A 144,179-nucleotide genomic window follows, 5' to 3' on the forward strand; every position below is an offset into this window, starting at 1 on the left:
AAACATAGTATTTCTACTAAATGTAGTATTTATGCTTAATCATACTATTTCTGCTTTTTATGGGATTTGTGCCTAATATAGTATTTCTGCTTTTTATAGGATTTTTGCTCAAACATAGTATTTCTACTAAATGTAGTGTTTATGCTTAATCATCCTATTTCTGCTTTTTATAGGATTTGTGCTTAATATAGTATTTCTGCTAAATTATAGTATTTCTGCTTTTTATAGTATTTGTGCTAAAACATAGTATTTCTACTAAATGTAGTATTTATGCTTAATCATAGTATTTCTATATATTTCTGCCAGGTCCCCAGGCAGCCAATCCTCTGTGAGGACTGAGAAATTCAAATTTTCAAATCAGGGCCTGCACGGTTTCCCAGCCAATCATATATGTGTCCTGAGGCATTCAAATTTGCATATTGGGGCCTTCATGGCTTCTAAGCCAGCCAATCATATCTGAGGGCTGAGGAATTCAAATCCACAAATCAGGGCCTGCACAGCTTCCCAGCCAGCCAATCATGTATGTGGGCTCCAGGTATTCAAATTTGCATATTGGGGAATTTGTGGCTTCTAAGTCAACAAGTCATCCATGTCATATATCTCTAAAAATTCATATTTTAATGATAAATTGTCAACACTTGAAGATCCCCCCATCTCTTCTGAACAAAACGGTGTAAGAATGACCGCTCTAGCCCCTATGGTTAGGAAATTATGGTCATTTGTTTGAGGGGAGTCGTCACTATGAGAAATAGACTGCAAAAATCCTGTGTCTCTCTGTCCTGCTGCGTGTGTAAACAGATGCACCTGTTTTGGTGGGGAAAAGTGCACAGCCTCTCTGATTGGTGGATTCAAATTCACCAGCTCCCAGGCTGACCTAGAAACTTACTTCTCTCTCCCTGTGTGTGTGTGTGTGTGTGTGTGTGTGTGTGTGTGTGTGTGTGTGTGTGTGTGTGTGTGTGTGACAGAGAGAGAGAGAGAGAGAGAGAGAGAAAGGCTTTTAATGGGATGATCTCATTCTAAGATTTAAATTCAATATATTTAGACTGGTTGACTGAATTGGATCTTGTGTGTGGGTCTCTCTGTGCATGTGTGTTTCCTCATGTGTACATATTTGTGATTGTGTGGCTGTAATAAATTTTTTTGCAGATTTTTGTCATTTAACAAGTATATTTGAGGGACCCTCAGCATGTTCAGCATTTTTTCAGCTGTCCATTTTGCTTTTCCAATTTTTCTGTTTAACTTATTACTATTGTGCTAAATCATACTATTTCTGCTATTTTATAAGATTTGTGCTTAATATAGTATTTCTGCTAAATTTAGTATTTCTGATTAATTATAGTTTTTCTACTAAATCATAGTACAGTATTTCTGCTTTTTATGGGATTTGTGCTAAAACAAAGTATTTCTACTAAATGTAGTATCTGTGCTTAATCATACCATTTCTGCTTTTTATAGGATTTGTGCTTAATATAGTATTTCTGCTAAATTATAGTATTTCTGCCAAATTATAATATTTGTGCTAAAACATAGTCTCAATTTAAAATTACAATATTCATAGTTCATCACAGTGTCTCTGGTAAATCACAATATTTCTGCTCTGTTGTACTATTTTTCTAAATCATAGTGTTTCTGTAATGTTTAAGTATTTTTGGCTAAATATATTCTTTCTGTTATCTTATACTATTTCTCCTAAATTCTTGTATTTTTGAGAAGTTATCATGTTTCTGGTAAGTTACAATATTTCTGCTAAATTCTGCTATGCTATTGTATTTCTGCCAAGTATTATGTTTCCTCTAAGATATTGCAGTTCTGCTAAGTTATTCCATTTTAGCAAACTTCTTTTGCTTCTGCAAAGTTTTTACAATTTCTGCAACTTTTCAGCTTTTTCAGCTAGTTTTTGCATACAGCTTCAGCTTTAAGCATCCACACTGCATTTTCGCAGGAAATGCAAATTTTTCTAGTTGTGTGGATGCTTTAAGCATCCACACTATTGAGTTCCTGTTTCTCTTTATTCTTTATTATTATTATTCTAGTTGCTTCCGTACACTTTTCGCCGTTTAACTACTTCCACAATTTTCAGCCGATTTTCACCGTTCAAATTTTAAACTATTCTGCTATTTTTGCTAATTCCTGCTACGATTTTTGCTATTTTTAACTATTATACTTTTTAAAATATTAAGCTTTTTTCCTTTAATTTGTCCCATTGAAATGAATGGGAAACTTCTGCAATTCTGCTAAATTTTGCTTGTTTTTGAAACTTAACTACTTCCTCATACTTTCACCTAGAACAACCATTCAAATTTTAAAATGTTCACAAATTATTGGGCTATTCAGGTATGATTCAGCTTTTTCAAATGTTTTACTGTTTTACTTTTATGCCTCTTAAAGTTTTGAGTTGCAAAATTGTGATTTTTCACAAAATACATGTGTTGTTATGGTTGCTATGCTCTTGGCTTCCAGTGTGCCACTGAAGGTTTTGCAATTTTCACTTCATGTCCGAACAACTTCCTGCTACTTGCTCAATTTTCACTCAACTTCCACAAATTATACATCAAAACGTAGGTATTTTTGCTGGCTTTCAGAAAATGTCACCATCATTGTTGTGGGATTTATAGAATTTTGGCAAATCTCCTCAGACTAACACAAGGTCAGAAAACTCTCCATATAAAGTGAATGGAGAGCTTGTTCAAAATCATCGCTACATTTCTGTAATGAGAGGCATATTCGAATCGTCATATCTCCTTAACGAAGCAAAGTTAAGACATGAGGCTTGTCCCCGTATATCTTCAGACACTCCTGACGCTCACAATTCAAGAATTTCTTTCTCACCTATTACCGTTCTGAAATGAGTTGGACTTGTTTGAGGGTAGGAAATTTGTCCTTCGCTCAGATTTCTTCAGATTTCAAACTGTGGAAATGAACCACTTTTTTCTCTCGTCATAACTTTTTGTTGGATTTCCACAGAGACCTGAAAATTTCTATGACTGTTCACCAAAGCCTGCTGTCTCTTACGGTGAAAGAATGATATCGATACTCCAAATAGATTTAGAGTTAGAAAGCGTTGTTTGAGGGCAAGTCAAGGCAGTTTTTGCTTCGCTCTGCTCAGTTATGGTGCATTAGAAGTCTAATATCTTTAATAATTCATATTTTAATGATAAATTGTTAACACTGGAAGATTCCCCCATCTCTTCTGAACAAAACGGTGTAAGAATGACCGCTCTAGCCCCTACGGTTAGGAAATTATGGTCATTTGTTTGAGGGGAGTCCTCACTATGAGAAATAGGCTGCAATAATCCTGTGCCTCTCTGTCCTGCGTGTGTAAAAAGATGCACCTGTTTTGGCGGGAAAACGTAAACAGCCACTCTGATTGGTGGATTTAAATTCGGCAGCTCTCTCCCTCTGTGTCTGTCTGTGTGTGTGTGTGTGTGTGTGTGTGTGTGTTTAGTGGGAGAGAGAGGACCCTGCCCTTATTCGGCAGCATGTCATTGTAGGATTTAAATTGAATATAGTTAGACTGGTTGACTGGATTAGAGCCTGTGTTTGTGTGTCCCTCTGTGCATTTGTGTTCCAATATGCCTCCATATTTGTAATTTTGTAAGTTATTACTATTCTGCTAAATATAGTATTTCTGCTTTTTATAGGATTTGTGCCTAATATAGTATTTCTGCTTTTTATAGGATTTGTGCCTAATATAGTATTTCTGCTTTTTATAGGATTTGTGCTTAATATAGTATTTCTACTAAATTATAGTATTTCTGCTTTTTATAGTATTTGTGCTAAAACATAGTATTTCTACTAAATGTAGTATTTCTGCTTTTTATACTATTTGTGCTAAATTATAATATTTCTGCTTTTTATACTATTTGTGCTAAATTATAATATTTCTGCTATTTTATAAGATTTGTGCCTAATATAGTATTTCTGCTAAATTACAATATTTCTGCTTTTTATACTATTTGTGCTAAAACATAGTATTTCTACTAAATGTAGTATTTATGCTTAATCATACTATTTCTGCTTTTTATGGGATTTGTGCCTAATATAGTATTTCTGCTTTTTATAGGATTTTTGCTCAAACATAATATTTCTACTAAATGTAGTGTTTATGCTTAATCATCCTATTTCTGCTTTTTATAGGATTTGTGCTTAATATAGTATTTCTGCTAAATTATAGTATTTCTGCTTTTTATAGTATTTGTGCTAAAACATAGTATTTCTACTAAATGTAGTATTTATGCTTAATCATAGTATTTCTATATATTTCTGCCAGGTCCCCAGGCAGCCAATCCTCTGTGAGGACTTAGACATTCAAATTTTCAAATCAGGGCCTGCACGGTTTCCCAGCCAATCATATATGTGTCCTGAGGCATTCAAATTTGCATATTGGGGCCTTCATGGCTTCTAAGCCAGCCAATCATATCTGAGGGCTGAGGAATTCAAATCCACAAATCAGGGCCTGCACGGCTTCCCAGCCAGCCAATCATATATGTGGCCTCAGGCATTCAAATTTGCATATTGGGGGAATTCGTGGCTTCTAAGTCAACAAGTCATCCATGTCGTATATCTCTAAAAATTCACATTTTAATGATAAATTGTTAACACTGGAAGATTCCCCCATCTCTTCTGAACAAAACGGTGTAAGAATGACCGCTCTAGCCCCTACGGTTTAGAAATTATGGTCATTTGTTTGAGGGGAGTCCTCACTATGAGAAATAGGCTGCAATAATCCTGTGCCTCTCTCTGCTGCGTGTGTAAAAAGATGCACCTGTTTTGGCGGGAAAAAGTACACAGGCTCTCTGATTGGTGGATTCAAATTCAGCAGCTCCCAGGCTGACCTAGAAACTTACTTCTCTCTCCCTGTGCATTTTTTTGCTGATTTTTTCATTTAACAAGTATATTTGAGGGACCCTCAGCATGTTCAGCATTTTTTCAGCTGTCCATTTTGCTTTTCCAATTTTTCTGTTTAACTTATTACTATTGTGCTAAATCATACTTTTTCTTCTATTTTATAAGATTTGTGCTTAATATAGTATTTCTGCTTTTAATAGGATTTGTGCTTAATATAGTATTTCTGCTTTTTATAGAATTTGTGCTTAATATAGTATTTCTGCTTTTTATAGAATTTGTGCTTAATATAGTATTTCTGCTTTTTATAGAATTTGTGCTTAATATAGTATTTCTGCTTTTTATAGGATTTGTGCTTAATATAGTATTTCTGCTAAATTATAGTATTTCTGCTTTTTATAATATTTGTGCTAAAACATAGTATTTCTACTAAATGTAGTATTTATGCTTAATCATAGTATTTCTATATATTTCTGCCAGGTCCCCAGGCAGCCAATCCTCTGTGAGGACTTAGACATTCAAATTTTCAAATCAGGGCCTGCACGGTTTCCCAGCCAATCATATATGTGTCCTGAGGCATTCAAATTTGCATATTGGGGCCTTCATGGCTTCTAAGCCAGCCAATCATATCTGAGGGCTGAGGAATTCAAATCCACAAATCAGGGCCTGCACGGCTTCCCAGGCAGCCAATCATATATGTGGCCTCAGGCATTCAAATTTGCATATTGGGGGAATTCGTGGCTTCTAAGTCAACAAGTCATCCATGTCATATATCTCTAAAAATTCACATTTTAATGATAAATTGTTAACACTGGAAGATTCCCCCATCTCTTCTGAACAAAACGGTGTAAGAATGACCGCTCTAGCCCCTACGGTTAGGAAATTATGGTCATTTGTTTGAGGGGAGTCGTCACTATGAGAAATAGACTGCAATAATCCTGTGCCTCTCTGTGCTGCGTGTGTAAAAAGGATGCACCTGTTTTGGCGGGAAAAAGTAAACAGCCACTCTGATTGGTGGCAGCTCTCTCCCTCTGTGTCTGTCTGTGTGTGTGTGTGTGTGTGTGTGTGTGTGTGTGTGTGTGTGTGTGTGTGTGTGTGTGAGAGAGAGAGAGAGAGAGAGAGAGAGAGAGAGAGGCTTTTAATGGGATGATCTCATTCTAAGATTCTAATTTAATATATTTAGACTGGGTGACTGAATCTCTCTGTGCATGTGTGTTTCCTTATGTGTACATATTTGTGATTTTGTGGCTGTTATAGATTTTTTTGCTGATTTTTTTCATTTAACAAGTATATTTGAGGGACCCTCAGCATGTTCAGCATTTTTTCAGCTGTCCATTTTGCTTTTCCAGTTTTTCTGTTTAAGTTATTACTATTGTGCTAAATCATACTGTTTCTGCTATTTCATAAGATTTGTGCAAAATATAGTATTTCTGCCAAATATAGTATTTCTGATTAATTATAGTTTTTCTACTAAATCATAGTACAGTATTTCTGCTTTTTATAGTATTTGTGCTAAAACATAGTATTTCTACTAAATGTAGTATTTATGCTTAATCATACTATTTTTGCTTTTTATAGGGTTTGTGCTTAATATAGTATTTCTGCTAAATTATAGTATTTCTGCTTTTTATAGTATTTGTGCTAAAACATAGTATTTCTACTAAATGTAGTATTTATGCTTAATCATACTATTTCTATATATTTCTGCCAAGTCCCCAGGCAGCCAATCCTCTGTGAGGACTTAGACATTCAAATTTTCAAATCAGGCCCTGCACGGTTTCCCAGCTAATCATATATGTGTCCTGAGGCATTCAAATTTGCATATTGGGGACTTCATGGCTTCTAAGCCAGCCAATCATATCTGAGGGCTGAGGAATTCAAATCCACAAATCAGGGCCTGCACAGCTTCCCAGCCAGCCAATCATGTATGTGGGCTCCAGGTATTCAAATTTGCATGTTGGGGAATTCGTGGCTTCTAAGTCAACAAGTCATCCGTGTCATATATCTCTAAAAATTCATATTTTAATGATAAATTGTCAACACTTGAAGATTCCCCCATCTCTTCTGAACAAAACGGTGTAAGAATGACCGTTCTAGCTCCTACGGTTAGGAAATTATGGTCATTTGTTTGAGGGGAGTCGTCATTATGAGAAATAGACTGCAATGATCCTGTGTCTCTCTGTGCTGCGTGTGTAAAAAGGATGCACCTGTTTTGGAGGGAAAGAGTGCACAGGCTCTCTGATTGGTGGATTCAAATTCAGCAGCTCCCAGGCTGACCTAGAAACTCACTTTTCTCTCACTGTGTGTGTGTGTGTGTGTGACAGAGAGAGAGAGAGAGAGAAAGGCTTTTAATGGGATGATCTCATTCTAAGATTCAAATTCAATATATTTAGACTGGTTGACTGAATTGGATCTTGTGTGTGTGTCTCTCTGTGCATGTGTGTTTCCTCATGTGTACATATTTGTGATTGTGTGGCTGTTATAGATTTTTTTGCTGATTTTTTTCATTTAACAAGTATAGTTGAGGGACCTTCAGCATGTTCATCATTTTTTCAGCTGTCCATTTTTGCTTTTCCAATTTTTCTGTTTAAGTTATTACTATTGTGCTAAATCATACTATTTCTGCTATTTTATAAGATTTGTGCCAAATACCGTATTTCTGCCAAATATAGTATTTCTGATTAATTATAGTTTTTTCTAACAAATCATAGTACAGTATTTCTGCTTTTTATAGGGTTTGTGTTTAATATAGTATTTCTGCTAAATTATAGTATTTCTGCTTTTTATAGTATTTGTGCTAAATTATAGTATTTCTGCCAAATTATAATATTTGTGCTAAAACATAGTCTTAATTTAAAATTACAATATTCATAGTTCATCACAGTGTCTCTGGTAAATCACAATATTTCTGCTCTTTTGTACTATTTTTCTAAATCATAGTGTTTCTGTAATGTTTAAGTATTTTTGGCTAAATATATTCTTTCTGTTATCTTATACTATTTCTCCTAAATTCTTGTATTTTTGAGAAGTTATCATGTTTCTGGTAAGTTACAATATTTCTGCTAAATTCTGCTATGCTATTGTATTTCTGCCAAGTATTATGTTTCCTCTAAGATATTGCAGTTCTGCTAAGTTATTCCATTTTAGCAAACTTCTTTTGCTTCTGCAAAGTTTTTACAATTTCTGCAACTTTTCAGCTTTTTCAGCTAGTTTTTGCATACAGCTTCAGCTTTAAGCATCCACACTGCATTTTCGCAGGAAATGCAAATTTTTCTAGTTGTGTGGATGCTTTAAGCATCCACACTATTGAGTTCCTGTTTCTCTTTATTCTTTATTATTATTATTATTATTATTATTATTCTAGTTGCTTCCGTACACTTTTCGCCGTTAAACTACTTCCACAATTTTCAGCCGATTTTCACCGTTCAAATTTTAAACTATTCTGCTATTTTTGCTCTTTCCTGCTACGATTTTTGCTATTTTTAACTATTATACTTTTTAAAATATTAAGCTTTTTTCCTTTAATTTGTCCCATTGAAATGAATGGGAAACTTCTGCAATTCTGCTAAAATTTGCTTGTTTTTGAAACTTAACTACTTCCTCATATTTTCACCTAGAACAACCATTCAAATTTTAAAATGTTCACAAATTATTGGGCTATTCAGGTATGATTCAGCTTTTTCAAATCTTCTACTGTTTTACTTTTATGCCTCTTAAAGTTTTGAGTTGCAAAATTGTGATTTTTCACAAAATACATGTGTTGTTATGGTTGCTATGCTCTTGGCTTCCAGTGTGCCACTGAAGGTTTTGCAATTTTCACTTCATGTCCGAACAACTTCCTGCTACTTGCTCAATTTTCACTCAACTTCCACAAATTATACATCAAAACGTAGGTATTTTTGCTGGCTTTCAGAAAATGTCACCATCATTGTTGTGGGATTTATAGAATTTTTGCAAATCTCCTCAGACTAAGACAAGGTCAGAAAACTCTCCATATAAAGTGAATGGAGAGCTTGTTCAAAATCACCGCTGGATTTCTGTAATGAGAGGCATATTCGAATCGTCATATCTCCTTAACGAAGCAAAGTTAAGACATGAGGCTTGTCCCCGAATATCTTCAGACACCCCTGACGCTCACAATTCAAGAATTTCTTTCTCACCTATTACCGTTCTGAAATGAGTTGGACTTGTTTGAGGGTAGGAAATTCGTCCTTCGCTCAGATTTCTTCAGATTTCAAACTGTGGAAATGAACCACTTTTTTCTCTCGTCATAACTTTTTGTTGGATTTCCACAGAGACCTGAAAATTTCCATGATTGTTCACCAAAGCCTGCTGTCTCTTACGGTGAAAGAATGATATCGATACTCCAAATAGATTTCAAGTCACAAAGCGTTGTTTGAGGGCAAGTCAAGGCAGTTTTTGCTTCGCTCTACTCAGTTATGGTGCATTAGAAGTCAAATATCTTTAATAATTCATATTTTAATGATAAATTGTAAACACTGGAAGATTCCCCCATCTCTTCTGAACAAAACGGTGTAAGAATGACCGCTCTAGCCCCTACGGTTTGGAAATTATGGTCATTTGTTTGAGGGGAGTCCTCACTATGAGAAATAGGCTGCAATAATCCTGTGCCTCTCTGTGCTGCGTGTGTAAAAAGAGGCACCTGTTTTGGCGGGAAAAAGTACACAGGCTCTCTGATTGGTGGATTCAAATTCAGCAGCTCCCAGGCTGACCTAGAAACTTACTTCTCTCTCCCTGTGCATTTTTTTGCTGATTTTTTCATTTAACAAGTATATTTGAGGGACCCTCAGCATGTTCAGCATTTTTTCAGCTGTCCATTTTGCTTTTCCAATTTTTCTGTTTAACTTATTACTATTGTGCTAAATAATACTATTTCTGCTATTTTATAAGATTTGTGCCTAATATAGTATTTCTGCTAAATTACAATATTTCTGCTTTTTATACTATTTGTGCTAAAACATAGTATTTCTACTAAATGTAGTATTTATGCTTAATCATACTATTTCTGCTTTTTATGGGATTTGTGCCTAATATAGTATTTCTGCTTTTTATAGGATTTTTGCTCAAACATAGTATTTCTACTAAATGTAGTGTTTATGCTTAATCATCCTATTTCTGCTTTTTATAGGATTTGTGCTTAATATAGTATTTCTGCTAAATTATTATATTTCTGCTTTTTATAGTATTTGTGCTAAAACATAGTATTTCTACTAAATGTAGTATTTATGCTTAATCATAGTATTTCTATATATTTCTGCCAGGTCCCCAGGCAGCCAATCCTCTGTGAGGACTGAGAAATTCAAATTTTCAAATCAGGGCCTGCACGGCTTCCCAGCCAATCATATATGTGTCCTGAGGCATTCAAATTTGCATATTGGGGCCTTCATGGCTTCTAAGCCAGCCAATCATATCTGAGGGCTGAGGAATTCAAATCCACAAATCAGGGCCTGCACAGCTTCCCAGCCAGCCAATCATGTATGTGGGCTCCAGGTATTCAAATTTGCATATTGGGGGAATTCGTGGCTTCTAAGTCAACAAGTCATCCATGTCATATATCTCTAAAAATTCATATTTTAATGATAAATTGTCAACACTTGAAGATTCCCCCATCTCTTCTGAACAAAACGGTGTAAGAATGACCGCTCTAGCCCCTATGGTTAGGAAATTATGGTCATTTGTTTGAGGGGAATCCTCACTATGTGAAATAAACTGAAAGAAGCAGGTCTATGTCTCTGTGCTGCGTGTGTAAAAAGATGCACCTGTTTTGGCGGGAAAACGTAAACAGCCTCTCTGATTGGTGGATTCAAATTCAGCAGCTCCCAGGCTGACCTAGAAACTTAGTCCTCTCTCCCTGTGTGTGTGTGTGTGTGTGTGTGTGTGTGTGTGTGTGTGTGTGTTTAGTGGGAGAGAGAGGACCCTGCCCTTATTTGGCAGCATGTCATTGTAGGATTTAAATTGAACATAGTTAGACTGGTTGACTGGATTAGAGCCTGTGTTTGTGTGTCCCTCTGTGCATTTGTGTTTCAATAAGTTATTACTATTCTGCTAAATCATAGTATTTCTGGTACTTTTCGGTACTTGTGCTAAATACAGTATTTCTGCTAAATCATAGTATTTCTGCTTTTCAAAGGATTTATGCCTAATATAGTATTTCTGCTAAATTATAGTATTTCTGCTTTTTATAGGATTTGTGCCTAACATAGTATTTCTGCTAAATTATAGTATTTCTGCTTTTTATAGGATTTGTGCCTAACATAGTATTTCTGCTAAATTATAGTATTTCTGCTTTTTATACTATTTGTTCTAAATTATAGTATTTCTGCTTTTTATAGGATTTGTGCTTAATATAGTATTTCTGCTAAATTATAGTATTTCTGCTTTTTATAGTATTTGTGCTAAAACATAGTATTTCTACTAAATGTAGTATTTATGCTTAATAATAGTATTTCTATATATTTCTGCCAGGTCCCCAGGCAGCCAATCCTCTGTGAGGACTGAGACATTCAAATTTTCAAATCAGGGCCTGCACAGTTTCCCAGCCAATCAAATAAGTGTCCTGAGGCATTCAAATTTGCATATTGGGGCCTTCGTGGCTTCTAAGCCAGCCAATCATATCTGAGGGCTGAGGAATTCAAATCCACAAATCAGGGCCTGCACGGCTTCCCAGCCAGCCAATCACATATGTGGTCTCAGGCATTCAAATTTGCATATTGGGGAATTCGTGGCTTCTAAGTCAACAAGTCATCCATGTCATATATCTCTAAAAATTCATATTTTAATATTAAATTGTCAACACTTGAAGATTCCCCCATCTCTTCTGAACAAAACGGTGTAAGAATGACCGTTCTAGCCCCTACGGTTAGGAAATTACGGTCATTTGTTTGAGGGGAGTCGTCACTATGAGAAATAGACTGCAAAAATCCTGTGTCTCTCTGTGCTGCTGCGTGTGTAAACAGATGCACCTGTTTTGGTGGGGAAAAGTGCACAGCCTCTCTGATTGGTGGATTCAAATTCACCAGCTCCCAGGCTGACCTAGAAACTTACTTCTCTCTCCCTGTGTGTGTGTGTGTGTGTGTGTGTGTGTGTGTGTGTGTGTGTGTGTGTGTGTGTGTGTGTGTGTGACAGAGAGAGAGAGAGAGAGAGAGAAAGGCTTTTAATGGGATGATCTCATTCTAAGATTTAAATTCAATATATTTAGACTGGTTGACTGAATTGGATCTTGTGTGTGGGTCTCTATGTGCATGTGTGTTTCCTCATGTGTACATATTTGTGATTGTGTGGCTGTAATAAATTTTTTTGCAGATTTTTGTCATTTAACAAGTATATTTGAGGGACCCTCAGCATGTTCAGCATTTTTTCAGCTGTCCATTTTGCTTTTCCAATTTTTCTGTTTAACTTATTACTATTGTGCTAAATCATAGCATTTCTGCTATTTTATAAGATTTGTGCTTAATATACTATTTCTGCTTTTCATAGTATTTGTGCTTAATATAGTATTTCTGCTAAATTTAGTATTTCTGATTAATTATAGTTTTTCTACTAAATCATAGTACAGTATTTCTGCTTTTCATAGTATTTGTGCTTAATATAGTATTTCTGCTAAATTATAGTATTTCTGCCAAATTATAATATTTGTGCTAAAACATAGTCTCAATTTAAAATTACAATATTCATAGTTCATCACAGTGTCTCTGGTAAATCACAATATTTCTGCTCTGTTGTACTATTTTTCTAAATCATAGTGTTTCTGTAATGTTTAAGTATTTTTGGCTAAATATATTCTTTCTGTTATCTTATACTATTTCTCCTAAATTCTTGTATTTTTGAGAAGTTATCATGTTTCTGGTAAGTTACAATATTTCTGCTAAATTCTGCTATGCTATTGTATTTCTGCCAAGTATTATGTTTCCTCTAAGATATTGCAGTTCTGCTAAGTTATTCCATTTTAGCAAACTTCTTTTGCTTCTGCAAAGTTTTTACAATTTCTGCAACTTTTCAGCTTTTTCAGCTACTTTTTGCATACAGCTTCAGCTTTAAGCATCCACACTGCATTTTCGCAGGAAATGCAAATTTTTCTAGTTATTATTCTAGTTGCTTCCGTACACTTTTCGCCGTTAAACTACTTCCACAATTTTCAGCCGATTTTCACCGTTCAAATTTTAAACTATTCAGCTATTTTTGCTAATTCCTGCTACGATTTTTGCTATTTTTAACTATTATACTTTTTAAAATATTCCACTTTTTTCCTTTAATTTGTCCCATTGAAATGAATGGGAAACTTCAGCAATTCTGCTAAAATTTGCTTGTTTTTGAAACTTAACTACTTCCTCATATTTTCACCTAGAACAACCATTCAAACTTTAAAATGTTCACAAATTATTGGGCTATTCAGGTATGATTCAGCTTTTTCAAATCTTTTACTGTTTTACTTTTATGCCTCTTAAAGTTTTGAGTTGCAAAATTGTGATTTTTCACAAAATACATGTGTTGTTATGGTTGCTATGCTCTTGGCTTCCAGTGTGCCACTGAAGGTTTTGCAATTTTCACTTCATGTCCGAACAACTTCCTGCTACTTGCTCAATTTTCACTCAACTTCCACAAATTATACATCAAAACGTAGGTATTTTTGCTGGCTTTCAGAAAATGTCACCATCATTGTTGTGGGATTTATAGAATTTTTGCAAATCTCCTCAGACTAACACAAGGTCAGAAAACTCTCCATATAAAGTGAATGGAGAGCTTGTTCAAAATCACCGCTGGATTTCTGTAATGAGAGGCATATTCGAATCGTCATATCTCCTTAACGAAGCAAAGTTAAGACATGAGGCTTGTCCCCGAATATCTTCAGACACCCCTGACGCTCACAATTCAAGAATTTCTTTCTCACCTATTACCGTTCTGAAATGAGTTGGACTTGTTTGAGGGTAGGAAATTCGTCCTTCGCTCAGATTTCTTCAGATTTCAAACTGTGGAAATGAACCACTTTTTTCTCTCGTCATAACTTTTTGTTGGATTTCCACAGAGACCTGAAAATTTCCATGATTGTTCACCAAAGCCTGCTGTCTCTTACGGTGAAAGAATGATATCGATACTCCAAATAGATTTCGAGTTAGAAAGCGTTGTTTGAGGGCAAGTCAAGGAAGTTTTTGCTTCGCTCTACTCAGTTATGGTGCATTACAAGTCAAATATCTCTAAAAATTCACATTTTAATGATAAATTGTTAACACTGGAAGATTCCCCCATCTCTTCTGAACAAAACAGTGTAAGAATGACCGCTCTAGCCCCTACGGTTAGGAAATTATGGTCATTTGTTTGAGGGGAGTCCTCACTATGAGAAATAGGCTGCAATAATCCTGTGCCTCTCTGTGCTGCTGCGTGTGTAAAAAGATGCACCTGTTTTGGCGGGAAAACGTAAACAGCCACTCTGATTGGTGGATTTAAATTCGGCAGCTCTCTCCCTCTGTGTGTGTGTGTGTGTGTGTGTGTGTGTTTGTTTAGTGGGAGAGAGAGGACCCTGCCCTTATTTGGCAGCATGTCATTGTAGGATTTAAATTGAATATAGGTAGACTGGTTGACTGGATTAGAGCCTGTGTTTGTGTGTCCCTCTGTGCATTTGTGTTTCAATAAGTTATTACTATTCTGCTAAATCATAGTATTTCTGGTACTTTTCGGTACTTGTGCTAAATACAGTATTTCTGCTAAATCATACTATTTCTGCTTTTCATAGGATTTATGCCTAATATAGTATTTCTGCTAAATTATAGTATTTCTGCTTTTTATAGGATTTGTGCCTAACATAGTATTTCTGCTAAATTATAGTATTTCCACTTTTTATAGGATTTGTGCTTAACATAGTATTTCTGCTAAATTATAGTATTTCTGCTTTTTATACTATTTGTTCTAAATTATAGTATTTCTGCTTTTTATAGGATTTGTGCTTAATATAGTATTTCTACTAAATTATAGTTTTTCTTCTTTTTATAATATTTGTGCTAAAACATAGTATTTCTACTAAATGTAGTATTTATGCTTAATAATAGTATTTCTATATATTTCTGCCAGGTCCCCAGGCAGCCAATCCTCTGTGAGGACTGAGACATTCAAATTTTCAAATCAGGGCCTGCACAGTTTCCCAGCCAATCAAATAAGTGTCCTGAGGCATTCAAATTTGCATATTGGGGCCTTCGTGGCTTCTAAGCCAGCCAATCATATCTGAGGGCTGAGGAATTCAAATCCACAAATCAGGGCCTGCACGGCTTCCCAGCCAGCCAATCACATATGTGGTCTCAGGCATTCAAATTTGCATATTGGGGAATTCGTGGCTTCTAAGTCAACAAGTCATCCATGTCATATATCTCTAAAAATTCATATTTTAATATTAAATTGTCAACACTTGAAGATTCCCCCATCTCTTCTGAACAAAACGGTGTAAGAATGACCGTTCTAGCCCCTACGGTTAGGAAATTACGGTCATTTGTTTGAGGGGAGTCGTCACTATGAGAAATAGACTGCAAAAATCCTGTGTCTCTCTGTGCTGCTGCGTGTGTAAACAGATGCACCTGTTTTGGTGGGGAAAAGTGCACAGCCTCTCTGATTGGTGGATTCAAATTCACCAGCTCCCAGGCTGACCTAGAAACTTACTTCTCTCTCCCTGTGTGTGTGTGTGTGTGTGTGTGTGTGACAGAGAGAGAGAGAGAGAGAGAGAGAGAGAAAGGCTTTTAATGGGATGATCTCATTCTAAGATTTAAATTCAATATATTTAGACTGGTTGACTGAATTGGATCTTGTGTGTGGGTCTCTCTGTGCATGTGTGTTTCCTCATGTGTACATATTTGTGATTGTGTGGCTGTAATAAATTTTTTTGCAGATTTTTGTCATTTAACAAGTATATTTGAGGGACCCTCAGCATGTTCAGCATTTTTTCAGCTGTCCATTTTGCTTTTCCAATTTTTCTGTTTAACTTATTACTATTGTGCTAAATCATACTATTTCTGCTATTTTATAAGATTTGTGCTTAATATACTATTTCTGCTTTTATAGGATTTGTGCTTAATATAGTATTTCTGCTAAATGTAGTATTTATGCTTAATCATACTATTTCTGCTTTTTATAGTATTTGTGCTTAATATAGTATTTCTGCTAAATTTAGTATTTCTGATTAATTATAGTTTTTCTACTAAATCATAGTACAGTATTTCTGCTTTTTATGGGATTTGTGCTAAAACAAAGTATTTCTACTAAATGTAGTATTTGTGCTTAATCATACCATTTCTGCTTTTTATAGGATTTGTGCTTAATATAGTATTTCTGCTAAATTATAGTATTTCTGCCAAATTATAATATTTGTGCTAAAACATAGTCTCAATTTAAAATTACAATATTCATAGTTCATCACAGTGTCTCTGGTAAATCACAATATTTCTGCTCTGTTGTACTATTTTTCTAAATCATAGTGTTTCTGTAATGTTTAAGTATTTTTGGCTAAATATAATCTTTCTGTTATCTTATACTATTTCTCCTAAATTCTTGTATTTTTGAGAAGTTATCATGTTTCTGGTAAGTTACAATATTTCTGCTAAATTCTGCTATGCTATTGTATTTCTGCCAAGTATTATGTTTCCTCTAAGATATTGCAGTTCTGCTAAGTTATTCCATTTTAGCAAACTTCTTTTGCTTCTGCAAAGTTTTTACAATTTCTGCAACTTTTCAGCTTTTTCAGCTACTTTTTGCATACAGCTTCAGCTTTAAGCATCCACACTGCATTTTCGCAGGAAATGCAAATTTTTCTAGTTATATTTTCTTTTTCCGTACGTTTTTTGAAAGCCTACTCCTTCAAAACCGTTCAACTTAGAAAAACCATTCAAACATCATTAGATTCCTATTATTTTGGACATGACTGCTTCTATTTTTCTCATTTTTAACATTTATATTTTTAATTTTATTCAACTTTATTCAACAAAAATTTCCCATGTATTTCAATGGGGAGACCCTTCAAATTCTCATTCAATTTACTCATTTTTAAACTCTTACTACTTCCACATACATTGACATAGAGCCACCATTCAAACTTTAAAACGAAGACAAGACATTCAACTATTCAACTTGTATTTATCTTTTCAATATCTATTATACTTTTTCTTCAGTTCCAGTTTAAGTTTCATGATGTTTTTTCAGCCGTTTCAGAGTTTATAATGGGTGTGTATGGGACGGAATGTTGGGGCTAGAGTGAGGCAGCTCAACTGCTAGAGTGAGAGGAGCAAAAAAATTAATCTTAAAATCTTTTTTAAAACTGCTGCTGTGTCCGCAGCGTTTGCTCTACAGGTATGATTTTACCCTCAAAACGTAGCCATGGCTGTCCTCTTTCATCCAATGTGTTTACTATTGTCCTAGGTGTTACGGTTCTTTCATAAATGTCACCAATGCACAGCCTCCTCCTTCCAACTCTTCCATAGACTCTAATGTTAAAATGGCTCAGAAGGTTCGTTTGAAAATCAGAAGAGCATGGTGTCTTTCCACTGTCACCACGTCCATATAATAAACTCCACAGACATGAAAACTGAGAATTCAGTAGACTAGACATTGCTGTCACTCACGGTGAAAGAATTTTGTCAATACGACTTTTACTTTTCATTTGGGAACGATTTGTTTCGGCCTGACTTTTCTGTTCATTTTAAGCAGCAAAAGTGAGGCGCATGTCTGTGTCCGTGTGTATGGAGCCATTGGGTGCGGTCACTATAGCAACCAGGCTCACACCTGCCTGCTTAACGAGCTCTGCCTGCCACTGTACCAAGATTCATCTTAAGCACTTCTCTTTCAACTGCTGCTGTGTCCACAGTGTTAAAGCCATCATTTTACCCTCAAATTGTCGCCATTATTGTTCTCTTTCCAACATCTTGTCTTTCAAAGCTCAGAGATGTAAACTTTTTAAACTGTGTGGGTCCAAGTGGAGGGATCACATTTTCTTCATTCAGTGATTCAAAGAATATGACCTTTTAATATTCATTCAGATGTTTTCTGACTCTAAATGTTCTTTTCTCATTTCTTAGGTTTTTCTAATTTACAATTAAAACATTTTCAGCTTTTTTCCAACTTCTTCTTCTGTGTAACCTTCAGCTTTTAGCAGTTCAGCACTTTTGTTTTCAGGTTAAATTCGGGTTTTTTTTTTTTTTATCTCATTCAAGATTTTTAACTTAAATTCAGTAATTAATTCATTTCAGTGCATACATTCAGATTCAAGCATTCACACTGCAGTTTCTTCAGAAAATGCACTTTCTAGTTAGTGTGAATGCTTGAAAAGCATTCACAGTATTGTTCTTCTAATCTTTATTCTTATATTTTATTATCTATTCCGTACGTTTTTTGAAAGCCTACTCCTTCAAAACCGTTCAACTTAGAAAAACCATTCAAACACCATTAGATTCCTATTCTTTTGGACATGATTGCTTGTATTTTTCTCATTTTTAACATTTATATTTTTAATTTTATTCAACTTTATTCAACAAAAATTTCCCATGTATTTCAATGGGGAGACCCTTCAAATTCTCATTCAACTTACTCATTTTTAAACTCTTACTACTTCAACATACGTTCACATAGAGCCACCATTCAAACTTTAAAACGAAGACAAGACATTCAACTATTCAACTTGTATTTATCTTTTCAATATCTATTATACTTTTTCTTCAGTTCCAGTTTAAGTTTCATGATGTTTTTTCACCCGTTTCAGAGTTTATAATGGGTGTGTATGGGACGGAATGTTGGGGCTAGAGTGAGGCAGCTCAACTGCTAGAGTGAGAGGAGCAAAAAAAATAATCTTAAAATCTTTTTTAAAACTGCTGCTGTGTCCGCAGCGTTTGCTCTACAGGTATGATTTTACCCTCAAAACGTAGCCATGGCTGTCCTCTTTCATCCAATGTGTTTACTATTGTACTAGGTGTTATGGTTCTTTCATAAATGTCACCAATGCACAGCCTCCTCCCTCCAACTCTTCCATAGACTCTAATGTTAAAATGGCTCAGAAGGTTCGTTTGAAAATCAGAAGAGCATGGTGTCTTTCCACTGTCACCACGTCCATATAATAAACTCCACAGACATGAAAACTGAGAATTTGGTAGACTAGACATTGCTGTCGCTCACAGTGAAAGAATTTTGTCAATACGACTTTTACTTTTCATTTGGGAACGATTTGTTTCGGCCTGACTTTTCTGTTCATTTTAAGCAGCAAAAGTGAGGCGCATGTCTGTGTACGTGTGTATGGAGCCATTGGGTGCGGTCACTATAGCAACCAGGCTCACACCTGCCTGCTTAACGAGCTCTCTCTGCCACTCTGCCAAAATTAATCTTAAGCACTTCTCTTTCAACTGCTGCTGTGTCCACAGTGTTAAAGCCATCATTTTACCCTCAAAACGTCGCCATCGTTGTTCTTTTTCCAACATCTTGTCTTTCAAAGCTCAGAGATGTAAACTTTTTAAAATGTGTGGGTCCAAGTGGAGGGATCACATTTTAGTCATTCAGTGATTCAAAGAATATGACCTTTTAATATTCTTTCAGATGTTTTCTGACTCTAAATGTTCTTTTCTCATTTCTTAGGTTTTTCTAATTTACAATTAAAACATTTTCAGCTTTTTTCCAACTTCTTCTTCTGTGTAACCTTCAGCTTTTAGCAGTTCAGCACTTTTGTTTTCAGGTTAAATTTGGGTTTTTTTTTTTATCTCATTCAAAATTTTTAACTTAAATTCAGTAATTATTTCATTTCAATGCATACATTCAGATTCAAGCATTCACACTGCAGTTTCTTCAGAAAATGCACTTTCTAGTTCTATTTTATTATTATCTATTCCGTACGTTTTTTGAAAGCCTACTCCTTCAAAACCGTTCAACTTAGAAAAACCATTCAAACATCGTTAGATTCCTATTCTTTTGGACATGATTGCTTCTATTTTTCTCATTTTTAACATTTATATTTTTAATTTTATTCAACTTTATTCAACAAAAATTTCCCATGTATTTCAATGGGGAGACCCTTCAAATTCTCATTCAACTTACTCATTTTTAAACTCTTACTACTTCCACATACATTGACATAGAGCCACCATTCAAACTTTAAAACGAAGACAAGACATTCAACTATTCAACTTGTATTTATCTTTTCAATATCTATTATACTTTTTCTTCAGTTCCAGTTTAAGTTTCATGATGTTTTTTCACCCGTTTCAAAATTTATAATGGGTGTGTATGGGACGGAATGTTGGGGCTAGAGTGAGACAGCTCAACTGCTAGAGTGAGAGGAGCAAAAAAATTAATCTTAAAATCTTTTTTAAAACTGCTGCTGTGTCCGCAGCGTTTGCTCTACAGGTATGATTTTACCCTCAAAACGTAGCCATGGCTGTCCTCTTTCATCCAATGTGTTTACTATTGTCCTAGGTGTTACGGTTCTTTCATAAATGTCACCAATGCACAGCCTCCTCCCTCCAACTCTTCCATAGACTCTAATGTTAAAATGGCTCAGAAGGTTCGTTTGAAAATCAGAAGAGCATGGTGTCTTTACACTGTCACCACGTCCATATAATAAACTCCACAGGCATGAAAACTGAGAATTCAGTAGACTAGACATGTCTGTCGCTCACAGTGAAAGAATTTTGTCAGTACGACTTTTACTTTTCATTTGGGAACGATTTGTTTCGGCCTGACTTTTCTGTTCATTTTAAGCAGCAAAAGTGAGGCGCATGTCTGTGTACATGTGTATGGAGCCATTGGGTGCGGTCACTATAGCAACCAGGCTCACACCTGCCTGCTTAACGAGCTCTGCCTGCCACTGTACCAAGATTCATCTTAAGCACTTCTCTTTCAACTGCTGCTGTGTCCAGAGTGTTACAGCCATCATTTTACCCTCAAAACGTATCCATCGTTCTTCTCTTTCCAACAGCGTGTCTTTCAAAGCTCAGAGATGTAAACCTTTAAAACTGTGTGGATCCAAGTGGAGGGATCACATTTTAGTCATTCAGTGATTAAAAGAATATGACCTTTTAATATTCATTCAGATGTTTTCTGACTCTAAATGTTCTTTTCTCATTTCTTAGGGTTTTCTAATTTACAATTAAAACATTTTCAGCTTTTTTTTCCAACTTCTTCTTCTGTGTAACCTTCAGCTTTTAGCAGTTCAGCACTTTTGGTTTCACGTTAAATTCGGGATTTTTTTTTTTCTCGTTCAAAATTTTTAACTCAAAATTCAGCAATTAATTCATTTCAGTGCATACATTCAGATTCAAGCATTCACACTGCAGTTTCTTCAGAAAATGCACTTTCTAGTTGAGTTATTTATTTATCAGTGGCAGGGGTCACTATAAATAGTTTTTAATCACCTTTCATATAAAAGTATAATTATCAGGAGCAGTAATTTCCAAAATGTTAATAACAGTAGGTAGTTTTTTTAATATTATGGTGATACTGTTTCCCATAATGTGTACATTCAGTACAAAACTTTGTTTTCGCACACGCGCAATGCGCCTGTTCAACTGAAGAAATTATTTGATTGGTTGAGTAATGTCACGTGGGATGGCTTATAACGTACGCGTTTAACCCGTTTGCTTCCTGTGTACGTCGAGTACCGTAAACACAAAAGAAAAAGCTGCGCACATTAAAAATAACCTTACCGTAAGTTCGTGGAAAGCTGCGCAGAGTAAAATATAAACGATCTGGTTCCACACAGAACGTCATCTGGGTCCAGATCCGGACCGCGATCCGCCCATTGCCTACTCAAGGGTTAGAATAAACAATGTAAATAAAAATATTGTCGTTAGAAAAGATTAGAGGAAGTATGTTACCACTGAGCGGTGACTCCAAACTCGTGATCTCGCCCTTTCACGCCCATTTCTTTCCCAACTGCGCTAAAGATCTTCCTGCTCAGAGAACTGTGTCCCCCGATTTATGATGCTGACATCGGTCACAGAGAGGCAACAGTCTGACACAGTAAGTTCGCCATGTAACACATCAGAGAGAATTTAGATAAGGATAAGCGTAAAAGTGTTGTGCATTTGTTTCATTTGCTCATTAATTTGGGAAAACACACTCTGGTGTAGTGTAGTCTGTGCCGTGGAAAGAGCATTATGTGGCTGTTTGATCACGACTATGTACTAATCAGATTAGTTTTCAGATCTATATTTCTCACTGTGTAAGACACGGTCTGAGTGACTACAACGACTCTACGTGGAAACAACATCAACACCCGTCCGTGTGCTGCACAGTTTCTGCAGTCATAGCGCGAATTGTTTTGACCTGGGAGCCGAGGTCGAGGTTTCAACTACTGTTTGCTGAGCAGAAAAAGTTTTATTTATTATTATTTTTGTTGTTGTTATGCAATTCCTTTCGTAATTTCCCCTTAAATGGCCCACATGTCACTGCAGTATGAATGTTGCAGGGTTTTTTCAGCTTCCATCTGTATTTTAACGACAAGAGGTGCATTTTACGCCCTCCAGTTTAGACTCATTGTCCACTTTAGTCACATGCGTTGTCTGATAACTTTGAATCCACAGCAGAATTCTGCATGTGCGTCCTCTATGACAGTCCTCAGCCAGCAGTGGAAAGCCTCTAAGTGGCTCTGCAGTATCACATATGAGTTAATGAAAAACAATCCTGAGTGATCAGAAACTCTCTTCTGTAATCTTGTCGCGGGTGTAGTGTTTATGTGTTTGACATTATGTGCACGTTTAACAGAAATAATATTTCTTCTGATAATGCACGTACCTGTAGATATGATAAGAACTGTACAGGAAAGCATTACTACATAAGACCCCAGACCCATTTTTACTTTCAAGAAAACTATGGGAGAGTCAGTGTTAAAACTTTAACAGAAACTTTCCTCAACGTGTAAAGAGGTTTCTTATGGGCTGAAGAGATTCTTATGATTAGCTTGTATAGATTCTGTCCCATAGCTGAAGCTTCTTATACAACTTGCCTTTGACTTCTTAACAGTGGAGGAAATAATTATTTTATTTGTGATGAATCTGTAAGGTTACCCACTTCCAAAGAGAAGAACAGTCTGTACTTGTTATGGTATTTTCATTTTAATGAAAAGAGACACAACCACAAATCCACAAAAAAACACATTGCATAAAAGTTATAAATTTATTTGCATTTGTCATTGAGTGAAGGAAGTAGTTGATCCCCTACAAACATCCAGAATTCTGGCTTCCACAGATTTCAATCAAACAATCAATCAATTACAAGCACTCCTGATCGCAACTCTTTATGAGTATAAATTGACCCAGCCCACAGAAACAGTTTATCCATTCCTACCTCGCTACCACGATGGGCGAGACCAAAGAGTCGGTGGTGTCATTGTGTGTCGACCTGTGCAGGACACTTGCCTTTTGCTCCCCTGCCAGCTCTGCCTTTAGGATAAGAAGAATCGGACCAATGACAAGACATGGGATATATTCTTTGGATGTTCCTGCAAGTAAAAAGCAGCAACCCACTGCTCGCACTGTGAGGGATTTAAGTTGAATAAAAAGTTACATTCACGCACCACCTGACTTTAAGTCTCTTTGGAGGATAAAATGCCTGTCATTTAAAGACTTAAACTTGGCTGGAGTAGTCTAACTTTTTGGTTTATCTTCTCAGAATCCTCTGAAGCAGCCATGGACCAAGCAAGATCAGCGATATCCCAAATTGTAAGTATTCAGTGAGTGTTAACAAGCTTAGTATTAAGCTTGAATCCCCCCCTTTATTTATTTATTTTTCCATTTCCACCTCTTAACTGAAAGGTTACTTCAAATATACATTTCACTGTGCAGTATTTCCTTTGGCACAGGGACACTCTACCAAAATCCAATTCACAAACCAAGACACTTTTCTCTTGGGGGATAATACAAACTAAATCCAAATGGAAAATCTGAATCTAACTTACCACCTACCGCATGTAGCGAATCACTAGCCTGCTAGTGCGCTGCACTGAAACTGCTCTGGTGTAATGACTGACCTGCTTAGAGGAACTGTCGAGGCCGAACACAAGAACTTCGTTTTTCAGCACTGAGATGGAGGAAATTTGAAGACTTTCAATCAGTAATGACAGTGAAACATTCACTGAGGCAGGAGAGACAGTTGAGGCTTTTGGATTAACAGAAAAGTAAAACGGTGTATCGTCAGCATAGCAGTGGTATGAAATCCTTTGAAACTGTTTAATCGAAGACTCGTGGTAACATATATTAAGAAAACAGAACTGGATCAGTGGGCATGCTGTCTATGATTCCCACCCAGGTTCTATATTCTTTGGTAGTTACTGAAATAATGTTTTGCTTACCCTGACCTTTTCTGTTTCTGTTTTGTTAGTTTAACAATGAACCACACTCCTACACACGATTCAACTTGCCTGATAATATGGAAGGTGACACCAGCCAGGTGGAGATGATACAGTCGTCTGACATGAATGAGGAGGTTGGAGAGAATGGCGACGAAGACCACCTTAGTCACAAGTCAAACCGCCAACCACACGTGGCTCAAAACTTTGAATGTACAACCAAGAGCCTCTGCTTCATGGCAGCTACCATCGTCTTCACATTTGTCATTGGTAAGAGAGGGAGAAAGGCATAGTTGGCATATTTCTGTTTGTCTGAGGAGATGCATACGCCTAGAAAGTTACATTTTTTTAAAACATTTTCCATGTGTGTGTGAAAACTTACAAAGTATAATTTTATCATCTGAAAAACATAGCCCAGCTTTGACCTTGCATTCATCTGAGCAACAATTTGACAGTTTATAGCCATGAATTTAGTCTGGAGGTGTAAGCGCTGATAGTGTACAAACTTTAGGTCTCTTGGTCCCTCACTGGTATTTCAAAATGCTGACTCTGTGCTATGGTCTGGTCTTGGGTGTGTTCCCTTTCCTTATTAGTAATTGTTTCCTCATTTTAAATGACTACCACGTTCAGGCTATTTGACTGGCTACCTGGTTCATAAGAATAAGGATCTGAATTGCTCCTGTGCACCTTCTGAAGATGATATTACCCATAAGACTGGTGCTGTCCCTTTCATGGACTGGGATGATGTGAGAAAACTGCTTGGTGATAAACTAAATACATCCAACTTAGAGATTGCACTAAGGTGAATAGAAACCCCACACATTGCATGTACAGTGCTGTACAAATTTTATGTGCATTGCAGTTTTAAATGAGAATAACTGGGCCCTGTTTTCTTGCCTCCATTTGTTTTCCCTGTGTTCGTTCACAGTCAGCTGACCAGCAGCAACCACCGGGCTGGTTCCCCTGGTGATGAAGATCTGGGGAACAAGGTGATAAAAAAGTTTAAGGAGTACGGCATGAAGACCTGGACTGATGAGTACTTTGTCAAGGTTCAGGACCCCCCAGCATCTGGATACAACAGAATAGTTTTCAAGAACGGATCAGAGGAACGTCCAACGGGTTTCCTGTCCTACAGCGCCAGTGGAACAGCAAGGGTAATCAGAAGGCTAAATTATGAGTAGGACAAATGTACAGTGACACTTGCAGTGACATTTCTGTTTCTGATGGCTCCAGGGTGCAGTGCTGTATGCCCATTATGGACAGGAAGATGACTTCAAACAGCTGAAGAACATGAACATCAACATGAATAACAGGGTGATGCTGGTCAGAGCAGGAAGGATCAGCTTTGCTGAGAAGGTGGGATGCTTAAAAAGATGCAAAAGTTGTATTAGTAAACTATTCAAACAGGAATTATCTTTCCTGGGGTGTCTTGGGTAATATCTGTGCGTGTTGTAATTCCTTGCAAATCTGTCATGTCCCTAAATTGCAATTTGAAAATGTCAAAATATCAAACAGAAGTTTTAGTCCAGTTTAAATCTGGTTTTGTTTTTGTTTTTTGTGTGTGTGTAAAAAGCTTTGACTTCTCTACACTTTTCTTCATCCTCTTTCCTGCATGAGGCTGTGATGAAATAAAGCTTGGAGAACATTTTGTGCATAAATTCAGGAGAGACTGTTTTGCTAAATGGCACAGATTCACACATAGAAGTGACATGTTTAAATCTATCAGATGAACAGGCTTAATATGTGGCAGCTGATGTGACAGGGTAGGCAATAGGGTACTTTGTAAATCTGAGGTCATACTAGTGATACCAGTTTAGTGATTGTGGGACTTAAGTTTACTTCTTTTTGCATGAAACACTGCAAAAAGATGGATGGATTCATGCAAAAATCTTTACTGTTGGTGAACTTAATTTTCCATTGCCTTGTTTCTCTGCTTATAGGTAGCCAATGCAGCCAAAGTGAACGCTTCTGCTGTGCTGATCTACCCAGACCCTGCTGATTACCCTATTGGAAATGATACTTCACTCTTTGGACATGTGAGTGAGGGCAGTTTTAAAATGTCTTGGAATAAAACCCACTGAAGTGCTCTACGTGCTTAGTTTGTTTGATGTTCTCAAGATTCAAAGAATTGGAATGCAGTGGGAGCTTTTCTGGAGTTTTGAGCAAGTGAGGGTGCTACCAAACAAATCATAACTCCCTGGCAATTGTTTAATTCCTGGTCATACAGTATTGCTGGTAGGTTCTGTAGAAGCATAGACAAAAAGACAGACAGGGAATATGAAGACTGATTTGACATGTATTACAAACTCTAAAGTCTGTAAACCTAATACTGTTGCTAAGAGGAAGCAATTGCACTGCATTGTGTTTTTCTTCTGATTCCCACAGGTCCACATGGGCTCTGGGGATCCCTACACCCCAGGCTTCCCCTCCTTCAACCACACCCAGTTTCCACCTGTGCAGTCTTCAGGCCTGCCACATATTTTGGCTCAGACTATCACAATGGGCATGGGAACCAAAATTCTGAGGTAAGACTCACAAACATCATACTGGTATCAGAAAGATTGTCGAAGCTTGTAATAAACAGGGCATCAATAAAGGGTTGATGTTTGTCTGCATCCCACAGGCAGCTCGGGGGTAGAACTCAACCAGATGGTTGGGGGAGCATCAATAGACTCGGAGATGAGAGCGATGTTATTACTGTGGAAGTCAACAATGTCCTTACTGAGAAAAGGATAAATAATGTCTTTGGGGTCATCAAAGGCTTTGTGGATGCAGGTACAGCAAAGATGAATAATGAGAGAGATCCTGTGATCAGGAAATATGGAAACGATGCGAGTGATGAATGTCCTGTGACCGTCTGCAGATCGATACGTGGTCATTGGGGCCCAGAGGGATGCGTGGGGCCCTGGCTTTGCAGCATCAAGCGTGGGCACCAGCGTCCTCGTCGAGCTGGCGCGTTCCATCTCTGACATGGTGGAGAACGGTGAGCACCTGTTGATACTTTATACATGCTTCTCTTAGGCACTATCATGGGAAAGCAGATCATTCATTTTCATTGCTATGCAAAGGATACCCAGCTTAATGTATCAGTGAAGCCAGATGGCACGCACCAATTAGTTGAACGACAGGAATGTCTTAAAGCCATAAAGACCTGGCTCTAACTTCCTGCTTCTAAATGAAAACCAAGGCTATCATACTTGGCCCTAACAATTGCATTGTCTTGGAATGAAATAAAACTTTTAGATATCTTGGGGTTGTTTTTGACCAGGGTGTGTCTTCAGTTGTTTCAAAGTGCTGGACTGAGAATACTGACAGGGACTAGAAAGAGAAAACATTTCTCCGATACTGGCTTTGCTTGACAGGCTTCATGTTAAATCCCGAATCTTATTCAAAAACCTTAACATTCTCAAAAAAGGTCTTGAATAATCAGGCCCCATCGTATCTTAAAGACCTCACAGTTTGTAATTACCCAGGCTGAGTACTTGACTCTCAGTCTGAAGGCCTACTTGTGGTTCTCACAATATTTAAAAGGAGAATGGGGGGGCAGAGCCTTTAGCTTTCAGGGTGCTCTTCTTTGGAACCAGCTCCCAGGTGGATTTGGGAGATTAGGCTTTAAACTTTCCTTTTTGCTACAGCTTATAGTTATGGCTGGATCAGGTGATCCTGAATCCTCCCTTAGTTATGGTGCTGTGGGCCTCCCATGATGCACTGAGTGCTTCTTTACCCACCTCTTTTTCTTCCTGATTGCTGCTCTTGCTGTTAAGAGGGAGTTTTTATTTTCCACTGTCACCAAGTGCTTCAAGTCTGATTGTTGGCGTGTTCTCTGTTTTACTGTAGGCTCTTTAGCTTGCAATTTGGCTGTATATAGATAAAACTGAATTGGACAAGGCAAGAGAAAATAACAACTCCTAGACATAGAATACAGAGTTCTTTCATTAGTGAATTCTGAGACAAACCACCTGGCCTTTAACAAGCTCTTTTTCTAAGAGATAAAGAAGGGAGGATGGGGAATAAGGAGGTGGTCTCTGTGGTATGTTCAACCTTGAAGTACCAGCCTGTGATTCTTACACATTAATTTTTGGGTCACAGAGAAAGAAAAAGACAACTAGTAAATGGGCCTTCTATAATCTCAACATATCTTTGACAGGTCCATTAAACACTAGACAGTTAGAATCCTTTAGTGATATAAGTTTGCACATGGTAGAATACTACATGTAGTTATTTGCATTAGGAAATGTTTAACCATATATACCTAGAGGCACATAATCAATGGTGTGTGATCTTTAGCAGGCTTGCAAGCTTGAGGTGCACTGAGGAATGCACTGTCCCACTATACGATCAACGCAGCCATGCCTATTCCAGTTTAAGTGCCTTCTTTACATATAGATGAACTGTTGGATTTTCCAGGCCAGCAGGCCAAAGGAAGTGCCCGTGGAGTCACAAGAAGAGGAGATGAAGTTTTAAAACAAAGGGCATTGCATAAACAGGGTCCTTTGTATAATATCATCAAAAACAATATCCTGTAAATGCTAACCGTAGTGCTAAAATTCACAACAGGGGAAAAAACCAAATGAATAAGTAACAGTAATGAAATTGATGTAAACTTCACATCAGACGCTAAAGTTTGTCACTGATCAGCTAAAAAACGCGCCGGCTTCATTAGTTTTATTAAATGTGTTTCCACTTTGTCAGATGGATTCAAACCCAGGAGGAGCATTGTGTTTGCCAGTTGGAGTGCGGGAGAGTATGGGAGTGTTGGCGCCACCGAGTGGTTGGAGGTGAGAAATGCAAGGCAAAACTGCATTAATAATGAGTGTACTCTGTTCATGTAAATACACGCTATAATAGCTTAATTTTTCATGTCATATATTCAACAAAGTGGTGGAAAAATTTCTCAGAGATTTTGGTTCATATTGACACAGCATCAAGCATTTGCTGCACAATTGTTCAGTTTCATCTCACATCTGGTTCATGTTTACATGCATAAATTGGCTTATTAGAGAGCAAACATTTGAAAAGATGTACCTAACAAAGTGGCTGAGTATAAATTTATTTTGGATATTTCTTTGTTCCAGGGTTATCTGTCCTCTCTGAGCATGAAAGCAGTCGCCTACATCAACCTGGACGGCATTGTGACAGGTATTGGTATTGTGACATGGATGCAGACTTCTTGTACCCATGAAGCTGTTTAATGTCAAACTTTTACATACACATGCAAAAAGCATCACTTATGTTTGAGGATAACTAAATATTAGTGGTCTTGTTATTCTAGGTCAGAATGGGTTTAAAGTAGCAGCCAGCCCGTTGCTGCACAGCCTGGTCCAAAACGCTCTGAAAGAGGTAACTCCACAGCTGATCTCTTCTGCAGAAATAATTCTGTTGGTCAGTTTTATTTGTAAAATAAAACAAGAGTTTAATCAAAGTATTTGTTTTCTTCTTAGGTGAACTATGACAAGGACAAGTCTCTTCTTTCTCAGTTTGGAAAGAACAACTGGGAGTCTGCTATGTGAGTCCGTCTAATTAAAGATAACAAAGTATAGCCAGTGATGATTATCACAGCCTTCTTGTTTGAAAGTAGGCTGTCATTCTCACTCTTCTTTTTTGCGTTTGATTTTGAAGTCTGGAGCCTCTGAGGATGGACAGTGCTGCGTATCCTTTCCTCGCCTTCTCCGGCATTCCCTCAGTCGCTTTCAGATTCCACTCTGGAAGTTCAGTAAGTGAATTCTTCTGTACTACAAGTTCTTAAATAGTTTCTGAACTCTTTTAACTAATGCCAACTTTGTAGATCTGAGAGTAATTCTTAAAACATCCTGTGTGCCTCCTCAGGACTACCCGCACTTTGGCACAAACCTGGACACCCGAGAAAACCTGAACTCTGTCACAGCCAGCCAGGTTCCTCAGCTGGCTGTGAGAGCGGGCCAGTTTGCAGGTCACATAGCGCTGAGGCTGGTCCATGACCACCTGCTGCAGATGGACCTGAAGAAGTACAACCAGCTCATACGCAGCCACGTGGTTCAGATTAATGGGAAGGTCAAGGCTGTTCAGAGGGTGAGTGTTCACCAGTGTCCTTGTAAAAGAAGATAGTATTTACCTTGTTGAGAGCAGGGCTGCAGAAATCAGGAGCAACTTGACCATTGCTGATATATCAGTATTGACATTGATACAATGATGCCAATACAAGTTTTTAACAAAGGAAACAGAGAAGAGAGAAACACACTTCGACCATGTTATGAGTGTTGATGTTACATAGTTTGTCCACCAGAGGGCATTCTGAGATTTCGCTGTTGACAACATGTAATTGGAATGCTAGAAACACAACAACTATCTGATTACAAGCCTGTACTTCAAAGCTGGAATTCGTCCTATCCAGGTAACTAAAAGGTTTCTGTATTACAAAGAAGTTTCACTTCTTCTTCATTTTTATTTATATAGCGTCAAATCACAACAGTCGCCTCAAGGCAATTTATATTGTAAGGTAAAGACCTTACAATAATGCAGAGAAAACCCCAACAGTTAGACGATCACCTATTAGATAGCACTTTGCGACAGTGGGAAGGAAGAACTCCCTTTTAACAATAGAAACCTCTTGCATAACCATGATCAGAAATATGCTTTCTCTTTCTAATCCCTGTCAGTACTCTGGCTGCAGCATTTTGGATCAACTGAAGGCTTAATTCCAGTAGTCCAACCTAGAAGTACTAAATGTATGAACTAGTATCAACATTACTTTGAGTACGATGTTTCTAATTTTAGAGATATTGCACAAATGCAAGAAAGCAGTCCTACATATTTGTTCAATATACACACTGCAGGACATTTGCTGGTCAAAAATGACTTCAAGATTCCTCACAGTGTTACTGGAGGACAAGTTAAGCCATCTATCCTAATGGCATATCCCAGCTACCATGGGGAAGTATACCTTGACCAGGTCAACAGTCTGTTGCAGGGCTTATGTAAGCATGTGTTATGTAAACAGAATTGGTCCTAACAGAAACCTGTGGAACTCCATAGTTAACCTTGGTGTGTGAAATAAGACTTCCCATTTACATGAACAAATTGTATTGTATTAGATGGATATGATTCAAATCAATGCAGCACACTTACAGCATGCTCTAATGGCTGAAATAAAATATTATGGTCAGGAGTATTGAACGCTGCACTGAGGTCTAGCAGGACAAGAACAGAGGGCATAAGAAGATCATTCGTACCCTTCACTAAAGCTGTTTCTGTGCTGTGAATTCTGAAACCTGACTGAAACTCTTCAAATAAACAATTCCTCTGAGATGATCACTTAGCTGTTTTACTCTTTCAAGAACTTATGAGATAAAGGAAGGTTGGATGATAGAGATGTGATAGTGAGTCTGAGAGGTTAAGAGTTGAGATATTAGGTCTAAGTCACACAGTTGGCATTTTGCCGGCATTTCTTTTCTGTCTTCAAATAGACTAAACTTTATTTATATTGCAGCTGTTTTCAGTCTTATAGTCTTCAGTCTTAGCCTGGATATGCTGAGTTTGCTTTGGGCTCTGAGCAGAATCGGGCAAAGCGTAAACGATTAATCCAAGACTTAATTAGAGTAAAAGAAGATTATTTTGAAACTACATTTTTATTTTATTAATTAAGGACTCATTAGCAGCTACATAAAAAAGAAATGTTATATTTAGTTAAATGAAATCTATTTATCTAGTTGAAAGCAAGTTGAAGAGATGTAGAATAACGTCACCTCTCTTACTCTTTTGCCCAGACACTGGTCAGATCTTGCACGTCCAGTTACCAAATTGAGTTTATTGTGAAAACTAAATCACTCCTGCATATTTGTCTGCTTCCAGTTGCAGCCCCAGCTGTTGCCCAAGACCCTGACTGGGCAGTGGTTGGTCATGGCCTCTGGCTCCTACAACCGTGTCTCTAACATATTGACAGCTGACATCCAAAACAGCGACCTGGAAAACGTGGAGATGTGCCGCATGATCAATGACCGCATCATGACGGTAAGGCTTCCAACACTCAGTAATTCTTCCTGAGAAATTCTGTGGAAAATATGGATATATCTTAGCAATTGTTGCTGTTATTGTAAATATTTCCTTCTTTTGAACTGATAATTATTAATTCAACTGGTGAATCAACACAGCTAATGGGCTTATAAAGTGGAGACAACAATAAAGCTAAAGCTAAGCTGCTATCTGAGCTTTTGGCCAAAGGATTTCATATATTTTAGTGTGGTTTAGCTACTTTTGTGTCATATTTAAAATGGAATACGTCATATTTTATTTTACTGCATTACTTTTTATCTACTGTAAAGCGCAATAGTATTCAAGGTAGTTTTCTTTTTAGCTGCTAATTGCCTCCTTTTATATGACAGAAAAGTCTGGTGACCCAGAACACTTTTAACAAACTCCTCCATGTTCCTCCTCCTGTTACTATAGGTGGAAAGGAACTTCCTGTCACCCTACGTTTCTCCGATAGACAGCCCCTTTCGCCACATCCTGCTGGGCTCCGGCCCCCACACCCTCAAAGCTCTGTCCAGCCACCTCGACGCTCTGAAGTCTGCCAGCCCAGAGGCCAACGCCGAGCTGTTCCGCAACAAGCTTGCCCAGGCGACCTGGACCATTCAGGCCTGTGCCAACTCCCTAGCAGGGGACATCTGGTCTCTGGATAATGAATTCTAGAAAAGTCCTTTGCCCTCCCTTGTTCATGGCTTGGCCCTCTTATTACAACTGGCGGTGTGACAGCCAGTATGATGGTGTGATTAACAGACAGTTTTTTAATGGATTTCCACAAAGTCATCACATCTGTTCCACAGTGTTCATTTTCCTTTTACTAAAATTTTCCATAAAACCAATATATGATATGTCATGATAGAAAATATGTGAGCCTTCCGCTAAAAAAAACTTGCACAAAGAAAAAAACAAATCTTGAATTTGAACCTGTGGTATTTTAAATATCACGATCTTCAATACTTTGGCCCTCATCATGTCATGCCAATATCATAGCTACAAGCCACTGAGCACAGATGGTTGGTGTGCCAGTGGTTGGAAAGCGGTCCTGCCATCTGAATCCAAAGACGCTTCTGAGGCACCGCGTGTTGAACGAGTTGAGTGGTCTCATTTAGGTGATCCAGGTTTCACGTCCATACAGTAAGGGGCTGTTGACACAGGGCTGCTACACTTTGATCTTTGTGTGGTCAGTCAGCACTTTATTTTTACACACCCTGCAGGACAAAAAGGCCACGATAGTGTTTACCTTCCTGAGTCATCAACTGAGTTCCATATTAAGTGAGAGGGTAGTGTTGATGGTAGAACCCAGGAAAGTTATTTTAACTGCACGGGTGCAAATATTCATAGTGATGGAGGGAGGGGTGAGGCCATCTTATGCACAGATGTTCATCTTTTTTCTGGCTGACAATGAGCCCAAACTACTTACACAAAGATTAGAGGATGCTCGTCAGTCTCTGGAGGATAGCCTCAGTGTGGGCCACGAGGGTAAAGAGCATCTCCCTGATTAAGTACTATCCTGACTTGTCTTCAAGCACAGAAAACAGCAAATGTGCCTATGACTTTGACCTTTTTGGGTAAGGACTAATTAGGATCTCATTGTGTGCATATTTAGCTAAAAAATGACAAATACTGTAGGAGGAGTAGCGATTATTGATTATGAAAAGATGGCCGGACAATGTATACCTCTGGCTTAAGCTCATCCTTTGTCCTATACCATGGAGAACATCAGTCCTTTGGCTGGATGAAATAAAAATGTAAAATAACCATCACAGTATCACTTTAGCAAAAGCATCTCAGAGTACCTGATATTAAAATCAGAGGCCAGAGCTTTTTCATGTGATGGATCATCTAAAGAAGCACAGTTTCTGAACCATCGTTTCAGGTCATGATAATTCACTATCATTACCAGCTGTTGCTAATGTTTGGATTAGCTGGGATGTCTTCTTGTCCAATATTGTCTGGAAAACGTTAAGCTAACTGCAGTGGTTTCATCCTGATTTGTTTGAAAAAATAATAAAGGTGGCACCTCACTCTTCTCTTTTTATTGCATTTGTTAAACCTGCTTCTGCTTGTTTCACCTTAAAGTACTGCAATTTTAGCTAAAATTGGAAGAGACCACTAGCCTCAACAGTGTAGGGGAGTAGGGCACGTGAAGTAATGGCTACTGTATTCTACCAAAGATACGATTTTACGACAAAAAATGCACTTATTTGGGTACATGGTTTCAAGGTGTAAGGTTTAAGAGCCCATTTCATCCGGCCCAGCTGATCTGTTCCATCTTCAAGGTCTACTATTGAAGGAATTTTGGCTTTAAAGAAAGGAGTGTTACAAACACTTACCATGGCCACAGCATTGTGGTCCAGTATTATTTCCATAACTAATCACCACTCTACACTGTGGATTTAGTTTGAATGAATAAAACTACATTTTACCTTTTGATGAATTTGTTGAGATTTCCTTTGTTCCTTTTTTTTCGTTTCATGTCTCCAATGGAGAGCCGAGCTTCTGTATGCTGAAAGAGGTTCAGATAATTTTCTTGATTTCTGTTAAGATCAAAAGTTGGTGAACTTGGAAAAAAAATGTAAAATTCCTTTGTGTTTGCAAATTGTTAAAATATTCAGCTAAAAAAACAAATAAACTGTGAACACATTTTCTTGGCCTTACAGTTTTCTTCTTCAATAAACACAACTATTTGAGTTTTGCTTAATTATTCACATTGAGGTGTAGTAGAGGTGAGTGGACTCATCCAAATATCACTAGTATCGATACCAACACTGTTATTGGTATTGGACTGATAGTAACACTAAGTATGTAGCCCACTGAAGTGTGTTAAATGATTTAAAATAAAAATTAACCTCAAATGTGCAATGTAAAAAATGCCTATTTTATTTATAGCCTATGGAATATTTAAATGACCGAAGTCGAAAAACAAAGTTTTAAAATAGAAAAATTATATATTTTAAACTGAAGCATGTAAAAGATCCTCGATGGCGTAGAAAGATAAAGTAAAGCTGGAAATTGGCTGAATATGTTCCATTTAAATGTAAATTTGCAAAGTCTGACTTTATGCAACTTAATAGTTAATAAGTATTCATGTCAATGATTAATTAGTTTTTCGTTTCTTTTTTGTCTGTATTAAAGCCCATTCATTTAGTGTCCTTTTTCAAAATGATCCCGTAAACACAAAAAGCTGCTGTGACACAATTTGACCGGAAGATGGACACAAAGTAAAGAAATCGTTAGTGCATCATTTGGCATTTGTGCTTTTTCCAGCGTGTTCAGGCAGGTGAATCTAATTCAAATCGGACCGTCAGCGGCTCGTAAACGTTTTATTCTCAATGACTTTCGGAATAACGTACGTCCGAAAAAGATTTTTTTGTTATAAATGAGCTGATTTGTCATAAAAACCTATCATCTATGTTAGTTCACAGAGTGCGTTCACCACCACCAAATCATAGCGCATTCTTCTAATGACTTTGGCAGCTTTTAATTGTATCAGGGTATAAAATCAAGGGGAACAGGAGCTAGAGGTCCTACCTCATTCCCTATCCCTGTTGTTCTCTTTAAATACACCCAGTTGTTCTTTGTAGGAATCTCTGTAAGTGAAATATCTGAACACGTCCACAGAGGCTTCATTTCAGTTTGCAGAGACAACTGTCAGCAAGGTGGTAGCATGAAAAATCTAAATGGGAGAATATTTCTTTAAGAGTGGGATGACAAAGTGAATGCGCAACAGAGATATGAGAAAATAAAAGACGTCTCACTTCGCTACTTATTCCTGTGGTGAAACAAACCAACCTACAAAAATGAAACACTATGTAGTGCTTTAGTAAAAAAGGGAAATGACTGGCAGATCGCTTGAAACATAACTTGATAGATAGATAGATAGATAGATAGATAGATAGATAGATAGATAGATAGATCAGGCACTCCTCACTGTGCCTTTAGTGGCTCTGCCATTTTTAATTGTATGCCATAATAATGTAAAGCATGACTGTGTTATGAAGCGATACTTATCAGCTAATTAATGAGCGAGCAAGCAAGGTGACTATTTCCTCAGTTCTATAATTAAAATATCATGAATGAGACAATCAGTTGACTAATTGGACCTTATTTATTTTTAATAAAGCCTTCCGTATTTTTGCATGTTTTTTTCATTTTAATATATATTTTAAATGCCTCCTTATGCAAATACAAATAAATTAAATAAATAAATACACATAAATTCAGATAAATGAAACAATGACTGTTCTTTAATGGAGTTATCCATCGGTAAACGTATAGAAGATCTTTGTGTTGTACAAGGACAGCGCAGAACCGACGCCAGCAGCCTCTGCATTCATACCCGGGCAGTATTTCGGATACTGCTGCTGTGTAAGCATTCAGCAAACTTTCATCAGCTTCATCCACTCCACAGGACAAGGAGCTCTCGGGGATGCCAGCACCTCTTCATTTGTAGAAAGTTTTTTGGAGGCCAAATCAATGAAATAATAGTAATATTAAAGAGAGGGCTACAGGAGCGTAAGGTGACAGGAACCGAGACTGACAGGTAGGTGCACTCATTAAACAGAAGTGACTAACAGAGTAGTAAACTTTACTTGCAGTCTTCATTTAGTTGTGGAAATGTTAGCGTCGCAGTTAAAGTTCAAGTACTTAGTTGTCAGACGGCCACTTGTCCAGGTCCTCAAATGCAACGCGAGCCGGTTAAATAGGCTTGGTGGCGGGAAGGAGGCAGCAGGTGAGAGCTGCTGTGAGTCTCTGTTGTGAAAGCCCGGAGCACTTTAGTTGCAACAACGCAGGTCACAGAGGGGGCCAACCTGACCAGCTTGTACATGTACGTGAGTTTTATATGCGGATAGCTGTCTCAGGGTCCGGGCAGAGGCTCAGGCGAGGAGGGCACCCAGGTGTGCTTAGTTAGCCTAACAGGTCCTCTTTACTGAAGCAAGTCACATGGAAGTATGAAAAAGGCAAAAGGTGATGTCAAGTGTCTATAAAATGTCTATTTTTCTTAAAGGTAGTGTGTTTCTATACGCGCACTTGACCTGTTTCTGCCTCTTTAACTTGCTTACACAGCGATACAAACATTTCTGTTTAGGCTCTGACTTGGATAAATACAGCACACCTGACCAGTGAAGGAGTCACGCAACACATGATATCAAAGCCTACACTCACTGCAAATGTATAATTACACAGTCCAGAATGAGGAGTCTGTGTAGGGATTTCAGCCAATGCATTCAAATAGTTAAATAAGATCCGCAAACATCCTCCAGCCCTTTGCTTGTATATAAGGCGCGCGGCAAATGAAAGGAAAAACCGTGATAAAGTGTCTTTAGTAAGTTGTTTCAGCTTTGATGCACATTGGCATTGATGCTCCTAAGAAGTGAAACACAATTCTTCCAAAAGATGTTCCATAATTTAGTGTTTTCATGACATCCATAGGTCCTTAAATCGTTTTACATTGATGGTCACATACAGCTCACTTTGATCTTAAGTGGGCCGAACCACTGATACACCCCTTTCAGTCAGTGTAAAGACCTTTGATTACACATTTAATCCCTGAGATATTTAAATATAAGACAAAGAAGTGCAATTTCAACAGCAGAGCATACATTTTTGACTTTTAACTGTATTTTCATCACTTTTCCTGCTGATAAATACATCTCTCATAGCCATTCTTACTAAAATAAAGTAATGAAGTAATAGGTATACAGAGCTGCCAGAACTTTTTCTTGAATTTTGCACATTTATTTCTTATGATTTAAGTGTGAGGAGCTGTGCTGACACATTTCCTTGATTTATTACAGCAGTACTTGTTTTCTACACATTTAAACTTGGGGATTAAATGTGTAGAAAAAGTGAGATGCATGTTTGAACTTGTAATTCTTTTTCCTATATTAAGATATGAGGTAAAGGAGGCTTTCACTAGTCTGGCCCACTTAAGATCAAAGTGGGCTGTATGTGCCTTTGCTGGTACATAGTGAAAAAACAATAACACTTCTGTCATTATTTATCATTTATTTAATTACTTTGGTGTCATATGGACGTCACCGGGGATGTCTTTATCCTTATCTTTAGTAGGAAAAGCTGTAAAACCCATGAAAATACAGTTACAATTTTATGCCCTCCTTCACATTACCGAAAGCTATCCAGTGGGCCAGATTCGTGTCTTCTTTGTTGGGCCAATTCTGGCCTCCGGGCCTTAGGTTTGACACCCCTGCCTAAAATCATTCATTGCCACCTCATACCATACGGATGGTTGTCTTGTCATCCCATCAAGACAGAACAGTTTCATTATGGGATGTTGAAACGGCTTCTCTCGTCTCGTCAATCAAACCAACCCTTAAGAGTAAAAAAGAAAAAATGCATTGAACTTCACAGAGTGAAACTATGCAGCTCAGCCTCAGCTCTTGTTCCCACTTGCTGTACATTATCTTCCCGTCTTCCGCTTCTTTCTCTCACCCACATGCGTGCACACATGATGAACCCCGGTGTCGGATAGGAGGCCTGAGGGCAGCGGAACAAAGCTCGCTACCCTCTGCACTGTAAATCTAACCTCAGCTGACCCGGCCTCTGCATACCACAAAACACATACACGCGATACCTCCATTATGTGTCCTTTCACTGCAGATGCACTCTGTAGGCTTCATGTCTGCACTGCTCACACACGCCTGTCACATCGCACACATTCTGCTGTAATAGCTGTCATTATCTTTGTAGCCTGTGAGGAGGGTTTATAGCTTTATGCTTAGCATTATGCAAGGCATTTGCACATAAGTGATTTTTTTTTTTTTTTTTTAGTGGCCAATTGATTTTAATGGTTTGACAGTAAAATCAAAATGAGCCTCTGTCTGCTGACAAAGTCCAGGTCAGGTTTTGACATCTGTTATTGTTGTCATTGGATGTCACATCAATCATGAGTGTGAACTCTTATTTAATATACATCTGACTATAAAAACGCATTATCCTTTTTATGGTTTTTCTTATTTTCTCACAGGCGATATGTGAGTGATACATAAGACTGATAGCAATATCTGGGGATTTTTCTTTTTCTTTCAGACACATGAAACAGTTTTGCTAAAATTTGTTAGGGATTTAGTCCTTACTGAAATAATGTAACACAATTTAGGTTAAAAAATCAACTTGTCCTGTTGTCACGTATTACTTGTTTATGCACGGTCTAACTTCTTGTTCTAAACCTGCTGCCAACAGGGAAAAGTTCCCTCTGGTGGACAAACCACTAATAACATGTTTGAAGGGTGTTTCATTTTTTCTTTTTAAAATTTTCATTCATTCGCTGGTAAATGAAAATTTATCAGAAAAAAACCATATTAAAATGTTCAGTTTCCAGTTAGCCAAGAAGCTAGACTTCAGACTGCCCTGGATGCTTTGGCTGTGACTACATCCTGTTTGCGGCATGCAGCCAGTCAGAATAAAGGTGACTCAAAAGGAGCGGCGATGGTGCGAAAACTGCTTCTTTTAGATCGTAGATGCATTTGTTCAACACGGAGAAGATTAGAGTCACCCTTGCAGTTTCAGTCAGACTTCCTGTGGTACAACTGTTGCTTGATCAGTATAACTGTGGCCTTCACACATTATTATTATTATTATTATTATACAACAAGCTGGGGCAGCACGGTGGCAGGGTGGTTAGCACTGTTGCCGCACAGCAAGAAGGTCCTGAGTTCAATTCTACCATCAGGCCGGGGTCTTTCTGTGTGGAGTTTGCATGTTCTCCCCGTATTTGCGTGGGTTCACTCCGGGTACTCCGGCTTCCTCCCACCGTCCAAAGACATGCAACTTGTGGGGACAGGTTAATTGGATAATCCAAATTGCCACTAGGTTGAATGTGAGTGCGAATGGTTGTCTGTCCCTGTGTGTTGGCCCTGCGACAGACTGGCGACCTGTCCAGGGTGTACCCCGCCTCTCGCCCTATGACAGCTGGGATAGGCTCCAGCGACCCTGAAAAGGATAAGCGGATGGATGGATGGAACAAGCTGGGGCTCTCTTTTTTACCGACCGCATATGTGTAGCTTTACAACACACTGAGTCTGTTACTGCACATAGCACCTGTTTGATTCGTGTTGATGTGAAAGTTGAGGTTTTTCTGAAGGAGATGCACAGCTGATTGGGTATAAAAATCCAACTCCAGCTAGTTCTGTAAAGCCTTTCCATTAATACACCATGACTGGTGTTAACAGTATGGCTTGCACATTTTCCATAGCACTGCTCAGTGGTTGCTATTTGCAATTATAAGTGCAGTTGATTACAGTACACGTACTATAACATATTCAGTTACATTTGCATGAAGCAAAACCACATTAACTCCAAAAACTAAGTTTAAAAAAACAGTTATGCTTTAACACTATAATTTGCGTAGAGAAGATTATGATTCCTCGTATCTCCTGCCTGCACCTTGACCTCCTCACTCCTCTGGCTTAAATTTGGCTACAGCTGCTTTCACTTTTAACATGCTCAAACTTGCAGGCAACTCTGTAGCATCACACACTGTTTGAAGAAGATATTATCAAACCCTGGCTCCCACTGAGTGTACCTTTTTACTCTATGGTGTCACATATGTACGTGCTGTCACGTAAGTTGATATTGTTTTATGCTCTGCTGATGAGAAAGTCCTTGTGCTTTGCAGATCCACATGCTCTCAGCAGCTGATAAACTTAAATACTTTTTTCCTTTTAGTTTGCTTTTGTATCGTGTTGTGTTGTTATTTGTTAAGTTTCTCATCTAATTACTTTGAGGATGTTCTGTTAGTTACTAAACTAGTAGGACGTGGATGGCAGTCATATGACATGAATACCTTTAACTGACACAAAATCAGTCATGCTCTTCTCCCTCGGGGCTGATCTAGTAACAGACAGGACACATTTGTACAGCTGCCTGGGCGTAGAAATTGAAAGAACTAAAATTAACGTGGCTGGTCTCTCAAATGTGAGGTTTTGATGCCATTTACCTTATTTGTTTAATCCGCTTTTTGTTGGTACTAACTGATTTTAATGTATTCTGTATGTCAACTTGTTTTATGTTATTTTTATCGCATTTAATTCTCCTTACTCTAATTAGTGCACAGCATTTTGTGACCCCTTGTTTGTGAAAGGTGTTTTATAAATAAACAACACTTACTTATATTTGGTTATATATGGGCATTTGATGGGATGTTGTAAGTTACTATTTTTCAGGGTAGCTAATCAGAATATAGTTGCTTAACAGCAGAGGAGCCAAAACGGCTAGTTTCAGGCTTTGGAAGCGCTGACGAGCTGCATCTACATCAAGTATAAGAAAATGTATTGTGGTGGGAAACACTACACACCTCATTGTTCAATATTGTCACAATACGATATTATTGCAATTTGTGATATTTTATGATATGCTAAGTATAACATATATTGCAATTTATCGCCTCTTATCAACTGCAAATTATGTCCTCAAAGTTGAACTTTGTCAATATCGATTTTATCTAATAAAATAATGCTTTGTTGCAAAATGAGATCGTGAAACCTACCGACACTGTCGCTGAAACCTGCCATAAATGTTGCCATAAGACAAAGTCTGCTATAGGTCTGCGATCAGTCTTTGATTGAACTAAGTCAAGTTGGCAATTACATGCAATCTGTTTCTGATAATAAAGCAATTAAGTTTGATAATTGGCCGACAATCACGTTTGCTGGTGTCTACATAGACAGAAATTCACATTTCACAGTTACAATTACACTTAGCAACCTTCCTGTTCTATAGGAGTATAACTGGAATACAACCAGATGGCAACCAGTTGATCCGAGTCCCCTAAAGTTGTGCTTTAAGACTCATTCAGACTAATGCCAACATGTTGATGTTGGCATTAGTCTGTATTTATAAATTAGATGGCAATTATTTGCAAACCTTTGATAATCTCTCTGAGAGTCCAAGGGTTGCTGTCCTATTTTCACTTGTGTGACTGAGTCATTACCTTGCTCTGAATAAGGAGATCATTTTGTCACGCTAAGTGTGGCCAGTGTTGTTTGGCTAATGTTGTTTAAGGATCTGAGCATGTGGTGAGCCTTTGCGTTCATAGTATGCACAGAATAATTTATTAAAAAAAAAATTGATATCAACATTTGGTGTCTCTGTAATGATACAATATCGCCACACAAAACACTATGCTGTATGGATATATGTATGTTTTTTTCCAACCCCTATGAATCATGCAAAGGTACTGTAATAGACCTCAAGACTAGAATTATGTGATTAAAAATAAGCATAATGGGTCCTGTTTAACTTTTAATTTGCCAGGTCAGAAGTAAGTGTTTATCTTAATTGCTAGTTCCAGGATGACATTCAAGTATAAAAAAATAATAAATTTAGTTTAATATTTAATTATGCAACGATTGTAGACGTAATTAAGCTGTAACTGATCTCGGCAGCATCCAGTCCCACGCTTTGTCACTGAACATCTGTGTGTATGTGTCAAAGAAACGCCTGCTTAATGACGTAACAAATTCACTGCTTGGACTGAAATCTCTACACGGGGTCTTGTCGACGTGTTTAAACTAATGATGTTTGCATTGAATCGGTCATCGCTGCTCAGAGACGGCATGGCTATGGAGGACTGGATGGGTAAAACAGATTAAGAGGAAGCTGTTGTCAGTACTGGCTCGATGCCGAGCGAGCAGTTAGTGCAGGAACGGTGCCAAATGTGTTCAGTGCCAGCTCCCTAACAGGATGTTGGAGTCTACATGGGTGTTGTGCCACCTTCCTGCATGAGGAATAAAAAATCTCAGTAAATACTTGATGACTCAGAGTAGCGCAAGGTGTAGTTTAGACTGCATGTCCGAGTCGGTAATTAAGAATGGCAGATGGGGATAAGATACTGAAGGCAGTGAGCCAGAAGTTTTCTGCAGGGAGGTGTTTCAAGTCAGCTTGATTGTTCAGCAGTTTCTCAGCTCACAGACAACAAAGCTTGTTGAATTTGAATTGTTCCATTTCTTTTTTCAATCATATGACTTTTATAGTGACTGCTGCTAAAGGGTAACACTGTCATCGCAAACAGAAAAAGCAGAATTGGTGTGAAAGTATTTAGTAGCAAAAGTGCGTCACATCTTAGTCTAATATGCCAGAAATGAGGAACACATGAAAACTGAAATGCGTTTTTTTTTTTTTTCTTCAGTAATCATGGGGTATGCAGTTTGTTGTTAGTCTGGTTCTCATATACTGTCCTGGTGCTGTAACGTACTCCACTGTTACTAGATTAATGTTAGCATTAGACAGGGGTAGGTGTGAGGGATGTTGAAAGTGAGTTGAATTTGGGCTCTTTATTATGCTTGTTAGTAACAAAGTACTAATGCCAATGTACAAGATGTTAGTCAGCAAAGGTAGCAGTCACTGTGGTTGTCTAAGTTGGTAAGTGTCCTGCAAAAGTTTGGACAGTAGCACAAATTGTGTTTCACTTTCACTACACTTTGCTGCTTTAGCACTTGAAGTACATCAGCTTTTCCTTGTCCACTTTTTAAGGACTGACCATGCAGAAAACACCTTTGACGATCCAGGACCAGTATGGTGACAATCTGCACATTTTCCAACATGGTGGAGGGCTATGTCAAAAGACCCGGAATCTAATTAATGTTAATTGACATTTTTAGGTTCATGGCCAGGAAAGTCCTCAGATGTTAATCTGATTGAGAATCTGTGGTCAGTCCTTGAAAAGTCGATGGAGAACCAGAAGCCCACAATTTGTGATCAACTTGGAGCGCTGTAGGGAAATGATTGCTATCAATCAGGGTTTGGCCCAGAAGCTGATATTCAGCATGCCAGAGTTGCACAGGTTATGAAGAAGGGTCAACACTGTAAACACTGACTCTTTGGAAAAATTCCATTTATTTAAAAATTTTAAAAGTCTTTATAATCTAAAAGAAAATCCAAATCCAAATGACTGACTATTAATTCAGCCCATAAATAACAGAAATATTAAACATGAACATGCTTTAATCAGTTCTATTCATAGGGAGGAGACTGATTTACTATAGCATATGTTCCAAAACCCACTAAAGATATGTATGTGCGTGTGACAGCAATAGAGAGTATTGGGTTTCCTGTAGTGTCTCCTATAGCAAAGATAGAATGGTTTCAATACTCCAAACCCCTCATAGTGTTTCCTCTTCCTCACTGTCTGCCAGAGAAAGTGTTGGCCTCCCGTGTTGTATCACATGACCCCCAACTGCAGCTTAGCTCTGTCCAGAGGGGAGTATATATGTCCAAGTGTGTGAGCTTTCCTGAAGCTTAATGAAATGAATAGCTTAATTTCATTTAAATTAAATTACATTTTAATGTAGTTTACATGAAGCTTGTATCAGGAGTATAATTACATTTTTAGGTTGTGTGTATATAAAAACTAAAGGCTTCTATTGTCAGTGTGTCAGAGTCTGTATAAATGATGCAGCTCAAAACACTTGTTTGGTGAGTGGTGACATTTTGACTTCATCAGTCGGGGGAGTCTGCATGAAAGAAAGGCTTTACTGTTGACAGTATAAAGCATGAATCAGCACTGACTCTGCTTTAAAAGGACAGGAGAAGCAGCGTTTCTATTCAGCCTGTCGAATCCCAGTTAATTATGAGCTTATGTAAAAACACAGAGTTATTAAATGGGAAGATTTATGTACTAAAGTTAAGTGCTACGACAACATTTTAGCTCATTTTTTCTGCTTACTTTTACATTCTGCTATTTAGTGCTTAACTATAACTAAGCTCGTAGAACAATTGTTTGTGCCTAAATGGATCAAAAGATTTGTTTCAATGGAGTCAGAAGTATTAACTTGATATACAATTTCATCCACAATGCTAACTTCCATTACATAAAATAAAAAATAAACCTTTTTCAAAACACTACCCAAAAATGATAGCTGCCTTAACTTGTGGTCAATCACATGTTCAACTCACCAGTTAGTCACTATCTCAGAATGTTTGAGTGATCGTTCTCGGGTCATAAGTCAAATTTTTATAAATGATTAAGAGTATTTAGCCATTCTAGCATTTCTAAGAAGATTTTAATAGGGTTAGCAGTAGAGCTACTTTGAACCAGACGCTGTCATCACTGTGCTAATGAATCACTGTGGAAAATGTCCAGGCTAGCAGGAATGATTTTGTTGTGTAACGTCCTAGTTTTGTGTTGACATGCTAACATTTGCTAACAGCTAATTTGAGTGTGTTACTTTTTCATGTATTTGGTTACAATGTAAGTTAAAATATCTGACCTAGTGATTTTAAAAAGACAAATTTCTGTCAGCTGTAAAAGTTACAAGGGTTTCTGTTTCAGGCAGTCATTAATTTGGTAACTTGAAGGTACAGTGTGTAAAAAATCACAGTTCAGCTTCAGTTCTGTTTTCTTACTGCTCCTAATTAGAGTGTGTTGTCCTAGTTACGGTGGCCGCTGTAGGACAAAAAAATAGAAATGTGATTTTTAGGATACTTAAGCCTGATATTAGCTTAGCTGGTATAATGTTAGCTTATAACCAGTTGCTGCTGTTTTTAACTGGCTTGTTGTTAGCTCTTTATACGGCGTACTACGTATGTACCCAGTCTCTAGATACATAAATAAAACGCTATTGGTACAGCAGGGACCAGTGTATTCAAGATGGTGGTGCAACATGGCAGCTTCCACAAACCAGCGGCCGCTCCTATGCATTTTTAATGGATTAATTCCAAGTTCATAACAATGCATCAATTTGTTGAAAGATGTAATTACACACTAAACAAAGTATATTTATAGGTACAATATCCAGTTTTTCTTTCGAATAATCTCAAAAAATTCTAACTGTACCTTCAAATCAACTTAAATTGACTGTCATTAAGTAGTGAACAGAAAACCTCTTTTGTTTATACTAGAAGCTTCCGTAGTTGGTCCTCTCACCTCAGTTAGGCACAAGAACTGCTGCTCTTGTGCATTTGTGATGTTATAAGTGGCCTCTGTGCTCGGCTGTGTGTGCGCAGTTTATTTCTGGCCGTTCCCGCACCCTCTAGAGACTGGGTGGTGGTTGTGTGACTTTATATGCCAGGCTGAGGGCCACAGCCATAAACTAGCTTCTCCCTGTTGCGTAACAAAAATGTAAAGTCCCCTGGGGTGGTGCGATGTTGCCCTCTGGCACTTTACAATTTTTTTTTGTCAATAGAAAAATGAGTGGCTAACTGTTTCAAGCCCCTGACACCAAAGATAAATAATTGACCTTCCCGTGGCTATTTATCACTTAAAAGCTGCCAGACTGTTGAGTGTGCGTATTTGTTTACAATTCACGCCTATGAGCTTGTATGTGGTTAGTGTGTGTTACTTTTCTGTTGCAGTGTCCACAGTTACATACGGGGTCTGTTTTCTCAGAGACAAAGGAGTTGCTTGTCGGGCACATGCAGGCAAAAAGAATAGCCTGGTGTTCCTCCTCTGACACTGTAGGCTCCAGTCAGCTACTTTACTAGGTGGTGGGTGGACTGTGTCCTCATGTGTCTGTGTGAATCGCATTTTATTCATTCATACTGCCTTCTCCTGCAGAGGGCCCCTCTGGCATTCCTACCCCAGCCCCCAGACCTGGTCTGGAAAAATGCCAAGTCATGTCCAACATTGGAAGTTGCTTCCGGTAGTAGACTGCTCTAGGTATTGATTCAGCGGGGAAGAAGCTCATGCTTCTGTTTTGGAGTTCCATTAAATCATTTCTGATAGATCCAGAATTGTGTTCATTAGTATTTTTGCAGAGTCATTAAAAAAAGATCTAATTCGTCTGACCGCGTGCGGTGTTTTGCAATCAGGGAATGTTAACTCAGTTCAGGTTGGTGCCAGCACTCTGTTTGGTCATGTATGTGTGTGGGTGGATTTGTTGGAAAGAGTTTGACTTCAGCTTCACCTTAGAAGATGTTTCATTTTCAGTGAAATAGGCTTTCATTTTCTTAAAGTTTGTGCTGAGTGGTAATAAATGTGTTTTAAATTTGCCATTACATAAATCAAGTCAACCACAAAGTTGTCATTAAGTATTATGTTTTCAAAATTAAAACATAATGCTCCTGGGAAGGAAAATTCCTAATGTAAAGGTTTATTATTACCCACAAATGTAAAGTCTTGGCCCACATATAATTCCTCGTCATAGCTATAGTGATGAATTACTGTGGAGAGAGAGAGAGAGAGTGAGCTAGAGAGAGAGCTAGGTTGATGCTGATGTCAAGGTTTGGATCCTTGGAAGGTAGAAATGTGTGGAAAGATCAGAAGTGACCACGTCAAAGGGACGGCTTAGGTTGGAGACAAAGTTAAACAGTTAAGGCTGAGATGGTCTGGACATGTGCAGAGGAGGGACAGGGGATATTGGCCAAAGGATGTTAAATATGAAGCTGCCTGGAGAGTACTAGGAGTAGGGTGAGATGGAGCCAAATGATCCGCTGTGACGACCACTAAAGGGAGCAGCCAAAAGAAGAACTGTGGAACCAGCTCTAGAGTGGACACAGGGCAGCGTAATGATGCAAAAACGAACTCGTCCTGAAATAAATTATTTGTTAGTTATGAAAGAACCTTTGTTTCATGCCGTATACCTAGAAATTTTTAAGTAAGTAATTAAGTAATTTCCTGAGTTTTCACAACTCGGCTAACAACTCTTTCTGGCATCGCTACATTAGGGAGCTCTGAGGGTACACAAACATCCACGGTGCTAGTGCTAGTAACATTTCATGCAAATACAGCACATCTGCATTTAAGCAACATTCAGACTCTTTGTAATGCTTAATGAAGTCAAAACTTGTTGAAGCATATCCCTTTTTTTGTTTGTTTATATATTTTTTTAGGCTACTTCAGCAAGGAAAAAACTCCAAGGTCTGGTTTCGTCAATGGATGGAGATGAAATCATGTAGGGACGCACTAACCCTGCAGTGCCACAGAGTTGTAGCTCAGCATAATCTCACCTCAATGGATTGGGGCCCTCGTCTGTATGCGTTTGACCTTCTTTCGTCAACTTGAGAGAAGGATCTACAACGACAGAGCCAACACTGGAAAGAAAACCGTGTTTCTGTGGGTCAAATAGTGCAGGTAAGAAACTTCAGTGCACGTATTTGCTCGTACCTCCAGTATCTTAGACTATAGCACTATTGCAGTGCCCATTGCATTTGGGTGTGACTGTTTTTATGCCTAGTTTTCATCATAGTGTACATTGCTTCAACACTTCACATGTTTGTGTCTTTTTGACACGCTGTGTCTGTGTGTATGTGCTCACTATGCAAACATGAGGTCATGTCAAACATTGACTCTGCTTTGGTCACCAACTCATGGAGGTCTATTCACCTATTCACCTTTTGAAAAGGATCAAATTCCTCAGATAATGTCATCAGTGGTCATAATGTTGATTTTAAGTGTGCGTGTGTGTTTTAGTTGAAGATAGATGTGGCTGACCATTTCCTGTTTCATAATGCTTTTGTTTGTGTAACCAAAAGGGATCGGTCACGTCCCAGCTTAGTTTGTTTTTCTGGTCGCAGCCACTGAATAAGAATTCTTAGCTGATGAGGTAGAGTTAGGAGGAAGTGAGAGTCACACTGGTGGCTTTAATAGAAACCCTTGTATTCCACTGCCACAAACACAGACCCACGCACAGGATGCCTGCCAGACACTCCCAAGCAGGTGTCTGCAGAACTCAGCAAAAAGAGAAATAATAATACTTCTTATGGTTGAGTTGTTCTTTGCTTTAATGAAAACAAGCCAAACAACTGGATGTTGCTGTCAGGTTTGGTGTTTCTTTATCAGAGGCAGACTATAAGCAATGCAGACTGTACGCACAATTAAGATGACACGTGTGCATTCACACTCTCTTGATTCGGGACTGGAGTGTTCTTGGCTCGTGCGTGTAGAACAGCACTGCACTGTTTCGAGTCCTGTTCATGGATAAGGAGAGAAGATGAATTCTGATTGTAAAACTGATTGAAAACATCACATTTCCTTGTCTGAAACTCCACTTGGTGCCTTATTTTGCGAGTCACTTGGGTTCTGCTGAGATTCGCGAGTTCATGTCATGAAAGAATCCGTCTGGCCAGGCCTACTGGTCAGTTTGGACCAGCCGGTGGCAGCTTAGGATGCGTTTTAGTGTGACAGTAAATAGATACCATCACCTACAAGGAAAAAAAGATTCCACAACGGATCTTTTTGTCGTGTTCCAGATGTTTCTGTGTAACAAACCATCACCTGCCTTAGGTTTCCTTTACATAGTAAAATGTCTAATGGAACAACAAAGAGGCCTGAAGTTAATGAGGTTTTTGATCCCATATCTGTTTAAAGAGAATGAGAGGTGGAGGAGAGATAGCTTGTGATGCTCTTAAGAAAGTATCCTATAGTTCCTGACAAAAAAGTGATTCTGTGGCCCTGATTTGATTAACAAACTCAACAGAAGGACAGAGGAGACGTGGACAGAGATGGAGTAAGCATGTGGACGTCTAGAAATGGATATTCTACTCTATTCTGGAGCAGAGAGGTAAAGCGGAAGCTCCCAGAATAGTAGCAGTGATCAGTGAGTGTGCTTTTTGTGGAGTGTCTCTGAATGCTTGAAGGGGCTTTTGGGGCCCAGACTGACAGAGAAGAACTTGGAGGAAAGGGAGCCTCTGGGAGTCAAAGTGTGTGCGCCTGTGGGTGTGAGACAGTGTTATTCTAACCATGAACTTACATCCGGCTGGCACTCCATACACTCCCACCCCCGCTCCACTTCTCAGTCCAACTACCTGCAGGCGAGTTGTCACATGACCCGCTGTTGGTTTCATTCCTCCTCTGGCTTTTCCTTTTCCTTTCACCATTCGCTCTTTTAATAATCCCTTCTCTTCTCCTGATCTACAAGTATTACATTACCAGACCCCCTGAGGACTGGCGTGCTGTCTGTGACTTCCTGGTGTATTGTATGTCCGGCCTGTTGTCAGTGCGTCGGGTTTCCTGACTAAGTGTCCCTGTAATAGATCACCTTGTGACACTGGTAACACAGTCGCACAGCTCTGGGGTAGAAGACTTGAGCCTCTTATAATCTGAAATCAGTCTCTAAAAGATAAACGTCAGGGTGCTGACCTTCATCTTCATTTGATTCGTCTTCTTCATACCTGTGACAGGATTAATCACTGAAGTTTCAGGGCATCCAGGAACCAAGAAGTCGACTTCTATCCGGTTGTTCAGTCTGACATCACTAGCCGTGTCTGGGTCTAAACTCCGCTGCAGGTCCATATATCAAACGATCACTGTGGCATTACTGAGAGTTGAAAAACTGTCTAAAGTCTTTCATCTTTAATAAAATGATCAGCGTTCTGCTCTACCAGGTGTAACAATTGAGTTTAACATCCAGGCATCCATGAAAACGGAATTTATGACATTTAACGGAGTTAGAAGTTAGCAGGGAGTTAGCTCGCTAGCTTCTATCTAAATACAATATAGCATGTCCTGACTGCGGGGTTTTGGAAACAAATTAAAACGTACAGCTCTGTTATCACTTCCAGCATAAATGAAGACAGAAAACTAAACAGCAGTAACGTTTGTAGGGTTACTGAAGTTGGGCTAGCTGGTATATAATGATGTGCTGCGTGACCGCTAGCAACACAGCTACGTTAGCATAATATAAACAAGCTAACTTTTTTTTCCACTCGATAAAAGTTACCGTGAGTGTTCTCGGTGGTCAGGAACAAATGTAATCGCATGGCAGGATGCTGTAAAAGGACCAAACTTCAGCCAGGAGAACAACTGAGATAATCCATCCACAATACGAGGTTAGTCATTCATATACCGCTGCACGGGCTGGGCTGTAGTTACATCATAAGGTTATACAGGTTTTAAAACAACAAAGCTCCCATCCAATCAATGTATTTTGCGAGGAAGGTCTCGCATGTTTCAGCAAGACAATCCCGACCCTCATATACTGCAGCTGGTAGAAGAGTCTGGGTGCCGAAGTGCAGCCAAGAGCTTTCACAAAATGGAAACATTTAAAAGAAAATCAAAAAAAGTATTATCATCTAAAATATGACAAAGAAGACACAGGACTGTTGAGCAGACAAGAATGGGAAACATTCGTCTCCCAAAAGTCCAGCAGATGGTCTCCTCGGTTTATAGACTCCTGGTAAAAGAAGACAGGATGCTACACAGGGGTAAACATGGCCCTGTCTCAAAAAAGTTGGAACGTGATGCTGCCATCAAATTCAAAGTGATAGTAAATTTTTTAAGCTTAAACATTTGACTTGTTCTGCGTGGAATAAAATATGAGTTTATGAGATTTGCAAGTTTTTATTTAGGTTTTATTTACATTTTACACAGGATCCAAACTTTTCTGTTACTGGGTTTGTATTAGTTTCAACTGAGGCATACATAGTTTAGTCTGCATGTGATAATACGAACTGAAGAATTCACATTGTCGTCACACACAGAAACGCACACATGGCTGCAGTGTATAGAGTGGGTTGTGTTCCTTATCTTTCACTCTCCTGATCAGAGGGACTGGAAGAGTAGCTTACATATTGACCATACACACCCACACTCATTGCACATGATGATGCAATTCTTCTGACAGGTCCTTGACAAAGCCTACATCTCACACTGCTTAAATATGTCCTCTTAAGTATTTTTACAGAGATGACAGTTTGAAACTTTTGATATTTTGTAAAAAATCTTTATATATTTATTTTAATGTTAGAGGTGTAATGTTGTGGTAATGTTGCAGTCCTTAGTGTGAGCTTGTTTGTGAGGCCTTGGTGAGTGTATCAGTTGAAATCATTAAGCTGGTATTTTACCTGTGATCTTTACCAACTTAAAGGATAAGCATGACATCCGTTCTAGGCTGGGTGGTTTTGTTTTTCTAAAAATAGAAGACATTGCATCCTTCACAGCTGCAGACAGACATTGCTAAGAATGATTAACATCTGAGTTTGAGCAATAATCTGTCATCTATTGTTGTTTCTACTGCTGTAGTTTAGTTATTATCTGTGCTGTCGTCAGAAATATCCCGAAAATCATCATCTCGATGAAAACTGTATATGTAATTTTTATTGTATGTGTTTCTGACATGCACACGTGAACACACTGTGTTAATGTTAGTGAGTTTTGTCTGTACTTAAGCAGCATTTGAAATATATGGATGGCTAAATATGAATTAAGTCATGTCAGTATTGTTTTTCTTCCTCACACTGTCTTTAAAAGAAGAACTTTCAGGTACAACAACTCAAAAACAAAACAAACAAAAATGCTTTGAGAGTGACTTCCGTCACTGTCTCACACTGCCCCCCTGTGGCCTGAGGAAGAAATGATAAGCAGACCGTATGGTTTCAGTTAACCGAATGGCTTCATCCAAGCACTTTGTTACACGTTAGAAGTAGAAAAGTGACGTCAGCGCCAGCATGTCGTGCTTAAAAAGAGGACATTTAGTTTGGATTAATGCATTTTTAAATGTTGTAGGACATTTATTAAAGAATTGATAGATGAATAGTCAGTGGATATGCAGCTAATTAAATGTTTTTCTTTTAAGATGACATTTGTTGACTTCAGGCTCTCATTAAGTGAGAATTTATTAATTCTTCTGAACTGCTGACCATAAAATGCATATTTTAAATACATTTAAAACCTTTGTTTATTGGAAACGATAACATTTTCATGAAAACAAAAACAAATGGATTAAGTAATAATAAATTGTCACTTAATTATTAGCCAAGGATAATGGTTACAGTGTGTCAAGTGCATTCAATGAAGCAGTAAATTTTGAAACTTTGTACTGTAGTTTCCGTAACAGAAAGATCGATTTAATCATCTTCCATGTTGTCTAACGTTACGGCTCAGCTTAAACTAAAACTTAGGATCTGCATTCTGTGAACGCCTTGTCTGGCATGTGAGCTGAGGCTGTGAATGAGCTGGTATGTTTGGTGTCATTTCAATGTCTCACACACACACACACACACACACACACACACACACACACACACACACACACACACACACACACACACACACACACAGTCAAAGCCCCTGGCATGATGTATGGCCAGGCATCCAGATGGCACTGAGCGCTTTAGCCTCTGGTGGTATGCATACTTCCTCACCTATGACCTTGGCACAAATGCGCACATGCAGATTAAGTGAGACCCGAGAACCTCGACCCATTCTCTGCTCCCTCTGATCCTGTCCTCCTTTTTATTTCCTTTTTATTTTTGTGTGTCCCAGTCACACCCATGAAGATTTACAGCTAAATCTCAGTCATCATGAATTTTTACTTACATTCACAAACCTGAATTCTGATCTTAAGTTGTGAATATGTTATAGACGTTTCCTTAAATGATTATTTGCAGCAGCGTTTTTATTTGATTAAAAATGCTGATTGTAATATTGGTAGTAACATTACTTTTGAAAAACAGCAGTGAAGAGGAAGAGGAAGCTCAGATTTACCCAATGTGAAACTAAGACATGCGACATGGAATTGGGGGGAAAAGAGGAAGGGGAAAAACTATTGAAGGAGGTTAAAGTTATGAGTTTCAGTACCATGTCAAATGTTCACAAGGCAAAATATAACATGTGTGTTTGTGGGAGTAAAAATTATCTTTGTTTTTTCAAAAGAATTGGAGGCTCTGTGAAAGCAATATGTATTTGCTTCATGTTAAATTCTATCACAACTTATTTATCGTCCTAACCTAGCATCCTTATCAGCTTGAGTTACTCTAAACGTGTGTATGCCTGGTCAGAAGTATGCATGAAGTAGAGAACAGGATGCACATGGTTTATCTGGCCTTCAGTGTTGTTCTGCACGTTTTAAATGACCCTCTTAAATCCCAGCTGTTTGGGCTGATGGGACAGTGGAAAGCAAACACCACGCGCACTCGTGTGCCCCTTTAACACTTCCCAGAAAGACAACATGAGAGCTGAGGATTATAAAGCTTGGAGGTCTATCTGTCTCTTAGTCTCAGTCACACTCACACACACACGTTCAGTCTTTGTCTCCTCATCGCTCTCCCACATGCACACACCTCTGTCCGCAGTGGATTTACTGAGCATGCCTGCTCGCCCGTGATCCATGTGACATGGAAATCTTTCTACGAAAGGGGTGATTAGAAAGGATTTGTTGAGGATAATATTTCTCATGACAGCTATGAAATATTGTGAGTGAATGGAAATCATTAAAGGGCTTGAATCAGTGCCCAGCTGCGATTGATCCTAACAGTGAGTTTGCTGTGTCAAGGCCATGGGACAGGCCATATTTCAAGAACACCATTTTCATTAAGTTTCCACTTTTAGACTTTTACTGCTCGAAACTCAAGTTAGCGGCCGGTGGTGACGGCTTACTGAGAGAGAAGAGATGCTTTTGTTCATAGATGGGAGAAAACAAGTGGGAATCACTAGACGCACCATAATATGATGTTATCACGACACTTCACTGACAATATGATATTGTTGCAGTTTTTAATATTTTGCAATATGCTGAGTATTGTGATAACATGTATTGCAATTTAGCAAATTATGCTTTCAAACTTCTTTTTTTTTCCACCCCTAATAACCAGGTGGATCTAAACCAGTGTTACAGGTAAAGATTGTACTATAAAACAATAAAAATGCTAACGGAGCCACTGTGCCACATATCCACTGTCGGCACCCCAGGCCATAGCTTCATCAGCTTCCTCTCTGGTCCTTGCTGAATCAACATTTTCCAAGCAGCAGTGAACTCAGCATTGCAGCAGCAGAGCCAGCAGTCAAAGTTCTTCTTTAGTATCGTGGAGTAGTGAATCATACCATAGGATTTACAGTGGTTTTCACAGTCAGTGAGCTGAAGTCATCTTTTAAGGGGAAAAGATTTGGTCTCTGATGAGAAGTTGTGGGTGGGTGGACGTCGCTGCCATTTACTGTAAGGACAAATGTCTTCTTACATGGGTGCTTCTTACTGCTGGGAACCCAAATTAGCTGTAAGCAGAATTTATCTGGGACCTTAAGAAGAAACAGGTCTGTAATACAATGTAACACTAACCCACGTTGCATGTCTAAAGAATTAACTTTGAAATGGTAATTCATTATTAGAATATTAGTATTCCTTTACAGGTAAAAGCCTTCTTTGTCAGGACTCAGTGTTTTATTGTGGAGAATAGAAATCACACTGACCATTTGACAGACAATAGGTCTGTTGGTGGAAAAATATACTGATATTAGGGAACTAAGCCAGCAAAGAAGATCTTGTTAGCCTGTGTTCTTTTAATTTTTTTAAATTAATTAATTAATTTTTGCTGCATGTGATCATTCATTTATTTGTCTTGCATTGATTGTTTTTAACCGGCAAGAACTGGCAGTTAATTAATCGTGAGGAATAGAAATAAGGGGTCATGTTTTGTCTGAGCTGTTTGCCGGTGATTCTGAAAAGACAAAAAGAGAGGTAATGTGAAGGCGCTGCACTGTCGTAGAAAAAGCAACTGTGTTATTGAAAGAGGAAGTCAAGAGTGGCAGAGAAAGTATATGAAACTGGTGCAGAACGTGTGAATAGCGAGACAGTGGTGAGGTGTGCAGTAGATGTGACGGATGAGTTGAAGGTGGGGGTGCGATTACATCAGGAATGAGCTCTGGGCACCTTCTTGTTTGCGATGGTGATGGGCTGAAGTAAAAGAGAGCCTGGAGAGGTGGAGTTATGCTATGGTGAGAAGAGGAATGAAAGTTAATAGAAGCAAGATAGAATACATGTGTGTGAATGAGAGTGAGGTGGATGGGAAGGTGAAGATGGAAGCAGCAGAGGTGGTGAAGGTAGGTCAGTTTAAATACCTGGGGTCATCCAAACCAAGATAGTGTGAACATTTAAATATGTTGAAGAATGAGCTGCCAGAGAGAAGGGAAAGAGGAAGACCACAGAGAGAAGCTGTTGTTGTAGTGAAGGAGGACAAGCTGAGGAGGATGCTAGCAATAGGCTGAGACAGAGGTAGAAGTAGAGGTATCCCTTTCATTGAACCGCAGGTAGATACATTTCAGGTGAAGGCTGCCGGATAATTGAGAAATCTTAGTCTGACAGTAAAAGTGGTTTTATGAGTCACATGGACTTTTTTTAATGATAAGATGCAGACACACTGAAGCCATACATTTAGTTTTGATAGCTGATGACCTGTCGTTCTTTTTAGAATCTGTAACTAATTCAGAAACTATTCTGCAGATTAGCTTATCTATGACTTGGATAGGTACTATCACTTGGACATCTGTTCATGCAAATAATAAATATAATACAAATTCAAAAGAAATGTAATACTTTCCACTATATTACTCACACACTCATACAGTGCACCAGAGCTATACTGTCAGTTACTACCCTGATTATGTTTCCACCATACAAGCCCCACAATCAGGAGTAGACATTGGGGATTTCATCCAGCTCCTGTTGAAAAGCTTAGTGTTGCCCCCAGAGCCTGAAGCCTACCCACCAACAGTCATAAAGAGAGGAGGGACCCAGGATTTGCAGTCCTTTTAGTCTTTCAGGATGCTTAACAGTCTCTTAAAGGTAGGTTTAAACAGGCTGCGATGCCTGGGCTGGGAACACTTTATCATTACACCCACAGCTTGTCTGCTGTGCTCTCCATCACGGGGACAGAGAAGGCGTTTACATGTTTTAACAGGCTCAGCTCTGTCCCCCCTTGACACGCGCGCGCACACACACACACACACACACACACACACACACACACACACACACACACACACACACACACACACACACAAGATGAGTGTATTCTGATGATGCTGGTGAATGAGCAATGCACTTTGTATTATCCACATGTCCAGAAAAAATGCAATCTTTTCCTGCAAAACAAAAGCTCTACTTTTAAGGTTGACGGGTGCTTATCATCGGCTACAAACCGATTTTTTAAAATTCAGGTTGGTGCGGAAAAATATTTTCACAGCGTCCTTCATCGTTGCCCTTCACTCTTATCAGTCTGTGGAGCAGCCTATAACTGAGTGTGTTAACTTCATCAGGGGGCAGCTGGTGGGCAGCAGTGACCCGGCGTAACACCGCAGCTCAGCACCGCTTCATTTATCATGGCCTCAATTCACCGCAGATCCCTTCTGTTTTCTCGTCTCTCCTGCGGCTCAACTTTTCTTTCACTGCCTCTTACTTTGGACAGTTTATGCAGTTAAACATTTCAGATAAACAGGAAAGGTATCTGCTGTTACTCAGCAGTGCTGTGTTGTTTATACTGCACTGTAGAGGTTTTTTCATTTCGTTCTGTATGCCTACACGTTTGACATGATTCAAGAAAGTTAGAAACTGAATGGACAAATGTATCATTAGACACTTTAAAGAGAGAAATACACTGATGGAGGGCTCGCTGTATGACCCCATTTCAAAATGTGCGCTTCAGCGCTCTGTGAAAGTCTGCATGGAAAAATTGTTTAGGAATTTTAGAAAAATGTGTATCAAAGTAAAACATGCTTAAAAAATCACATTCATAACTAAATGGTACCTGCAGTCTGAGTTTCTTGTGGAAAGTATGGATGCCTGCTTGTTATCAACCCACAGTTTGAAAATCCAATACCCAGAGTGGGTATTAATCAGTGGATACTGCGTTGCTTAGTTTAACTTCTATGAAAACACCATTGAAGCACAGTTTTAGAGAAGCCTGTGCTGCCATACATCTTTCTTTCAGGGCAGACTTTCCTTACTTTAGGAAAACAAACATACCCGCATGTATTGCAGGAGTTGGCATCTGGATGCTGAATTAACCTCCATCCATTCCAGACCAATTCCCAGGCTCTGAACTGCTAAGCAGTCAAAATCCTCACTTTCAAAACTACAGCAGCTGGTAACCTCAGTTCTCAAATACGTGCAGAATGTTGTTAAGATCATAGGCAATGCAACACTGTGAAATCCCACCCGTCATGACTATTTTTAAGAAATGTTGTTGGCCATTAAGGTTGAAAGCTCTTGAGATTTTTTACTCCACTAAAAAAGTAAATTCATATAAAGAGGTTTCATTTAAGATTGAGCTGTAAGAGGGATGGAATAATAAAACACGAAACACGAATCCATAGCAGGGGTAAAAGAGGAGAGGTCAGCATGTACTGCTAGAGTATGAGTTGATATTACTGCCCTATAAATACACAAAAAACTTGGACACAGTAGGTGTCTGAGGACCTGATTTATAATAAATGCAGAATCGCTGACCTACAGTGTGTGTAACTGTGTATTATGTGTGCATCCAAATCGTATCACTTACATTTGCAGAAATAATTATGCGCAAACCATGTGTTTCTTTGGAGGCGTACGCATATCACGGCTGATAATTGATTTTATATTCAGTTCTACTCTTCCAGCAATAATGGAAATGACATAATCGAGATAAAAGGTTTATTCTGCAATTTTTTTTTCTAATGCAAGTAAGGTAAACCACGACATTTTGGATTTAGATTTTGAGCGAGAAACAAGAAAAGAAAAGAAAATTGACAAATTCTAACTTTAAAAAGTGGTGACGTCATGGTGACGTCAATATTGACCAAAATAATAATTTTTTAACTTCAATTACGCAGTCTTGCTGCTTTTGTTCCACTGCTGTGTTGTGTTGCGTGCCTCTCAAATTTGCAGAAGTCTGCTTCCGGAGGACCAGATCACAGAAAAGAGGAAGAGGTGGAGGAATGAGAGCAAAAAATGAATGTTGTGCAGTGGGCTGTAAATAACTGGCCTAAGGACATCAGCAGGACTGGAGTGGAGTCGGAGATGGAGAAGAGAGCGAGAGGAGGCAAAACAAAAGAGGGGCGAGTTTTAAGGATATGAAAGTGGAAGGAATAAAGAGTGACATGGACTGAGGGGAGGAGGAGATCATGCATGCGTAAACAAATACTCTGTGCTGTCCCAGAGTGCTTTAAAGATTTTTTTTTTTCCTCAATGGCATCAGTTGGAGCGATGGGGAAGTGTCGTGTGTGCGTACGCAGATGCACATGCGTTGTTCTTTTATTCTATTTTCCTCTTCACCCAGATGTCCACACAGCAAGGTCCAGATGGCTTGGATGTCCTCTATACTGGAGAGCTTTACACACACAAACACAGACAAAGCAGCATGGCCATGTTTTTCTCCCTCTCAGAGGGAAGATTAACTCTCCTCATTAGGGCTCCCTCCGCCTCTCCACCTCTCGCCTGACACTCTCCTCCCCCTCCCTTTCCTGTTGGCTTGACTTATTCTCATTGGCTGCTTTTATCAGGACCACAGCTGAGTGGATCACCGTGGCTACAGAACACTGGAGCGGGGAGGAGGTGGGATGGGTTGATGTTGCCACGGTAATAGAAGAGGCGACCACTCGCCAAATCATCGAGTGGGGAAAAAAAAGTGGAAGCGTGTGGAAAGCGGGTTAGAGGGTTAGGGCTCGAAAGGAGAGGAGGGGGGGAAAAACAATAACAACAGGCGAGGGATTAGGCATCGACCGAGCAATCAGGAAGTCCATTTAGGACAAAGCAGAGTCCAAAATGCTCCCAGACTTCAGTCGGCATCGTTAGAGCCGAGCCGCTGGAATGAATAAAAAACCACACAAAGAAGGAAGGAGCTAATTCAGGTGAAATATGAAAGACGTCACCCGGACGACCGCTGCCACTGCTTGCTGTGATTTTTCACTGCCGATAAGTAAGAGGAGGTAAGCTGGTCATGGTAGTGCCTGGGGCATGGAAATGGAAACGGAGAGAGCCGTCGCTGGATATGAGGAGCATGCGTCAGCATTAAGGAAGGGTGAACAAGAGTCAGAGAGAGAGAGAGAGAGAGAGGCAGGCAGTGACAGCAGAGATGAGCACAACTGAGCACAAGAGAGAGATTGAGGTTAGAAGCTGATGTGAGGATACAAGCGGAGCCTGTTAGACTTTTCACCTTCTGTGCCACACCTTGGCTTCATCCTCCTAACACTCCCACCTCTTGACTGCAGCAACTCCAAGGACCCAGGCTGGAATTTCATTGTCTGAGGGACAATAATCCTTGCTGAATGACTTCTGAATGATCATTTTCACACCCCAGAAGCTTCTTAATGCTGCTGACATATGAAAAGGACAGACCGTTCAAGAGGATTGCATTCTGTATATCTTCTCAAAAGCGGAGCTACTCCTGCCTGCACGAACTGAATTGAGTTATTCATTCTGTATTAAGAAGTATTGTTTGCAGATTATCAGCACAATTACACTTCTGAAAACTGTTTCCATGAGGATTAGCTGCTTTGTTTTCAGAGACTAGTCAGTTCCTGTCACAAAGGTGTGAAAATGAAGAACTCATTGTCCAGCCATTTTAAACGAATGCTGACTCAACCTAAACGATGAAGACAATGAAGGTGGTATTACTGGATGCAGGAGTGACAGCAGAGTTAGCAGAGTAATAAGACGTATTGTGCCAGGCGTTGCGGAATAATGCAACGCCGCTCCGTGAACGACGCCCAGAATATCGCACTTGTCTTCCTGCATGGATGTCGACGCGAGCTGACTGACCGACTGAGTGTGTGGGTTGCTCACTGGGCTGGAGCAGCAGCTATTTGAGGACACGTAGCACCCGAACAGGTACCGGCTGGGTCTCAGAACTCCACCATGGGGGAGACGGCAGAATACCAGAGACTGCAGGAGACAACAGAGTCGGATTACCAAAGGCTGCCTAGCGATGATGAAGAGGTAGACCTGTGCAGTTCCCTTTATTTTACAGTAGTAGGTAATAGTAGGTAATGGACTAATTTCAGCCAGCAGTATGAACCTGTCAAAGGGAAATGAAATGATGATTTATGCTTTCGTAGGTGTCTCTGTATTTCAAATCATTGCCATTGTGAGCATTTATCTTGTCTTGTTCAGTGTCACACTGGCCGTGTCATGTCCAAAACACTTTGGTGAATGTACACAGCTGTTTTCCTGTGACATGGCTTTCATTCCTCAGTCAGTGTCGGGCCGGGTTTCCCGACATTTCAGCATCCTTTTTCCCTTCGTGTCAGTTTGCGTACTGATGGTTTAGCACCTAATCAGGTGATCAAGGTGGTCCATCATTTTTAGTGTTAAATAATGTGGAAAATTTATAAGCTTTTTTTTCCTTCCCCCAAACAGACTCTTTGACACGTCAGAGCATAAGGGGTAAACAAAGACAGGTGTAACTACTGGATGCCACTAAGTTTACTTTAGTTTCAGTGGCATTGCGTGTTCATTGTCACACTATCCCGGCTTGCTGAAACACAATATTACAACGGCCATTGTTCTTAGTAACACCTGTGGCAAGACATACGTCTGCTGAGGGGAAAAAAGTCTGGTTGGATTGTGCGAACATAACTCCACTTCATAGATCTCCCAAAGTGCTCATTCATCTGTCAGACAGTACTAGCTCTTTTACTCATGTATGTCAGTAGCGCCCTGCTCAGCCACCACGTACCCACGCACAACACACGGCGCTTCTCGCCCACACACGAGGCCGAGTTATTGCATGCAGAGCCATGAGGTCACTGATGAAGTGCTGCAGAATGAGGTTGGTGAGAGGCAAACTATGACATTTTATACCCTCCCACCTATTCTGCAAAGCCACACACAAACACACACACACACACACACTATTTCACAAATACTGTGAAGGCCCGACTCTTTTTTTTGTTTGTTTGGCTTTTAGGCTGGCCGTTTAATTTCCACATCAAACCATTGTGAAACATCTCTGTTGCCTTTTTTTAATGTTTTCAACATCAGAAGAAAATGTGTAGAATCACTGAACTCAGAGCTAGATAAATAAGTTCACCAGGTCGGTAATTCACCGTTTTACCCTTTTTTGTAGAGATGTTGTAAACTGAATAGTTTCAACAGTCTGCAAGGGCATTACATGTCAGGGGTGTGTGTTGCTGTCATGTTTAGGCTGGAATAGATTATTTAAAATTAGGAGTTGGCTTAAAGAAACAAGAAAAAACTGTCTGGTATACAGTGTTGATAGTTTGGTCTTTACTGTATTTTCAATGTGATTAAAATGTGGCTAAAGCAGTTATTACTGGTAACTAAAACTAATTTTGAAAGAACAGATGAAAGTACAATAAAGGTAAAAATTGGACTTGAAACGTATTGTGAATAATAATAAATAAACAAAAAAATACAGTTTTATTTATATAGCACATTTAAAAACCTGAAGGCACGCCAAAGTGCTTCACAGTAATACGGAGAAACAACATAAGTACAGATCAGGCACTAGCACAGACAGAATGGAGGCACTAATAGACCTTAAGAGTTAAGTAAAATGGGTATCAAACCTCAATACAGGAGGAAGGTCAGATCGTGAATACAAAAATATCTACTAAGAAGATAAAAACAGCAGTAAAATTAATAATAAAATAATACATTAGATAAAAAGTTTAAAAAGGGTATTAACTGGTCAGGAAAGCCAGGTTAAATAAGTATGCTTTCAATCTTGATTTAAAGGATTGGACAGAGTCCGAGGCACGAATAGAAGCAGGGAGATTGGGTGCAGCTGAGGCAAAGGCACGATCGCCTCTGCTCTTCAGTCTAAACTTAGGTCTAAAACACACGGGAAATGTTAAGTCTTTGTTCATTTGGTCAAATATTTGAAATTGTGATATGTAAGCTGCCTGCACAATGTTTCTTTTTGTATTTCTTTTTATACAATTTTTACTGTAATGTGTATCCTAAACTTCTTAAAGTTATCCTGTAACAAAGTAAACAAAATAAATATCAAAAACGAATGAAAGCTTAACTGAAATGTGTAATTTCTACCATTAAATGTAAAAATGAAACAAGAAAATAAGAAATTAATTCAAAATTTAAAAACAAAAAATCTAAATTTAAACAAAAAACTAAACACAAACTGAAAATATGTAAAAAAAAAAAAAAAAAAAAATTGCCTGATTTCAGTATGGTGAGAATTACAATTTGAACTTTTTCAAAATGGATGTTATTATTTATTTATTTATTTTTTACTAATTTACTTATTATGTTTGTTTAAACATTTTATGGTGACTTGTGTTTAAATGGAATTGGGTTCAAATTTGACTCACTACCGCTGCTACTTCAAGCAATGCCCTGCGCTGGTCTTCCCTGACATGTACTGGGTTTCAGCCCTCCGGGACCTGCTGTTGATAAGCAAATATAGGGAGAAGATAAATGAATGTGTAGATGTGTGCGGCAGTTTAAATGTGATACTGTCCTGTGTGTGTTGAGGATCTGTGTGCTAGTTGAGCAGAGTTGAACCGATGGACGCTGCAGCTGTTGTGCTCTGTTTGGGGCTGAATCAGATCAGTCTCCTTCCACAGCTGCAGCTTTGTGCTGAGTACAGCGGTTTTTCTAGGGTTAGCTTTCAGCGCCACAGCCTGCAGCTGCCTCATCTTATTCTGAAACTGAGTGAAAAACACTTAAGGGTAGATGTACGGAAAATGTAGGTGTATGGAAAATACTTATTGTGTTATTAGAGTGACCATTTTATTCTCCACACATATCTTATGGATGTTTTTCCCCCTGTGGAGGATGAAGGGATTAGCGGGCAAGCTTTATCTGAAAATGATGAATTTGTGTCGGCCGTGAGTATGGCTGGGCATCCACTGTGTTTGGAATAATATGAATGTAATAAGTAATTTCTTTTGATTGAGCTACCTGCTGTGATAGATTTTGAGTTCAATCATTTTATTCATGATATTTGATATTTATTTTAATGGCTCCTCCTTCTCCCTCTTAACCTGCTTTAAGGGATCAAAGAAAGGATTGCTCAGTACGGGTGTATTTCATTGTTTTGTGGGGGTTGTTTTTTACAGTCTGGCATTATGCATATTAGGTCAAGCTACCAAAACAACATTTGTTGACAAAACACAGCACATATGTTCCTGAAAACTGGAAGTGATGACCTGGAAGCAGGCCACTGGCATCCAGAGCTCTCATCTTTCTCATAATCTGTTCATGGGCACATTAACGCTCACAGCCTCACACCGCCTCTCCCCTCCTGGCTTTGTGAGTAATGAGTTCCTGTGGACGGTAAAGGGATTTAAGGAAAACGTAAAAGCCAGACCTTGGGAGATAGTTGCTATCTGTGACATTAGGAATGATGGATCTCTGTATGTCTGTGCATGCTGTCCTCTGTCAGAGGTTTTTGTGTGTTTGTGTAGATATTGTTCTAGCACAGTTTCTAAAGTGATTAATGTAGTTCTACTACTCCTTCTTCTTCACTCTGCATTTTTGGCACCCGGCACCCAAAACGCAGTTTGATGTTTTGTTACCAAAATGTTGGAACTTAGTTTAGAAATACACCGGTGCCCAGTAAGCTAACTTAATTCCCAACATAGTGCCTCAGGATGAATCTAGTCGGTGTGCATGCCTTTGCATGCCTTCCTGTATACAGTGAGCATCATATTACAGAATCTAGAAGTGTGTGTGTGTGTGTATACCTGTTTACACATCTGTGTGGGGACCAACAGCCACTAGTCAGCACTAAAGTGCCTGTCCTCACAAGTTTGATGGCATTTTTAAGACTCAAAATGTAGTTTTAGTGTCAGAGTTACAATTAGGTTATGTTTGGATGGAGGCTAGTGTTAGGCAAACATTTTTGATGGTTAGGGTAAGCAGCTAGAGAAACATTATGTCAACTAGATGTCCTCACTAAGATATCAACACGAGAATGTGTGTGTATGTGCATGTGTGTTTCAGTACTGTAACATAATAGAGCTCACAGCATGTTGTTCTTCATAATCTTATTAGCTAGAAAGGTCCTAATCTGATGTCTGGTCATGATAATGTAATCTTCACGGTCAAACATTTAACTTGGGCTTTATAGTATTAGTGTCCTTTTGTAAAGCCACTCGGTCAGACTACTTTGTACATGCGTGCGAGGTCAGACAGCAGTCTTAATGTAAAGCTAGTTGCAGTAAATCTGTAAAAAATAAATCCAAACAGTTTTATCTAATTGAATAAATTTCATTGATCTTGATAAACTGGTCACATTTAGCTTCCTCCAGGGTCGTCACCACAGGTGATCAGGTTATTGTGATGTGATATATGTAGAACTTGTGTGGAAAAAGACGGCATGTAAAAGTTTATTTAGCTTACTTTAGCTTTCTACTTTAGCTTTATTACCATGAACATTGCACAGAGGTGTATTTTGACCCAAACTAGGGCGTAAACCAAACCTCAGTCAAACCAAACAGACAGTGAAAACTGGAAAGAAAAAAAAAATCAAGAAAATCGACCAATTAGCAACTGAAATTAGGTGTTTACTAAACTATCAGCAACTGCTTTTATATCAACGGATGAATAAAAATTAAAAAAGATAAAGAAGAGATGGGAGAAAAACCATGTGTTGATGTTGCATAGCTTGTTCACCAGAGGGCACTATGCAACTTTGCTATGGCACCACGCATGTATGGACGCCCAACCAACCAGCTGATCTGAGTAGTGTAAATGAGTAAGCAACTACACAAAATAGGTGTTATGGAAATCTGTTTGATTTTATAAAGGAAAAAAATACTGGCCAATATATCAAAATATCACATGTTTAAGTCACTAAATATTGATATTGTTTGACACAAATGCCATCACTACAGTCATATTGTGACTTACTGTAACTACATGGTAATGCCAGATAGAGCCCTGGTTTTAAATGCTATCTGGTTCTGATTTAAAAAATGACCATAGTTTTCATCCAATTCATCCAAACTGAGATTTCAGTTTGTTAACTTTAAATTTCAAGATATTTACAATTTTGAATCAAAATTTTCTTCACTTTCAGCATTTGAATCCTAATTAACTCTTGAACTTATTAGGACGAGACTTTTCTCGTTATTTCGGCAAGCAATAAAAAAATTGATAATAATTTTTTGTCTTAATCACCAGCCACTAGTTGTCAAGACACCTCGGGGCTGTGGCCCCCCCACACCCTCTAGCAGATTATTACAAGAAGGAACCTTTTAAAAAACAAAAAACAAGCGCGTCCATGCTCACAGGTGTACACACGGGTGATCACACCCACAAACTGCACCCTTTTTGGCTCCTACCTCAGGGCACACTGTGTTCTGTTGGTCTTGTGTGCTGCACAGTGGTGTTTAGTGTTTGGTATTTGCTGTCGTATTCCCATGTATCATTGTGGTGTTGTTTGTTCTGTTGCTCTTGTTCTCTTCTGCTTGTTTTCTTTTTTCTTTCTCAGCAGGTGACCCAGGTGATTGATATATGCATTTTTTTCTTCTCTGCCCGTTCTGTTGGTTTTTGTCTTTTGCCCTTCTCCCCCGTCCCTCTTCTCAGCTGTTTCTCTTTCCCTCTTTCTTTCTCCCCTTCTTTCCCCCAGTCAAGTCTGTCCCGTATTCAGTAAGTGAAAATAAAAGAAACAATAAAAGGTGAATCAAATGGACCATTACGGCAAGGCTGGGATGGTCAATTTGGTAAAGTAAATCCGTTGGGCATCTTTCTTTGCCTTTAGACAACAAATCTGATGGCAAAAGAGCCAAGCGGGACAGGCAAAAAAAAAAAAAAAAAAAAAAAAAGACACCTCGAGGCATGGTAAAATGGGCTGTTTTTCCTTAGTTGGATTTTGTTGCCACTGGTCATAAACTGGCCCCACATAACCAGAAAGGCAACTGATAAAAGTTTGAGTGACCTGTGTAATCCCAAAGTCTTTTTAGAGTGGAAAAACAAATGCTTGTCACACACAGAGCAATGAAAACCCCTCATATTAAGATTTGGTGCCCCCTAGTGTTCATATGGCAACAATACATATTGACTTATGTTAATCGTATTGCTCTAATCTCCTTAGTCAGGGGGCAGCTGATGGCTCTCTCACACATTCCTTCCACTGATTTCTAACAAAACATCAGATGAAATTGGATATTTGATGGTACTCTACACAAACGCTGCATTATCACACACACAGCTTCCCGTTTCACTAAACTGCCACACTGGTGTCGCCATATTTCCTCTTCTTTTTATCCCAGCCTATCTCTTTATTTGTTTTTTATTTCTTTAATTTAACAAAAGGTAATTAATAATGAGTTCTGTTTGAAGTGGTTTAAAGCTATTGCTTTTTTCACCTTCATTACTGTTGAATCATGTTGATTAATCAATCCAACTGACACTGACAACTGATAATTGTTCAGTGTTGTTTCTTTTGATGAATTAATGGACAACATTTTGTAAAAATCCAGTTATGTTAGTAATGTCCTTCTTTGTCCTGCTGCTGATTTTCAGGAATGTGGGCTATTTCATAGCATCTGTTTCACAGTCTTGTGAGTTACATAAGTGCTCCAAAGCAAACATTACTTCCTTATTTATCATATCACTGAAGCTAACTTTACTGTGACAAATTCTATATTGGCATCTATTAAAATACGGCTGATGCAAAAATCTGAATAGTCTAGGGAGGTAGTTATGATATTAATTGGTCTACGTGATCCTTATGATTCTGGATGCTTGACTCATATAGTAACTATAATATACTTTAATGCAATGCTGTCAAACAAAAGCAATAGAGACTCTGTAAACTAAGAAATCCAAATGGAAGGCATGGGGATTTTTAGGCTGTTCTACTTATATAAAAAGTTTGGTATCCTTAGTTGGCTTGTGTTAAGGTGATGACCATGAGCTGCGACTTTTCACCTGTGTGAGGGCCTTGTGGATTTATACAGTATGGATGTAGGATACAGTAGGCCATGTTCTCTTAAAGTTTTGGCTGATGTCATTCTGATCCCTCTCCATGTGGGCAAGGGGCACAGTAAAGAGACTCCAATGTGGATATCATCAGCTAGCACACTGTTCCCTGTGTTGATGACAGTATGGCCGCCTGCCTTTGCCTGGCTGACTTCGTTGAATCTATTATAACGTCACTCTAAAGTGAGACAATTTGTTCACTTACACATTACAGTTAAAAATAATAATTTTTATAAATCAAAACATTCAAATAAAGTCATTTAGACAGCTGATTAAAGTACACAAACTACACAAATAAATTGGTATGCAAACTCACGCTGCACAGCATCACCCGCCTCTGACAAAGGCCTGTTTTCCCGTCTCTGATTAAACTCCAATACTTCATGATCAAACACCATTTGTAGTTTTTATTTCCATCCCATAACACCTCTGCCTGCTCGCCTTCTGTCCACCCTTAGACTAGTAAACACAAAACTTCCTAATTCAAAGCAGAAGTGTGTGGAAGTAAATGGAAGAGAGAGTAAGAGAGGGAGCGTTATAAAAAACTAAATCTAGTGAAAAGGGAACAGCTAAGTCAAAGTGTGGATTGATGGGCTAGACTTATGAAAAACAGCATAGCGAGCGAAAGAAGGGGGAGGAGGAGTGGTGAAATCAGAAAGGCAAAAGTTTAATAATATCTGCCCACGGAGGCAGACGTGGCTTATTGCCACCACTGGTCTGAAAAACAGCCGCTACGGGTTTGTTTATAGTCAGCGTAGTGGAAGAGAGATAACATTTTTAGAGGATTAGAGGCAGGAAATAAAAGGCAGCACCAAATAAAGAAGAAAATGCAAGAGTTTGGCCAGATCCTCAGGGATAAAGAGGAGGGACAGAAGGAGGCATGGGAGTGAAAGAGAAGGGATTAATGAAGGAGTGAAGAATAGGGAGGAGAAGGGAGATGGCAGGAGTTTTAGTCAGCGCAAAAAAGACGTCACAGTGACAGAAAAGGAGTGTGCGAGTTTACCGCGGTTAAGTGACCTGAGCAGGTCTTATGTAATCATAATTATATTCATGTGGGTTTTTTCTTCACTATTACTGTAAACTATTAGTCATCCACTAACAGATATCTGTAAATCTGTTTTGCACATCGTGTGGTTCATACCTCAGAAATTATTCATACACTATTTCATTGTCCGAATGATCCTGGTGGTTAATGATTGGTGCTTCGAGTATGCTTCTGGGTTTGTTAAGCAGATACTCTTACACAATGCGTTGGTTATAAGTGATTAAAGATCATAACAAATAGATTTAAAATGAAACTTGGAAAAAATATATAGTAGGAAAATCTACTCGTAAATCATAGAGATAATGATTGCCATTCAACAATACATTTCAGTTGAGAAAATATTACACTAAGCAGGTTGGGAAATTCTGCAAGGCAACAGAGGGAGAAGCTGGAAGAGCGCTTGGTGTGTGTGTGTGTGTGTGTGTGTGTGTCTTTGGGAGGTTGCATCACAGGAAACAAGCTCCCCCTCCTGCAGTTGAATGTGACCCTTTGGCCCTGGATCAAATGCTCCTCCGGGCTGAATACCATGAAGCCTCTGTCCTCTGCACCACGCTCTGCTCTGCACTGCACGGACGGCAGGAGGAGGGTGGGTGGGGGGTTCGGGGGTCAGGACAGATAGGGTGAGGAGTGGAGTTGCAGGAGGGGGCAGGATAAAGGGGTAGAGAAAATTTGGCTGATGCAGAAGTGAGAATTATAAGCAGTCAACATGAAGCTCAAGCACATATGCTACCTGTAAACAAATGCAGACTGGCCCCCCTCCCTCCCCCCGCTGGCAGACATGCATGTTTTTAAAGCCTAAAAAGTGGAGCCGGAGACGCCGACTCTGGCTCGTCTGTTTGTGCTGCCGAGGGGATTGAATCGGGCAGAAGACGCTCCTATTTTTAGTCCCATGCGCGATGGAGGGATCGAAAAGCAAACAGACAGTATATGCACAGGCAAAGCAGAGAGAGCGAGACGGAGAGGGAGAGAGAGGGAGAGAGAGACAGAGGCAGTGAAAGGAAGGGAGGAAGAAGGAGTGACTTATTTGTGAAGTTCTGCAAGTTTGGATGACTGGCTCATTGCTGTCTGAGGAGGGCACATGGCTGGACTTGGGCAGAGGGCAGAGCTGGGAGGCTTTCTCTGCTAGAAGCAGCAGCTTCCATTCGCTCTCCAGCCTTCTTTCCTAATATTACAAGCCAGTTTGAGTTCTCTTCTGCATTCTCAAGTGCTACATAAATGCCTCTTTGACTTCTTGTGGGGAGCTGAAGCAGTAGAAGGGGCTTAGAGGAGGATTGACCCCGCCATGGAATGCTGTAGATTTGCGTGCAGGGTTTCAGGAAGTTTTTCTTCCCCTTCTCGGGTTCATAGGTTTGGGTCCGGATCCAAAAACTGTGTGCGCTTCTTAGAATTCCCTCAGAGACTCAAACCAAGGGTGCTGTGGCTCTGGTAATGATTTAAAGGACAAGCAACAACCACGGGCCATTTAAACGTGTATGCACTTTATTTGCACCTACATTCATCCCAGACGAAGGAATTCAGGATGCGACGCTTTGACAAACTGAAAAAGACATTCCCCTTCCTGGCACGCTTTCACGTATATCGAGTAAGTCTGCTCTGCTGGATTGTCTACTCTCCATATTCCATTGAGGGGATATCTTCTTTAGCATGACATGGATGCTTGTAACTATAGTCAGAGTCATGTGGTTTAATTAGTTGTTAGAATACATGAATCATGAATATGGTATGGTGGAGGTCAGTTGTCTCTAACTCTCTCTGTGTGTGTGTGTGTGTGTGTGTGTGTGTGTGTGTGTGTGTGTGTGTGTGTGTGTGTGTGTGTGGACTCTCCAGCTGGTCTGAGGCTCTCCCCAGGGATGGTTGTTATTGCAGCAGGATGTGAGAGCAGAACCGATTTAACACAGGACATGATTTTGGCCAGAAGGTGTAGGTTTGTGTGTGTGTGTCTGTGTACGTGTACATGCGCCTGTGTGAATATCAGCACCACCTTGAGGAATTCGTTCAGGCCAAAAGCATTTCTCAGCAATGACACCATGTTGTTTCTCTGCATCTAAATTCCTGCATCCCTCATTTATTTCTCTTTGTTTTCCTCCCTGTTTGGTCGTTTTCAATATTTTTTGAAGTAAACGCTAAGCTTGGACAAGTTTAGTGCAAACAGGCTTAGCTTCTTAATCTGTCAGCATTTCATGATGCTTCTTTAAAATATGGTGAAATGAAGGAAAGTATATAGATCACTAGTTAGTTCTGGATTTCTAGCCCTGGTTGGATTCTTCAGAGTCTTAACGGAAGTCATGTCTAACAGTTGGGATGCAGCATTTCTTTCAAGTTTAACCTCACATCTTCAAAATGTACATTTTCTACTTCCTACTTTAGGAGAAGTTAAGCTCCTGATGACGTTTTACATAAACTAAATAAAGGAAGGACCCTGTTTTGTTTGGAGAAAGTATAATTTGATGATCTCAGCTGGTGAAGATTCATGGTGTATCAAAAAGAATTCAAAAGGCTATATGTTTCAAAGTAATGGGCATAGACGCTTGCATGTAAAGTTTTACATACAAAACTTGCATCGTTTACACGTGCTCAGTGTGTCCCCAACCAGATACATGGCACACATCAATACGATAACTCGTCCCAACCACCACATGAATCTTTTAAATCCTCGCTTTCTACCAGTACATGTTTCGACTGTTACCAGTAAACAGCTGCGGATTTAAAGCACTTTAAAGTCAGATGTTTCTTTTTGATACACCCTGTATAAAGCTCTTTCTTAGCCACCTAAATTAATTGTATCAAAGCTTATTTCTATGAACGTGTCTCAGGAAAAAACAAACCCAACATGCCTTAATGGGTTAATAATTTGTTTGCTAGTGGGCCAAGAAGTAGAAGCGCTTCATCTCCCTGATTTTGACCCCTCATGCCTCAAATGACACTGCCATGAAATGAGGCCCAAGAGAAAGCTGACTTGCGTCTTTGGCACCGTCCAGAGAAATAGCATTCTTTCTTCAGTGGTGACTGCTGCTGGGGAAGATTGTAAAGGATGAGTTGGGCATGTTTTCATGGAAAAATGAAAGGATTAAATGAAAATGAAAAATCATTTGTTTCTTGTTTGGGAAAACTTTTGCGTCAAACTCTTAATAGCATGTCTGCCACTGGCACAGCTTAACCCGTAGTGGACCAGCCAAAAGGGCCGTTGGATCGTCTTTCTCAGGATAAGAGTCAGGCATGATGTAGCAAAATGCAAAATATGGAGATGGATTCAAATGACAGCAGCTCTAGTTAATCCTAAAACCACAGGCACTACTGTCACCGGATCACGCGAGAATGTTTCCTGGCTTACCAGTGTACCGTTTTACTTCTTGTTTTCAACTAACAGGAGGATTTCAAAGATAGCTTCAAAGAATGTTCTGACAGTGGGACTTTTTTACCAAAATAAGAGGACTCCTGTGATTTCAAAAAGACAGCTGACCCATTTTTATGGTTATAGGAATGAATCTGTATCAGGATACAAACATCTGCCATAACCATTGGGGACTGAGCCCTCCCAATAAGTTGACCTCAGTCAGACCTCACATCTAAAATTCCTGTAAAATACAGAACAGCTATTTCTGAAAAGACATAGTAGATTTAGGGATAGATTTAGGGATAGATTTAGGGATTGGTCACATACGGGCTTTATTTTATGGCCCACCATTAGAAGTGTGTGTGTGTGTGTGTGTGTGTGTGTGTGTGTGTGTGTGTGTGTGTGTGTGTGTGTGTGTGTGTGTGTGTGTGTGTGTGTGTGATCTTGAGCTTCTGAGGCCAGAGTCATTAAATAATAGGAAATGGCCTCTAAGCAAGTCCCTCAGGAAGTTTAAATGGCAGCGAGCAAGGAAGCAGTGACCTTTGTGACACTGTTCTCTGGACCTCGTAACCTCGCCTTTGCCAGCACAGGAAGTTCCTCATTCGCCGAGTCTAAATACTGATCAGTGGAGTGACCCCTTCAGCCAGAGCACCCATCGTAAAGTTTTGTCTGCCTTTATGTGTGGATTAGGAATGTTTCTCTTTTCCATGTGTTGTTAAGCTTGGTTTACAAGTTTACTTCCTTAAAGTTCTGAGCAGGTGTAGCTGTTCTCCAGCAAAGCTGTTTACTGTCTTGAATTGAACTTGCATCAGTTTGAGACGATAGCCTTGTGAAGAAGCCCATCTAGGTTTAGGTTTCTGGTTACGTTAAATGGATGTTTTTTGTTTTTACGTTAAAGATTGATGGGCTGACTCGGTGTTGTGAGGAATTGCGGTGAAACCGTTTTGGGGCCACGTCTGGTTTTTGGACGTTTGGACATCAGTTTTGCATAATATATTTCTTGTATTGCTCTTCTTGTTTTTTGTTTTTTTTGGCACATTCATGTCTGAGCAGTCTACAGCAAGTCAGCCAAAAACAACTTTCTTTGTTTTGAGCTTAACTTAATTGAAGACTAAGTGGTTTGTTGACACCACAGTGACATCAAATTGCAGTGAAAATGACTGTTTTCATTGTTTTTATCCTTTGATAAGTAGCTTATGCTACAGTATGTTTGCCGCTTTAGCCCCCTTGATCTTGAGTTTGTGACTTGATTTTTATAAGCAATAGGCTGTTAATGATTTAGTTAAGAGGGAGCTGGCTCCAAGCTCAGTTTCCTTTCTTTCTCTGTTTGTTGATGGCTGACTTCCTTTTTGAGTGTATTTTACGGATTTTGGAGCATGCATTGGGAGAGGTGTTGAATGACTATTGAATGGGCATAACTCTGTGTGTGTCTTTGTATTTTTATCAGAAACTGGGCAGCAGCATGCAATGTGAGGAAGGGACGGAATGGTTGCTGGAACTGCTGATGGAAGTGCAGCTGCAGCAGTACTTCTTACGGATCCGAGATGACCTTAACGTCACACGGCTGTCGCACTTTGACTACGTAAAGAATGAAGACCTGGAGAAAATCGGCATGGGTCGACCTGGTGAGACACAGTACCTGCGTGTATGTGTGTGTTTTTGTCAGTGAGTGAATGAGAGAACCGCAGTGTTGTTGTGCCAAAGAAGCTCATCCAGATGTTCATTTGGCATGTCTCTCTTGTGTTTAAATTTGTATTCCTGCTAGTGGCTTCCAGTGTTAGATACTTAGTATAAATGTTCCTTATTCAAAGGAAAAATCCTACGGTTTATCTCCTGTACTCTTTGTCCATAATTTGTGATCTAAAAATGAACTACATCCCCATCAGCTTCAGTTTGTCCTGTAGTTTTAGTGCTAATTAGCAAATGTTGTAACTCTTTCGTGCTAAATTCAGATGCTGAATATATTTAACATACATTATAAGTCTTAAAATATTGATGTTGGCACTGCCTTTGTTACCAGGCTGTAGACTGTAGAAGTAGATATTAGCTTTTAGCTCAGAGCGGTGGTTTAGTGTAGCTAGATATCTGAAAGCATGGCTGTTGTTTAGTGGCTTGTTTTTATCAACTCTTTCAAGACTGGAAATGAGCGCAAGACACAGAATTTCTGATTCCAAACTACAACTTCATAAAATCATCATTTACTGTCTTCTCTGCTCATGTGTTTTATTTCCTAATAAAGCAGTACTGGCCTTTCATAGCTTAATGAGCAATTTTTATATTTATGATTACTTTTGTTCTCTGTATGCATCTATACATAGCCTTAAGTATGACTCTTGTGTTCAGTAATGGCACTGTGTCATTTGGCTCATCCTTGATGTTGCTTGAACAAATCCTGCATCACTAATGCATTTAATGTCATTACAAAGTCACAATTTGTAATTAGGTACAGTGAGAGTGGATATTAAACTGTCAGATCTTTTGTCTGCGGTGTGTATAAAGTGGATCACAGCAGAATTGTTCTAAATCCAGTTACTGAAGCCCTCAGGGCCTGTGCTTCACAGCCGCTTAAGACTAATTACACCCACTTCGCATCCTCATATATTCCCTCACATGTCTCTCCACTGCACAGCTCACTGCTCTCTGGCGTTTTATTATCTTTTCTTCTTCCTCCTTCCCTTTGCTTTTTGCTCTTTGTCTCATTTCATATCAAAGCTGGGTGTTTGGTTTTCTTCCTGTTGTGGTAAATGTGTTGAAATTCATTATGGTATACCCTTCTTTCACTCAGATTCCTCCTGATGGATCCTTGAGCAGTTGCAGTCCTCATTTGAATGCCTTGCCACTGACCTATTGCCTCTTTTTGTTTCTTCTTGACCGCAGGGCAGAGAAGGCTGTGGGAGGCCGTGAAAAGGAGGAAAGCCATGTGCAAGCGCAAGTCCTGGATGAGCAAGGTGACAGACATAGACGAGCACAGCGCACATCAGAACTCAGTATGGTGCACGGTATATTTGGCAGGATGTCGCCACTGTGGAATCCGTCTGGGTGTAACAGTGTGGATACATGACCATAGTAACCTGCGCCCTCCGCGCAGATATGATCAGCACCCCCTGAATGAATTCTGGCATCAGTACGTTGTAATCTGAGGGAAAGATGTTAACATAGTCGTATGTGCTTAAAAGCAGCCTTTAACTTAATACTGGCTGTTAGTAGTGCAGAGGTTTTAAATCAACCACAAACATTCGTGATTGTGGTGAGGTGTCGCTAAGAGAAACTTTCCTTTCAATTAGCACATTTTTTTTAGACCTGTGATGATTATAGGAGAGTTTTGTATTTTTTATATAAAGAGTAATTTTTCTCCTGAGGACACACGAGGAGGGCCACCGAGTCCATATTCAGATATAAACATACACACACTTACAAGGCTATTTTTGCTAGGACATTCATTGACATTGCATTCCCTAGTTCCTAATCCTAAACTGAACCATGCCATCTTAACTGCCTTAGCCTAACCTAATCCTAACTTAAGTGCTGGCCCATAAAAAGGGCCTTTTAAGCAAGGACCAAGCTAAAAAGACCTCATTTTCCAAAATGTCCTCAGTGTAAGGCTTCCAAACTCAAAGTAGTTCTCATAAAGATAGTTGGAAACACACACACACACACACACACACACACACACACACACACACACCCTGTCACAGCCAGCTGAGGAAGCAGATTACTCTATCTGAGGATAGTGCCAGAGGCAGAAGCAGACAGGTGTAATTTTAGATGGCAAACACCGTCCTGTGAGAACCACGGCTACACTCATCCAACACATGCGCACCCACACAACTCTGACGGCTTCTCCTCAGTATCCTTCTCGATGGTTAATTCCTTTGAGTATTTGCGTCAGCATGTGTATTACATACCTCGCAGTTTTTGTCTTTTAATTACCCTTTGAGTCTTTTATTAAAGGAAAGTGAAGAAGTAACTTAAAGCAAAAAAAGCTCTGTCTCTTTAAGGGGAATTTAATAAGACAGCATTTTGTGAATGCAGCTTGAGCCGCATCTGTGTGTCACCGACTCTTATGACTCCACTCGTGTGTGTGTGTGTGTGTGTGTGTGTGTGTGTGTGTGTGTGTGTGCGCCATAGTCAGAATTATTTAAATATCCAGCCCTCTATTTGAAACGAACTAACCACACCGTGACCACACAGAGGTGGTGTCTTTCAAAAAAGGTCTGCAGCATTATGTCATGTCTGGTCCAGTGTGAATGTGAAACCACATACCGCTTGCTACTGTTTATATCCAGCCAGTCAAATATGTTTGGCACTAGATATTCATTGACACCTCTTTTTTACTGATGACATAATTTCTGAGTACTGACCTTATGTTCATGAGCCAATAAGAGATGTTTTTAAGTGAATCCGACATCACTGATTTGATACGTAATGTAGTATTTGTGTTACCACCGTAGGAGAGGCTCTTCTAGTGTTTTATCTGACCTGTTATCGGCTTGATTTCATCCCTGCTAGCTAATATCACCACCAGTTTCTGTGAACTCCTATTTTGGTAAACAGTCTAATTCAAGTCCTCTAAACAAAGGCTTCCCTTGGTGGCGCCAAACGGCACACATATTTTTATGGGTTCGGATTTAGGAGACTGGCGATGAATCATTAACACACATGGACACACACACACAAATGCAGGCATACAAACATAAGCACACAGAGCCATTCAGGTCACTTAATCTAATAGGGCTTCTTAATGAGTACTTCCTAACAGCTAAGTTATTCCTGCTGTGTTGTTAGTACTTAAGCCAAGAGGCAGGAAATTTCTAAGTATTTTGTGTGTGTGCAAAAACATGTGTGCTCATGTTAGTACATGTGCATGGAATTTTATTTACTTTTTCCACAAACTTCATGATGTTTTCTTTATGTGTAAGCTTCATTTTAAAAATTTAAGCCATTAAAAGACCTCGCTGCACACACAAGAACTTGCAGTAATGGTTTTGAGACTGCTTGTCAGACTCTCACCATGGCACGAGTGTGCTTTTCAACCACCTGCTATTATACATAAATTGAAAAAGGGGGAACCAGGATGTAGAATGTTGCTGTTTATGCAAAATGTTAAATTATGCTCATATTTTTATGTTCTAGTGCCCCTCTCTCTGCTTTCACACGTCTTCATTTTTGTCTGTTTCTCTCCAGGTTTTTAGTGGTAAACGTCCAGATGGAGGAGACATACCCCAGCAGGGTCAACCGGCTTCCTCGTTTCGTAAGCTGTCTCCCACACCACCTCTGGGCGTCGGGGAGGGAGTCCTAGCCACGCAGCCCAGTGGTGGCACTCTCCTCGACGGGCAGCAGCAGGGTCTGACCTGCCTCATCCCAGAGAAGGACTTGACGCTGTTTGAGAAGCTGGGCGATGGCTCATTTGGCGTTGTGAAGAGGGGAGAGTGGTTGACACCTGCGGGGAAGGTGGTGAGGAGGCATATTGTTATACCATTTATCCACAATTTAAAAAACAAAACAAAAACATGTTGGAAATATGAAATAACTGGAGTGTGCTCACACAGTTCTTTTGCATGAAACATGTTGCTTGTTTGCATCTTGTCTAGGAACAGATAAAAGCAGGCGCATGAATGTTTGTTTTTTTTCTTTTGTTTTTTAATGGGATTTTCATGAGAACTTTTTAGACACTTTGAGTATGAGGAGAAGCAGAATCTGATGTTTGAACTCATCATTTTTTTTAGCTGAACGTGGCTGTGAAGTGTCTGAAGACAGATGTGCTCAGTCAGCCCGACGCTCTGGAGGATTTCATCTGTGAGGTCAACGTCATGCACTCGCTGGACCATCAAAACCTGATCCGCCTCTACGGTGTGGTGCTCACACACCCAATGAAGATGGTAGTGGACACACAGAAATGCACACGCACAGGGAAAAATATACAGACAGATAAATGCGAGTGCACATAACCGTTTACAGTAGCTGCTTTAACTCGGGGCCGATATTCTCTGTGTATACTTGCCACATATGCAAATGCGAAAGGACAAAAGATGCTTTGAGTTTGTCCGTTCTTTTCACCCATGCTCTATTTCTCTTTTTCACCTGCATGCTGTAGGTGACTGAACTGGCACCTCTCGGTTCTCTGCTGGAGCGTTTGCGCTGCGTTCGTCCTCAAGGCCCAGTGTTGATCCACACTCTGTGTCAGTATGCTGTGCAGGTGGCTTGTGGCATGGCTTATCTGGAGCAGAGGAGGTTCATCCACAGGGACCTGGCAGCGAGGTAGGGTGCAGAGCTTTGGTAGAGGCAAAAAAAAGGTAAAAAACTACTGAAAAACATACATTGCTCACATTCAGGAATAATTTTTCTGCTGTGGTGAATTATTTATATTGCCTCTCCTATTCCTCCACCCAGAAATTTACAGGCCATTAACAGGAGACTTGGCCCATAAGCACAATGAGTCACTGGCTGGAAGCACTGGGTGGTCCAAGTTCTTGGTCTTGCCAAAATTAGACACTTTCACTTAAGTGCTGACACTATGTAGAGGTCTGGGGAAAAACCTTAATGGCCGGTACAAATGAGTCACTTTACCAGTTAAAGCTGTAATAAAAGGGTAATGACTACACACAGCTGCTGCGTTAAGGTTTGCTGAGCTCTCTGGGCACGCACTGTATCCTGTAGGCTGGAAGCGTTCTGAGATAAAGATCTGCTGACTTTCTAACACACCAAAAAGTTCATAACAGATAAATCTCTTTATCTGTTATGGCACACCATTTAAGCTGCTTTAGCATGTCCACAAGACCTAATCAGTGACTTGTCATATCTGTCACTAACGTCTTGCTGTTTCTCTTCCTGCCTCTGGCTTTCATGTCTGCACATGGAAAGACAGGGAACTGAACAAACCCAAACTACTAGAAATAATAGTTCTCTTTACATATTAGTAGATCGAACTAAAATATTTATTTACTTGTAAATGAGTTTAATCTTTTTAGTCATGCTCAGTTTCAATAGATCCTACATCTGCAGTCTTGTGCTTGGCCTATCAGTAAAATGCATACGGACCAAGTCTCCTCTACAATTATTATTGAAATAGTTATTATTAAGAACATTAGTTCTACATGTAGAAGAGTTCGTTCATTTAATGTTTTCCAGCTTGAAGGTTCATTTTAGGATTTCCAGCTAATTGTTAACATCACCACCCTGTCTGCAGGAACATCCTGCTGGCCTCGGCTCACAGAGTGAAGATTGGTGACTTTGGCCTGATGAGGGCGCTGCCTAACAACCACGAGCACTATGTCATGCAGGAGCATCGCAAGGTCCCCTTTGCGTGGTGGGTGGAATGAACTCATTTCATTGTTGCTTTGTTGTTAAAACTATCAGCCAAGGCAGAATTTAGAAATCGTTTTTTCAAAACAAATCCTTACACCAGGGAAACACCCCATTTAAATCCCTGCTCCACACTTATGCTCAGACTGTGCACAGCTGGTTTATAGACTGTAGTGTATTGTTTTTCATGTTACAGGTGTGCCCCAGAGAGTTTAAAGACCAGAACCTTCTCCCATGCAACAGACACTTGGATGTTTGGAGTCACCCTCTGGGAGATGTTCACACACGGTCAGGAGCCTTGGCTGGGTCTTAATGGTAGTCAGGTAAACGCACAAAAAGGATCAACAAAAACCAAACTTCTGAAGCCAAAATACATAAATTTGCTCATATAGACAGTGATTCATATACCGTAGCTGTACTCTTTTGTCTTTAGATTCTCCATAAGATTGATAAAGAGGGTGAGCGCCTCCCTAAGCCAGAGGATTGTCCACAGGATATCTATAACGTCATGCTGCAGTGCTGGGCTCAGAAACCTGATGACAGACCAACTTTTGTTGCTCTACGCGAGTTCCTGCTCGAGGTGGCGTTAGCAGTCATTTAACCATCGCTCTAGGATTTAAACATGCATGTTTTCTACATTCATTTAACTTCTCTGTTGACATCATGTTGTTATTATATAAATTTACCATTAGCTCCACCTAGTGGTGCCATTTCAAAGAAAAAAGTGAACAGGCTGCTTATTAAATCTGTTATATTTTTTCTGTCTTTGTCTCTTTTTTCAGTCTATGCCTACAGACATGTGTGCTCTCCAGGACTTTGATGAGCCTGACAAACTCCAGATCCAGGTCGATGACATTATCACCATCATAGAGGGGAGGTGGGTGATAAAAGGTCTTAAAATAGTGATTAAACCGACACATCAGGGGCGATTCTAGGTTCAGACTTGTGGGGGGGCTCAGCTCCCAATCCTAATGGATTGCTTTGTAATTAATAATGACGCAATATGCTGTTTGCAAATTTAATCAACCCTTTTCGCATGTGCAGACCTTCAATTGGATAAACATTACAATGGGATCTTCAAAGGCAACCTAATTGTTGTTATGTGTGACGATAATTCAGTGTCAACAATCAGAGTTTTCAATCTTTTCCACACGTTTTAGGGTGGAGCCTTTAGTTATCAAACTCGATACAAAGGCTCAGTCGTTAAAGAACCATTTGTGGCAAAGCAGAAAAGATGAAAAACGTGCAAAAAAAAATTTCAGCCTCTTAACAACATAGAAGCAGTCCACCAGCTCATCAAGCACTCACTCAGTACAGACACTGGAAAATCACACTGCTAGTCCATAGACCTGCAAACGAAGCAAACTGCTAATAGCTATTTTATATTAATACAAACCCTCATTTATTAAGCAGACTCAGCATCATATATCAATATGCTCTCTTTAGAATGTCCACTGGCATTTTTTAAGTTAGACTTTGTGAATAATGGCATTTGATATTGCTCCCTCATTCTTGCGGTTCTTCTACAAGCTCTGTCTTTTCTCTCTCCAGCCTCCTCACTCGACTAGAAACTAGAAAATAACAAAAATATAATCTTATAATAATAATAATTATTACATCAGGCACAGAAAACAGGAAAACACACTGCTTAGTTATGTGAACTCATCATTAATGAATGTGGGTAAAAGAGAAGCTACAGCGTTATCATTTCTGGTGAATTTGACTACATGTCCACTCTTACCTGTTTCTTTTTGCTCTCTTTGCTGTCTTCGTCTCTCCCTCTCTATCCTCTCTCAGTCTTTGTGCCGTCACCCAAAAGTTAAACGTTACTGTGAATAAAAGACAAACTGATCTACATGATCCATATCAGTTTATAGCAATATTCAAAGTGAATACAGGCTGCTGCTGGACATAGACAGGCATTCACCTTTTGACTTGCTGTCACCTGGATCTGATGCTGTACTGTAAACAAACACTGGAGCCCAATTTGACTAGAATAGGAAAATAAATATTTATCAAAGTCAAATAATAAAGTACAGCAGCCCCTTGGTTGGCAGCTCCTGATATACCAGCAGACTACTGTTTTTATTTTATCCTGTAGTGTTATAAATAGACAGATAGACATTTGAAGATATTTCCAGAAAACAATACTAAAATACCCTATTATTAGTACTATTAATATTTTTAGGGGTGCTCTGATTACATTCGGGTATGAGTGAGCACCCCCCAAATGGGTCTAAACTCTCCTCTGCAACATACCAACCCCACTACTGATAAATATTGTCTTGAATGCAAACACAGTGCAGTGCAGAGAAGTGTGCAAGGCTGCACTTCAGAGTCCTCCCACAGTCCAAAGATGTGTTTGTTTATCAGCAAGTCTACATTGCTCGCGGGTGTGAATGTGAGCGTGAATTCAAGGTTTTCCCCCATCTGCCACTCAGTGTCAGCTGGTACCAGCTGCAACCCCCACATTCACCTCCAACAGATGGGCCTGTAGCTAATGCAAGGATGGAGTATGGGCTGGAAAAAAACACATCCTTGACTCTCAGTGTCAAAAAGTGGCAGTCTGCTTTCATACCCAATATAATTATCTGTCCTAATACGTTTCAGGGCAGAGAATTATTGGTGGCGAGGTCAAAATAAACGCACCCTTAAGGTCAGGCAGTTCCCCAGGAATGTGGTGACTTCTGTAGCAGGGTTGTCTGCACACGACATCAGTCGTCCACTCAAGAACAGCTTCATCCACACAGGACATGGAGACACCAATCCCCATCGCTGCTGGGGCTTCCCTGATAGGATCGATGAGTAAGAGACAGCTTTTGTTTATTAATTTTTCAAGCTGAGTTTGATTATTTAATGAACGTGAAATGGCATTCATATCATGCATCTAGAAATGTTTTAAATGGTCTTTCGGTTGGGCTGCAGTGATAGTAAGCACTCACCAATAGATGGCACTAGCGGGCTGCTTAAGCTGCTTTTGCAACGTGATTGTACAGCACCTGCTGTGGCTTAGTTATATGCAGTCCACTGATGTTTCCTGCATTAACATGTCTCATTCTTGCCGACAGTTTGTACCTCGGGAATCCCATGGATCCTCCTGACGTTCTGGGCTTGGACCTCAGTGCTGCACAGCCCACACAGCTAGCAGGACGAGCTAAAAGTGAGTGAAAGAGCTCTTTATAGAAATGTATACCTGTATGATGTATAACTGTTACCAAAAAGCTTGCCTCAATACCTCTTCAGTTCAGTGACAGACTGAGCAGATGATCATATTCCTAATTTTTAAAGAGTGCTTCTTTCTTCTTCTTATTTCCATTATGCATTGCTGGTTGAAATTTCAAGATCTGCTGCTGCTGTGCAAAAAGACACTGAAGAGCTCGCTTTGCTTTTATCCTAATAAAGCTTTCAGATGTAATGGCGCTTGCTGTTTTTATTCTTATCTTAATATCTTTTACTGCTGTCATTTCTTCCCCTCTTTGTTTCTCCTTTGCGCTGGTGGCATCTGTTATTATTTTCCCCAGAGGAGCCTCCTCCCCGCCCTCCTCAACCAGCAGTGTTAATCAAGAGTAAGTCTGGTTTCTCTCAGCAGCTCTTCACCCATTGCTCCTGCCCCCTCTGTTCCCTCCTAGTTCCACTCCTCAAAGGTACATCTCAGAGTTTTTCATCTTTTCTTTGCCTGTCTTTGCAGTGTACCCCCCCCCCCCCGTTCTTTTCTACACCTTTGTCCCTCTAAAAGGTGTGCAGTGTCCTTGCTGTGCATTGTATTCTCCAGTCACACCTGGCGAGTTTTTTTGGAGCTGTGTGTCTTGCATTTAGTGGTATTAAGTGATCTTAAACAACCTTGGTGTCAATGATCTCTAAACTGCATCAAGAATATGTTGTGTTTTCATCTCTAGAACCTTCCTATGACCCAGTAAATGAGGAGGAGGATCTGACCTCTGCGGGACTAAAGAGATTACCACTTCGCAAAACGGGTTCTGTGAAAGGCCTCAAACTTAAACCGGCCGTGTGGGTCTCTGCTTCCAAACAGGGAGGTTGCAGGACTTTAGGCTCAGGCCAGAACACTAACAGTGAAGTGTCCCTCATTGACTTTGGGGAAGAGTACCCAATATCCACACCGTCCCCCTCTCCCGTGGTTGAAATTCCGATTCCTCTATTGGCCAAGTTGGCTTTGGAAGCAGAAAATCTCCTGGACAGGACTCCACCTCAAAGCCCATCCAAATCATTGCCCCGCCCCCTTCACCCTACGCCAGTAGTGGACTGGGATGCACGGCCATTACCCCCACCCCCAGCTTATGACGATGTAGCACAAGATGAGGATGATATGGAGGTAGGGCTACACAATACATTTAACACTGTGTCAAAATTTTATAAAAGTGGAATTATTTTGTCTTTGTGTTGCCTGAAGTAATATTACAGTGAGCTTGTTTCTTTCTCCGAAAGGTGAGCTCCATCAACAGCTCGGAGCAGCAGAATGAGGCAGAGCATAGTGATGGCCGCAATCCAGAAGAAACTCTGTCCTCTGGGCAGAAGGTCAATGATGAGGCTCTAGTCTCCAGAGGTTCAGACAGACAAGGTCTGGAAGACAACCTGTTTCTCCCCAGCAAGCACAGCCAGAGCCTGTCCACCTCTTTTTCACAGTCTGCAGAGATCTTTCAAGAACTTCAACAAGAGTGCATGAGGAGGCTCAATGTACCGGCAGCAAGTGCTCCTCGTTCGTGCTCGCCATTGCAGAGCTCAGTCTCGTGTCCCCAGACTCCTCAAAGTCTCCAAACCCATGAGGGACAACAGCAGAGTGTCCTTTCCTGTAACGAGGACCGACCCCAGATCCCCCCACGAGTTCCCATCCCCCCTCGCCCCATAAAGAAGGGTGACTACACCTCTGGCCGCTGGTCAAGGGACCTCTCCCTTTCTCCAGTGCCGACTGAAACCACGGAAAACGTTTCAGGTGCAGGACAGGAACGACCACCTCAAATCCCTCCCAGAGACCCTTTGTCTCAGCCTGGATCAAGAACTCCAAGCCCAATGGGTCTGGTAGTGGGTTCCCCCCAGCAGAGGCTTTACTCTGTCAGCCCCAACACAATGCAGGCTGCCATTACAACCTGCCCACCCACACACACCTACAGCTCCTACCTCTCTACCTCTCCGGGTAAACTCATGCCTACTACACACAGCTTTGCTTCGGACCCCAAATATGCTGCACCCAAAGTGATCCAGGCCCAGGTGCAGGGGAAGGACGCTGCTAGCAAGGGCCCCTGTATCCTGCCTATCGTCCGTGACGGGCGTAAAGTCAGTAACACCCACTATTACCTTCTGCCAGAGAGGCCACCGTATCTCGATCGATTCGATCGCTTCTTCAGGGAGGCTGAAAGCCTTCCTGCCAACGATGTGGAAGAAAAGCATGTACGGCAAGCCAACACAGCCACGGTCAGACCAATGGTGGTCAGCAGTCACACACTGCAGGGGCACACCCAGGTGCAGGGGCTGGTCCAGCCGGGTGGGGACCTGAAAGCCAATTTCTCCTCCAATAATAACAGCAATCTGGGTTGGCCACGGTCAGGGATGAAGAGTTCAGTTAGTCTTCCTCGCGTCTCTTCAGACGGGCTGACAGCACCAGCAGTCACTGCTTTCTGTACCAGGACAGACGGAGGAGGGAACTCAGCTGATAGGGTCAAGATGGTAAGGTCTAAGATGGATGAAGTGCCTCTAAGAAAATGTTATTTGAACTGCAAAGTACTTAAAACACTGAAAGTTATTAATGATTTACATCTGTATTGAAAGTGCAGAGGTTGGCCATGATGGATATGAAACCCCTGCAGGAAGATGTGCTGCTTGCTACATATACTTGTCCTTGTTCTTCTTAATGCTACTTTTTGTCATTTGGTAAGAAATATTAAGCAGATAGTCATCTGTTTGTAGTTCAGTATCACTGTTGTTAAGGCAATCCTTATCCTAAATCCCTTATCACACATCAAAGAACTAAAATATGAGCCCATTGTTCGGTGTAATTCATTAGCATCGGTCTAAGAAGCAGGCTTTAAATAGTCTGCAGTGCATATTTCATGACTGGCTTGCTTGATTCCTCTCAGTTGTAATGCTGTTTTCTGGAGCTCCATATTCATTGTTTAAATGCTTTCTGTAAGGAAGAGCATGGTGGGTGTACGGCGGTGTGTTTCCTTTCCTGTTGCACTGACAGCAAGAGTGAGGAATTAAAGGTGATACAGCAGCTTTTAATGGCAGGATTCTGAAAAGATCAACTTTCTATTTCGCCTTCAAATCATCGTGACAACCAAATTAAGAAACGGTGTAATTTTACAACTGGAGGCAATCTTTATTAATGTGTTATGCATCAAATGTAACTAATTAAATTGGAAATTGAATGTTTTATATGCCTTTTAGTAGAAAAATTGTTAGCATACATGTTTAAGCTTTTTCTTTTGCATTCTCAAATATTTTCTCATAACTTGTTAAAAATACACTAGCATTCGTTATGAGACAAAGGCCATATAAATATTTGGTGAGAATCAGATTTCAAAGAAGAAACTTCAAAGTTTCATTTGTTTCTTTAGGTTGGTCAATTGATTCTCGCGCTGTTCGAGTTTGGCTGGAGTCAGAAGCGCTGTGAACTCTGAAGGCTTTCAGGCACTTGGCATTTTGTAGTTGATACAGCTGCAAAAAGTAGTGCAGCAAGAATGTGAGCTATCTCAGCTGCATTGCAGGGGAGTTCAGTGCAAGACAGAGTATTATAAGAATATAATGTATATAGCGCCTTATGAGTTTACTAGTAATATCTGCGTAAAACTGCAGTGATTGGTAACATGAAATTGTTAACATGGGTTTCAATCAAGTTCATGCGAAGAGAAGTACTGACAAAAAAAAACTGGTGATTATGCTGCCACAGTCTCGGTACACACAGGAACACTGTGTCAGACTTATCTTCTTGAAATTTGAGCAGGTTTAAGGTGGTTTTTGAAAAGAGATGTGAACGTTTAAAACTTGATCTGTGCAGCGATGCTTAAATCCAGCTGAGATTCTTATCATGTTTAGCAGTAAATCCACTGTTCACCTAAAGGATGTACATGGAGCTTTAATCTTAGATGATTTCTTCATCAGAAAAAGATACCAAAAGATTACTGAGACCCCAAAAAAACAAGAAGTGAGGAATCGGGGGTTTAAACTTCAGTGTTGTTGTGTGTCTCAGGTGCAGGAGGCGGTTCACGGTGTGACGATGGAGGAGTGCCAGGCCGCCCTCCAGAACCACAACTGGAATGTCCAGCAAGCTGTGCATTATCTAAAGGTTTGTGCATTTACTGAAAGCTAATGCATTTCCTGCCATAGTTGGCACACTATGACTGTTGAGTTGTTTCAGAAATTATATGTTACTGGTTAACTCATAGTAGTGTTGTATGGAGGCCTGAAAATGGTAAAAAGTGAGAAGGAAAAATGTTCCTTTAAGCTTCAGTCATTTTTTTAGTTTTTTGAGATACTTTTACTGACTTTTTATTAATTTTTGTTTATTCCCCTTTTCTAGTGTTGTTGCATATTGAAATGTTATTTTTGAAAGGCGTTATTTCCAATTTGCACATGACTATATGCATGTAAAGTGTAATAACTGCATATATGGATCATTAGTAATAAGTATGGCTACAAACCCTAAATGGAAAATTCTGTTCGGTGTTTATTTTTAATGGTGTTTATTTAAATCTTTACTTTGTCATAAGATGAAAAAAAGTCAGTGTAAAGTTTCAAACTAATTCATTTTAAATAACAAAAGTAAAAAAGCTCAATAGCAAAAGGGATGTAGTTTGTTTTTAAGGTCAGGTTCCATAGTCTTAAAGTACTGCATACACACAACTGGCAGAAACACCTTTATAAAATAAAACTGTACAAATACAGTGGGGCAAAAAAGTATTTAGTCAGCCACCGATTGTGCAAGTTCCCCCACCTAAAATGATGACAGAGGTCAGTAATTTGCACCAGAGGTACACTTCAACTGTGAGAGACAGAATGTGAAAAAAAAATCCATGAATCCACATGGTAGGATTTTTAAAGAATTTATTTGTAAATCAGGGTGGAAAATAAGTATTTGGTCAATAACAAAAATACAACTCAATACTTTGTAACATAACCTTTGTTGGCAATAACAGAGGTCAAACGTTTACTATAGGTCTTTACCAGGTTTGCACACACAGTAGCTGGTATTTTGGCCCATTCCTCCATGCAGATCTTCTCGAGAGCAGTGATGTTTTGGGGCTGTCGCCGAGCAACACGGACTTTCAACTCCCGCCACAGATTTTCTATGGGGTTGAGGTCTGGAGACTGGCTAGGCCACTCCAGGACTTTCAAATGCTTCTTACGGAGCCACTCCTTTGTTGCCCGGGCGGTGTGTTTTGGATCATTGTCATGTTGGAAGACCCAGCCTCGTTTCATCTTCAAAGTTCTCACTGATGGAAGGAGGTTTTGGCTCAAAATCTCACGATACATGGCCCCATTCATTCTGTCCTTAACACGGATCAGTCGTCCTGTCCCCTTGGCAGAAAAACAGCCCCATAGCATGATGTTTCCACCCCCATGCTTCACAGTAGGTATGGTGTTCTTGGGATGCAACTCAGTATTCTTCTTCCTCCAAACACGACGAGTTGAGTTTATACCAAAAAGTTCTACTTTGGTTTCATCTGACCACATGACATTCTCCCAATCCTCTGCTGTATCATCCATGTGCTCTCTGGCAAACTTCAGACGGGCCTGGACATGCACTGGCTTCAGCAGCGGAACACGTCTGGCACTGTGGGATTTGATTCCCTGCCGTTGTAGTGTGTTACTGATGGTGACCTTTGTTACTTTGGTCCCAGCTCTCTGCAGGTCATTCACCAGGTCCCCCCGTGTGGTTCTGGGATCTTTGCTCACCGTTCTCATGATCATTTTGACCCCACGGGATGAGATCTTGCGTGGAGCCCCAGATCGAGGGAGATTATCAGTGGTCTTGTATGTCTTCCATTTTCTGATGATTGCTCCCACAGTTGATTTTTTCACACCAAGCTGCTTGCCTATTGTAGATTCACTCTTCCCAGTCTGGTGCAGGTCTACAATACTTTTCCTGGTGTCCTTCGAAAGCTCTTTGGTCTTGGCCATGGTGGAGTTTGGAGTCTGACTGTTTGAGGCTGTGGGCAGGTGTCTTTTATACAGATGATGAGTTCAAACAGGTGCCATTCATACAGGTAACGAGTGGGGGTCAGAAAAGCTTCTTACAGAGGACGTTACAGGTCTGTGAGAGCCAGAGATTTTCCATGTTTGAGGTGACCAAATACTTATTTTCCACCCTAATTTATGAATAAATTCTTTACAAATCCTACCATGTGAATTCATGGATTTTTTTTTCACATTCTGTCTCTCACAGTTGAAGTGTACCTCTGGTGCAAATTACTGACCTCTGTCATCATTTTAAGTGGGGGAACTTGCACAATCGGTGGCTGACTAAATACTTTTTTGCCCCACTGTAAAAGGAACAAAACATTTTATTGCTCAGGCCATCAAAACAAAGATTGCATGAAAATCCATTACCTCAGCGGTAAACACTTCAGTGCTTACCAGATCGGGTTCATCAAGTCTCAGGTCAGTCGTTTGTGTAATAACAGGGTGTATCTGCAAATGGACACAGTCAGTTACACTTTTACCCTATAGGCTCATATCGAGATGTGATAAGAGAACTTTATTCATCCTTGAGGAAAAGTTGCAGTGAGCAGCTACAAATGAAAAAGCATGTAGACACTCTGATATGTTTAGGGTGGGTTTTAACACCGTTTTAACTGGCTGTGGTTTTGCCCAACGTGGCAGGATGGACAATTTGTTAGGACTTCAGTAGACACAAGGGAACACTTGAGTGTTCCTTGATGGTGGTGGAAACGTCTGTGAGACACAGAAAAAACTCATCCACGTGGTTCAGATTCTGCTAAGCTACAGGAATGTGTTTGAACAAGCTGAGCTTGTACAAAGACAGAAATAATTTTACACTCACTGGCACTCCATTCAGTAAAAAAGATGAAAGTTCTTCACCTTGAACTCTCTTTAACAGTCCCATCTTTTTCCCTCTTGATAACTCTTTGGTCACTTGAACAATGTCTTGTGACCTGCCTCTCTACAGGTAGAACAGTTGTTCTGTTTGGGCCTGAGGAGCAGATCAGAGTGTCTAAAGCTGCTGGAGATGTGTGACTGGAACCTGGAGGTGGCCAGCACTCACATGCTGGATAACTATGGATCTACAACAAGGCAAAGGTAGTGTTTCCTATGATTTTGCAATGATTGTGACTTCCCAGAATGCATATATTACTTTGAATGGACCGTACTCTTATATTACTGCCCAGCAATTACTATTCATCTTCCTTGACCCTATCTAGGAGCAAGAGTCTACACTGGAGGGGGAAAAAAAGTTCCCTTCATTCAATTTGACATTGATGCTCATTTAATAGTTTCTAGAGATTGTTACTAGAATTTTAATAGGAACTTTATGCTGACATAATGCTATTTTTCGTATCTCTTTGTAAAACATATAATTAAAATCTGCTTCCTAGTGGAGCTGCTGAGATTGTTACTGCACATTTATTTAGTATATATATGGAAAATGTAAGCAGGCAGTATTGTGATGCAATGCTGATGTGCCGTTAATGAGATAGAGGCTCATATGTGGCTTCTAGATTTAGGAGGTGTTGGAAGGGGGGAGGGCGAGGGGGTGTAAGCCCTTAAAAAAAATAACGACGCACGAGTTGAGCTGCAATAACATGACTTCAAACAGCAGAGGGAGCTATTTTGTAGCAGTCCGTTCACCATTTGAATGTGATTTGATAAAGATAATTGTGGCGGACATTTGCACGTCCCGCAGGTTTATCAACATGTGTGCTCCGTTTCCCTCAGCGGGGAAGCATTTCATGCCTGATAAAGGAGCTGTGTGCAACAGGCACTGAAGTGCTTTTTGAGATCAATCAGACTGATATACTGATGCTCGCTGTTCAAACATTGATTTATAATTTTTTTTATGCTGATTTAAACACATCTAATAGATAGGACGAGACAAACTGAAATGATTTGTTTACATGATTTCAAATGGTGCTCTATATTTGTCTACACTTGCTTCAAATATGTAGTATTTTTGGGGGGGGGGGGTTTGTGAAAGAAGTGGGAGCCAACTGGCAATAGCTCTTTGTGTTGCATTATTTAGATGAATCTCCCGCCTGCTTGTAACTCTTCCTTAATGCCAGCACAGTGTTTATCTCACTTAAAAGCCCCAAAAAAGGTGAAGTCTTGTCCAAGACGATTAGCACTTAACATTTCATGATTCATCATTTTTCCCCACCTCTAAAGCTTCTTTCTGTTTGCAGACGGTGACAGAAATCTCAAGCTGCTGAGCTCTGATTGGAACTTCATCCGCAGTAAAACATCATCAGAGATGAATCATCTCCTGACCTTTTTTGTCTGTTGGTTCAGTCACACTTCCAATCAAGACTGTATTAGAGACTCAGAAATTAAGCACAAAATACCAAACTTCATTATGGCTGTGTTTGTACTTAACATGGATGTGTAGGGTCATACTTTTACTTTGGTGTGCCCACCCAAGGCCAAGAAATGACTGTACTTGTATTTTCAGGACCAGCGGGTTAGCCTGAAACGTCTCACAGATTCTGGGTGCTGCCACACTCAGACGTCGTCTTGTGAGCTACTTGCATAGAATAAGAAATGGTTTGAAAGGAAATGTAAAGAGGCCAAAATGAGATGGCTAGCGCAATATACATAGGAGCACTTTCAAAAACAAAAAAAGTCTTTGTGTTGTCTCAAAGCAATGCACAGTTTACTGGAGAGCTCACACGATGTACAATATCAGCACTGAACCTAAGAACTGTACCGTGTGCGTACAGTTCTTTAAAGCTAAACCTCCTGTATTAGCAGCTATTGCATCACTTGGAAAATAATTTGTGAAAGCTCGCACAGTACCTCTGAAACGTCCAAGCACAATAACATAAGCCACTTAATTGGCTGACAACTCTGTATTGTACAGGAGATTATTCTGCCATAAAAGGAAGGTGAAAATATGGAGATAAGCATCGAATCAAGACAATTCATGGACGGCAGAAGAAGTTTGTACACTTGTACACCTACATTCGAGGGTATATACAATATGCTCTTTATGAGGAGGCATGCATGTGTGTATGATATTGTTCAATATATCTTGAACATAGTCCTCAGAGATGAGAGAAGACTGTTATTTCTATTACTTGTGACACCATCTTTTTAAAAATATTTCATTCTCTTCTGTCTCTATTGCCACATGTGGCTAAAAAAAACAAACCCATCCAGTGGAAACTTTCTTCACTGCAGGTTTAGTCTTTCCTCATTTCTTCCCTCTAAGCACTTTTCGGTTGATGCGCAGGATTCTGTGTAGGCAAAGTCCTGCCAGCATGCGGTTTTCTCCGTGCACCCAGAATACACCGGCAGCTAATATCAGCGGTGTAGTGAAAGTTACCCCAAGGCACAGATCCCATCCCATAATCATCACTTAAGACCACAACTGTGATATTTTGGTCAGCAGCTTTAGGGGTAATAATTTAATACTGAGAGGACGCGTCTGCTCTGGGTGAACTGACTGCTCGATGACATGGTACTCTCTTTTTTTTTTTTTTTTTTTTTTTGGACTGTATTGTCACTGCAGCAGAGCCAGTTAACAGGGAACAGTTGGGCTCCTCCTGATATTTATTCTTAGTATGTGGGGATGACACCAGTGAAAGGAAGGAAAATCTACAGTAAGGTAGACTGAATACTTTTGTGTGGTTGGCCACATAAAAGTATTGGTTACAAAAGTAACCAATGCTGGAAAGCAGTGCTTTACATAGTTTTTAGTTAACTCCCGTGATCTCTGTGGTGCTCCTCTTTAAACTGTCTTTGCCAAAATATCTATTTTTCTTTCTGAATTACATTATATTACATATAAAACACATATGTGTGTTCATGTGTGAGACTGCACATATGCTCTGGCTTTGGTCCAAACCAGAGCTCAATATGTCTACAAATCTCCAAGGATGCGACTGAAAGAAAAAAAAAAAGAATAAAAAAGCTTAACATAGAGTCATAACAACCTGAAAAATTAAGAGGCTTTGAAATAAGTTTTGAAATATATTTTTTAAAGGATGTACAGGACTGATTGTAGAAACTTCCAGTAAAAGCTTTCTCCCATGTGCAATAGGGCTGCTGTCAATCCTCTAACCTCCCAGCCTGTCCATCAGTACCATCCAGTAGCAAAAGCAGAGATTTTATCTGTTATAATCTATCCTGCTAATTGAATAAGAAAAATCAAAAGAAAAGCTGTTTTTTCAGTGTAAAATGTTTGTTGACTGTTTTTCTGACCCAAAGTGAGATAAAGTTGTCCTTAAGCACTGATTCGGGGCCAGTTTTGCCATTTTCCCTTTAAAGTCACGCGGTGAAGCTGACTGTGAAAGCAGTGCATAAGGACAGCTGCATGCGAGTGCTGCCTCCTTAGTCTGTCCACGTGTTGTTCGTCTTCATACCGAGCTGCTGTAGTTGTATTAGAAGGACTGAAGTTAACCTTGTGGTGTTTTGGTGAACCCAAAGCAAAGTTCTCCTGTTGGGGTGTTGAAACTCTGATGTTCTGTTTCTGTTAAACAGTCAGATCTGTTTTGGTTTTTTTCCTGAATCTGTGTTCATTTAAAAATCTTTATTTTTTATTGGTTTTGCTGTTTCTGCTTCAAATTGCCATATTTTTTCCTCATTTTGATGTATTTGCCTTCCCAGAATGTGTTTCATTGTAAATGCCTACTGTACAGTTGGTTGTTGTTGTCATGGATGGAAATGAAGATCATGCTGCGGAATTTATAAATGTATTTTTTACTAAAGAATTAACTATTTTTTAACTTGTTTTGTTCATTGTTTTTACTGAAATCCATATAGTGAGCTCACAATAGCTAAGGTGAGGTGAGCAGCAGCAAGATTCAATTCAGTTTAGCTTCATTTATATAGCGCCAAATCACAACAACGGCCACCTGAAGGCACATTGTAATGTACGGTAGAGACCCTACAATAATACAGAGAAAGTGACAGTGGGAAGGAAAAACGACTTTTTAACAAGATGAAACCTCCAGCAGAACCAGGGTCAGAGAGGGGACGGTCATCTGCTGTGACCGTCTGGGGGTGAGGAGAGGAAGATGGTACAAAAGGCATAATGTGAAATGCAGAGTGGTATATAAACAGAGAGAGTGACAAAAGGTGAATGAAAAAGACATGCTCAGTGCATTACGGGAAGCCCCCAGCAGCCTTGGCCTATTGCAGGATTCAGGGTCACCTAATCTTGCCCAAAATATAAACTATGTGTTTACTAAAATCGTCACAATGATGAACTCACAGCTGTCACTTTAGTAATAGCTAAAGTGACAGCAAGCTTAAAGCATAGAACAACAGAAGGTACAACAGATGAACATAACTTATTTTATGGGTTCGGTATATTGATCAGAACAATTAGTCTGGTGAATTAGTCATTCACTCTTCACGGAAGATTATCCAGGATGTACTTGTTGACCAATGACTCATAAATCACAAGTTGGTAGCCAAAGAGCATGTGATATTGCAGTTGGACCACCACTTCATCTAAACACCAGGATGGCTCAAGACTTAATAATAAGAAGTCAGCAATGGATTTTTTGTGGTTACGCCCATATTTTATACTGTCTTTGAAGAGAACAGAGCAGGCATTCATGACAACAGATATGACATTAAGTCAGACACAGCTGTAAGGAAGAGCTGGATTGGAGAAAGGTTGCAGTGATGCTTCTGCTGTAGGTGGGATTTCTGTGGCTCTACCAAAAGATATTTACACATTTGATGTTACACCAGGAAAAACAATTTCCCATATGTGTTCCATTTGAGATCTGGAGACTGCAAAGCCATAATAAATTCTTTCATTTTATTTTCATCAAACCATTCAGTTACCTCTTGCACCCTGTTGGTATATATACACTGGCAATTTCATTGGGTGCATCTATTCATCTGCTTGTTAATCTAATTCAAGTGAATCCCACGGCACCTACTCAGTTCATTAAGAAAATCCATGCCAACATGGTCAAGGCGTCTATTGACTTGCAGTTCTGTAAGTGCAAATGCCTCGTTAATGTCAGAGGAGAATGGCCAAACTACTTTGAGCTGATAGGAACAGTAACTCCTATAACCAACAACTCATATGCCACCAAGGTATGCAGAAGAGCGTCTCTGAAGACACAACACATCAAGCCATGAAGCAGTAGCTCACCACGCTGGGTGCCACTCGTGTCAGCTTAGAACAGGAAGCTGAGACTATAATTCATATACTCATACCAAAAAAAAAAAAACTAAAATCAAACCGATTTGCTCAACGTGACGGTCAGTCCACTGTATTTAAATGGCATCTACCAAGTTGTCACCAATCCAATACAGCACCTCTGGGATGTGGTGGAACAGGAAATTCACATCACAGAGCTGAAGATAAGAAATCTGCAGCAACTGCATGATGCTGTCATTTCGATATGGACCAAAACCTCAGAGGAAAGCTTCCACCACCTTTTTGAATCTTTGCCACCAAGAAATTATGGCAGTTCTGAGGGCAAACCAGGGTTTAACCAAGTACTAGTACGGTATACATAATAAAATGTCATCCCCACCTAACATACACAGACATATAAAAACTGATTACATATTTCACAGACAAACTATGTTTATGTGAGAGACATTTCAGACGCTGCCTTTTTCTGAGGTTTTGAGTGTAAACAGTAGTTTGAAACCTGAGTTGTGTTTATTGTAAACAGCACGATTAAGGATAATCTTTTCCATGAGAGGTTGGACAAAGCCAGTGGAAATGGAAGAAATCACTACACTGAGCAGGCAAGGTGAAACCACATCCCAGCAAACACTTCAAGGGATGAGGGGAGTGTTTCAAATGAAGCACAACATCCGGTCTGATGGCAGTAGAGAAAGGTGTTAAATTGCTTAAAATTGCGCCCTTTGAGCAGGTAATGTCTATGAAGGAAACAGCTTTGTGTGTGTGTGTGTGTGTGTGTGTGTGTGTGTGTGTGTGTGTAGGAGACAGAGAGAGGGGATGAAAAAAACTTCACTAGGACAGTATGTAAGTCGAAAACCCAAAACTTATTTTACAACATTTCGTCGACCACCTTACTGTCTTACTTGTAAACCCAGTGCAAACAAAGAGCTTTTAATGTTGAAGAAGTGAAGCACGGTCAATTGCTTCACTTCTCTGCCACTGATCGACTGCAGATCAGTGGCAGAGACGCCACATCAAACAAGAGCCAAGGCTGTGTGAAGTGAACAGGAAAGCCTCACCAGGGAAAAGACACAAAGCCTCCGCTGATAACCGTGAGTCAAAGAACTCAGAGCGTCACAGACTGCAAAGCATTTTCCACAAGATGTCTTATGATGACTTTTTTTTGTACTTTATGCACTGTATCTAGTTACTTTGAATCATCAAATTTTAAAAGCTATATTTGGTTGTAAGCCCAATATTTTTTGGTATATTACTTAATAAGTGTTAAAAACCCTGAACCTAATTATTTCTTTTCTTTTTATTATTTCTAATTATGAAATTATTTCTATGAAGAAAACAAATGAGATCACCAAAGAAAAATCGGCCAATAGGTGCAGAGAAACTTTACACAAAAACATCAGCATGCTAAAAGAAAAGGTCAGGGGTTATTGAGCCAATAGAGGTGTGATTGCAATGCCAAAGAGCTGGTTTGAGCCACTCTTCAGTCTTCACATTTCTGAACCACAGTTAAATAGTTGGTGGACACGAGCTGCCATTGTTGAATTGATCTCCAGGATTAGTAGTTATCAACGTTTTGGGGGCTAAAATAACTAAATATAGGTTCCAATCAATAAAGACAATGTAAATCTAAGTTAATCAGCTGTGCTGTGGATTAATATTCTCTTCCCTCAGCCTTGCGCTGTTACATGTGGTGGATCGATCTGAGTCAATGAGGCCATGTTGATGCCCGTGATTATAAATGTTCTGACAATGCAACGCAGGCGAGAAAAGAAATCCCAGGCGTTGAATGTGTTGACCGTATTGATCCATCACACAAACCTATCAATTCACCTTCATCTTGTATATTCGTGTCAGGAGCTGCAGCGCAGAGCAGTTAGTGACTGAGGGTTTACAATCTGTTTCCAGTGCGTTAGGGTTTAAAAGTGCATATAACTGGCTCGTTTGTTTATTGATGTTGTGGCTGTCTCATGGGCAATGAAACTGGACTACAGAATATAATGGAACAAAGCTGCCTATGTCACAAATTTTAAAAAAAGCATATTTGATCTTTTTTCCTTCTACATCATTCACTGTCATGTTTAGACGCTCTGCTTTACTGCTGCACACAGAGAAGCTGGCCCTGTACGCCCTCTATTCATCTTGGCGGTGTGTTTGTGTGTGCGTGTACATTATTGTTTCTCAGTCTCTATGTCTGGTGTTCCAGTTGTGTTGGTCACAGTAGCAGAGGGTTCAGAGAGGAGTCCCCTGAGAAATTGTCTCAATTGAAGAGGGTAAATAAAGAGGGAAGAGAGACAAAGTAAACCCAGCTGGGAAGCCTCCAAAAGAGCAGATAAAGAATGTAACTTTTGCCAAAGGAAAAAACAATCCTCAGGAATGTGCATTTATATATGTGTCAGTGTGTGTTTGTGTACCGTTTGCTTTAGAGAATATGATTCCGGTATCTGCCTTTGCTTTCTTCCCCCCCTTTTCTTTTTTCTTTCTTAAGAAAAGGTATATTTTTCTCCTTGAAACCTGTCGTTTTCTCTCCTCGCCATCTCCTTTGTAGTTCGGAGTTGAAACTTTAGCTCGGAGCTGAGCACACACACTGTAACACAGGAACAAACCTTGAGTGTGCAATGGATCGGCTGGCTGTGGAGCAGCGAGAGACAGAGTAGTGACAGGATGACAGGGTAAAGAGAGATGCACAGGAGAGATGCTCGAGAAGCTGGAGCAGGGAAGAAAATCATCACAAAAGATGGAGGGACTGGAGACTGGACTGAGGGAGAAATGGAGGTGCACTACCTACATGGATTCCTCTATTTCTTTTCTTTCCTTCCTATTTGTGTCTCTGACACACAAACACACATTTGCTTCTGCTTCTTTAAGTAAAGCTCTTCACTTCAATATATATTATGTATAAATAATTTCTCCATGTATGTAACTGTTGTTGGACTGAGCTACAGACTTGTCATTTGCTTACTGATACCTAGTTTTGCTATCACGAGGATACTAAGAAAAACGAATGGGTCCTGACTGGAGACAAATTCTACAAATGATACTGACGACACTTACTGAATTACTTTGATGGTGAGGATGTCTTTAAAAACCTCACGTTTCTCAGCCACATTATGAAGAGTTCTTGCCTCTTTATTCCTCTCCCCATGTAGTACGTTATATCTTAATGATGAGGTCATTTTCCTATAATTACGACATGTGAGTGCTGTCTTTTTTAAACTCTTATTGGAAGATAGAGAAACTCATGGTGACAATAATAAGTTGTCACTTCTGCAGTTTGTAAATTGACTCCTGGCTTGCTCTAGACCAAGAAGTGTGAAACAGCAATGGACAAATGCAAACTGGTTTGTAATTAACACTTCAGTTGTGAATATTTTTAGGTCTTCTTCTGCAGTTAAAAAAAGTTGCTCACTGGAAATTGTATTTCTCAAAAAAATTAAAGAACACTTTGCAAAAACACATCAGGCATCACTGAGCTCCTGGATAGTCTGAGGTGCAACCTAGTGATGTAACATAAGGTCCCAGAGGTGTTTTGCTGGATTAAGGTCAGGTGAGCGTGGATGCGGTCAATAGTATCAATTCATTAGGAACTGCCTACATACTCCCACCACACACCTGCTCTCGTCTGTGAAAAGCACAGGGTGCCAGTGGTGGACCATCCAATTCTGGTATTCTATGACAAATACCAGTCAGTCTTCTTGGACCCGAGCAGTGAGCACAGGCCCCACCAGAGGACATTGGACCCTGAAACCACCCCCATGAAGTCTGTTTCTGTTGGTTTGGTCAGACACATTAACAGCACTGTCCTGCTGGAGATCATTTTGTGGTTCTGGCAGTGCTGTTCCTGTTCCTCCCCGCACAAAGAAGCAGTTACTAATCCTGCTGATGGGTTAAGGACCTTCTACGGCCCTGTTCAGCTCTCCTAGAGTAACTGCCTGTCTCCTGGAGTCTCCTCAATGTTCTTGAGGCTGTGAAGGGAGACACAGCAAACCTTCTGGCAATGGTATGTATTAATGTGACATCTTGGAGGCACATGTTGAACAACTGGTGCAAGCTCTTTAGGGTCCAGGTAACACCTCAAACTACCAGCAGTGACACTGACTCTAGTCAAATGCAAAACTATTGAAAAACACCCAGAAAAGATGAGGAGGGAAAATGTCTCCACCTTTAAAACCATTTCTGTTTGAGGAGTTGTCTCATTGTTGCCCCACTGGAGCACCGGTTATTAATTTCATTAACACCAAAGCAGCTGAAACTGTTTAACAACAGCCTCAAATGACCAGATCAATATCCCAGAAGTTTAACTGACTTGATGCTATACTTTGATTTTTTTAGGCACTCTATAAAATACAAAAACAGTAAGGTCAAACAAATAACAGCATGAATACAGGCAAATCAGCACAAAAAGTTGGACTGAAAGAGGCTAAAATGCCAAATAGCAATGAGGAGCAGTGCAGAACTAGATTTAGAGTTTTGGTAATATAAAAATTTGGATTCACTTGAAGACAGTGTTTAAAGAAAAACAGATTTATTTTCTGGAATTTTCAGTAACAGTACAGTAAACTGTGTCCTGTCCTTAGATGGACCGATCAGTAAAGCTTAGGGAGAGTATATGAAACTGACTCCCAAGTCTACTTGGGTGGCTGAGTTTTGCCATTGAGAGTGTGGACACAATAATGAACCTCGACGCCCACAAGAGCAATTAATCATGGCCATAGGTAGCCTTGTGTTCAACGTCTCTGTGACCTTGTAGGTCATTATATGATTATCTAACCTTTTACAACTAATGAACTTTTAGCTTAGTTGAATATGTGCTGTTTAAAGCTTCACCTTTTAAATCATAATATTGACTCACACTGAAATTAATCCCAATAGTGCTTTGAACATCACATGATGTTCATTATGTCGAGCGGTATGTCCTGTCATTTGGCATAATGAGACATAAACATGGGAACATCAGCTGTGAAATTTTCAGGGACCCGTTATGGGGCGCATGAATGACTAACATTTGTACGTTACGTGCACGCTCCCACTGCCGACCTCCAGTCATTGGATTTCTGTAGGCATATTGTATGGAGCAGGTGCTCGTGTGAAATGTGCAGGAGCGGTGGCTTCAAGGAAGGAAGACGAAGGGGTGTGATGTTATTACAGTCACACAGCTGCAGGTTAAAAAGACCACACTGTCTAAGTTTTTTTTTTTTGTGCCGCAGCGACTGCTGTCTGTTCATGTAAATTAAACAGGGCGGCTCCATGTTCTTCAAAAGCAATTGTGCCATAATATAAGAAGGCAGTGACATTCATGCGTATCCTGTCTTCCTGCATAGTTGCTTTAATGACATTCCTGTGCCAAAAAAACCTCTCACAAAGCTCCTTTATATGTCATTACACTTTCTGTCAGCCAAGCATTTTGACAGCAATTTCTACATACTAATTTACAAAATGGAGAAAAATGAATTCCTTAATGACAAATTCTTGACTGTAATTAGTTAAGACGTGTATTAATAGTGGAGAAAAAGAGAAAACTTTATCAAATGCACTGCAATTTTTGTCAAGGCACGGGGGAAAAGCCTTACAGAAGATCACATGGTAAAGAAAAAGAAATGACAGGAGAGGAGATGGAGGAGGAGTGAGCGTGATGAGGGAGGATATACTGTTTGCAGGAGAAGGTGGTGAAGGGTAAGAGGAAGAAATGGGAGCTTTTTTCCTTTAAAAACTGGAGAAATGAGGAGGAGCAGCTGATTGGGGAGATGTGAGGACTCGGATGGTGGGGAGAGAAATGGGAAAATGCTTCAGTAAAAGAGGGAAACGGATCCCTCGAGGCCACTGGTTTAGAAACTGACCCTTCAGTGATTTAGAAATGTGGTCCAAACCAAGCTACAGTACATTAGCACAGAAAAGCCTTTCAAAAATAAGCCATTATAGACCGCTGGTGCAGGAAGTAACAAGTGCAGAGGAGAAAATGACATTTTATTAAGAGAGAGAGTTTTGCTGCTTTCAGAAATGAAGAGTCTTAAAACATTTTTTGATGGAAAAGAGTCGATAGCTTGTTCACCTTGTAGAGGGCTACAAAAACTCAAATTTGATTTGAGATTTCTCCCTCACAGGTGCAGTGGGGGAGAGGACCGAAATGTTACATTTGATGTGTGTTTAAAAGAAAAATCATTTCTAAGGTGACATTACTTTGAAAAGATTCTCACCCATGATTTTTGTCAGATACGCCAATAAGAAAAAGACATAGAAGAAGTCTCATTCTACTGTTACTGAGCGAGAGGCAGTGTGCATCCTAGCAAGGTGGCTGAGATCTTACTGCTTTTCTTTTCTTTCTGCCAGACCGTAAGTATAACTGAAGCAACTGTGATTTCCATTCATCCATGTAAGATTAAGCTAGTTTTATAAGTAAATCATAGTATGACGCGTACTTTTAGTCTTGTCTTGTCAGAGAAACTTTATTAGTCCTAAAGAGAAATCGAGTTTCAGCTGGCATCAGGGGCAGTACCTGTGGACTGGCAGACCGGGGTGGTGGTCCCCATCTTCAAGAAGGGGGACCGGAGGGTGTGTTCCAACTACAGGGGGATCACACTCCTCAGCCTCCCCGGGAAAGTCTATGCCAGGGTGCTGGAGAGGAGGGTTCGTCCGCTAGTCGAACCTCGGATACAGGAGGAACAATGCGGTTTTCGTCCTGGTCGCGGAACACTGGACCAGCTCTTTGTCCTCTCGAGGATACTTGAGGGTGCATGGGAGTTTGCCCAACCAGTCTACATGTGTTTTGTGGACCTGGAGAAGGCATTCGACCGTGTCCCTCGGGGCGTCCTGTGGGAGGTGTTGCGCGAGTATGGGGTGTCTGGCCCATTGCTACGGGCCATTCAATCCCTATACAACCGTTGCAAGAGCTTGGTTCGCATTGCCGGCAATAAGTCGGACTCGTTCCTGGTGGGTGATGGGCTCCGCCAAGGCTGCCCTTTGTCTCCGGTTCTGTTCATAATTTTTATGGACAGGATTTCTAGGCGCAGCCAAGTGGCGGAGGGCTTTCGCTTTGGTGGCCTCAGAATCTCATCTCTGATTTTTGCGGATGATGTGGTTCTGTTGGCTTCATCGGGTGAGGGCCTCCAGCTCGCACTGGAGCGGTTCGCAGCCGAGTGTAACGCAGCGGGAATGAGGATCAGCACCTCCAAATCTGAGGCCATGGTTCTCAGCCGGAAAAGGGTGGAGTGCCCACTCCGGGTCGGGGATGAGTTCCTGCCCCAAGTGGAGGAGTTCAAGTATCTCGGGGTCTTGTTCGCGAGTGATGGGAGAAGGGAGCTGGAGATCGACAGACGGATTGGGGCTGCGGCTGCAGTAATGCGGACGCTGCACCGGTCAGTCGTGGTGAAGAGGGAGCTGAGTGTAAAAGCGAAGCTCTCAATTTACCGGTCGATCTACGTCCCTACCCTCACCTATGGCCACGAGCTGTGGGTAGTGACCGAAAGAACGAGATCGCGGATACAAGCGGCGGAAATGAGCTTCCTCCGAAGGGTGGCTGGCCTCTCCCTTAGAGATAGGGTGAGAAGTTCGGCCATCCGGGAGGGGCTTAGAGTAGAGCAGCTGCTGCTCCACATCGAAAGGAGCCAGCTGAGGTGGTTCGGGCATCTGGCAAGGATGCCCCCTGGGCGCCTCCTGGGCGAGGTGTTCCAGGCATGTCCCACCGGGAGGAGGCCCCGGGGCAGACCCAGGACACGCTGGAGAGATTATATCTCTCGGCTGGCCTGGGAACGCCTTGGTATTCCCCCGGACAAGCTGGAGGAGGTGGCTGGGGAGAGGGAGGTCTGGACCTCTTTGCTTAGGCTGCTACCCCCGCGACCCGACCTCGGATAAGCGGATGAAGATGGATGGATGGATGGATGGAGTTTCAGCTGGCATCTACATCTCACCCACAGGCAAGAAATGATGAAATGGGATGCTTATCAGAGGAACACATTGCACAACTGGACTCCAGACATCCCAAGTCTGCAATCTCCATTCTCGCTGATTTGAGCTGGAACTGGTTACCTTTCCAACCCGTAAGGACAAAATATTAACTTTTTTCAGTATTTTCCTATATTAAGGGTACATCTTGCCTGAAGCACTTCTGACCAGGCAGTTATTCAGATTGTACCATCAGAATTTCAATCACGCCAAACTACTGTGGACCCCAGAGCAAACTGAAGAGCTCATAGACTGCAAAGTAGTTCACACTCCTGCACAGACACTCTCTAGGTAAAACTCTTCTTAATGTGCACCGAGCACCTAACGCAATAGTTTTCCATTGGCAGTTGTCATCTTTTCATTCTTATTATCACTGGGAAAAAGAAACAATACACAAACTCTGTCAGCAGCTCAATGTCATGGCTCCTGAAAGCCCCTAACATAACAAGAGTCAGGATCTCTGCACCTCGTCCACAAACTTTTGCTTAGTTTAACCTAAGTGGACCAAAAGTTGAGCTGAATTCAGTTAAAAGTCAGTTACAGTGGGGCAAAAAAGTATTTAGTCAGCCACCGATTGTGCAAGTTCCCCCACTTAAAATGATGACAGAGGTCAGTAATTTGCACCAGAGGTACACTTCAACTGTGAGAGACAGAATGTGAAAAAAAAATCCATGAATCCACATGGTAGGATTTGTAAAGAATTTATTGGTAAATCAGGGTGGAAAATAAGTATTTGGTCAATAACAAAAATACAACTCAATACTTTGTAACATAACCTTTGTTGGCAATAACAGAGGTCAAACGTTTACTATAGGTCTTTACCAGGTTTGCACACACAGTAGCTGGTATTTTGGCCCATTCCTCCATGCAGATCTTCTCGAGAGCAGTGATGTTTTGGGGCTGTCGCTGAGCAACACGGACTTTCAACTCCCGCCACAGATTTTCTATGGGGTTGAGGTCTGGAGACTGGCTAGGCCACTCCAGGACTTTCAAATGCTTCTTACGGAGCCACTCCTTTGTTGCCCGGGCGGTGTGTTTTGGATCATTGTCATGTTGGAAGACCCAGCCTCGTTTCATCTTCAAAGTTCTCACTGATGGAAGGAGGTTTTGGCTCAAAATCTCACGATACATGGCCCCATTCATTCTGTCCTTAACACGGATCAGTCGTCCTGTCCCCTTGGCAGAAAAACAGCCCCATAGCATGATGTTTCCACCCCCATGCTTCACAGTAGGTATGGTGTTCTTGGGATGCAACTCAGTATTCTTCTTCCTCCAAACACGACGAGTTGAGTTTATACCAAAAAGTTCTACTTTGGCTTCATCTGACCACATGACATTCTCCCAATCCTCTGCTGTATCATCCATGTGCTCTCTGGCAAACTTCAGACGGGCCTGGACATGCACTGGCTTCAGCAGCGGAACACGTCTGGCACTGCGGGATTTGATTCCCTGCCGTTGTAGTGTGTTACTGATGGTGACCTTTGTTACTTTGGTCCCAGCTCTCTGCAGGTCATTCACCAGGTCCCCCCGTGTGGTTCTGGGATCTTTGCTCACCGTTCTCATGATCATTGTGACCCCACGGGATGAGATCTTGCGTGGAGCCCCAGATCGAGGGAGATTATCAGTGGTCTTGTATGTCTTCCATTTTCTGATGATTGCTCCCACAGTTGATTTTTTCACACCAAGCTGCTTGCCTATTGTAGATTCACTCTTCCCAGTCTGGTGCAGGTCTACAATACTTTTCCTGGTGTCCTTCGAAAGCTCTTTGGTCTTGGCCATGGCGGAGTTTGGAGTCTGACTGTTTGAGGCTGTGGACAGGTGTCTTTTATACAGATGATGAGTTCAAACAGGTGCCATTCATACAGGTAACGAGTGGGGGTCAGAAAAGCTTCTTACAGAAGACGTTACAGGTCTGTGAGAGCCAGAGATTTTCCTTGTTTGAGGTGACCAAATACTTATTTTCCACCCTAATTTACGAATAAATTCTTTACAAATCCTACCATGTGGATTCATGGATTTTTCTTTTCACATTCTGTCTCTCACAGTTGAAGTGTACCTCTGGTGCAAATTACTGACCTCTGTCATCATTTTAAGTGGGGGAACTTGCACAATCGGTGGCTGACTAAATACTTTTTTGCCCCACTGTAAAATAAAGTCCTTGTAAGTTCTCCTTTCTGAAAGCTGACACACAGTTCTAGTTTTTGCCTGAGCTGCAAAAATCACAGTAAATAAAGCTGTCAGAAGAGACATCACACTGTCCTGGAGTACCAAGACATTCCTTCTTCCTGCTGTGGGTCTGCATTGTCCTTGTAGACTAGACTGGTGACACCACCATAATCTGCCAGCAGAAAAAATGCTGTTCTTGAATGGAAAGGAGGCAGTAGGACCTCCATATACTGTATAACACCCACATACTGGCATCTTCAACAAATGATTGTCCTTAGTCTGTTGTTGACTTCATGTCAGGAGTACTGCAACTTTTTTGATGGTGGTTTTCTCGAGTGGTAAAGCGTAAACAGAGGTGATACAAGATATGCTCCTTAATGGTCAGACTCTTAGACTCGCCTGCACTGTCTACAACATACATCAAAGACACATACAGGAGAGGTCTGTTGCACAAGGACACACATTGGGTTAACCATCAAATGTATCTCGTGACTTGGGTGAGCACAGTGGCCAGGATGCAGTCTCAAGAGCTTTAAAAAAGGCAATTGACCGGACTTCTTTGAGTTCGTGAAGATGTTTCAGCTCTCACCCAGAGGATTCTTGCCTCGCTCCATCAGTAGGGGTCCCCTGAGGAAAGGTGTGAGTGGGGTTGAAGCATATGGGAAGGGATCTCAAGACTGGATTGTAGGTGGTTGATAGCTGGTGTCATAAGCCACCACTATATAGATCAGGGGTGGGCAACTCCAGGCCTTGAGTGCTGGTGTCCTGCAGGTTTTAAATCTCACCCTGGGTCAACACACCTGAATTAAATGATTAGTTCGTTACCAGGCCTCTGGAGAACTTGAAGACATGTTGAGGAGGTAACGTAGCAATTTGAATCAGCTCTGTTGGTTCAAGGACACATCTACAACCTGAGGATGCCGGCCCTTGAGGCCTGGAGTTGCCTACCCTTGATACAGATGTAGTAGGGATGTGGCCAAATATGTGGACTGTGATTGTTTCAGTCAACACCTGGGCCTTAAAGGTCAAGCTGACTGTTTAGAAAGGTGGGCGTCATCTCTGACTGAATAATTAATCTGAGCATCCAAAGACACCAGGTCGGGCATTACCATTACTCAGAGTACTCACAGTGTTATATGTTCTAGAACATTTAATTTTGCATTGCATTTTTGAACCTCTACCTCTCTTTACTTCCGAGAAACTCTGCCTAAGATGTGCATTTTATACCCGGTCATGTTACTGATCTGTTGCCAATTATTCTAATTAGTTGCAAAATGTTCCTCCAGCTGTTTCTTTTTTAGAACCACTGTAATGTTTGACCCGTTGTACATACACTGGACACGAGTGTGATGACAGCAATACTTTTATTTATTTATGTAAAGAGTCACAATCACATTCAGATCCCAGTACACCTGTTCACCCCGCCCCTGCGCCACCCCGGGAGCTCACTGCGTCACCCCTCCTCTGCAGCCGGCCAGAGACCACACCCACGCCACAACCACTTACTTTTCCAGCCTTTGCTTGCCCCTGTTCCAACTTATTTGAGCCATGTTGCTGGCATTAAATTCAAAATGAGTTTTTTTTTTCATGAAATAGTAAAATGTCTCAGTTTAAATATTTGTTATGTTTCGTATGTTTTGTAGTGAATAAAATATGGCCATGTGTGGTTTGCAAATCATTGATGCTGTTATCTGAAGGTAAGGCTGAACTGCTTAAATGTAAAATAAGTTTCAGATGCAAAAGAAGTTTGTCATTTTTTATTAAGCAAAAAGAATCCTTATTACAAATGTGGAGAAAAAAGTGTTTTAATGATTTTAGCATGGCTTGAATATTTTTCGAATATAGCAAGTCAAACCGAAAGCCTTTTTAGAAGACACACTCCCCTCTCACACAGTGTCAGTTAGCATAATTGCAATTTAACAGTGTCATTTTTGGATAAATATTATATAGATGACTCATTTGTTCTGCATCTGACCTTAACTGTTGAATTTTTAGACCTAATATGCTTTATTAATGTGATATGTAAATTCTTCATAACACAAAATGAGGCTTTTCTATCAGGGAATAAACCCCATCAAAAAGAACAAAGCTAATAAAACATCTAGCCTCACCACTGTGGCCTGCTTCTTCTCTGCCTTCTGTCCATTTATATCTGTCTTGAACAGAGGAGTACAGAACAAAGCAGAGCAGAGCAGCCAGACCCAGGCTGACCTGGGCCTAGTTTCTGATGTACAAGCACTAAGATCCTCAATGTTTCTCCAGAGGTATCAGACAAAGCAGTTTTTAGCTCTCACAGCAGGAAAGGAAGACAAAAGATTGGGAAGTTGTCTGCACAGGTGGGAGACAGTCTGTAAATACATAAGTGAAAAAGAAAACATTTGTGTCTGGGTACCTGAACTTATCAGGGTTAGTGTGAATGTAAACAGAATGATAAATTGATTCAGCAAACAAATGAACTGTTTATCAGGGCAACTTTAAAACTATGTCACAACCGTAAGTATAACTGAAGCAACTGTGATTTCCATTCATCCATGTAAGATTAAGCTAGTTTTATAAGTAAATCATAGTATGACGCGTACTTTTAGTCTTGTCTTGTCAGAGAAACTTTATTAGTCCTAAAGAGAAATCGAGTTGTCATAGCAGCAGAGATACCACAGACAACAAAGCAAGAAGTGTAGAAATAGAGCTATAAATGTAAATGGACACTAGTATTAAGACTAATGCTTCTGAGACATTAACAGGTAAAAGATGCTGGTAGGTATGCAAATACACACCGTGGCGTGACGGAGAACAGTGAGCTGTGTATCGTCTGGTTCAAACCGAAGTAGATGAGTTCAAGAGTTTGATAACGGCAGGAAGTAATAACCTCCTGTATTGTTTCTTCAGACAAAGCTGAAGTTGTAAAAGCTAGTATAAGGACTGTAAAGCTAATATATGGAAAATAAACATAACGTTGATAAAAAGTTAATTTTTTATTTTAACTTCTTTTGGGGAAGAATTAATCTGCTCCTATGAGTTTATAAGAAAAAAGCAATCCAAACTATTAAAATGGACACCAAACAAAGATGTTAAACATTTAAAAGATTAAGGGAAATTTTGAAATACTATATATAGGTGTTGGGACCTAAAGTGAATCACGACATTGACACAAACACAAAAATAACTTTCAGGTTTGAGGAAGACTGAGAAGAAAAACCCAATGCTTCTTGTGTGTGAGCTTCTCCAGAGGAAGGGGATGCGTCTCTCATCTCTCCCTCTGGCTAGAAATCTCTCTGTGTGAAGCTTCTACTCCCTCCACCGTCTTTTTTCCCAGTGTGAGATGATCCAGGTACATCATCATGGGACAAGCCTGTGGTCCACAGAGCTAATCAGCAGCTAAATGTGACGTTTAACCCCAGTTAAAGAAAACATTTAAGTAGAAAACTTACATAACTTTCTTTTTTTTTTTAATAAAAAAAGATTATTTGAACGCAAAAAGAAGATTGCTATTGTTTATTTCCGGAAAATATATACTGCTTTACTGTTTATTAAAGCTTTCTACTGTTAGCAACTTGCTAAGCTAAGTAGCTAGCAAGTGTTAGCTGATACTCCCCGGGTCTGATCATGAGGCTGGGCGTTTTCTTCTAATGTAGTATGTGAAGTTCTCGGTAGTGATCGTGTTTATGATTATCACGATCAAACCAACAATAATTACTCAGCTCTAATGAAAGCTGACAGTGACAAACTTTTTAATATAAATCCCCTGCAAACAGGTTCTTTAAATATTTGTCGTTCTTGACTAAAGGACCAATCAAACTGCAACGTTTTCTCTTTTATAATGACCCATCTGCTCATGTATCGTGTATGTTTTTGTAGAACTTTGACGCCACCGTGCACCTGCCACTTTATTAATGAGCTCAAGCCTAAAAGCAAAAGAATAATGTTCAGACACCTGTGCCATCGATTAAGCCGAATCACTGACGTTAAAGCGTTTAAGCATTATTTGTATTCCAGTGTTTGCTGGCTGCAGTCAGTTTTCCCATTTTACACACATACACATGCAAACAATCCATCTTCATGATCATTATATTATCAGTTTGTCTGCCTCACTCCCCACAGTGGTTGTATTAGACTGTCATAAACACAGTTTAATATTTATGCAGTAACACACAGTGTCAGTACACTGTGGAAAGGTTGTTGGAAATGTGTTTAGAAGCGTTATTTGTACTAGTCTCATGAACCTACAGCCAGTGGTTGGTTCACAGTAATGTAGAAACAGAAATCATCATCATCTCGTTCCTGCTTTCAAAGTATGGATGTGCAATTAATTTTCCCAAAGGGGCCACAATTAGGGCCTAATTATAACATCTTCTCTTACTGGTAGTGGTTTACTAAGAGATTAAATCAATGTTGAACAGAATGTGTTCAGCTTATTGCTGAGGCCCTCCACAACAGTCCCAGTTTCTCACAAGGCCCTGTGGGGGAATAAATTAGCCACCCCTGGTCTAAAGGCTGTCAGACTGAGCAGCAGCACCTCCAAAGCTCACTAATCATTATCTTTAATCGTCAATCCATTATGAGACGATGGGCCCTTAAAGGGAGAGACTTATGAAAGCCTCAAATCTCTTATACATCTTTGCAGTATTTACAACTTTGTAATTTGTATTCATTTTATTGTTAATTTAGCCCATTCGTGATCTTTTTAAGGGCTGTTTTGTGTCTGTTTGTGTTTTTCTTGAGTGTGTTTGCGATTGATTTTCAGTTACTTCCTGTTAATTTTGTTTCTCTGACTGTTCTCAGCGTGTTTGTGGCCGTTTGACTGACAGACACTTTAAACAGAGTCCAGGGTCGCTGGGACCTTTAACTCCTTAAGCCGTCAGTCCTGTGTCTAGGTTGTTTTATGCTGTCTCTTCTCTGTGACTCACCAGAGTAAGGCTTGCTGAGTTTTCCTCCAATCATTATGCTGAGCTGCATTCTGGCTATAGCTTCATACTATGTCTGAGAGAATTAGCAATCTTATCTAGCTCTAGGCAATAAAGTATGTCCTAAAATGTCAAACCATTGCTGATTGAAGCTCATATTATTTTCTTACCTGTCAGTCAGACATCTTTGGGCTTAAGAGTTTTATAGTAGATTCTTTTAAGTTTGGTAATTAAAATGAATCCTCAACAAAATAATTTTGGTAGTTCTAAAAATCACTGAACATGTTTAAATAGTTTTACGTTTCCTGCTTTTCTGGTTTAGTCAGTGTGTTTGTTGTGAGCCTCAAATTGATGCTGACTTATGATTCCCCCCCCCCGACTACTTGTCATTAATCCTGGGAACCGGTCTCCTCTGTCAGACAATTTCACTTCTTAATTTCAGCTGGCATCTACATCTCACCCACAGGCAAGAAATGATGAAATGGGATGCTTATCAGAGGAACACATTGCACAACTGGACTCCAGACATCCCAAGTCTGCAATCTCCATTCTCGCTGATTTGAGCTGGAACTGGTTACCTTTCCAACCCGTAAGGACAAAATATTAACTTTTTTCAGTATTTTCCTATATTAAGGGTACATCTTGCCTGAAGCATTTCTGACCAGGCAGTTATTCAGATTGTACCATCAGAATTTCAATCACGCCAAACTACTGTGGACCCCAGAGCAAACTGAAGAGCTCATAGACTGCAAAGTAGTTCACACTCCTGCACAGACACTCTCTAGGTAAAACTCTTCTTAATGTGCACCGAGCACCTTACGCAATAGTTTTCCATTGGCAGTTGTCATCTTTTCATTCTTATTATCACTGGGAAAAAGAAACAATACACAAACTCTGTCAGCAGCTCAATGTCATGGCTCCTGAAAGCCCCTAACATAACAAGAGTCAGGATCTCTGCACCTCGTCCACAAACTTTTGCTTAGTTTAACCTAAGTGGACCAAAAGTTGAGCTGAATTCAGTTAAAAGTCAGTTACAGTGGGGCAAAAAAGTATTTAGTCAGCCACCGATTGTGCAAGTTCCCCCACTTAAAATGATGACAGAGGTCAGTAATTTGCACCAGAGGTACACTTCAACTGTGAGAGACAGAATGTGAAAAAAAAATCCATGAATTCACATGGTAGGATTTGTAAAGAATTTATTCGTAAATTAGGGTGGAAAATAAGTATTTGGTCAATAACAAAAATACAACTCAGTACTTTGTAACATAACCTTTGTTGGCAATAACAGAGGTCAAACGTTTACTATAGGTCTTTACCAGGTTTGCACACACAGTAGCTGGTATTTTGGCCCATTCCTCCATGCAGATCTTCTCGAGAGCAGTGATGTTTTGGGGCTGTCGCCGAGCAACACGGACTTTCAACTCCCGCCACAGATTTTCTATGGGGTTGAGGTCTGGAGACTGGCTAGGCCACTCCAGGACTTTCAAATGCTTCTTACGGAGCCACTCCTTTGTTGCCCGGGCGGTGTGTTTTGGATCATTGTCATGTTGGAAGACCCAGCCTCGTTTCATCTTCAAAGTTCTCACTGATGGAAGGAGGTTTTGGCTCAAAATCTCACGATACATGGCCCCATTCTTTCTGTCCTTAACACGGATCAGTCGTCCTGTCCCCTTGGCAGAAAAACAGCCCCATAGCATGATGTTTCCACCCCCATGCTTCACAGTAGGTATGGTGTTCTTGGGATGCAACTCAGTATTCTTCTTCCTCCAAACACGACGAGTTGAGTTTATACCAAAAAGTTCTACTTTGGTTTCATCTGACCACATGACATTCTCCCAATCCTCTGCTGTATCATCCATGTGCTCTCTGGCAAACTTCAGACGGGCCTGGACATGCACTGGCTTCAGCAGTGGAACACGTCTGGCACTGCGGGATTTGATTCCCTGCCGTTGTAGTGTGTTACTGATGGTGACCTTTGTTACTTTGGTCCCAGCTCTCTGCAGGTCATTCACCAGGTCCCCCCGTGTGGTTCTGGGATCTTTGCTCACCGTTCTCATGATCATTTTGACCCCACGGGATGAGATCTTGCGTGGAGCCCCAGATCGAGGGAGATTATCAGTGGTCTTGTATGTCTTCCATTTTCTGATGATTGCTCCCACAGTTGATTTTTTCACACCAAGCTGCTTGCCTATTGTAGATTCACTCTTCCCAGTCTGGTGCAGGTCTACAATACTTTTCCTGGTGTCCTTCGAAAGCTCTTTGGTCTTGGCCATGGCGGAGTTTGGAGTCTGACTGTTTGAGGCTGTGGACAGGTGTCTTTTATACAGATGATGAGTTCAAACAGGTGCCATTCATACAGGTAACGAGTGGGGGTCAGAAAAGCTTCTTACAGAAGACGTTACAGGTCTGTGAGAGCCAGAGATTTTCCATGTTTGAGGTGACCAAATACTTATTTTCCACCCTGATTTCCGAATAAATTCTTTACAAATCCTACCATGTGGATTCATGGATTTTTCTTTTCACATTCTGTCTCTCACAGTTGAAGTGTACCTCTGGTGCAAATTACTGACCTCTGTCATCATTTTAAGTGGGGGAACTTGCACAATCGGTGGCTGACTAAATACTTTTTTGCCCCACTGTAAAATAAAGTCCTTGTAAGTTCTCCTTTCTGAAAGCTGACACACAGTTCTAGTTTTTGCCTGAGCTGCAAAAATCACAGTAAATAAAGCTGTCAGAAGAGACATCACACTGTCCTGGAGTACCAAGACATTCCTTCTTCCTGCTGTGGGTCTGCATTGTCCTTGTAGACTAGACTGGTGACACCACCATAATCTGCCAGCAGAAAAAATGCTGTTCTTGAATGGAAAGGAGGCAGTAGGACCTCCATATACTGTATAACACCCACATACTGGCATCTTCAACAAATGATTGTCCTTAGTCTGTTGTTGACTTCATGTCAGGAGTACTGCAACTTTTTTGATGGTGGTTTTCTCGAGTGGTAAAGCGTAAACAGAGGTGATACAAGATATGCTCCTTAATGGTCAGACTCTTAGACTCGCCTGCACTGTCTACAACATACATCAAAGACACATACAGGAGAGGTCTGTTGCACAAGGACACACATTGGGTTAACCATCAAATGTATCTCGTGACTTGGGTGAGCACAGTGGCCAGGATGCAGTCTCAAGAGCTTTAAAAAAGGCAATTGACCGGACTTCTTTGAGTTCGTGAAGATGTTTCAGCTCTTGCCCAGAGGATTCTTTGCCTCGCTCCATCAGTAGGGGTCCCCTGAGGAAAGCTGACTGTTTAGAAAGGTGGGCGTCATCTCTGACTGAATAATTAATCTGAGCATCCAAAGAGCATCCAAAGACACCAGGTCGGGCATTACCATTACTCAGAGTACTCACAGTGTTATATGTTCTAGAACATTTAATTTTGCATTGCATTTTTGAACCTCTACCTCTCTTTACTTCCGAGAAACTCTGCCTAAGATGTGCATTTTATACCCGGTCATGTTACTGATCTGTTGCCAATTATTCTAATTAGTTGCAAAATGTTCCTCCAGCTGTTTCTTTTTTAGAACCACTGTAATGTTTGACCCGTTGTACATACACTGGACACGAGTGTGATGACAGCAATACTTTTATTTATTTATGTAAAGAGTCACAATCACATTCAGATCCCAGTACACCTGTTCACCCCGCCCCTGCGCCACCCCGGGAGCTCACTGCGTCACCCCTCCTCTGCAGCCGGCCAGAGACCACACCCACGCCACAACCACTTACTTTTCCAGCCTTTGCTTGCCCCTGTTCCAACTTATTTGAGCCATGTTGCTGGCATTAAATTCAAAATGAGTTTTTTTTTTCATGAAATAGTAAAATGTCTCAGTTTAAATATTTGTTATGTTTCGTATGTTTTGTAGTGAATAAAATATGGCCATGTGTGGTTTGCAAATCATTGATGCTGTTATCTGAAGGTAAGGCTGAACTGCTTAAATGTAAAATAAGTTTCAGATGCAAAAGAAGTTTGTCATTTTTTATTAAGCAAAAAGAATCCTTATTACAAATGTGGAGAAAAAAGTGTTTTAATGATTTTAGCATGGCTTGAATATTTTTCGAATATAGCAAGTCAAACCGAAAGCCTTTTTAGAAGACACACTCCCCTCTCACACAGTGTCAGTTAGCATAATTGCAATTTAACAGTGTCATTTTTGGATAAATATTATATAGATGACTCATTTGTTCTGCATCTGACCTTAACTGTTGAATTTTTAGACCTAATATGCTTTATTAATGTGATATGTAAATTCTTCATAACACAAAATGAGGCTTTTCTATCAGGGAATAAACCCCATCAAAAAGAACAAAGCTAATAAAACATCTAGCCTCACCACTGTGGCCTGCTTCTTCTCTGCCATCTGTCCATTTATATCTGTCTTGAACAGAGGAGTACAGAACAAAGCAGAGCAGAGCAGCCAGACCCAGGCTGACCTGGGCCTAGTTTCTGATGTACAAGCACTAAGATCCTCAATGTTTCTCCAGAGGTATCAGACAAAGCAGTTTTTAGCTCTCACAGCAGGAAAGGAAGACAAAAGATTGGGAAGTTGTCTGCACAGGTGGGAGACAGTCTGTAAATACATAAGTGAAAAAGAAAACATTTGTGTCTGGGTACCTGAACTTATCAGGGTTAGTGTGAATGTAAACAGAATGATAAATTGATTCAGCAAACAAATGAACTGTTTATCAGGGCAACTTTAAAACTACTTATACACTCTTCCTGTAAATGTCTTAAAAATATTACTTTAACATTACTGGTCACAAGTAATTCATCCTACATGCACTGGTGTGCTTATAGAGCATATGCATCAGTTACACATTAGAGAGGCTGGATTAACTTCTGGATTAACATGCAAAAAAGCCCAGATTTAATCTTAATTTATCCATAATTCTCTCCTCATTTTTAATTTAAATTGTATCTCTTCTTTGAAGTATTGTGGTTTAACAATGATGCAAATGAACAAACACTCACTTGCAGTCTGTTCATATATGATTAAACTTCTGTTAGAAATGCCATTAAGTTTACAAGAAACTGCCCACAGATCAATATCTATAAAGCGTTTTCACCATGAGGTCTTTAAGGACAAAGACAAAATTCCACTTTTAGTTTAGTCTTGAAAGTGGTTCTTACTTAACAACCCTGGACTTACCTACGCTGGGTTTACCTTGTGTTCATGATGGACACGTGATTATGTCCGTTTCCTAGCAACATATGCTGTATTGCCTGCATATGTTGCCTTTGCTGATTTGTCGTAATAGCTTTGAATTACGAGATTCAAAGCTATTATGATAGTATCCAGTTTCACTGTTCATTGTAAAGAAGTATTTCATGTAAATGTGCATTTAAGCTGGTCTGCCCCTGTGACCCATGACAAAAACAAAAGAAAAAGCAATTTTATTGACTCTCTACTGGGAATAAGTACATCAATAGGGCAGCATAGCCAGCAAACAAGTACACTGACTGTGAAGTGGACTAACATGATTACAAACCAAAAGAAGAAGCTGTAGACAAGGAAGCAAATAACTGTTTTTATTAAGCTGGTCTCTTCCCAGAAAGTGACAGAAGGAAACAAAGATTAACTCAGCATGTGAAGACATTTTATTTTTTCAAAGATTGTTGTCACCTGAAGCTGAAAGAGTGGCTCAGTGGAGAAAGAGGATTTAATTTTTTTTTTGTAAAGAGGAAATTTATCAATTTAAATCATCTGTGTTGGATCAAGGACACATCTAAAATCTGCAGGACACCGGCCCTTAAGGCCTGGAGTTGGTCACCCCTGTTGGACACCCAGTTATTTATATTTAGCCAGACAAGTTGAATGAGATTCAATCATTTTTTAAAACTTCGATAATCTTTTTAATATGGGATATAAATTATTGACATTCACGCATCAGATTCTATTCAATCTTTTAAATCATGTCTAAAAAAAGTACTTATTTAACCTGGCTTTTAAGGCTAATTAGTGTGTTTTTTATCTGGCTCTGCATTTATATTATGTAATTGTTTTATATTTTATATTGTGATTTTATCTGTATCATGGTTCTACTGGAAAGCACTGTGGTGTACCTTGGTCTTTAAATGTGCTATACAAATAAATTTGATATGATATAATATAAAGAAAAATTACATGGTCAGGTGTTATTATCATATTTAAGGTGTGTTGACTGCTTTACAGCATCAACTAATGTGCCCCATAACATGAAAGAGCACAATAAAACAGTAACACTTTATAATATGATCCTGGAATAAGGCGCAAATACCCTGTAATCATGTGCAATTTTGCAGGTAACAAGTCAGGTTTTTGCAGGAAACAATGAAACAATTACGCTGTAAGTACCCTGTACTTTTCAGGGCACAGGCTGTGTTAAGGAGCGACTAAGGTGCTAGGACCCTGTAACGGGCAATGCACTATGCTGTACCATCACAAAGTAGTCCCAGTTCACAACTGCTTACTAGGTTCATATTATGCGCTGCACTAAAACTAGCCTTTTCGATCAAGATATTGGCAATCTACAGAACCATTGTAGATGGACAAAATGATTATTTATGTTCAGTATATTCAGCATCAAATTTGTGCTCAAATAAACAAAATGAGTAAATAGGCTGAATCTTTCTTTCTTTTAGTTTCTTCTTTTAGTGGCTATCCCTGTGGTCCATGTGGTCCACAGGTACAAGCTAGAAAGCCCTGAGTCTGCTGCAGAGACACCCAATTATGATAGTGTGAACAAGACAACCCTGTCACAGACAACTGTTTAGCTATAGTATGTGCAAAGTTATGGTACTATCTTGCTGTGTTGTAAAATATTATGCAAACATTGACATGTCTACACTTTTTCGTTTTTAATGGGGACAAAGTAAACGCAGATGATTAAAGCTATGGCATTAAGGAAACAAAGCAATACAAGGCTGACAGTGTTATATTTAGGTCTGGTGTTTTACATTAATTTTGTAATACAGCTTCTAAAATTGCTGCACATTTGCCCCTTGTTAGAAAAGTAATTGAATTGACTCTGCTCATTGCATGGTTGCTCTGAAATACTGGAGTTTTGAAATCACAACCACCTCTAAGGTTTACAGAGAATGGTCCAAAAAAAGAGAAGCTATCCAGTGAGCATCATTTCTCTGTGTCAAAATACCTTGTTGGTGTGGATGTTTCTAGCAGGAGCAGGCCTTGCCAAATCTAAAATCTTAAATAATCTCAAACCGGTTCTTTGAACATGACAGTCAGTTCACTGTACTTAAATGACACCCATCAAGTCTTGATCCAATACGGCATCTTTTTGATGCAGTGAAATATGATATTTGCATCATGGATGTGGATGTCATGTCAATATGGTGGAGAAAACTCAGAAGAATGTTTCCTTGTTGAATCTGTACTACAAATAAGTAAGGCAGTTCTAAAGGAAAAAGGGGTCCAGCCAGTTACTTGCATGACGAACCTAATGAAGTGGCCAGTACGTGTAGTAGTAATGGTTTGGTTGTAAAAAATGCCAAAAATACAATACATGATTTCAACATTGTACATTGTACTTCTTGGGTCTCCAAATGATAATGAAAAACATTCATTTTGCATTTATAACTGCTTGTCCAATTCATGGTTGTGGGAGAGTGGATCTTATGCCAACTGTCATATGACAAATAATTTATTTTGATTTTAATGCTAAAGTGGAAAAATGTATTAAAGAGTGCTGACAGGTACACACAGGTACTGTGCTGCAGTGGTTTGTATCATATCTATCTAATAGACTCCTATTTGTACATGTAAATGGAGAGTCCTCTTCACACACTGAGGTTAATTATGGAGTTCCACAGGGTTCAGTGCTAGGACCAATTCTGTTTACATTATACATACTTCCCTTAGGCAGCATCATTAGAAGACATAGCATAAATTTTCACTGCTATGCAGATGACACCCAGCTCTATCTATGAAGCCAGATAACAAACACCAATTAGTTAAACTGCAGGAATGTCTTAAAGACATAAAGACCTGGATGGCCGCTAACTTTCTGCTTCTTAATTCAGATAAAACTGAGGTTATTGTACCATCTCATCTCTAAAGTTAGAAATATCTTGTCTCAGAGTGACGCTGAAAAACTAGTTCATGGATTTATTACTTCCAGGCTGGATGACTGTAATTCATTATTATCAGGATGTCCTAAAAACTCGCTGAAAAGCCTTCAGCTAATCCAAAATGCTGCAGCAAGAGTCCTGACAGGGACTAGAAAGAGAGAGCATATTTCTCCTGTTTTGGCTTCCCTTCATTGGCTTCCTGTTAAATCCAGAATTGAATTCAAAATCCTGCTCCTCACATACAAGGTGTTAAATAATCAGGCCCCATCTTATCTTAACCCTTTAAGACCTACCATAGAACCAAGTCCGCCAGAGCTTATATTATATTTTTACATGCTGTGTAGCCATTTTTGGGAGCATTTCAAGTTGCTATACATCAATACAACCATTATAGCCCAAACTTTAATAATATGTCTGCATTAGGTGCATAGTAATTACATAAATTGCAAAAAAGTGCAATAAACTACAAAAAAATTGAAAATCGTTTTTGTTTTTTTTAACATATATTTCTAGTTAGAGAAATTTAAGAGGCTCATCCCTCAAAACTGTAAATGCAAAAAAGTTGCACAAACTAGTTTCCCACCACAGGAAATTTATTTTGAGTGTCTTCATAGTTTTATTTTTGAAATACACCAATTTTTATATACTGCAGGAAAAACGAAAATAAATATTAGAGTGCAAATTTGCAAAATAACAGCATATGCATCAAAATAAACTATTTCCAGCAGTGCAATATGAGTCCTAAGCATCCCAGAAACGACACAGAAAGTCATAAACTCAAACATAACTTTTTAAAACACAAGTATAGGCTCATAAGGCCCCGATCGTAAAAAAAACTACATTTCCGCAAAATGACGTCACTTCCGGTTTCGGGCAGGTCATGTGGTCATGTGATAGTTCGCGCTGATGGACGTAGGAAGTGTTACAAACAGCTGATCGGATCGGCGAAGCGTGTTTCTGGAATATCATTGTTGTGTCCAAATTCATGGGCTGCATCCTCCTGAGGCCGCATTTGTAGACCGATTACGTCACAGCGACGCGCCGAAGGCTGTCCAAATTCGTAGACTCCTCCGAATGCAGCCGACAAATGCGTCCTCCTTTTCCCCGAATTTGAAGGATGGGTCGGGTGTGTCCTTCGTGGCCTACCATATCCCAGAATTCATAGCGCGGCCCAGCCAAACTCCAGTTTCCAACAATGGCGGCCGCTACTAAGTTTTAAAATTACTCATACTAATCTTTCTGGGTCACAAAATAAACTTTTAACATATTTTCAGGCGATAAAGTAGTTATGTAAACATCAAATATCTGCTCGGTTTATCAAGATATCGCATATTTGCAAAAGTGCTTCGACGTTTTCGGAGGCGTCTGCTACCCACCAGCTCGATAGCTAGCCGGGAGCTCGAGGGTTACTGATGCGGCCGAGAACGGCACAACTCCCGGCACATCATTTTCAGATCACCGCGGACTTTCTCTGCTCGGGTTAAACGTAATATATAAGTCACTTAGACAACCTAAAAATGTTATTGTTGGGCTTTTTTCAGTGTTTTGTTTGTTCGTGAGTAAATCGGTTTGGCTGAGATTAAAGTTAGTAGATTAGATTAGATAAAATAAAACTTTATTAATCCCCCGGGTGGGTTCCTCCTTGGTTTTTACACAGCTGACTAAACGTCAAACAGAAAACTGATTAAACAGAAGTATGAGACAGTCGAGAATTTACGCCAGTGTCCCGTTATATTTTAGATAGCAAGGAGCAGACGGCTGAGTTTATTAAACTCCACCGAGACAGCGGTGACGCTAATCAGAAGGCTAGACCGTCCAATTTCACGGCCGTTTACTTCCGGCCTACCCGACCTTCTGAGGACCCGGCCCACGTAGACCGCGAAGGCCGGGTCCTGAGGAGGATGCAGCCCATGAATTTGGACACGACCCATGTTTTTGTTGCTGCAAGTGATTTTTATGCAGTTTTTGCAAAGCTATATGTGGAAGGAAACTGTGACCTAGGACAAGCTGATGGCATAAGATGTAAGTACAACTCCTCCGGTTTCATATGCAAAAAAAATTATTGCGCTAGCTTACGTGGTTGCAGTGCTACCGGGATTTAAAAATAGTTACGCAAAATGGAGCGTGCCCGCTCCGATCGGCTGTAAAGGGTTAATGACCTTGTAGTACCATATCACCCTATTAGAGCACTTTGCTCTCACACTGCAGCCCTACTTGTTGTTCCCAGAGTATTTAAAAGTAGAATGGGAGGCAGAGCCTTCAGTTTTCAGGCCCCTCTTCTGTGGAACCAGCTTCCAGTTTGGATTCGGGAGACAGACACCATCTCTACTTTTAAGATTAGGCTTAAAACTTTCCTTTTTGCTAAAGCATATAGTTAGGGCTGGACCAGGTGACCCTGAATCCTCCCTTAGTTATGCTGCAATAGACGTAGGCTGCCGGGGATTCCCATGATGCATTGAGTTTTTCCTTTCCAGTCACCTTTCTCACTCACTATGTGTTAATAGACCTCTCTGCATTGACTCACCTCTCACCCCAACCAATCATACCAGATGGCCCCGCCCCTCCCTGAGCCTGGTTCTGCCGGAGGTTTCTTCCTGTTAAAAGGGAGTTTTTTTCTTCCCACTGTCGCCAAAGTGCTTGCTCATAGGGGGTCATATGATTGTTGGGTTTTTCTCTGTATCTATGAAGCGCCTTGAGGCGACTTTTGTTGTGATTTGGCGCTATATAAATAAAATGAAATTGAATTGAATTGAAAACCTCAATTTTTGTCTATACAGGTAGGCATCACTGGAGAAGGAGAAAGCCTTGGTGTGCTATTCTACTAGTTGGGATGACTTTTAAAGTTTAATGGAAATGACTCACCTTGTCTCCAATACAGGCTCAGATGAGTGTATGCTTGGACAAAGTACTTATCACTGTATCATTTTGTTATTTAATATATTAAGATAATTGAATAGTAAAACATCCATTATGCACAAAATTGCTTAACCAGCACTTATTTAGTAATTACTTATGCTGTACTTAAAATGAATAATTCAATACTTAAAATTACTTACAGTACAATTTTTGTCTCCTTCCCTGTAAAAATACCTGTAAGTCACAGTCGAGATTAAGTTATAATAACCCCAGAGAGTACTTAATTGTGTCATTATTTCCTGCAAAAAGCTGACTTGCTACCTGCAAATTGTACATAAATACATGGTACTTGCACCTTATTTGTGGTATACAGACTGAACATTTCCTGTTTGCATTTCATATTAAAGGTTCTTCATTTCTTAAATAGATTTTGGCAAATTACATCAAGCATTGTCACGGTCGCAGTGGCAGACCGTGTGGAGAGTGTGTTGAGGACCCAGGTGCGAACACAAGTGAGGATACAGGGGTGCACTTAAACAAAAGCGAGCCGTTTATTGTGGCTGGTGATCAGGAAAGAAACAAACAAGAATGAGGGCAGCACAAGAGCAGTAACTAAACAAACCTAAACTGGGAACAAACTATGCTATGGCTGGTGATACAAAAGACTGGGCATGGAAACACGGAGGGTGGGAACACAGACGACGCGACACAGACTACATGAAACACAGAGACTAAATACACAAGAGGGATGATCAGGGGAAGTGGCCACACATGGGAGCACAGCTGACACAGATAAACATAACAAGACATGGCAGGAGTAAACAACACTGACGGGAGACTGTCAAAGTAAAACAGGAAGTACACAGAGGTGCAGACAGGAAGAGAGAGAGAGCACGGGCATAGTGGGCTGGGGAAACATGGAATGAAACACAAGGAGGGGAGACGAGGGCTCACAGATACATAGAGGGGCACACAGGGGATAAAAGTCACAAGGGGAAATCAAATAAGGAACAATACACAAAAAGACATGAATACTAAGACTGGCGGGCCAACATGGCCCAGGATCATGACAAGCATTGCATAAAAAATTAAGCACATTATAATTTCTCCCCCAATGTAAATTAGTTAGAATTTACACTATTCTACCACCAATCCAGAATCATTTTGTGTTTCTGAGAGAAAGAACGAGAGAATAACCATTCAGTGGTGAAAAATGATTGAGACTTGCGTCTGACACTGACTGTTAGAGATGTAGAAATGAAGCTGAGGCTGAGAGAAGGAGCCAGTGTGGTAAAATTAGTCTTAAATATAATTTCGTGCTCAGTCATAAATGACTAATGTACATAAACCTGCCACGTTGTATGTCCTTCCACTGTTGCCACAGCTCCACCAAGCATGTGCATGTGTAGGTGCAAGTTATTTTGAGCTCCAGTATTTTATAGCACCACACCTCAGCTCAGGAGGTCACAAAATAATCCCAAATAGCTGAAGCAAATTGTGGCATCATCTCCAAACAACCGTGTTGTCACCTCCAAATGCTTTGACAGGTTGTGGCATCCAAAGGTCCCACAAGGGGTGCCACGCTGCTAAGCGTTATTAGAAAAGCTTATGCATGACCACTGCAAAGGACTCCTTGACCAACTACTGACCTTAAAGGCTTAGGAGGAGCAGCATCATTAAAGGTAGCTTGGGGGGACTCTGAGACTTAACTCATCCACTCTACATATGCTTTGTGGACTTGGACAAGCCCTGGGCTATGTTGTGGAAGATAATGCTGGACGATAGGGCAGGTAACACTTGTCCTTCTATGAACTGCTCTGAATAAATATTGAATAAATATTTGTGGCAGGAAGTTAAGAACTTTTTTTGTCGCCATATGGCACAAGCCAGATTGTGCCTTGAGACGTATTCACCTTGTAACTTTTTAAAAATGAATATTAACATACAGCCACTGTGTGACGACTCTCGTGATCTGACTCTAAGTGTGGGGTGATGGTGTTCAGTAGAAAATTGTGGATTCAGTTTTAAATCATGTCAGTGATGATCACAACCTGATTCCTATAGGTCCAATGCAGAGGATAGGAGAGAGACTCGAGAAAGGGAATTACATATCCCGCCTGGCCTGTGAATCTCTCAATATCATCAGGAAAGAGTTATCAGGTGATGTGGATGTGAGGCTAGTTTGCCTAAAGTTCTGCTAAGTGGGCCTCATGAAGTTGGTAACAACCCAGTGTGAAGCTGACCTGCCCTCTTCAGCACTGGCTCACATGCTCTGGCTTGCTGTGGTGATCCCGATGTTGGTGCTCTATGAATATTCCAGTTAAATTCTTTACCTGTCTCTTATCTGGACAGGGAAAGGCATTCTTGTTCAATGATAACACAGCCTTGGCACTTTGATGACAGTGAAATACAACAACTCCAATTCCAAGCAACAAAAATTCCAATACCTGGCTGAAACCAGCTTCAGGCAGGATTTGTTTGGTAAAACTTATCATGTGAAATCTGGTGTTTGTTAAGTTGAACATATTTTCTTCTGAATATTGGAGAGTCTACAAAGTAAGGCAGATGGTGGTGGTTAAGAACACTGCTTTGTCAGATACTGCAGATTGCACACTAGATTTTTAGTAACAACAAATGAAATCCCATGCACCAATTCACCAACTCCCTATCCAACCCAGTTAAACAAAGCAGAACAGATACAACATGACTCACTGCAAGGCCCATATCTGCACTTTCTCATCTTCATTTAACCTGCTCAAACAATTACACTTTGGGAAACTTCTACAGCGGTTTAGAGTGTAGAAAGCACCTCAGGGACTGATGCGGCAGTGTTACTTTTGTTTATGTACGGCACAATTTATCACAGTTTACATCACATTGTTGCATCGGTATTTCACTTTTGGTTGCCTGCAGCATACATACAGCCGGCTACAAATATTGAGTGGCTGCAGCAATGTCACCACTTTTAATTTGATATCGCCGTTTTACTACACATGGGTGGAATCCAAGTCTGATTCTTTTCTGTATTTATGGCTTTTTATATTGTTCACTTTCTATAACTACCCGCGGGTGCTGTAAAGCATGCACGGAGTATGGATCAGTGTCACAGGCAGATTTTTTCAGTCGTACACACTAGGAGAGAAAACTCCATTACAATGCTACAATGAGTTACTGTTTGAATTCACTGCTGATGGGCTGGTCTGAATGGCTGGGTCAAGTATAGTATTACCTGCTGTATGACCAGCGTGCTGCTTTGCCCATGGGGCCTCTTTCTCGTCCTCTACATGTGCCTCTCTCTCTCAGTGCCCCATTAGTGCTGTGAACAGCTGCCAGGGACGCCCAGGGCTCTTGGGTAAAACAGTGAGCAGCGCTGACAGGAGATAGTGAGGAGAGGGCAAGAAAAAAAATGTAGTAGAGTGAGGAGAGCATAGAGAAGAGAGAAAATCATGATGGAAGCCCATGCTTGCCATGAGGACATTGGTAGAGAAACACATCAGGATGAACACCTTTTGGTTTTTTGATCGTTATAATGTAAGGCAACATATTTATAGCATTTGGCACCGATATGTATTTTAAATGACGTCTTTAATACAAATGAGACAGAAAACATTGATCTGAAACGGCAAGAATGTACTGAATCTATAGGTGGAGAGAAGAAGTTGGAGTTCTTTGGGAAATGTTGGGGGTCTGAATGTACTTTCTCTGCAGCTTTTTCACCCTAGACCTCTTTATTTTTTCTTCTTTCTTATATCTTACACAACTGTCTTTGGCATCTTTGAATTTATATTGGGAATTAGATCAGAGTCAGAGAATTTTGTCAGTGTGTGTTTGACTTTTTCTTTATCCTTATTCTGCTTCTTTATCTCTTTTCGCTCACTCCATCTGAAACGCTATTTGTGCTTTCGTCTAAAAACCAGTATTGTTTCTGACATCTTCTCCCTTCACATCATCATAACTACTAAAAAAAGGAACTCTGCAGCCCATTTCTCCTAAAGTATAATGCAGCAGGAGTGTGGTATAAGCAACTCAAAGCACTCAAAAACATTAAATGACTCAAAACATTAACCTTAAGTGTTACAGTAGCTGTGCAAAGATACTACAGAGTCTCAAGTAACTTAATATCAGGCTGAAAATCACAGTTTTACAACCTTTCCTTTTTAAGTTTTAAAAACATAACACAGACGTTTTTAAATGGTAAATGGCCTGCATTTGTATAGCACTTTTCTAGTCCATAGGACCCCAAAGCGCTTTACACTACATTCAGTCATTCACACACAGGCGATGGCAAGCTACATTGTAGCCACAGCTGCCCTGGGGTGCACTGACAGAGGCGAGGCTGCCGGACACAGGCGCCACCGGGCCCTCTGACCACCACCAGTAGGCAAACACGGGGTTAGTATCTTGCCCAAGGATATTTGGCATGCAGCCAGGGATCGAACCACCGACCTTCTGATTAGTGGCTGACCTGCTCTGCCACCTGAGCTACAGCCACCCCTTTTTTAAGGCAAAAACAAGACGCATCAAGAAATAACCTTTTGGTTTTTTGATCGTTATAATGTAAGGCAACATATTTATAGCATTTGGCACCGATATGTATTTTAAATGACGTCTTTAATACAAATGAGACAGAAAACATTGATCTGAAACGGCAAGAAGTGCCACCAGTATGGTTACGTTTTTGTCTCTACAGTGTTGAATGAATTGATTAAAAAAGTGGTAGGGGATTAGACTGGAGTCATGCTAATAATCTATTAAAATCCAGTTTACATCCACCAAGGACTTCAAGGTCAGCTTAATGATTTAAATGCCGAAAACTGACAAAAAACTTGAACGGCTAAATTTTTTAAATTTGGACACATCTGTAACACGCTTCTCTTCCCTTTGCAAACCAGTAAGTCAACTTTACAACTTACAAACTTCTTCAGAACTTCCTTGTTTCAAGTAAAACAAGATAACTGCAATGACCAGTGTTGGGAAGGTTACTTTTAAAATGTATTCCATTACAGAATACAGATTACATGCCCTAAAATGTATTCTGTAACGTATTCCGTTACGTTACTCAATGAGAGTAACGTATTCTGAATACTTTGGATTACTTAACATATTATCATGCATTTTACAACTACATGAATGTACTATTGCTGTGTGATTTATTACTATTACTGAAGCTCTGCGGCTCCGAACCGTAGTAAAGGGACCTCTGACTAATACGGTTCCGTGTCGGGCTCGTAGCCGAAAAATAGCTTTACTTTGTTGTGTGGGTCAACTCTGCTTGCGAGAGACAGAGAGAGGCGTTGAAAGACTGCTCCAACAGAACTTATTGTGTCGGAGGAAAACACGAACAAAGCGTACAGTCGAGTCTTAATAGCTTACTTACAACTAGGCTCGTCAGGCACTCTTCTTGGCTGCAGTGGTTATTATTATATTTACATGCTTCCAGCTCCCGTTTTTGCTCAATGACAACTCGTACTTTTCGACTCTCCTTTTTCTCCCACCTCGCGCTCACAGGCACATAACGAGTATGGCAGTCCATTCTCCCTCCAGGACGGACTACACTGCCCATGATGCTACATTCTGCATTCTGCCTATTAGCTTAGCACAACAACAACAACAAAAAGACCTCTCTCACCCAGGAAACACGCAGAGCGAGAGCATCACCCTGTAACCATGGCAACCGCAACGCTGCCGCCTGGAACTACAGAACGTAGCTGTCTAAGGCTACGTTCACACTGCAGGCGAAAGCGCATCAAATCCGATTTTTTTGACCCTATGCGACCCATATCCGATCATGCTATGACAGTGTGAACGGCGCAAATCCGATATTTTCAAATCCGATCTGGGTCACTTTCGTATGTGGTACTGAATCCGATACATATCCGATGTTTTAGAAAGCGACTGCTGTTTGAACGGTCAAGTCGCATTAAATCTGCCTTTTACGTCACCGACACAAGACTGAAGCCAATTATCAGCGCCCGAGAAGACATCGCGAACGCTTCCTAGCCATCCAGTGTAGATGTCAGTGAAACTGTTGGGAAGACAACGTAAACATTTTATTTGTACTGTATAATCTGCAGATTCTGACAGAAATCTGCAGCTATCCTTTGAAGCACCGCTCCTCTCTTAAACAGCAATAAGGATCATTATTAGGTTATTTACATTATTATGTAAATAACAAAATAACTTAAAGCAAAAATTGGGAAACGTAAAGTCCGAAGTCTTTATATTAACGGCCATCAGTCAAACAATACTGTTTGTTCTTGGTCTAAACAGAGCGCGTTGTGTGTGACATCTTCTTTTGCGCATGCGGGCCGCTTTGAGTGTTCACACTAGAGCGCGTTTGCTGTCGCATTTTATTTGTAGTGTGAACGAGGAGACAAAAAAATCGGATTTGATCAAAAAATCGGAATTGAGCATTAAGACCTGCAGTGTGAACGTAGCCTAACAAAACCGAAACAGTCCTGACCCGCCACAATATAAAACAGGAAAGTACTGCCGTGTAATCCATTTATTTCAACAAAGTAACTGTATTCTAAATACCACCTTTTTAAATGGTACCTGTAACGGAATATAGTTACTCATATTTTGTATTTTAAATACGTAACGTACATGACACATACAGCATGTTAATTGTTTCTCTAATAGTCAGATGACAGCTGCAGCTCCATAGTGCTGTGCAGGGAGACAGTTATACTTTTACTCCTTTGATAGAAGTTTGAAGCATACAACTAAAGGACGTTTAATATTCCTCCACTGCATTTTGTATTCAATACACGAAGACTCCTTTACCCTCGGCTTTACTTCTTCATGCAGGCCGACCTTGTTATCAATTGTTATTATTATTTTTTAACTTAATGTAATGTAACGTAACTAGTGGTCCAAAACATGCCCAGCATGTCATAAAGCTTCACATAGTTCCTTGTGCCACTGAATGTGTCCTCATATCTAGGGCTGGGTTTTAATAATCGATTCATCGATTAAAATCTGGCTTGGATAACGTGATATCGATTCATTAAAATCCTGAATCGATTTTTTTATATAAATGTATTTTGCCCAAAATTACAGAATCACAGGTGAAACGTCACAAAGTTTTGACAACCACCAAACATTTAAAACAGTAAATGAGAGCAGGTACACGGCTTCGGCACAAAGACGTAAACACAAAGCGCGGACCCCCGGATCAGAATCAGTGAGATGTCGCCTTTCTCACCGGACGGCACGGACACGGTCGGGGCTGAAAGCCGACAGCTCGCTGACTCTGATGTTTCGGCGGGTCAGCGCTTTGTGTTTACGCCAGGGGCTATTTTAGCCCATTTTTGGGGGTGCTTCTCTACCCTTCAGCACCCCCAAAAATGAATCAAAGCACCCCCAAAGATTTCTTACTTTTTTGACAATTTTTGCTGTTTTTGTGACAGACTACTAAAAATATAAAAAGCATACAGTACTTGGTTGAGACGTAACATTTTAACAACAAAAGTATAGATACCCCCCCCCCCCTAAAATGGTTTGTTCCAGCTCGCTTCTCCCCTTCTGTGAGACGCAGCAGAGCGGAGGTATAAGTGCCTGGCTGAAAACAGGACATGTTAGCTGCATTTAACCTGCAGTTACTCTTTTACTCTATTGTTAGGTAGGAGTCAGACCATGTTTCTTTTTAGCCGAAAAACATTACACCCAAGTAACCTGCAGTGTTGAAAACTTGTTTTCCAACGATGTTTGCTACTCTACAATCCATCCTGCTCTGTAGTAAAATCAGCGACATTTGACCGTCCTGTTGCTCCCTTTGAAATGTATACAGCCTATCTAAAATCTAAAACTTAAAGGAGTCCGCAGTCTGTTGTTGTTACCACTGTCCTGTTTGAAATGGATACTAACTAGCTAACTGAATGCTGACTGAATGCCCATTAACCTTATAACTCCTGTTGTGTGTGTGTGTGTGTTTGTGTACAGAGAGACAGCCAGGTTCATAATGGATATAAGGAAGTTTTTTTTTTTCAAAAAAAGGAGCCACATTCAGGTAAAAGTGTAAGATCAAACGATCCCTCAATAAAGGATAATGTCGGATCAGTGTTTCAATATTTATATTGTAACGATGGTTAAGTGTTATTGTACAGTGACATGTTGGTGATCTCTGCACACTGTTGTTGTTCCTTTAAGATTCATGTTTGGTTGTGGTACAGGAAGGGGAGGGGGGACCTGGTTGTTTTGGGTGTGTGTGTGCCAGGCTGGAGAGAAGAGTTGTATGAGGGCGCTCTCCCCGGAGTTAGAAACCCGCTTGCTTATGTGCCGAATAAACGGACAAACTGAGACCCAACCATCTGGTTCTTGTGAATGTTACATTGGTGTCAGAAGTGAAGAAAGAAAAAAGAACCCCAGAACGCCCGACACCCTGTTGCTGGCGACGCTTGCCGTTACGAGACGAGGATGTTGCCGGGCAAGATTAAGAAGGAGACGGAGGAGAGGGACGTTCGTCCGCGCTCGCCCGCCCATGGAGTGAGGGAAACGGCGCTGCGGCTGTCTGCCGAGGCTGGATTTTCTCCAGGTTTGACTAGGCTCGGGAACTGTTCGCACAGCGGCCGCGATTCCGGCGGGAAGGAGTCGACCTCGCTTGGCGCGCCGTCACGTGATGTAAACAAACATGGCGGCGCCCAACAAGCTGCAGCGAATATAAAAACGCCTAAGTTCAGCGGCAAGACGCCATGGGAAGTGTTTATCGCACAGTTCGAGCTGTTAGCTGTTGCAGCTGGTTGGTCTGAGGAACATAAAGCTCTCCAATTGGCTTTGTGCCTGTGTGAGGATGCAGCTGCATGCCTGCTGCTGCTGACCGAGGAGCAGAGGGGAGATTATAATGCTCTGGTCGGAGCACTTCAGAGGCGCTTCGGGCAGTATAACCAACCAGTGCTGCTGAGGTCGGAGTTCCACAACAGACGCAGATTGCCAGGCGAGCCCCTCCGCATTTTGGCCCATGAAATCGAGTGCCTTTGCCAGAGAGCGTATGACAGCATGCCACCATCAGTGCAAGCGGAGTTAGCTCGGGACCAGTTCCTGCAGGCCCTGAGCCCTAAAGAGCTCCGTATGCAAACTCAACTTGCTCGGCCGGCCACACTCAGTGCAGCCCTGGAGCTAGCGTTGGAGAGGGAGATGCTTGCAGGATCCTCTGGGGGCGCTGATGACGCACACGTGGTGAGGGCTGTGTCAGCACCTGTGGAACAGATGGAGACGCCAGCGGGCTTGTGCAGCTTGGTGCAGGCGGCTTCGCTGCAGTCGCCTTCCCCTCGGGCTGGCCCACACCGCCGACCACAGAGCTGCTGGGGATGTGGACAACCCGGACACCTCATCAGGCAGTGCCCCAAGCTTGCAGCGGTTCAGGGAAACGCCCACGGGCCCGTGTAGGCGGGAGTACACGGGCCTGGAAGAACGACATCCCCACGCCACCACCACCTCCACCCGGTGCGGCCATCGCTGTGGGATGGACCCAGGTTGGCGGCTTTTGCCATGTTCCAGTGACGATCGCGGGGGTGTCCTGTACGGCCCTGCTGGACACGGGGTCCAATGCAACGCTGGTCCGACCCGATATTGTCCCAACCGGAGCTGCTGTGCAACCGACTAATGTGCAACTTAAGACTGTGACCGGTGATCTGGCCCCAATGAGAGGGAGGGGAGTGTTCCAGTTCAAGGTGGGGGACCTCGGTGTGTCTTATGCTGCCTGGGTGGCTGACGTGCAGGACGCCTGCATCCTTGGGCTGGATTTTTTACGAGCCATTGGCGGTGTACTGGACTTAGGCAAAGGCTTCCTCGTAATCCCTGATGGGAAGAAGGTGCCGCTTATTCCTCCCCCGGTCTGCACAGCATCTGCCGCGGCGTCCACCTCCACCGCAGAGACCCCTGCAGACCCGCCAGCAGAACAGCAAGCGGAGGAGGAGGAGAGGCTCTTAGCAGTGAGGAGTATCTGGTCAAAGAACTGTGAGGGGCTGAATCCACAGCAGCAAGAGAGTCTATGGCAGGTACTAAAAGAGTTTAGTGACATTTTTGCCCTGAAAGAAAGTGATGTTGGCTTGACACACTTGGTAGAGCACGTCATTGAGACCGGGGATGCCCAGCCTATTAAAGTGCGCCCACGCCGCCTGCCCCTGGCTCATCAGGAGGCTGCGGACAGAGAGTTGTGTGAAATGATGAAGGCGGGCATCATAGAGCCATCTGATAGCCCGTGGGCCTCCGCGGTGGTGATGGTGCCTAAGAAAAAAAGTCCTAGGATGCGTTTCTGTGTGGACTACAGACACTTTAAGTACTACCTGTGCGGCACAGCATTTGTTATCAGAACTGATCATGCTGCCCTTCAGTGGCTGATGTCTTTCAGGGAGCCAGAGGGACAGGTGGCTCGCTGGCTGGAGGAGCTCCAAGCCTTCAATTTCACTGTGGAGCACAGAGCAGGGACGCACCATTCTAACGCAGACGCCCTCTCTCGTCGCCCATGTGCTGCAGCTGGCTGCCGTTACTGTGAGAAGCGAGAGGAAATAGAGCGGGAACTCACGACAATAGACGGAGCAGCACAGCTCGCCTGCAGGGCTCTTCTGGTGGTGGATGCAGCGGAGTGGAGGGCACGGCAGGAACAAGACACGGACCTGCTGCCGGTCCTGCAGTGGCTGGAGAATGGGGAGCAACCCCTTTGGGATGAGGTCACTGGGTTTTCCATCTGTACCAGGGGGCTATGGGCCAAGTTTGCAGCTCTCAGGCTGAAGGAGGGGGTGTTGGAGCGTGCCTGGAAGGATCCTGCCACGGGGGAGGAGAGGTGGCAGGTTGTGGTGCCAAGGTCGCTGAGGTCAGCTGTGCTGGAAGCCTGCCATGCTCCGGCCACTTTGGGGTCTCCAAGACTCTCCGCCGCCTCCGCCAGGGCTATTACTGGGGTCAACAGCGGAGGGACGTGGAGGACTTTTGCCGCAGCTGTGATGCATGTTCCTCACACAAAGGGCCACAGGACCAGTCCCGGGCTCAGCTTCAACAGCAACCAGCAGGAGCCCCAATGGAGCGAGTAGCTGTGGACGTCATGGGCCCATTTCCTCGCACAGACAGAGGAAACCGCTATGTTCTTGTGGCAATGGACTATTTTACCAAGTGGCCGGAAGCATACGCCATCCCAGATCAGGAGGCTGAGACTGTCGCTGATGTATTAGTGGAGGGGATGTTCAGCCGCTTTGGAACAGCAGAGACCCTCCACAGTGACCAGGGGCGTAACTTTGAGTCCAAGGTATTTGCTGCCATGTGTGGACGCCTTGGGATTAAGAAGACCCGCACCACCCCACTTCACCCCCAAAGCGATGGGCTGGTGGAAAGGTTTAACAGGACGCTGGCCCAGCAGCTAGCCATCCTTACCTCAGAACACCAACGGGACTGGGATTACCATCTTCCCCTTACCCTCATGGCCTACAGGTCGGCAGTACAGGACTCCACCCAATGTACGCCTGCCCTGCTCATGTTAGGGAGAGAGCTGAGAACTCCTGCAGAGTTGGCTTTTGGGAAGCCCCCGGACGCGCCAGAGGCACCACCGGGCCGGGACTACGCAAGGAAGCTGCAGGACCGGCTGGATTCTGCACATTCCTACGCCCGAGAGCAGCTGGCGAAGGCAGGCCTGCGCCAAAAGAGGAATTACGACATCACCACTAAGGGGAGGCACTTCCATGCTGGGGAGCTGGTGTGGGTCTACAGCCCAAAGAGGAAGAAGGGATGGTGTCCTAAACTGGATAGCAGCTGGGTGGGGCCTTGCAGCGTCCTAGAGCGAGTAGGGGAGGTTGTTTACAGGGTTCAGTTGCCTCCTAGGGGGAGGATAGTAGCGCTGCACAGAGACCGGATGGCCCCCTACAGAGGGCAGTCCCTCCCCTCCTTTCCAGAGGGACGTGTACAGAGTGTCCGTGACCCTGCTCAGAGGGACCCCCGACCGGGGCTGCGTTCCCCTCCCTCGGACTCTCCACCCCAAAGCCCCGAAGCTCCGCGTCCACCTCAGGGGCTCAGGAGGTCAAGGAGGGAACGTAGGCTACCACCCCGCCTCAGAGACTGTGTCGTTCCCTCGGGGACGAGGAACTTATTGCTGGGGGGGCAGTGTAACGATGGTTAAGTGTTATTGTACAGTGACATGTTGGTGATCTCTGCACACTGTTGTTGTTCCTTTAAGGTTCATGTTTGGTTGTGGTACAGGAAGGGGAGGGGGGACCTGGTTGTTTTGGGTGTGTGTGTGCCAGGCTGGAGAGAAGAGTTGTATGAGGGCGCTCTCCCCGGAGTTAGCAACCCGCTTGCTTATGTGCCGAATAAACGGACAAACTGAGACCCAACCGTCTGGTTCTTGTGAATGTTACAATATCTTTTATCAGATGTTCATGTGGTCTGGTTATTTGCCTTTTGGTTGAAAGTACACTGAGAGCGGACTTTTCATTAGTGATCTTAATAGTATTTTTGTTCATATTAATGTAATTTTTTCATCTAATTGAATACAATCTATTTGTGTATGATTGTCAGTCCAAAGAGGGAGAGAGGAAAGAGGGGAACATGAGGAGAAAGTACAAGGTCAGGAAGAACCAGGTAAGAAAACAGACAGGGAACAGTGACAGGCACAACAGAAACTGTTAAACTGACAAAGAGAAAAAACCTGATTTTACTCACACAATCTGGAAGTTGTGTTCTCCCTATATTAAAGCTGCTATACAGAATCTGCAAAACAAACTGGGTTGAAACATTTTTGACCCTCTTTAACAACATTCCAACATAACATTATAATTGATTGGGGAGATTAAAATTAATGATATATTTTTATGTGGTGCAGCCACAACTTAACTAAAATCTCAGCCAGTAATAGGTAGGCCAACTTTTGGACCGTCCAGTTGTCTGTACGACTGCGGCAATACGTGCACCACATTTGCACACTATCAGAAAGTGCCAAACAGCCCTGGTGGAGTGAGGAGCTGTAAAGAGAAGCAGATGCTCTGTTTATATTCTAAAAATGTTTTAAGCTTGTTTCAAAGATTCTGTACTGCAGCTTTACTGGTAAATGTTTTCCAAAAGCACACATACACTTATCAGTGTTTCTCAAACTTTTTACATTGTGTACCACCTGAGAAAAATGTCAAGCTCTCCCAAGTACCAAGCATGAAACTCATAAATCTTACAACACAAAATTAGTATTATTAAATTAGTCAAATTAGTGTCTGCAGTAAAGATTTTTTCATACATTGTATACATTCTAACACAGGCAAAGTTGCCTCCATTTTTATAATTTTATTAATATTTTGTAATAATCTATTTGTAATAATTTATTCTGTTTTGGGACTGTTTTTTATGTATCTGTATTATATTATACATACTCATTAAAAGTGAATCTCTGTCCAAAAAATGCACTCAGTTTACTTTTTACTCACTATGAGCATCATTCATTATTCTCCCCCAGTAATTAAGGTTAGGATATGTATTTTTTTTTATTCCAATCCATTCTTCTTTTGCAGCATTTAAATAAACCTTATCAGATTTGATGGTTTTGTTACAGACTTTTCAAAATTTGGGGATTAAATTGTGTTAAAATGTACAGTGACAAAAACAGTGATGTCATGTTTTGTGTCAAGGATCCAGGCACAGAGAGACTTGATGAATTTAAGAATCTTATGATTTAATAAAGAAATTTGCAGACTTGCACAGAGATGGTAAAATTATGATGACTGATAACAGAAATGAAGACAACAGACGACGAGGACAGGGAGGAACAGGGGTTTAAATGCACCAAGGAGACAGTTATAGAGAACTTGGGACCACTGGAGACATTTAAGGATGCAGGGACTGACAGAGACAGGGAAGAAGTCTCATCGTTACGTGTAAAGTTTATTTTGCCTGGCTGGGCAGCTCTCTGGGTGCTCAGCACCCCCAAAGCTCTGATCCTAGTATCACCCCTGGTTTACGCCCTTTCTGCACTGATTCTAAAGCCGTTAGTTTTATCTTTCTCCAAACAATATTGACCGAACCAGCAGCAAAAGAAGATCCAAACTAAGCTTCACATAAACATCGTCATGGATTCCCTCTGACTTTTGCTGTTTTGCTTCCACCACAATAAAATCCCACTTCATGCACAGCTGTCTCTCTCTTTCTCTCTGTACTTCAAGAACAGTTTCCCGTCTATCCCTGAAATCTGTTTTCTGCATTATTCGCTTGCTTGTTACGCGCAAGACTACCGTTGTTTACAGCGCTGTCGGCCGATGTTTTTTTTCCCTTTTACTTACTTCTGAAAAGAAAACCTAATTTCTGCCTTCAATAGGCTTCTGAACAAATTTAAACTTTTTAAAATTATACAAAATGCAAAACGCTTAGCCGTGTCTCTAATAAAACTGCTGTAACTTCAGAGGTAATGTTCATATGTTGATTAATGGTTTTCTTTCATTTTTGATGTACTGCAGAATATTTTTATAAAATCCAGGCCAGGAAAATCACCTTCATGTTTTTCTGTGTTTTATCTTCAGCTACTTTGACACAAAGGCATCTGCTGTGATGCTCACACCTTTGATAAAGTCTGGAAAGTGTCAGCTTCCTTTTTATAGATACAAAAATATGTAAATGTACTGATCTGAATTATAATATCTGACTGTCTGAGGCAAAATTTCCCAGATTCAAATCGAATCGAATCGTGGATCGAATCGATTCAGGACCTTGTGAATCGGAATCGAATCGATTCTAGAAATCAGTGACAATACCCAGCCCTAATCTATACCATCTGCACGTCCTAAACACAAACTCTTTTGCAATACTGGCAACGACGTCAGCCACTTATGTAGGCTCGACATAAATTCACGGCAACTATAAATCAAGGTGAAGTCTGTTCTACATTTGACAAACTCTGGTGTTAGAGCGATATAACAGCACAACTGGTAACATCGGAACTGCCTCACCAATGTTTCAGCACAGATAAAACCAGAATCGGTCACAGTGTACCTGTCTTATTAAAATACCTCTAGTCATTGCCTAATTCTAGCAGGTGTCTTGTGTCTGTGCTGCTGCTTCAGCTTAATGTTTCTATCTCGTCACCATTTTTCTTTTAAAGTATGTTTTCTCTTCTGAATCCCACAGTTTCGTTAATACTCCATCACATAATTTTGTATATTACTTAAGACATTTCCTATTAATAAACCATGTTTGTGTCGGGCAAACAACTGGCTTAGCGGTGTTTTAAGCTGAGGACTGCATCACTTGCAAATATTGTAGTTTTGTATATATGCAAGCAATGCGGGCTCTCTCGTGAAGGTTATTGTAGTTGACTAAAGCAAATAAATAAATAAAACCAAGTACGAAAATAATGTAATAACTAAAAACAAAAATAAACTTACAAACGTACCCAGAATTCAGAAAAATGTATAACAGCTGAATGTTACTGTTAATACATCTACTTTCTCCTTAGAAGATATGGATGTGTATTTCTACATGAGCATGTTGTCTACATATAGGCTTTGTACACCTGCAGATGAGAGTAGATTAATGGGGGCAGCTGTGAACTAATGGGGCTCGGCTCAGCATGCTTCCAGCTCTCAAGGGAATACCTCTCATCTCATCTTCTCCCCTGCCCTCTCTCTTCTTTCTGCAGTCCCAGTTAATCTAGTTTTTACTGCCTAATCTCATTTTTATCTATTTTTATCCCTGTAGTAAAGGGTCCAATATCAATGACACACCTTCAGGCTCAGTTGCAACATGCACTGCTACAGCCTTACATGCAGTTGACGCTGAGATCTTTTGAAGGCCCTCGTCAATAAAGTCTTGTATCCCATGACTAACATGAAAAAGCTGAGATTAAGGAGAAGATCCTGACTGAGCTAGCTTTGCAGCACAAGCTCAAGAGGACTTAAGGGATTGACTTGTTCATTAAAAAGGTTTTAGACAATCTACAGATTAATCAGGTCACTCTGTGGACCTTCTAAGAGGAACGACTGTTAGCACAGACTGAATTGATAGAAAGGTCTTGTTGTCTTTCACTCCCATGAGCGAGTCATGTTATTAGATGTGGAATTTGAAGTGGGCTTTGAAACAAGGCCGATATGTCTACATTGTTGACATTTAAGTCTGTGCCTGCTTGCAAGCAGCATACGTTTTAATCTGAAGTAAAGGCAAATATCCAAATGTTAGTTTTAAAGTTACGGTACTTAGTCTACAACTGTGGAGTTACCCACTCGCCCATGGAACCTGATATTTGGTCATCAATATCTTGTTGCTTTTTTTAACACTCAAAATGAAAACACTTAGGGATGACCCATGGAGGACAAAGAACAAGGCAGAGGAGATGGATATTGTCTTATTATTATTATTAAAAAAAAGTTCCCCCACTGGTCTGGTCTGAGAGTGATTTTAAAAAATGACCAAAGACACAAAACCATTTTCTTTTTTTGATTTCAATTGCTAAATCTCATTTTTGTCTTTACATCCAGTGTTAGTTGTGGGTTTAATACTAATTAACTATTATAACCTTGATTTGATTAACTGCTTAATAAATATTGACCATTCTTTGTTATTTGACTTCATTGCACATGTGACCATCGAAGTTTGCCAAAGTAAACCTCACACTCAGAATGTCGGTGGGCTTTTGGTTATGTTTTTATAGGATGTGTTATGGAAGTTTTCATGTAATAAAACCTGCAGACAAACGGTGAGCGGCAGCTAATATCCTAAATATAAAATATATAAAAAAGAAAATAACCAAGCTTGGTGAGAGAGCAGCCATCTCGGAGCACGCGGCCACCAGAACAAAAGGCAAAACACAGCTGTTTTACACCTTTGGTCTCCCCCAGAGAAAGAGTTCCTCCTTCCTTGTTACCTCTTGCAGTGGTTGATTCCCTTGTCTCTCCCCCATCCTCAAAGAGAAACAACAGACTCCACTACCTCGCCTCTGTCAGTGGCCCCCAGGGCAGCTGTGGCTACAACGTAGCTTGCCATCACCAGTGTGTGAATGTGTGTGTGAATGGGTGGATGACTGAATGTAGTGTAAAGCGCTTTGGGGGCCATAGGGACTAAGTAAAGCGCTACACAAATACAGGCCATTTACCATTTACCTGTGGAGTCTTCCAACACTGGTGCCAGGCTTCCTGAGTGAATGTTCCTCCCCAACTTCCTGAGATAAACTCATCCAGCTGTTTAACGGCGTGAATGAGGCGTGAAACACTGAGACATTTACCAGACATGCTAAAAACCCAGTGGAACCAATGCATTATAAACAAATGAAAGAAATTCCAATACAGATAGGTGAAGTAAGTAAAATGTTATTTTTAAAACGCCTTTCAAGACAATCATCATTTGCTTTATAACAAAATTCCAGAGCATAACCAGCAGCTGAACATGTACTGTACTAAACATTACCTCACTGGTGATGTAAGACTGTTCAGTAACACCATTATTACCTATTTGATGTGTAATCACAGATCCAACTTTTCCACCTTTGAATGTTAACCTTTTTTTCTCATATCGCTTCAGAAGCAAATATCATTTTTCCACTAGCTGACTTTCAAACAAGAAAAAAATACAAAATAAAAAAAAATCATCTGATGAGCATGGCTGAAATTTTTGTCTGTCAGTTTTTTTCCTTCTCGTTGGCCTTTTGCGTCCTGCCAACATGAAAGACTTCTATTTCACCCATGAAAGATCAACAATTTGAACGAGATAGCGTGCTTTTCATTTACATAGTTCAACCTCGAGTGCAGGCAGCTCACCTTTCCCTTCAAAGGGGAAGGGGAGGGGTCAAAGCACACAGTCACCTTTGACAAAAATCTGGACAGTAATGAGTTCACACATAAGTCTGAGAATGGACTCAGGTGTCAGGGACAATTTGATAATACCACTACAGGGTCAAGGCTAAATCACTCTTCAGCTGCTACCTTTAGCAAACACAACTGTGTCACGGTGCAGAATTAATAACATCAGGAATATTAGGTAGAAAATATTCTACACAGGCAGCGGTGGCACTGCCTTATGTGCAATGCATGCATATGTATGCTTGTGTGTGAATGTGTGAAGATCTGTGGAAGAGATTATAAATGGCTGTCTGTGGTGCAGCACTGAAGTGAATCTCTAAATGAGGTATCTTCTGCTGCAGCACATTTGTCCTTGCTGTGACAGAGGGTCTAAAGATGCTGGCCTTACACCCAGAGCGTATGGTCTGTGTGGGGAAATACAGAAAATACAAAGAGAATGAGGGAGAATGTAAGTGAATCCAGTTTTCTAGGGTTGTGCAAATGTGGATTCTTTGTGTGTGTGCCTGAATTCAAGTTAAGCTCAGTTTCCTTATGCAAATGTGTTGGTGGTGTTTGACCTTTTAACCACTCCGTTTTATCTATTTTGATCTCCCTGCACTTTTTATGCAGTCTCAATAACCATCAGAGTACCGAGCATTAATGTGTTACACCTCCCTCTATTGATGGGAGACATCCCTGTGCAGACATCCCAGCCTATAATGGTTATTGGTTATTCTGACAACAAGACAAACAGGCTTGCTAGCAGATCTCACTGCTTGGCAATATGTAAATTATGCAAGTTTTCATGCAGGTACAAATGAAACATGGACTAGATCTGACAAGGATGCCTCCTGGGTGAGGTGTCCCACTGGGAGGAGACCCTCGGGGCAGACCCAGGACAAGTTGGAGAGACTATATCTCTCAGCTGGCCTGAAAACGCCTTGGTGTTTCCGTGAACAAGCTAGAGGAGGTGGCTAGGGAGAGGGAGATCTGGGGCTCTGTGCTTCAGCTGCTGCACCCACAACATGGCCAAGAATAAGCATAAGAAAATTGATGCATGGGTAAGTTTTTATATTTAAAATTCCCATTTGTTTTGAACTAAGAACTTTAATAATGAGGGATAGTACACAGAGTGGCATATTTTAACTATTTTAACTTATCTTTTATTCCACAAACAAAACTTTTGATGACGATATATAAGGCAAATTCCCTTGTAAGACTATTTGCTTTTGGGCTGTAAACAGGAAGTGCAGCAATAAAAATGATACACTGACTGTAGTAAATCCGCTCTTGTAAAAAACAACCTTGCTCTGTAGAAAAGTTGTATTTTCAACAATAACTCTGAATCATTGAGCGAGGAAAGGATTTTGCTGCGACTCACTCTGATTGTAAGGATAATTCTGAATCACGTTTAGTGCTCACCTCTTCTCACAATATCACAAGTGTTGTTTGTTAACAGAAAGAAGAAGAACTCGCTGGTACCTGGAACCCATGATTTTAACCTATGGTTCAATAGCTGGTGCATAATTCAATACAATCAAATCACATGACATAGAATTCAGGTACTGATCACTTTGTGATCCCTACCGTGTCTGAGCATCACTGAGCTCCTGTCTCAATTTGGTTTGCTGACTGTGATCTCTATCATGGAACATGTTCACACACTGATCAAGCATAACTTTGTCTGCATCCTTAGATTCAGTCAGTCTTGTCTGAAAGAGTCAGTCTTGGGGGCCCAAGATCACACTGGACAAAAGCATCGATCGTGATGTTTTATGTGCTTAACAATGCATGTTTGAGTCTGACAAAATTATTATTGTTTTCTGAAAACAACGAAGCTGCAGTTTGTTATGGAAGCAGGGAGTTTGTCCATGAATGGCCTCTTCATCTCCCCGTCTTTCTGTCTGTCTCTCTCTCTCTCTCTCTCTCTCACACACACACACACACACACACACACACACACACACACACACACACACACACACACACACACACACACAACCTAACAGCACCAGACCTCACAGACAAGCGAGAGGCGAGTAAACTCGTGAAATAGAATTCTAATTCGAGAGGTTTTTACCTCCCCCCGAGTCCTACCCACAGGCCTCTCACTGACATCATGATGAATGGCTTTGAATTCGCTAGATGTGGATGTCTATGTGTGCATGTGATTGTGTGTATGTGGGAGGGTTCAAGGCACAAAGGTTGTCACCCTTCGGAACGCCCCCCCACCCCCACCCTCCACCCGTTAAGCTCCTTGTGGATAATTAAACCGAGTTTTGAAGAGCAGCTCTGTTATTATTTATTTACTTGTTTGTCTCTGAGGCTTGGGATGGATTTAACCAGCCAGGGCATATTCAGGGACACGCTTGCAGTTAATGAAACAACAGAATGAGGGCAAGTCATGCACTTTCATATATGATATTGTGTGTGTGTGTGTGAAAGATATCTGTACTTCAAGTTGTTTACAAAAACACCTGATTTATTGATAAGGACTTTTGGACACAGATTATTTCTTGCCTGCAAGTAATATGAAACGATGTAATTCACTGTAGCCCTACCAAACAATGACAACGGCCTTGACTTAAAACTGAATTTCAAACAAATTTGGCTACCAGGCCTGACTGTGGCAAAGAAACTACCAGCTTTGTGTTGTAAGCTTCTATTCTTTTTAGATAGCTATCAAAGGCTTATTTAAGAAGCAGTCCCTGTGGGGACATCTACAGCAAGGATGAATCATAAACAGACCAACTCTTGGCAAACAAATCTGAGTTGAAAAAGAAGAAAAACAACAATTGCAGCACTGATGGCTGTTATGTTCCGTTTTATTGTTAAAGTCAGTCTTCCATCAAAGTGAACGGCGTGTGCAAGCATATGCAACTGTCATTGCAGATCTTCTTATAATAAATGAGAAGACCTTTGTTGTTCAACTTTATGTAAATGAAGACTTATAGGCATATAGACATGGTCAAGATGACCTGCTGAAGTTCAGAATGAGGAAGAAAGATGATTCAAGTGACTTTGAATAGGACGTGGCTTTTGATTGTATTTTAGAAACTGCTGACCTCCTGGGAATTTCCCACAAAACCATCTCTATGGTTTACAGAGAACAGTCTGAAAAAACTGGTGCAAGTTTTGCACCAGACAGCAGAAAAGCTCAGGGCACTGGCCGCTTTATTTGTTGTTAAAGTTACATTAGCAGATGTAATATTATCATTTGATCCTTGATTGTTGTGGAAGTGTGATATATTTATTATATGTATGATTAAGGAATATTGTTAAAGGTGCAGTCAGTCATTTTTTGGGATTATTTGAAAACCAAAAAAGATTACTGTATTCCATTCAACTCCATTGTGAGAACTGATGTATTCTCATAAACGTAGAATTAATCCGTTAAAAATAGATAGCTGTGTGGTGTCTGATGCACAAGAATGGGTCAGGACCATGAATATACAAAAGGTGGTCTTTGGTAACAATGAGTTACCCGTCAGCTACAATAGTCAGGTCAGTCTCTCTCAAGGTTTCTGTACCACATGAATAGGATTTGCTCATTTTTGTATGAGTCTCAGATATGCATGCGACTCCACTGTTTTTTTGCCTTCAAATCAGTTACCCCTACAGCAAGTTTCTATACTTAGCATTCCAGATATATCCACCAGACCTTTTGCATGAAATAAGGAAATGCAAAGTATGTAAGGCAGAATTATAGTGAAATATATAGAAATTACAACATAGGGATGTGTCTAGGCTAGGCTAAAGTCTGGATAACTTCACACTGATATAAAAACAGATAACTGAATGAGTGTAACCTCATTCTCCAGCCAGTAAGTGCTTAAAAAACAAGAACAACAATCAATGTACAGAGGTGTGGACTCGAGTCACATGACTTGGACTCGAGTCAGACTCGAGTCATTAATTTTATGACTTTAGACTTGACTTGAAAAAATGTTCTAAGACTTGTGACTTGACTTGGACTTTTACACCAATGACCTGGGACTTGAATTGGACTTGAACCGGTTTACTTGAAAAGACTTGATATTTTACCCCAAATATAAAATTTAACATGCATATTATATAGAGATTGAAAATGTGACGTCATTCACGGGTAGAACCGCAAAGGATTCTGGGAACTCGTGGCAAGAGGTACTAGCGCACGCAGGCTTTCAATTGAAATCAGTCACACAGCGATAAAAAGAAACACAAAAATGTCAAGAAGCTGTTGTATTAACTGCAATAGCCGGTCGCATGATAGCCACGGGAAGCCGACGGGTAAAGAGATCGGTTGTTATCGGATTACGTCGTTGAAGAGAAATTGTTCGAGCCATGTTTCCGAAGTAACAAAGAGGCGACTGGATTGCAGCCATTCAAAGACAAAATATAACGTCCCAGAACACTCCAGCTCACAGGTTAGTCTGCTCAAGCATTTCCACAAAGGTCAGTCTGCTGTTGTAGTTAATGCGTCATTTTCATAACATAATTGGTGATATAGGTTACAAGCAAGTCTGGCGCTGAACAGAAATTGCCGCGCTATGCTCCTTTATTTATTGTGCATAAATAGTGAATTGTCCTGACACAATATTGCGTTTCGCTTCTGTTATTATGGTACATTGACAAAAACATATACTTTTATTCACAGGGTAAAACAGTTGTTTTGTATCACTAATTGTCCAGTGCGATTACAGCATACAATATTATTGTCACTGCTACATTTCTGTGATGCTACCAGAAATTATTTCCACTGCTAATTAATTACCCTTGAGCTCAAAGGTCCTATTAATAAACGGTTAACGAATGTGTATTTATGAAGACAATTTGTGAGACTGGTAAACTTATGATACGTACGATGGTCTTTCGTTCTACACGGTGCATTTCAAGGTCCTGTACCCATCCGTCGGTAAACTGTACCTGGGCTTGTTGCAGTGACCTGAAGTTACTAAACTTCATGAGTGTATGCACTCACTCCAAGAACCGTATGATTTTAAATATGCATATAAATATGCTACGATGAGATAGCTGACTTCATCTAACTAGCAAATGTTGTCCAGGCTACGTTGGTGATGCAGTTTTTTTTAATGTGTATGATATTTTTGTCATGCGATTTTAAAGCCGGTCCTACAACCGCATCCAAGAATAACATGCAGCTTATCTCAGAACTGTCGGTGAAAATTATTCTTGGAGCTAGGTTTAATTGAGCTGCATTTTAAAGAGGTGCAATTTCACAATTTGTGTATATTTTCTAAGTTCACTATTTTGTCATGTGTTGAGAAAAACACAGATTTAAAAATTACATGGTCTAATATTTACATTTAGCATAACTGCAACATTATTTTTTCGTTTTTTTTAAAGACTCGAAAGGACTTGAAATTCAAAATTTCAGACTTGTGACTTTACTTGGACTTTTACACCAGTGACTTGAGACTCGACTCTGACTTGCCTGACATTACTTGAGACTTGACTTGAGACTTGAGGATAAAGACTTGAGACTTACTTGAGACTTGCAAAACAATGACTTGGTCCCACCTCTGTCAATGTACTTTGATACCCAAAATCCAATTCAAGGTCACTCCATCAATTCTCTGAATATTTGTGACCGAAGCCTAAAGATGTAAAAATAGCAAAACATCAACAGATTAATTATTGTGGCCTCAGGTAATGTGGCACATTTACTTGATGATACCCAAAGAGCCGGCATCCATATGGGATGGTACTGCATGTGCTCAAGTATTCCTTGGTGACTTGGACTGTATGTTTAATGCACAGCTCCCAT

General features: G+C 40.5%; 2 protein-coding genes across 7 annotated transcripts; both read left to right on the plus strand.

The window, feature by feature from the left end:
* The first annotated feature begins 21,570 nt into the window (after nt 1-21,570).
* Nucleotides 21,571-34,848, plus strand: LOC146554036 (transferrin receptor protein 1-like). The gene is made up of 18 exons (XM_085254628.1): nt 21,571-21,834; nt 23,485-23,534; nt 24,193-24,430; nt 24,791-24,962; nt 25,089-25,314; nt 25,394-25,516; nt 26,101-26,196; nt 26,546-26,685; nt 26,784-26,935; nt 27,024-27,143; nt 28,853-28,938; nt 29,236-29,299; nt 29,433-29,500; nt 29,602-29,666; nt 29,780-29,873; nt 29,987-30,208; nt 31,988-32,146; nt 32,582-34,848. Exons 2-18 carry the CDS (start codon nt 23,502-23,504, stop codon nt 32,822-32,824), a joined length of 2,301 nt encoding a protein of 766 aa, XP_085110754.1. The 5' UTR covers nt 21,571-21,834; nt 23,485-23,501; the 3' UTR covers nt 32,825-34,848.
* A 1,635-nt stretch (nt 34,849-36,483) lies between these two features.
* On the plus strand, nt 36,484-93,307 carry tnk2b (tyrosine kinase, non-receptor, 2b). 6 transcript variants are annotated; one of them, XM_085253389.1, is made up of 19 exons: nt 36,484-36,701; nt 47,948-48,188; nt 73,540-73,717; nt 74,970-75,040; nt 77,277-77,546; nt 77,819-77,971; nt 78,187-78,350; nt 79,279-79,398; nt 79,591-79,717; nt 79,828-79,974; nt 80,177-80,271; nt 82,005-82,199; nt 82,463-82,554; nt 82,916-83,038; nt 83,291-83,724; nt 83,838-85,073; nt 86,596-86,691; nt 89,536-89,666; nt 90,767-93,307. In XM_085253389.1, exons 3-19 carry the CDS (start codon nt 73,555-73,557, stop codon nt 90,771-90,773), a joined length of 3,624 nt encoding a protein of 1,207 aa, XP_085109515.1. In that variant the 5' UTR covers nt 36,484-36,701; nt 47,948-48,188; nt 73,540-73,554; the 3' UTR covers nt 90,774-93,307. The 6 variants fall into 6 exon arrangements, with proteins under 6 accessions (XP_085109515.1, XP_085109511.1, XP_085109514.1 ...); XM_085253385.1 differs by lacking the exons at nt 36,484-36,701; nt 47,948-48,188 and adding an exon at nt 59,347-60,738; XM_085253388.1 differs by lacking the exons at nt 36,484-36,701; nt 47,948-48,188 and adding an exon at nt 59,348-60,738 and having other exon boundaries at nt 82,916-82,960.
* The last annotated feature ends 50,872 nt before the right edge of the window (nt 93,308-144,179 follow it).

Source organism: Mchenga conophoros, linkage group LG18 (assembly GCF_057382185.1).
Source record: "Mchenga conophoros isolate Kocher_MC1m ecotype Shallow Benthic linkage group LG18, M_conophoros_male_GT1.1, whole genome shotgun sequence".
Taxonomy (NCBI): Eukaryota; Metazoa; Chordata; class Actinopteri; order Cichliformes; family Cichlidae; genus Mchenga; species Mchenga conophoros.

Coding starts and splice junctions, on each gene's coding strand:
- LOC146554036 (XM_085254628.1), top strand. CDS start 23,502: ATGGACCAAGCAAGATCAGCGATATCCCAAATT. Junction 30,209..31,987: donor AGGTCAAGGCTGTTCAGAGG/GTGAGTGTTCAC, acceptor GTCTGCTTCCAG/TTGCAGCCCCAGCTGTTGCC. Junction 32,147..32,581: donor TCAATGACCGCATCATGACG/GTAAGGCTTCCA, acceptor CTGTTACTATAG/GTGGAAAGGAACTTCCTGTC.
- tnk2b (XM_085253385.1), top strand. CDS start 60,658: ATGGGGGAGACGGCAGAATACCAGAGACTGCAGGAGACAACAGAGTCG. Junction 78,351..79,278: donor CACAGGGACCTGGCAGCGAG/GTAGGGTGCAGA, acceptor CCCTGTCTGCAG/GAACATCCTGCTGGCCTCGG. Junction 85,074..86,595: donor CAGCTGATAGGGTCAAGATG/GTAAGGTCTAAG, acceptor TGTGTGTCTCAG/GTGCAGGAGGCGGTTCACGG.